Source organism: Vanessa atalanta, chromosome 30, assembly GCF_905147765.1.
Source record: "Vanessa atalanta chromosome 30, ilVanAtal1.2, whole genome shotgun sequence".
Classification (NCBI taxonomy): domain Eukaryota; kingdom Metazoa; phylum Arthropoda; class Insecta; order Lepidoptera; family Nymphalidae; genus Vanessa; species Vanessa atalanta.
In genome coordinates, this window is record NC_061900.1 from 5,070,522 (window position 1) to 5,176,996 (window position 106,475).

Here is a 106,475-nt window from a genome sequence, read left to right on the forward strand (position 1 = left end):
TGATTACAAATGAAATGGTCTAATAAACGATCTTATTACAAAAGAGTAATCATCAGATTAAAACAAATATTGTTTGAGCTTTGTCCAGTATTTTTACTGACGTTTTTAAGCGAAAGAAGCAATGCTTCTTTTCCATCACTACGTACTATTACACAATATCCTCTCCATTGGGTCTGTTTGTCTCCTTAAAACAGAAAGAAGCAATGCTTCTCTTCCATCACTACATACTATTACACAATATCCTCCCCATTGGGTCTGTTTGTCTTCTTAAAACAGAAAGAAGCAATGCTTCTCTTCCATCACTACATACTATTACACAATATCCTCCCCATTGGATCTGTTTGTCTTCTTAAAACAGAAAGAAGCAATGCTTCTCTTCCATGACTATACACTAGTAAACAATGTCCTCCCCGCCGCGTCAGTCACAAAACTCTAAACTACCGAATTTTCATACGGTTTTTACCGATGACCGGAGTGATTCATGAGGTAAAGTTATTTAAACAATGATTTGTCCTTCAAAAGAAGACAGCATTTTTTCACTAAGCACCCGCTACACAAAATTTAAATATAAACTCGATTCAATCTAATATAGAAAATGATCAACTTTGAAATTATCTTTTGTAATAAGACCGAATTTAAAACCGTTAATCCACAACACTGCTCGGATTATTCACGAACGTCAAACTCACTTGTTTACACGAGTGTGTCCAGGTGCAGCTGTGAACAGTGTTAGCAACTTTTTCGATAGCTTTTATCGTCTAGGGGATGTATTTTAATCGCCTAAATATTCGTGTATTTATTTAAGTGTATGACTTGTACGAATTGTATTTAATTCCCGATCACTATATACATGTTCCTCTTATTAAATTTAAACTCATTTATTAATATTTTCATTAAAATAATTTGGTTGCTAACACTGAGGGATACCGGTTATCAGTTAGAGTGTACTTACATTATATGATAATAATTAGAAGTCGTTTTATATTCCACAGTCATTAACACACTTTTCTAAACATAACACTGATTTAAAAAATTCACAATTTCCGTATTGGCATAATGGCCAAGGATTTAGCGCGTTTTAATTAAAAAAAAAAAATGTAATTTCAAAATTGACAGCCTAGTTGTAATTTTTTTGCATCTGTGTCATTTGACTTTTAAGCGAATGAAAAATATATTAATCTAATAACAAAATTAACAACAAACATTTAATTTAAGGGATATATTTTAATTACTTCGACTGATCAATGAATCGCCTAATTGACAAGCACAACACCATACGTAGGTTAGTAGTATATTTTCTAATGCTGTATATAAAACATAATTTAGGGACTTATGAAAGATTTAAAAAAAAGTACCATAGACAAAAATACGACATTCGATATGTGGATTAAAGTTTTTTGCTCTTGCCATAAATTGCAAATTCCGTTAAAAAAAAAATCACCTTTATTTTTTTTTATACAATGTACTTTGTGTAATAATAATCTCATAAATATTTAAACAACAACGCTTCAGTGACATTTGAAAAAACGTCTTTCATAAGTCTCGACACTTTAAAAATTAATTATTTAAGAATATCGCTTAAAAATATCTTTTTCATATATTTATTTATAATAATTATGTCACATCCATATAAATGAATTTATTAATAATTACATAGTAATAATTAATATTAAGCAATAAAATGTGTTAGTGATAAAGCTATTTAGAATAAAATATACTTAATTTTATTTTATCCTTTTTTATAATCAAATTGTAAATTATAATTAAATGCAATAATAATTCTAGCATGGAATCGGAAGCAATATACAAACACATCACTAATTTATCGATAAATTTTAAGATGCAAACTTATTTTATTTTTTTAATCTTAGCAATGGATGCTACGAGTGCGTTTTGTAATCGATTTTTTATAACAATTACAAATCGATGAACATTTTATAAATAACTTTATTAAAGCAAGCTTTTATTTAATGTATGTAGTTAACGAAATCAAATTTTATGTATATTCGTTTTTATTGCCTGCAACAAGTTGGTGCAAAATTTCAGCTCGATCGATCGTGGAAGCGTTTTAAAAGTCAATCGCGATTTGACGCATGCATTTATGAAACGCTACATAAGCTTAAAAAATATATACGGCTATATTATTACCAGAGGTATATTTAATTTATTGAAAATATTATTTATTGTTATCATTGTGAACACTATTAATAATTATTAGTATTCTTATTTTTTTTCTTCAAGCTAATGAATAATTATTTAATCTGTTATCGTATTTTTTTCGCGGGAAAACGTTGTATTGTATTAAACGTCACTGCCATAATAATCGTTATTTTTTTTTTCTTTTTATTAAATTTTATATTCGAAATTTTGTAATCGGCGATATTTATCTAGTAATATACAATTGTCAAATAACTTTTTTCCTTTTAAATTCTCAAAAAGAATATTATTTTAGTGAACTGCAAGTTTTTTTAACGTTATGTGGCGATGGTATATTACTGACGTACCTGTTTTTTTTTTTTGTAATTAGGAGTAATTTTTTTAGAGAAAAAGAAAGATAAAATTAAACTCTAGTTTAAAAATTGTAAAAATTTGATTGGCTGTAGAAAACGCCTTTTTGAAAATGAATGTTTTTCAGAAAAACACCGATCTTGTAAGTAGCTAATAAACATGTAACTTTAATACAAAATAATTCTGAAGTTTTTATTTTTACCTCGTTTTCCTGAACTGATTATTATCTGTAATATTATTAGAACTGTAAACAGTGTACACAGATCTACAATAACATATAGATTTTATTTTTATTTAATTATTTAGTATGAGAAATATCCTAGCATTTCGTTTCGAGTTGTTGGCTCAGTTAATGGTAGCAAATGTCTGAGGAAACCATCAGCACCATTAGTAAGAGGGTGAAATTGTTACTTCCACGTCTCGAAAAATCTCTACTCCAAGAAAAAAACACATTTCATAAAAAGTAATACAGATAGACACGATTTTGATTTTTGTGGCGTTACAAATAAAATACACGAAATTTACAATATACGAAGCTGACCAAATACTTGCTGACCAAATGTTGGACAATTAACAGAAAATATACTAAAGCTGACCGATGAAGCTTCCCAATCAATTACTACAGAGGAATGGCAAAAACAATGTAAACATGTTCATAATACTGAAGATATATGTTACCAAACAGAAGTAAAGAAAGAACGTAGAAGATGAAATTGAAAAAAATATTATACAAGTAAACGATGACTCGAATACTTCGACTCAATGATACTGAGTCTGATAGTACTCTTGATTATTTGTTCTCTCCTGATGATGTCCATTTAGATCATTCTTATTCTAAATAAAAGCTTTGACCAATCCGTACTTGTTTTTATTTTGGTACAGATATCATTATATGTATAACACGCCACCCCACGAGACGGCATAACGTTTTTTTTCTTACGCCACGATTTCCGCCAATTAACTCCATGTATCTGCGTAAAAATATATTGACAACAATTTTATGTATATCCACAGTAAGTTTTATCTGGTAACGAAGAAGCGGATCGATTGGCAAAGCTTCATGTCATACTATTGGAGATTTTTATAATATATAACCACACTATAACGAAGTTTTTTCAAAATTCAAAATTATTTATGCTAAAATTTGAAACGAATACTTTAATGAGAGATCGCTTGATAAGGGGATTTGGTATAGGACAATTCAATCCGAGCCTCCTCGGATACCGTGGTTTATAATCTATTGAAAAAAGTGACACTCCCAACTGTGAAGTATGTGGTGTATTAAAAGATGTCTCACACTTGTTATCGGCAAGTGTCCGTAACCACAGTTTGAGAGAAGCAATAAAATATGAACTAAATTTATTATTTTTTTAATATTGTTGCTTTTAATTCTATCCTTAGTAACCCTACAAGTATTTCAGCAATTAAAATCTATGAATTTGTTAGTGACTCTCTCAAACTGATTTAGTCATACTTTTTGAACTAATTTTAAATTAATTTAGAGTGTAACTAGAATAAAAAAAAAAACACTTTGATGAAATCAGTGATAATCATTGTATGTACGAGACGTAGGGATAAGCTCATGACGCCAAGTCTCCGACTCCGAAATAACAATAAATCCTCCTCGGGGCAAGGTATCAGTTTCGATAATAAAAAACCTTTATTTGTAAAATGACGTTTAAAAAGTGCTTGTATAAGCTTATAATAGGCTATTTGACTGGTTTTTAAAATCCATTTTATTTTATTTAGTAGAGGTTAAGGAACCCAGTAAGTTTTTTTTTTTATTTCTAGAACATATTTTCTGAAAAATATCAAATTAAAAATTCCATATTTAAATAGCGCGCGAAAACGCTACTTTGACAATATGGCGCTGCAATGGGGTCGGTGATACAGTAGGCAAACGAGGTTAACAAGCAAGTGACGTCATAATAAGCCCGACCAATCAGGAGCGTTTTGTGTCACGTGGCAAACGTTTAAAAAATGCAATTTTATTTATGGATTTTTGAATAAATTAACTATTATTTTCAACTTTCGTTAATAAATAACCGTTAATAATCTCATAATATATACTGATTACAATAACTGACGCTTTATTTTTCGCATTGTCAAATAGCCTATTTGAGTTGGTGATTACGTTATACGGATATATTTTATTAAATAAAAAATTGTTGCCATAAAAAAAAACCACAAAAATAACTTTAAATACGTATATTTCTTAATTTACAATTTACACATCTATACACTATATAAAAGGCCCCCAAATTCATCCCTCGACTGCATTGTTGTAAATTAAATAACATCCGCGACACATTCAAATCATAAAGAATAAATACAAAATTAAAACACGAACGCAGATTACCATGCAATGATTAATTGGACTTAATTAACCAAAATAAATACTAAAATATTAATCCCTTTAATATTCAACATATAAATACATAATTCTGGTATGTTACGAGCTAATATAATCGTGTGAGCATATAAAAGCATATTGCGCGCTCACTCGCACGTATAAAGCGTTCGCATCGTCAAAACTTCATTAGTAATCTGTAGTATTTTACTATTTTACCGATTTAGAAACGACACATTTCAGACAGTGGAAGTACCGTGGTGGTAGGTAACATCCACTCATCAGATATTCTACCACCGAACAATACTTGACATTGTTGTTCCGGTTTATAGTGAGTGGGCCAGTGTAACTACAGGTACAATAAACTTAACATCTTAGTTCCCAAGGTTGGTAACGCATTGGTTATCAGGGGATACATTATCTAGTCCACCTACCAAAACAATTAAAACAGCAAAATAGTCATATCTGTTGCATGGGAGTCCCCTTAAATAATAATTGTATCGTGTTTTAGTATTTGTTGTTAGCTGCAACAGCAATCATCTGTGAATATTTCAACTGTCTAACTAACACGGTTCATGATATACAACCCGGCAGACAGTCGAACAACAGCGGAGTCTTAGTAACAGGGTACCGTTTAACCCTGTGATTACGGAACCTTAAAACAACACGATATTGTGTTTCAGTCTAAATAATAAATAAAATTTGTTTCAATGGCCGAAGTGAAGATAAACAAACCATAAATTTACACATTACATGGGGTCTGCTATATTATGCACTGAATACTTGACTTTATACATCTTTAATAGTAAAACACCACTATCCCACTGATACCACGTCACTTCACAAAACCAACACTTAATTTAAGATCTCGACCGATGACTTCTATCAGCTCAAGGTCAAACTCGTTCAATTCTTCTACTATAATTCCACGTATATGTATATTTTATAATTACTAAGGCAACAGCAACAGCTTCATTTTGACTTAATGCGATTAACATTCTTGAGAATCACTTCGAGGCCCCCCTGAAATATCTCCCAGGGGGCCTTTATATTGCATGCATTTTTGGTATAAATAAGTCCATTACAAGTTATAAAATAGACTTTTAACACAGGGGGCCTCTGTTTCATTGTTTGTTTTTTTAAAATGATGTCTAAACTTCCTCTATTTCATAAACTTCTTCGTATAACACTTCAGGCTCGTCATCATTTGCGTACATCGCTATCTCCGAGCCTTCTACCTTCACTTCTTCGTACAACATGTCTCCATCTTGGTATACCTGCAACAAAGACATAAATAAAGCCATTATCATCAAGATTCTCTATTATAAAGTTGGTAGGCAGTCTGACAACTACACCACCCGATGGTAACTCATCAACACAATCCATAAATATCAGAAAAATGGAAAATAATACCAATTTCTTACATTGTCAGTATTCATACTCACTAACCCTTCAACAATACTGAATATAAATCAAATCAAATTCCTTTATAGAAGCATTACACTTACTTATTGATAGTCAAATGAAACACTACCGACGGTTCGGGAAAGAAAATACTCTGACAATGAATAACCCTAAAATATTCAATATAAAAAGATATAGCCAGACAGCGATCGTTTTATTCCCAACATGTCCTATCAACCATGAACTCAATTATTGTATAATAACATTTCGCACACAAGTGCTTTTAAACAATTTTTTTTAATTTGGCAACAGAGGCATTTTGAACGCTTTCCGGGATCCTATTGTAAAGCCATATACATTGCCCCACAAGAGTTACTGACTCTATGCAGTCGAGTAACAGAAGTAACAAGATTGTATTTGTTCCTTGTACCAAAGCTATGAGAATCACATTTTCTCATAAAATCATTAATATCTTTCCATACATGCATACACTTAGTAGTATATTAGCGCTATATTTTTACTTAGTTTTGGTGGTATAATATGTGTTGAATAACTTTAAGGGAGTTTCCCTGTACAAATTCAACATGCCCAAACCAAGTACATGCTTCCAAACTGTTATATGACAATGCTTACCTCTTGATAAACATCTCCTTGGTATATTTCCCCGTCAGTTTCATATTCTTTGAGCTCTGTCTTCACTTGAGGCTGGTAGATACCTTCCTCAATTTGTACTTCTACGTTCATCGCTGTAACAAATATATTATTTCATATATATTTGAATGTCATCAAAATTGCAGGCAGCATGGAGAAGTTGAAAGTGTTTACACATTCCGAGGGGTTGTTTTGAGCGTTTTGAGTTAAAAGAGCAAGGGAATAGAGTGCACAGTGTTTGTGCGAGGGTATGGAGTAATTGGTGCACTATATTTTCTGTACAAGTGGTTAGATGCCTTAAGATTGTATAGACACAGGTACAAACTGAGTATAACTGTACCACTATCATTTATGACGTTTTAAATCTTGACATTCAAATCCCTTTTTTTATAAATTCCATTTTTATACTTATATATTTGCATATTGTATTGAAGCCATGATGGCCCAGTGGCTTTACTTGGTGGTAGAGCTTGTGTGGGTAGGTACCACCTTATATCATATGGCCAAACAGGAGTACTCAGTATTGTTGTGTTCCAGTTTGAAGGGTGAGAGAGCCAGTGTAACTACAGACACAAGGGACATGACATCTTAGTTCCCGTGGTTGGTGGCGCATTGATGATGTAAGGAATGGTTAATATTTCTTACAGCGCCATTGTCTATGGGCACTGGTAACCACTTACCATCAGGTGGCTCACTTGCTCGTCCGTGCAAAACTGAAATCTTAACCAATGAGTTCAAAACAAGCTAAAAAGGGAGAGTCCACACCCAACAGTGAAACGTTAAACGGGGTTACTTTTACAGTACTATTAATATACCTTGTCTGTTTGTCTGTTTGGCTCGTCTGTTCCTGCTCTTGTAGGGCGCCGGCATCTTGAGGTGTACCGTTTTCACGTGGAGCTTCATGGAGTTGGATTGTGTGAAAAATTTCCCACATTGAGGGCATTCGTAGGGTTTAATGCCGGTGTGCACCTGGAAAAACAAGGAAGCCATTCATTTATGAATCAGTCAGATCACAATTCAAGACACAACTTGTATATATTAATTATGATTCCTTATATATTATATCATATGAGCCGAGATGGCCCAGTGGTTAGAACGCGTGCATCTTAACCGATGATTTCGGGTTCAAACCCAGGCAGGCACCACTGAATTTTCATGTGCTTAATTTGTGTTTATAATTCATCTCGTGCTCGGCGGTGAAGGAAAACATCGTGATGAAACCTGCATGTGTCTAATTTCAACGAAATTCTGCCACATGTGTATTCCACCAACCCGCATTGGAGCAGCGTGGTGGAATATGCTCCAAACCTTCTCCTCAAAGGGAGAGGAGGCCTTTAGCCCAGCAGTGGGAAAAAATTACAGGCTGCTAATGCTAATATATTATATCAAATAATCTTGAGAAAAGCTTAAGTTAATACTTAAATACGATAATGTAAGGAATGGTTATTTATTAATAAAATCTTTTATTGATTATAAAATGTATTCTATTATGAGTTACAACTCTTGAATATGTACATTAGTTTTGTGTATGTATGTACATTTTCAAGAATTGCGACTAAGATTATATTATTTCTCTTATACATATAAGAGAAAGGGAATCCAGACAGACAGGCACCGTAACGCGTTACGTAACGAAGCCACGTAAAAACAAAAAAGAGAGAGCGATAGAGAGAGAAAGAAAGAGGGGGAATAATACTTTATCCTTACGTCACGACTTTAAACATTTCAGTCTACTGTGAGCGTAAAAGAGCTTCAGTTCAATAGAAACTCACCCGGTCGTGTCGCAGCAGCGCCGCCTTGTTACTGAACGCTTTCGGACACTGCGGGCACTCGTACGGCCTCTCCCCGGTGTGCGTGCGCATGTGTATCTGTAAACAATTCATACAAATCAGCTTTGGTGTATATCTATTACTTCTTACAATAACAATTTTTATCATTTACTTTTAAATAGGAATAATGGCATATTCGCGAAGCCATTTTAGGCAAACCGGTATAAATCCTCATCCAATTAAGTACCTTGCATTTAATAGATCAATACGGCCCTTTACAGCATATAATATAAAATAATCGAAGATATTACGGATTTAAAATGCGGTCACATAGCGGTTTGTATTGTCTCATGACAAAAATTTTTACTAAATTTATTTCATTCGTTCTTAGTAGTATGTTCTAGTCAAATTAGTAAGAATATTAAAAAAAAAAAAAATTAAGTATTTAGTGTAGATATAAGCAACTTGGTGTAATAACTGTAATGCTTATATTTATCAAATTAGGATTATTATTATTATTAAAAAAAGCTGCTAAAGTTGTATATAAAGACATTCTGTAGTGTTTTAATAGTTTGATTTGATGACTAGACTAAGTCTTCGAAAACTATTCAGGATATCGATAGTATCGTTTTGATCAATACTATCGATACTATCGATAGCTCTCCGTGAGCTAATACTATTGATTACGGCAATACTATCGATAGTTTAGTTTAAAAGTAATGGTTCTTGCAATACTATCGATAATATTGACACATGACATTACTATCGATAGACTATCGATACTATCGCTAACACCTTAAATATCGATAGTCTATCGATAGTGGACTATCGATATACAACACTAATTAACATGAACGTTGTTCGCTAGAGCTGCTATAACAACTGGCTCTCTAGATCATTTTAAAAATTCAACTCAGGATTTGTGTGCTTTAGCGAAAACTCATCTGGATAAATCCTGGAACTCTGTTTGGAAAGTTTCATCAAAATCTAAAGGTAGATTTTACGCATCTCTACAACCAGACATCCCAAGGCGACCTTGGTTTTCACTTCACAGGCAAGCCAATCGTTGGATCACCACAACTATCTGCCGACTACGCCTTGGACATGCATGTACTCCCATACATCTATGTAAAATTAGAGTTAGATATCACTCTTTGTGTGAGTGTGGCCTAGACGAAGGTTCCCTACCCCATATACTGTTCTCTTGCCCCAAACTCCTCTATCCCGCATATGACGTTCTCCCTCCAAAAGTTCCTCGCCCTATTAATGTCGAATGTTTATTAATGTTTGTGTTTAGTCCATTTTGTAAATTTCTATGTAAATATATTGAACGTAATAAGATTAAGCTATAAATAGTTTTGTGATTGTTTTTCTGTGTTTAAATAGCAGTTTTTTTTTTTATCTAATTATTATTATTGTGTTGTTTTAGGTTGTGGGTTTTTTTAATTCCGTCTACTACTATTATGCCTTCAAAATTAAATTGATCCTGCAATCTCGACCGCACCAATCAATCTCTACCGTGTCTTCTCCATCGCACGTGACATTGGCGAAATAATCTGTGTCTTTTTGGCACAAATAAAAGCCAGAAAAAAAAAAAAAAAAAAAAAAAAAAAAAAAAAAAAAAAAAAAAAAAAAAAAAACATGAACGTTCTTGTCTATGCGTAGAGCATTATATTTCCAACGTATTGTATACTCACTTGCAAAAACAGAGGCATTGTGAAGTTCTTTGGACACTCCGTGCACTGGTAAGGCCTCTCACCCGTGTGCACCCGCTGGTGGTACCGAAGCGCAGCGTTCGACTGAAGATCGAAAAACATAAGATAAGGATAGATTAATTCATTACCATCACAAACAAAATCAGTATTTACAACTTTTATTGAAACAGAAAACACTTTTATTTTAAATTCTTATTGAAACGGTGGAGATACAGGAGGAGGCACCCTGGTGCATCCTTTTTACCGATGACATTGTTCTGGTTGGTGAGGATGGACATGATATCCAGAAAAGATTGGATGACTGGCAACAGAAACTGGAGAATATTGGCTTAAAAATCAGCAGAATGAAGACTGAATACATGTTCTACGATTTAGGTGGTCTCTCCGGTCCTGAAGCCATAGCGCTTGATGATAAAGATAAATACATAAAAGGAAGTTTGAAAGTGGCAGCGATAGCCGACAAGTTATCTGGAAGGCGGCTATCATGGTATGGGCATGTTATGGTAGAATGAGGAACATATAGTGAGGAAGGTCTTGAGCATGGACGTAGATGGATATAGAGGAAGGGGACGAATGAAAAGATGGATGGATTGTGTGAAAGACTTTATGGCTGGAAAGAATGTTACTCGTGAGCTGACGTCGACGACGACGAAGAAGACATGCTGACAATTGGGATAAGGGCAGGATGATGATTGAAACATACAGTTGAAGTCTAACTGTCAAAAAATCTATACAGTATATTCTAATCGAAGAAGGAATAAGGATAACAATAGTAATTAAGTGCAATAATGTTGTATTATAAATAAAGATATATTTATCAAGAACTGTTAGTAGTGTACAATATAGCCGAGCTATTAGCCTATTGAATGAAATTTGTAAATATTTGTTTGTTTAAATTAATTCTACAATTTCTTTTAATCATCCATACTTGCAAAAATACTTTACTGGACTTCCCCAACCCCATTGTAAAACCCACATTTTGTTTTTTTTTTTTTATGATATCATTATTAATGGGTCATCTGATGGTAAGTGGTCACCACCGCCCATAGACAATGGTGTTGTAAGAAATATTGACCATTCCTTACATCACCAATACGCCACCAACCTTGGGAACTAAGATGTTACGTCCCTTGTGCCTGTAGTTACACTGACTCTCACCCATCAAACCGGCACACAACAATACTGAGTACTGCTGTTTAGCGGTAGAATATCTGATGAGTGGGTGGTACGTACGCAGACAGGCAAACACAAAGAATTATACAATAAAGCGTTAAATGAATATGATTAACTCACTGCATATCTCTTGCCACAGACTTCACAGACGATATTCTTTATACTGTAATAACGCCTCCTCTCCGCAGCGTCACGCTCCTTCTTGATCTTCGGGTTCGTGTGTATTCTCTGATGTATGAGGCATGCCTTCTCCGACGCGAAGATCTTATCACACTGAAATATATAAATAACATACAATGTAGTATTACATAATAAAATATCATTTAACCTTATTTTTTGGGGATTTTAATTGCAATTTTGTCATTTCAAACACAAAACACGACTGTATTTTTAGATGTTGAAAAAGAGTAACTACTGAGTTTCTTGCTAGCTCTTCTCGGTAGAATCTACATTCCGAACCGGTGGTAGCTTTACTTAATACAGTTTGTTAAATGACGATTCAAAAGTGCTTGTAAAAGCCTAATTGAATAAAGTATATTTTGATTTTTTTTTGTTACTGCTCGTTGGTAGATTATATGATAGGTCGGTGATGAAATATTCTTTATGTACAGATATTGCCAGCCAAAGTACACACATACATTGAAAACCAGTTTATATTCATTCTTAATTTATTTAAAATCCAAAGTGCATATGACCACATGAATAAATTTATTTTGAATTCTGTCACCCGGCCCTAATATGACCAATAGTTATGGTAATCAGGATATAAACAATTAACAATGTTGTTTGATCCATATAGTAACTTTGCATATGTTTGGTAAACCTATGACGTTTTAGTGCAATTTTTCTGATTCTGTAGACAAATGTCAAAATGTTGATATGATTTTTGTTTTAGACTAAAATATACTTAGGCCCTTTTAGTGCTAGGACATTTAATTAATTTTGAATCATTATTTACACAGCAGGTGAGTTAATATAGATTCAACACATAACATCTTAAAATAAGGATCAAACATATTCAAGTACACGAAATACTAACATATCTTTATTATTTAAATATGTTTTGATGTTAGCACTAAAATGGATACGATCTAGACCAGTTGCATACATGACAATCTATTTTAATCAATCAAGAATTCATTTTATCCAAATATAATGATCACAACATAAGATAACAACAAGGAATATCTATTTTGGTCATATTTAAAACACTTATAACCAAAATTTACATTTATAATACCTTTAAATTCTTAACGTATTTAATTTTATATTTAACATGAACAATAAATCTAAGACATCTTACTTCTTTAGTAATTCATTTATTAGTTGAAGGAAACCAGTATTAAGCCTTGTTTATTATTTCTATACAACATTTTTAATGATAATTTAGCATATAGTTTTTATTTAATGTTATTCATATAGAATTATCGATAATAATAATAGAAGAGAATTATTGGGAGAATATTTCCCGTCCATTTGAAAAAAAAAAACAAACACTATCAATATGTAAAATTAGATACGTACTGTGTCGCACTTGTATTCATTTCTTTCGAGTTCAACTTTCTGAGTATGCTCTTTTTCTAAATGTTCTTTTAATGCCTCCTCTGTTGGAAATGTATCGCCACATTCACAGATAATATAATGTATACTAACGAACGAACAATAAAACATATTACTCATAGGGAATAAGGTAACGCCACAGATTACTAACTGATTACTTCGACTATCAAACGCAAAATGTTTGATGAGACCTTATTTTTCTATGCAGCAAGCGCCATGACAGTATCTGTGGGACGCTTCGGTAGTGACGTAATTGTGTTCCGATTAATTGTTTTCAATGTGACATTTAAAAAAATGGCAGTAGTGTTTATTTTTCAACTTCACTTTTAAAATAAATAATTAGCATATTTGTTTAAAAAAAAGTATTTAAGAGTTTTAAACATTGTATATATTTTTATCTAAAAGTGAGCGCATTTAAAGTTAATAATTATCATTTAGAAAAAAAAAAAACATAAAATAAAATATAAAGTTTTTATGAATAAAATATGTCATATTTTGGCAAATTAATAAGACTATCTAGTCGAACATAAAATCGATATTAATACAACTCGAAACATCAAATTCACAAAGTGACATGAGTCATTAAATAAAAGGAATAGGAAACGAATTAATATCGTTAAGTTGTTGAACATGTTGCCGATATAATCTGCGTTCATTTTAGAAAATTATAAGTTGATTGATAGAATAAATATTTATTTATATTTTCTAATTGACATGTATACTATTATTGTTTATTTTATTATATTTAAATGACATTATCTGTACCAATATAATAAATGTCAAACCGTTAAAATGAATTTGACGAAATTTGGTGTGAAGCAAACTTAAACCCCCAAAGTAGTAGTACTGACTGATTAAAATTTACTATTTTTTTCTAAGTTCTAAAACGCAAACGAAGCCATATACAAAAGCCAGCTAATTAAAAATTTTAACATTATATTTTGATTTCTGCAACAGTTTCTTGTTTCATTAGATGTTTTGCCTTACGCCAGTTATAAAATTCTTAAAATACTTTTAATCAGGATTATGTCGGAAACTCTTTGCCTATTGTAAGCAGATTCATTTATACTTTTACCTCTTATTGTAATAAAATATACATAAAAATAATAGTAGAAATATTGAACTAATTCAAAAAATATGACTTTTTTTTAGGTTAAATAGAAAATCAATTAAAATCAAAATATACTTTATTCAAGTATTCTTACAAGAACTTCTGAATCGTCATTTTACGGAACTATATTAGAATTTAGAAGTAAAGCTACCATCGGTTCGGAATGTAGATTCTATCGAGAAGTACCGGCGGGAAAGGTAGTAATTACTCTTTTCCAACAAATGACATGCATTATGTTAATTAAATAAAATTATTAAGTATAGCCTATTCAAATGGAATTATGAAAAAAGATAAACAAACCTTAGATTCATGTATTTTATACGATTCGCTAATAACTCGGCTATATTGTGCACTACTGAGTTTACGATTAATATATCTCTATTTATAATACTTAACTACTTATATCCACTTTAATTTTACTTCCAAAGTTCCGATAACAGTTGCGACATTCAAAATGTTTTCGCAAATCCACAGTGAATATCACAGATCAATCGAGCTCTCGACCGATGATGTCGCGTCAAATTGCTGTCAAATGTTGTTTATTTGACTTTTCTCCTCTCATGGTTGGGATAGACTATCCATACATATATTATATATCAGGTATATTAAAACAAACATTTCTATTAAGTATATACTTTTATTATTATTTATAGTCTGCCGTTACGTCTAGTTTATTCCGCCTGTTCCTGTACGGCGCCGGTAGTTTAAGGTGTACGGTGTTGATATGATACTTCATCGAATTGGACTGTGTGAAGGACTTATTGCAATGGGGGCAGCTGTAGGGCTTCACCCCCGTGTGGACCTGAAATTAATATAAAATATTAGAAATATGGCCTGTGTTCTCTAATATCATTATTACATTTAATATTTAAAAATAGCTTATTTCCAATTTTGTTAATATAGTTAAAGTTAAGTCGGTGGTCACCTAGTTGGTGGTGGGGCTTTGTGCAAGCCCGTCTGGGTAGGTACCACCCACTCATCAGATATTCTACCGACAAACTCAGTATTGTTGTGTTAGGGTTTGAAGGGTGAGTGAGCCAGTGTATCTACAGGCACTAGTTCCCGATTGGTGGCGCATTGTCAGGAATGGTTAATATTTCTTACAGCGCCATTGTCTATGGGCGGTGGTGACCACTTAGCATCAGGTGACCTCGCCTACCGATATCATAAAAAAGTCATATGCAAAAATCAATAATTTATAATTAATTACGTTTGGTAGGTCATTTATATAGATTAAAAATAACATCGGCCCTAATACGATGCCTTGAGGAACGCTCACATCATTTGGCTGACGAGTACTTGCTTTAATCTTCGAATTTATATGCGCTTGGCGTTTATGGGATTACCGTTGCATCTACAGTTCACCATGAAAGACCAGGGTGTGCAGGTGACCCCATAAACCAGCTAACTAAACATCGAAGACGTATGGCTAACAATTTCAAAGTAGCAAACCAAAATACCATAGATATGGTAGAATTAGATTCGAAATAGAATATATCGGGGATACTTTTTTATAATTTATACAGGTAGGCAGACTGACGAATGGTCCACATAATGTCCATCAGCAACCTTGGCCAACAAAACTGTTATGTAGTTAGTTGTAAGTATTGGTGTTTGGTGGTACTTACCAAGACCACCAAGTATCACTAAGTATCGTTAAAGAACCTACCTCTGTCCACCATCCACCAAGCGGTTTCGGGTCTAAAAGAGAAAAGTAGTTCGTGCCGAACAGTCGGACAGTAAAAACTCACCCTGTTGTGTCTGTTCAGAGCGGCTTTGTGCTTGAAAGCCTTTGGGCAGTTCTGACACTTGAACGGCCTCTCCCCTGTGTGTGTCCGTATGTGTATCTGTTACAAAATAATACATTACATAATAATTAAGTTGACGAAATTTATCAAATAATTCCACTTTATTGTTTATGACGACCTCCGTGGTCTAGTAGTGTGTATACCGGTTTTCATGGTCCGAGGTCCCGGGCTCGATTCCCGCTCGAGTCGACGTAGAAAAAGTTCATTAGTTTTCTATGTTGTCTCGGGTCTGGGTGTATGTGGTGCCGTCGTTACTTCTGATCTTCCATAACACAAGTGACTCAGGACTCAGGGACTCAGGTTGTTTATTTGTTTTACGTCTTGACTACTAAAGTCAGTCATAGAGAAAAGGCCAGGTAGACTATTTACCAGGGAGTTTCCTGCCCATCTCCCCCCTCTTACACGAAAACCAAGCCACGTGGGGTAACTAGTAACACTAATTATAGTTGAAATCAGTTTAGGCATTTATGTTTCTTTAAACTTTACTTAATTGCACAGCCTGTTAAGAGAGGCTACTTAAGTTTAACATGAACTGCTGACTGAATTGAATGTTTAGCTAGCTACGAGTGAGCGAGACAGAATAGAAAAGAGCGAGACAGTTGACATTATTGACATTTACGACTAAAGTCGGTTTAAGGACGATAATTTGACGGGATAACGTACTCGGACGCATCGGCCGATAGAGGGAGAGAGATAGATGCCGCTAGTGCCTCTCTATCGCTTGTTACGCGCTCTCGCTTGCACGCTCGGCTCAGACAGAACGGTACTCTTTCGTGACTCGGTTGCTTTTCGTGCATGCTGCCGGCGTTCATCGACTTAAACACGTCATCAAGTCTAAGTCAACAATCTTTTTTCAATATAGAAGTGTTTACATTTGCTTATTGATAGTCAAAAATCTACCACCGGTTCGGGATTTGGCACCTCGGACCTGAGAAGAACCGGCGAAAGAAACTCAGCGGGATATTTTTTTTTTTCCATTTTGCATGTACAATAATAATTATATTTTAGTTATTTGAAACAGCCGGGAGGCGATCGTTTTATTCCCAAGGTGTGCGGGTCATACGTATCTTGTTTCCAAATCTATATTAACGACACCCAACATCTTTTCCACGGTCCCCTTACCTGTAGCAGTTGCATTATGCTGAATTTCTTCGGACACTGCGTGCAGTGGTACGGCTTCTCGCCCGTGTGCGTTCGCTGGTGATACATCAGCGTGGCCTTGGACTGGTGAATGCAAAACGAATGATATCTCTATATCATGTTATAATTGTCAAGAAGAAAATCGACTTCTGAGAGACTTTTTCAACTATTTCCCACACAAATTAGTATTTGTAGTTGTAATGCTTCATATATTATTGCTTCGATAGTTCGAAGCAATAGTATATGGAGCATTACAAATGAATGAATTATATCGGACGTCTAGTTAAGGGAGGGGGTTCGACCAGGCCTGGTCAGCGGGCGTGCTATGCAGGCAGAGGTGAGGCTACTCACGATGCAGGTGAGGCCGCAGACCTCGCAGACGGCGCTGTCGTGCGCGCGCTTGGGCACGCGGCGGCGCACGGCGCGCTTGACGCCCAGGTGCACGCGCTCGCGGTGCACGCACAGCGAGCGCGCGCTCGTGAAGCTGCGCGCGCACTGCACACACACGCACGCACGCACGGGTCAAGTCGGGTCATCACATCAGACACTCAATCGTCTCCGAAGGAGGAAGTCAGAAGGTTTTTTTGGAACGAAGTTCTCTTACGCGTCTTACGATACTGAGTACTGAGTACGATAGTAGAGTGAGCTGGCAGAAATTGTCACGCGAGGAAAAAGAGTACCTAACACTTTTCCACACTATTTTATTTAAACTCATCTCTTTGTTTTCACGCGAGATTTTTAATAATAAATTGTATTCCTCGTGTCTTTATTTAATACTTAATAAATAGCGAAAACAACTTCGTTCCAACGGGGCGTCGCAAGACACCTCTCTTTTTATGTTTTACTGTGAGAAAAGTCATTTATGAACTGATATGAATATAATTATTGAATTTATATCCCTCCCATTCTCGTTTCGTGAAAGTAAAATTTAAACGCCGTATATTTTATTTATATGAGGAGTTCAATACGGCATAAGGGACTGTCATACAGTTTACCGTGATGGCATACGAAAGGCGAAAGTATCAGACAAGCACTCTGCTTGTCTGATACGCTTTCACGGCTATACTGAACCGAATTTGATATAATTTGCTATGAAGCAAACTTGAAAACCAAAGAAAGAGAACTTATACCTAAAACCTCCAACCTGTACCATGTAATATAATTTAGCCTTTCATTCATTCAAACATTCAGTCTAGACTTACCTCTTCACAATACAGGCTCTCATCTTCATGGTTGTCCTTCAAATGCTGTTTCAACGCATCCTCCGTTTCGAAACCATCACCACAATACTGACACGGCCTTGAAGTTAAAAAATCATAAGTCCGTTTATTTGGAGTAGGGTTTTCGTCGTTTCACACATGAATTAAGATACCGATTCGATATGTAAATTCCAACTTTATTACAGATATTAAACTATGCTAGTGGGTCGTCCGCGAAACTTCGTGTTTATTCAAAAGATTTTCTAGGAATTTCGTAACCCATGACAGGTTTTGTTTTGATTTCATTACACAGTAAACTGCACTCATCTACATTTGGCGCCAAAATTATGAAACCTTATTAATTATATGTAAAAAACAATTTACTTAAATTTTGTTTACGTTTTAATTTTTAGTAACACCAATCTCTAACCAGCTAGTTACTTTTTTCAAGGAACCTCTTTAATTTTCTGCACATCTACGGCTATATATCTACATCTAAATAGTATATAATTTCACACCTATATATTCTAATTAGATGTGTCTCATGTTAAAGATATCATTTAATGTTCTTTATTCGGATTTCAGCAAAGCGTTCGATGGATTCATTTAAACGCATTAATCATCAGTTATGGCGTTATAGTCTGGTTACATTTTATTTTACGTAAATCATATTTGAGCAGTAATGTCTCAATTTATTGTGTTAGGGGATTCTTGTCTAGACGCTACCTATCCCCAGTCATTTCAGGCGTTCCGCAAGGGTCTTACTCGGGACCACTATTTTTCAAGGTTTTCATTAATAACATTCAACAATATATAGTAATAAGGTCTGGTCTTATTTTGAATTACGTAAATCATATTTAAAGAGCAAGGCGTCAAGTGAAAACAGTTCTCAGTCATTTGAGGAGTACCGCTAGGGTCTAATTTTGGACCATTTTTTTTTTATTGTTTTCATTACTGACATTTCATTAAATCTATACAATTTTCATGAGTACCATCAATTATTTTAAATACAATATCTCGCATGACTATCTCCACCAATTAGAGTGATAAAAATATAACGTCTCTTAATCTTGGCAAATTTAGAGCTTTGGCTGAACTAAAGGAAACTTTATCTACAACTACAGAATAACAACCAGACCTCTATTGGAAGTTACTAGAGTTCAGAAATTAAATAGCGCTTATCGACTTATAACCTCTTAAAGCATGGAGTTAATGCTCGTTGACTTCCAGGCAGGAGACAATACATACATATATAATTGTATTTACCTAACATGACTGTATTTTTAGATGTTGAAAAAGAGTAACTACTGAGTTCCTTGCCGAACCGGTGGTAGCTTTACTTTAAATAGTTTGTTAAATGACGATTCAAAAGCGCTTGTAAAAGCCTACTTGAATAAATTATATTTTGATTTGATTTAAAATTTTGGCATAGATTTTTGGCAACCAGCGTCCAAGATATATTTAAATATGCTTCAAAAATCTACACGAAAATTTCAATACATTTTATATGCCTATGTTTTCTTGTATACTATGAACTCTTTATATGTCATAAGTAGACTCGAATTTTCAAGAGGAAACCTGTCTATGCCAGTTGAGAATCTGGCAAATGTTACACATATTGGAGTAGCGTGGCAACCTTCTCCTCAAACAGGACTGGTCGTATCCTAACAGTGATAAATCGGCAGTTACTACTTCGAGCATAATTTTATCACTCACCTGATATTCGCATCACAGATTTCATCCTTGGACAGCTTCAGGTGTCTCTTCATCGCCTTAACGGAATGAAACTTCGTACTGCAGTGCTCGCATTGAGAAGTTAAGCTCTCGGCGTTCTGCTAATAAAATAAACTAACATCATAAAGAGGTTAGTTTTAGGGTAGGCAGGCAGACTATCAAATCATTACTACAGACTTGGCGTCATGGATCTCCACGTAGTATGAAACAAAGTCGCTTCCCGTCTGTAACCTTGGATCTTTTAAACTGCACTACGCATTTTAATGCGGTTTTTATCAATGAACAGAGCAATTCAAGAGGAAGGTTTACATGTATAACACAAGCATGTTACAGTCGAGAGAAGCCGAGCATTTAAACTTTCCTAGCTGAAAAAAATTAAGATTATCCTTCAATCTAAAATTTGTATATAGACCGTTATTGTACCAGCGTGAAGCCTAACTATGTAATGTTTAGATGAATTAGTTCTCATCCGTTTAAGGAGTTGGTCTTCTAGTTATGGGTAGCTTATCAAGCTTCAGATTTTGAGGTCCTGTGATCAACTGGGTCTGGTTCAGAAGACCTGAGCCTGAACTCTCCCTAGCCGTGTCAGTTGGCAGCGTGGTACTGTGAGGGGGATCAGAGAGGCGTATTCACGATGCAGGTGAGGCCGCAGACCTCCCAACCACTACCCTATGTTGGGGTTCAAGCTAACGTAAGAACAAATTTCACCAAATTCAGTTCAGTGCAATTGCCGTGTACAGACAGACAGAGTTACTTACATGAACTTTCTTCTTATGCATTCTTAATCCAAATTCACCAATGAACGACTCGCCGCAGAGCTCACAGGCGTGGCTCGAAGGATGCTGGAGACGAATGTGGGTTAGATGGCTCGTGGACTTGCTGTGGACGTTGTCGAATCTTACGAACAGTTTTGACTCACTGAATGTATATCGTTTATAATGAAAAGAACTGGCAAGACTCTGTTGATTTTGTAGTAATTACTTTGGCTTACCACCACAGACCACCAAAGACGTCTGGTCAAAACTGGCTTAGCACAGAGGCAGAGAAAAACGTAAAGAATCAGTATAAAATACCTAATCTAATATTACAGACCTTTCTTTTATAGAATTTCTTAAAAGTTTTCCCTTTTTAAGTTTTTATACATTTAAAATATTAATTTATCTTGGTATCTACTACCGTCATTTATTCTACTGGCAAACAGCAATACTTAGGACTGTTTTGTTCTGGTTTAATGGAGTGAGCTAGTGTAACTACAGACACGAGAGACATAACATCTTAGTTCCTATAACGATGCAAGGATGTCGATCGTTTATAAAAAAAAGGCGAGAGGTTTCGTGTTACTCTCGGTTGGAACAAAGTAGCCTTATACATTTAATAACAGGCACAATAAAATTAAACAACAATGTGAATTGTAACAATAACCAAAAATGACTTAAAATAATATTGTGAGAAAGAGAGGGAAAGGTCATATGGGGGGGCGCGTGTAAAATAAACAACTTTTGGGACTTACGCGAATAGAGCTCCACAAATTTTGCATTCAAACATAAATCCTTTATGCCATTTCAAATGTTCCTTTGCCCTGTGACTGAAAAAAAAACATCTTAATACATTCGGTCGCTGCGAGAACGCGTCGTCAGTGACGAAAAGCTTTCATACAAATTATTTTGTGACAATGGTTGAGTAACGGATCATCCGATTTCAGATTGCCCTGTCTTTGTTTAACTTAACATTGTACGATATGTGTGAAAGAGACGTGATATCTAGATCGGTTCAACATTCACTTCATCTCTTTCCCACAGATGGGTTACTGTAAAGTTAAAGAGAGACAGGGCGAATATTTCACGTGTTTAATGTTATCGTACTTTGAATGCTTTGACCAAAACGATATTCGTAGTTTTTTCAGATGCGGTGAAAACGTACGAACATCGAATCGATGACATCTGATGTTCCGACGACATCCGAGTCTAGATTCGTTTCAATATATCGGACACATGCCTAAACTACAACGGACAAATATTATCATAATTCATTCGTGCAATCAAGAGATTACTTTTCGTCTCATCTCATCTTATTATTATTATTTAATAATTTTCATTCAATTAAAAACTATTATTTATTACGTAAAACGAGAAGAACTTCTGACAGACGTTCTATCCGTTCTCGCCGTAAATTTTTATGACTATATAGCATTTATTGAAACGGCAATTATTCTCCACGACGGCCTCTTAGGTCTAATGACTGGATACGATAAAGGTACGTAAGGAAATCCTGAGGTTTCTGGGTTCAAACCCCAAGAAATCCTTTTTCCGAACCGGTGGTATTGTTTAATTTGACCATCAATAAGTAAGTGTAATGCATCTATATTGAATAAAGGAATTTGAGTTTGAGTTTGAATTGAGTTTTGAGTTCAAGTCGGACAGATTTTATCAAGTATTACTATTGAAAAATTCTCAAGATCACCCCTAAGTCTGTAATCATCCTTGCTTCGGAAAGCACGTAACTGAACTGAACTGCACACTGAAGTCTTTCTGATCGTATCGAATTTTCCGTTCCATGGGATTACGAGAGTAGGGAAATAGAGAGTACCCCTGTGTTTGCGGACACATTCGTACACTATATGTCCTGCGTCTGGTCACCCAGGAGATTGGTCCCCTGACGTAAGTGGACATCATAATAAACTTACATGTTTCTCGAGACGTACTCGCACAGTTTGCACACGTATTTTTTTTCGTGCGTGTTGAGCACGTGCGCGCGGAGCGAGCGCGCGTCCGTCCAGCGGGACTTGCACACCTCACAGACGAAGTCTCCTCGCTCCTTTAATCAAAATACACTTTTTTCAAGATACCCTCAGCGCTATGCCGCCGAAGGACGAAATTCAATCTCTATGCGCACCGTCTTCCCACCGTTGGCATCGACGGGGATTTCTCTATACCACGGGAATTCCCCAAGACATTGAAGGCACATATGGAATGTTCCTGGCTCCGAAAGAGACGGGGTGGGCACTGATTTTTCAGTGTACCACAAGACCCCCCCCTCCCTCCACCCCAGTTATACGGAAATGCATATCACTCTAATGAATTTCAATAAATTCATTAGATTCAATAATAACTAATAAAATTGAATCGTTCTATAATTTATTAATAGACTTTGTGCCTATGACCAAACCGAAACTTAGTATTGATGTTTTGCACAAAGGACATAGAATCTTAGTTCCCAAGGTTTCTGACGCGTTGATGCAATGATTAATATTTGCTACAGTGCCATATTTAAGGGCTTCTACCTTTTTTATATTATAGGTGGGCGTACGAGCAAATGAGGCGCCTGATGGTAAGTAGTCACCACCTTCTTAATATATCCATATATTAAGAACTCTATATGGATATATTAAGAAGGTGGTGATTATTAAGAACTCGAGCCGAGATGGCCCAGTGGTTAGAACGCGTGCATCTTAACCGATGATTTCGGGTTCAAACCCAGGCAGGAACCACTGAATTTTCATGTGCTTAATTTGTGTTTATAATTCATCTCGTGCTCGGCGGTGAAGGAAAACATCGTGAGGAAACCTGCATGTGTCTAATTTCAACGAAATTCTGCCACATGTGTATTCCGCCAACCCGCATTGGAGCAGCGTGGTGAAATAAGCTCACAAACCTTCTCCTCAAAGGGAGAGGAGAACTTTAGGCCAGCAGTGGGAAAATTTACAGGCTGCTAATTCTAAAAAGTTAAGAACTCAATCCTTGAGAACTTAGATGTTATGTCCCTTGTGCCTGTAGACTTTGTCATTCAAAACCTATTATTAATTTAAAAGAATAAACTCACTGGATCATGTTTGGTCATGTGGTTCCTGTAAGTCGAGGCCATTATAAAACCTTTATAACAAAAATCGCACTTATAGAATGAATTAACGTAATTCGATGACGTTTTCCTCTCCTCGATCTCCAGGAGCTGTTCCTCCTTAGTCAATATATTGACTTCTATATCCTTCAACTCTGCATCATCATTGACATCGCTGTCGTGACCTTCAAAACTGACATCATTGAAGACCTCATCCTCAAACTTTATCAAATCGGCATTGATTTTCTCTTTTTTCTTCTTAACTTTCTTCTTCTTTGTTTCTGTTTCGTACTCCACTATTAGGGGGGATTCGATGACAATGCTCTCTTCCTTTATAACCGGTTCAGAGTATTCTGTGTTTTCCATGTTTATTGTTGGGTAGTTTGTTGATATAGTGTAAGGTAGTTTATACTGTTGGTTGATAGAACGTATGTCATTTGTTGTTAGCTGGAAATGAGTTCATAAAATTCAAGATAATTAAGATGAATTAGAAGAAAGAGAGACGTCATGAGACACCAGGGTGGTAAAGCTGTTTTCGCTGTATATTCTGTATTTAATAATAGACACGATGAAATATAAAAAACATTTGGGAATTATTGAATTATGAAATTATTGAAGTGTCAACTTGGTGGTAGAGCTTTGTGCAAGACCTGGGTAGGTGCACTCATCAGATATACCGACAAACAGCAGTACTTAATATTGTTGTTTGTGTAAATACATGCACAAGGGACATAACATCTTAGTTCCCATGGTTGACAGCGCATTGGAGATGTTAGTAATAGTTAATATTTCTTACAATGTCATTGTCTATGGGAGGTGATGATCATATAGCATCAGGTAGTCCATTCGCTCGTCCATGAATAAATGCGTTAAAAAAATATCTATAAATAAGTTTAATTTATTTTATATCAAACCATGACCAGTAGAAAGAGAGACTACTGTAAGCCATGTTAAAAACTTCATTCCAAAACATCGAGAAATGTTTTAAAATGACATTTTAGGATATAGCTGAGTTATTAGCAAAACTCTTGAAATACGTAAATCAAGGTTGGTTTCTCTTTATTCCTTCTTCCATTGGAATAGGCTATAAATAGTACCAGAATAGAAACTTACCTGTCTTTGAGATGCGTACGTAAGAATTGATCGAGTGTCGCAACATTTCTCCTTGAACGCCACATACTTGAGCAACAATGTGCTGCAATAGCTGCATACAAACTCCGGCAGACCATCTTCAGCTTTTAGTAACTGCAACATAAATTTATATTGGCAAAATTTGTAATTATGTCGACAAATAATAAAGTATTAATTTATTGATAAATTATACATAACAATTTTTTACTTTTTAAATAATATAGGCAGTAGGACACACAGATGTACCATCATATGGTAAGTGATTACCACCACTTAAGAACTAAGATGTTATGTCCCTTGCACCTCTAGTTATCCTGGCACACTCACACTACCAAACAGCATACAAAATACAATGTATTAAATACTTAAAGATACTTTTAAATGTTTAAATTATGATAACAAACACTAAATGAGCGATAAAAAGTGGACTTTTAAGCAACTTATATAAAGGATAATTCATTATTTATGTAAAATAATATATAAGTAATAAATAATACTATGTCCATATATATATGTTTATCCGCTCATAATGGTAAGGAAAGGAAAAAACGAGGATATTTTATCGCAAACATTTAGTTTAGTAACATATTTATTTTACAACAATTATCATATTTTAAATACCTTAATCAAATAATAAATATTAAACAAATGACTAACACATTAGTTTAATAAAACGATCTTCTAATAACAAAACTATGCAAAGTAAATAAAAATAAATGAACTCTAACCTGATCTCCAGTTATGTTTTTATAAGCTTCTATTAGATTATACTTGTATATATTGTACAATTTAACGTCGTCCGTAGCGAGACAAACTCGGCACACGAGTAAATCACACATTTTTCATATAGGAATTTACTTATTTATTAAAAAATCTTATTCAAAAACTTATAAACAAAGTTTTCAACGAATTTGACAGAATTTTATACAGAGCAAAAGTTTATAGAGTAAATAGTATACACAAGCGTCTCTGTACAATTTCTCGCCTTTGTTGGTCTTCATTACTCTAGTTATGCTAACACTTCGCAAATCGATTGTGAATTTTGAAGACCACACCCATATTTTTATAATATTAATTAAAAAAAATTTACTTCAAGTATAAATATTTAAATAATAAAATATTTTTGGTAGTGGATTATTCATATGATTTAATTTTTTATGAAAAATATACATTAAAATAAATTTAGTAAACGCTCTGGAGCCAGTTTATTGTGTAGTATGTAATCTGTGCTTCAGTGATAAAATCGATTATTTTCAATATATGGTATAATGCAATATAATATATTGTTTATTTATTTATGTAATCGTATATAATAATATTGTATATTTTATTTCATTTCATTAGAAAAGCATAATACTTGCCAGTATTGTAGTTGTCATAAAATGAACGCAGCTAAAATGTTTCATTTAGAGTTTAATAGGTAACAAATTAGAAACAAAAATTGATTTTGAAATGAACGTATCAAAAAGGAATGCAAAACATTTTGCAAAAACGATAGTATGATCTTTTTTGCATTGTTTGGCAGATTTTTAATATAATATATATTTTTAGAACCAGAAGTGGGAATTACTAAAAGAAAAAAAAAAAAAAAAAACTCTACAACAAGTACCTTTAATTTACAATAACAATCAATATACCACAAAAGAAAAAAAAAATATTTAATCTACAAGACAAATAACCATCAACACTACACAGTCAATATGATAATCACGATCCAATCTGTCTGCCGCCAAAAACTCCCGCCTTTTTTTTTTTTATAGTGTATTTGTTTGACATGACGCAGATGTCGCTCGGCTAAGATGTTTAATGTAATATAATTATTTAAGCACCAATCAATCTCTACCGTGTCTTCTCCATCGCACGTGACATTGGCGAAATAATCTGTGTCTTTTTGACACAAATAAAAGCAAAAAAAAAAAAAAAAAAAAAAAATTATTTATTTGTCATTTGACTGTTACATGTGTCCCAAACAACGAAAATTTATCTTTCGATTTCATACAAAAATGTACCTATTTCGTTTGATTTTTAAGTTTCAGGGCATAAATCTTTGAATAGTATACAGGGGAAAGCAGCTTTCGGTGTCTGTCCGTTTGTGCGGTAACTTCATTGAAGTTATAAATACTGAAGTTAATGTAGTTCTATAATTATTTAAATTTCAATTCAATTCTTTGTTTAACGGCTTTTAGTTGTGCCGACAGGTTGATTGACGTTAACGAAATTTGCCGTTTCTTACCATTTAAAAGTCTATAAAAGATAACACGGCTCATATTGACACAACAATAGCAATTTAAGTTACCCAAAGAAGCCGAGATGGCCGAGTGGTTAGACCGCGTGTATCTTAACCGACACTTATAAGTCAAATATGAAGTGATTATTTACGTTATTTAACGCGGCTTACAGTAGAATGAACTGGAAGAATTCGTCACGTAAGGTCGACCCACCCCACCCCAGGCGACTTTTGTCAAGTTTTATTTAAACTCTGTCTTTGTTATTGTTTTAATTCGCAAGGATTTTTGAATAACAATCGTATATCTTGTCTTTTCTTATCTCACTTATATACATTAACAGCCTGTAAATTTCCTACTGCTGGGCTAAGGGCTCCTCTCCCTTTGAGGAGAAGGTATGTAGCACTACGCTGCTCTAATACGGGTTGGTCGCATAATTTCGTTGAAATTAGTATAGTAGTAGTAATTAGGTTTCCTCACGATGTTTACTTTCACCGCCGAGCACGAGATGAATTATAAACACAAATTAAGCACGTGAAAATTCAGTGGTGCCTGCCTGGGTTTGAACCCGAAATCATCGGTTAAGATGCACGCGTTCTAACCACTGGGCCGTCTCGGCTCACTTAAATATTATCCATCATTGTTAAATTATTTCCTATGTCCGTTATTTATTAAATATATATACATCGAAATCATCTTCCTTCGGTTGTTTTTTTTGTTAATTCGAAGGAAGAAATAGTTTTTTTTTTTATTTCATGACAATTTATTTAAAAAAAAAAAATGTAATCGTTTCAATTGGAATGATTGTGGCTGAATAAATTAAACCCAGATCATAAATTCTATTTGGTTAAACACATGATCTTATGAATGTTAAGATAAATGGTGCATACCGATGATGCTGGGTGTTACGACATGTTGTAGGTCAGCGCGACCGTGCTTTGAGGTCGGCTGGTTTTAATAGTGAAGTGAAAGTATCGATAAAATTGTATTTATAATACGATAACGCAGATTTTACATTACGAAAAATGCTAAATTTTTTTATATATTATATTTGATCTTTAACAAAATAAGCTTTGAATGATATGGACTTTATGAAGAGACTTCGAGATACGATTAAAAATTAAAAGAAACACTTTAAACTTAACTTAAGTGGATTCAAACACGAGCAGTAAAGATTTATCATCCCCTTAATTTGTAATTATCATTGCAGACTTGCAGAATGAAATTCTGCCACAGATGTAATATAAAGAACAACACAATTAAATTATAACCACTGTGACGCAATATCTATCTTTTTGTAATTTTTGCAGTAAAAATATTTGTCGATATCGATGTACCGTGTCACAGCACTACATTGCGTTGCTCTCCTATCGAATTTAGCAGTTCGATTGAGTTTGTTTCGTCGTAAGCTCAGCTTTCGTGTTTATTTGTGTTGTATATTAAAATTTTAAAGGGGTAAGTTGTACTAAATACATTATTATTAATTTTGGTGATTAAAAATATATATCTTTATAGATAGATAGAATTAAATATTATCGAGAGTTACCTGAGTGATGATTGTGTATGTACGTTACTACCTAGAGTCTGAACTATTTTGTTTATTTGGTAAATATTCAATTCAAACATTGTCATTTTAAACATTGCCTAGAATTTATTCACCCAACAACTTCTACGTAACTGATTTAGACAGTGGAAAAAAAATATGAAGGTCCCGTTAATAATTTAATGACATACTCGGTCAGCTGTTGTGCTGAGGTCGTTTAAAAACTTTACTTAACAAAACTACAATGATAGTCGATTACTCCTCATATTACATATATTGAGTTTTTTATCCAAGAAGTTGTACCTCAAAATGGTGAGGAATCTGTAACTCAGACGTGGGATATCCACAAGCTGTTAAATAACTTATTTTTAATGAGTTTTGTTGTACGATTGTAATATTAATCTTTACTACATAGACAGTACAAATCAAAGTCTCTTCCCGCTGTCTGTCTGTCCCCGTATATGCTTAGATCTTTAAAACTACGCAACGGATTTTGATGTAACTTTCTTTAATAGATAGATTGATTCAAGAGGAAGGTTTATATGTATAATACATGCACAATATAGTAGAGAAACACTGATAATTTTAGAGGTGATTACGTAGATAAAAATATTTTTACGCTTACATTGCAAACGCTGGCTGAACCCTACGAGATAGATCGAAATAACGTACTACAGTATTGTAAGCCTTAAAAGAGGCTTCATAACCGCGATGGTATATCTCATAGTCATAACCCACAATAACCAGTTCTAATCCGTTACTTTTTACGAGAAATAATGGCTTATTTTCGAAGCGATTTTAAGCAGTACAGCAATAATCCTTATCCAAATAAAACATTGTACATTTAATATAGATCTATACGGCCCTCCACGGCATGCAAATAAATATTTTCGAAGATATTACAGATTAAAAATGCAGGTAGAGGTTTGTGTTGTCTAGTAACAAAGAGGTTGTATGTAGAGATACATTCTGTAGTATATTTAGCCAGTATGATAAAAAAATTACAATAATATAACTATCATTATGATTGTGTACTTATTTTTATTACATTGAAATTGTTATGTTTCAGATATGGAATCACAAATATTAAACGGTGATCCCGAACAGGAGTACACAGCTGGAGTTCGTCTAGTCGTGGTGAGTTATATTTCGGAATTCATCCCCGGGATCGAAGGGATGAAAACTCTATGTGAAGTACTTCTTTTTCATTAATTGTTGTAAAGTAAGTTTCTACTGCTGGGCTAAGGAGGATCTCCCTTTGAGGTAAAGTTTCGGAGCTTATTCCACCAAGCTGAGCCAATGCTGGTCGGTGGAATACACGTGGCAGAATTTCGTTGATATTAGACACACTCAGATTACCTAACGATGTTTTCGTTCACTGAGCACGAGATGAATTATAAACACTAATTAAGCACACGAGAATTCAGCGGTGCTTGGCTGGGTTTGAACCCGAAATCATCGGTTAAGATGCACGCGTTCTAACCACTGGGCCGTCTCAGCTCACGATTGTTGTTACAGTGTTTATCTTGCTAGTGGTACGGAACCCTCAGAGCGCGTGTCCGAATCGCACTGGTTACTTTTCTTCCATGTGCTATCTAAAATCGTTTGAAATAATTAAAACTGCACTAACCACTATACGGGGATAACATATCGGTAAAATCTAAACTCGAGACGGACGAGAACTATAGAATTAGTATTACTATAAGTAATTGAAACAGGACTAAGTCCAGTGGCGTAGCTATCGTAGGGCCAGGTGGTGCAGTGCACCAGGGCTCCGGAGCTCAGGGAGCCCTTTAACCTAAGCTTTGAATAGAGATGATGTATGGATTTAGCCTACTAATGATAAGTTCAACTCGCTGTATCCTGTATCCTATTCTTATTCCTAGTTACAATTTTGAAGGGCAATATAAAGTTAAAGATGGAGTGGAAAGGGGGGGTGAGGGCCCGATGATTTTCTATGAACCGGGGCCCTTGCCCACCTAGCTACGCCACTGACTAAGACATTCGTAGATAATGTCGAAATATCGAGCTCCACTAAATAAAAATAAAAAACGTGGTAAATATCCCGTTTTAAATACTTGTTGTAATAAAAATAACCATGTTAATATAAAATCTTATATAGAATTAGTATTGTTTCGTAGTTTCGATCGCTTTATCGTGATAAGGATAAAACGCGTTACGTTTTACGTGATCAGGAGCGATGCGATGTTTTGGCAACATCTGTTAGACTGTGACGTTCGCATTTGAATTTTAAACACTTGATTGTATAATGTAAAAATCTGAAGACGATAGATGTAAAAATCATATCACGAAATTAAACAACATTGAAACAAATAGACCGGGAGATGATGACACAAAATACTAGGTCATTTGTACCAGTATGGCGGTTCTTCAGCGGTCTAATTGCGTAAAGGCAAAAAGGAAAATGATGGTCATAGCCCAATCGCGTGGGCGTTAATCGAACGCGTCGGATAAATAACGAGTGTCGAACGATTTGTTCTACAAAAATCCTTGTATTTTCAGATAGTCGAAAAAAAAGAAGTAGGCGGTAACGTAATGCCATACTTCTCGGGTGTGACTTACAGCCCGCCATACCGACGCGAATAGATTAATTTAAATAAAACAATTCAACCATTTGTACCGGGCTAATTGTTGCATAGCTAATCATCGTCGAGTAGCCATTCACGAAAATCACCTTGCCATACTGTTCTGACAGTTCCCAATGGCCGCCATACCACTGCAAAAGAGTAATTTTTTTTTTCGCTAAACTTTGAATCCACGGGCCACGGGCCCTTGAATCCACGGGGCCCTGGGGTGAAGCCCAGAAAGCCATACGGTAGATCGGGCCCTGTCAACAGAGATACTAAAATATTTGTAGAGTATAATTTTGCGAATGACTAAAAAAATTAATTATTTAAAGTCGATAACAATTCCAAGGAGGCAGTTCCAAGGAGGATATATTGTATACATATATAATTGTATTTGGCTATTTAACTTTGTATTTTAAATGTTGATAAGTAACTACTGAGTTTTTGCCGGTTCTTCTCGGTGGAATCTACATTCCGAACCGGTGGTAGACTAACTAAATAGAGTTTGTTAAATGACGATTCAAAAGCGCTTGTAAAAGCCTACTTGAATAAAGTATATTTTGATTATGTTTTTTTTTTTGAGGACGATGTATTTATTTGAATCGTAATTTTATATACACTACATAGGTTATATTAAAATAAAATTCTCTCGCGTCTGTATAATAAATTCAAAAACTACGAAAAGGTTTTTAAACGGTATTCACTAATGGACGGATTTAAAATTATTCTGTGTTATTGTTTAATATTTTTTGTTATTTTTTAATAAAGTAACTAACCTTTCGCGTGTGTAGCATAAAGTAGTTACGAAATAAGGTAATAATGAAGATCATACATAGAAGTAAATATCTACTTTTTGGTTCAGGAACAGGGTGAACAGATAACCGCCATTGTTACGTCACAACAGCTTAAGAACACACAGATAACCTAAATACTAACATTCATTTTAATGTATACAGATTCGTGTACATGTTTAAAAATAGTATGTCTTTAATGGCAAAATTGTTATCTTGTGTTTTAATATTGAGATATAAATATTGTTATTAAATGGTTTTCGTAGCTTAATCTGCCCGAAGATGAAGGTGAGGGTCTTGGTTTCCGGCTCACGAGGACTTTGTGGGACCCGTATCCTTGGGTAAGTAAAGTTTCAGTACTTTTTAAGACTACGAACATAAATCCAATCTTTATGTTGAATCAATACATTGTCCACCAATCAAATACACCTATATCGTACAGATACAACCACATAAAACCTAAATAACAACATTCCTTATTCGGTTTGTTTTCACGTGTGATTTATTTTTGATGGGACGGAAATGTGTAACGTATAATTGTGAAGCGCGCCATTTGATTGGACCAATGAGCGCACTGTATCGACCGTCTAGTACGAACGTAATTTTCCAAAAGGATATGTCAATATTGCTTATTACGAAAGTGATATATATCATATCATATTCAATTATTGTAAGGCTTGGCTTTTTGTTTAGACGTTACTCTTTGAGTGATTAAAGTAAAAAAAATGAATGCGAATTGAACGAAAAAGAAACCGCTGCTTTAGGCTTAAATTTAAATATTCGCACTATCCCGATGTATAATAATAAATAAATATTGGACAACATCACGTACATTACTCTGATCCCAATGTAAGTAGCTAAAGCACTTGTGTTATGGAAATCAGAAGTAACGACGGTACCACAAACACCCAGACCCAAGAAAACATAGAAAACTAATGAACTTTTTCTACATCGACTCGGCCGGGAATCGAACCCGGGACCTCGGAGTGGCGTACCCATGAATACCGGTGTACACACTACTCGACCACGGAGGTGGTCAATGTATGCGTCATGCACACTCAGTCGTCTTAGTGTGCGTGACGACCAATCAAACTAGAGTGTTTGTTAAGTTTATTTAATTAAAAATGGATGTGTTGGAGTATCAACATATATGTTGACCTTGATACAAATTGAGAGCATGAAAATTCAGCGGCGTTTGTCTGTGTTTTAGCTAGGAAACTATCTTACCGCTGGACTTTTTTGGCATTTCGTAGGTACATCAATTAATTCTAATTTCTCTCAATAGATCCATGAAGTGACTGCAGATTCCAGGGCCGATAACGCCGGTTTGAAGAGAGGGGATTGCTTACTTCAAGCAGACGGCAAGGATTTTCTTGGTCTACCGGTAATATAACCTACCTATCAATTTAACTGTGACTGACATAAAATGCACCGCCTGGGGGTCCAACAGGGTTAAATTTTGCACAGAAATTCCTCATGGTACTTAAATGGGATAAGGGGATGTAGGTACTTACATAGGAGATATAAGCTTGTATGAAAAATCCTACTTACTGATGTTAGAAATATGATATGGATTCTGTTAATGAGGGAAAGACAGATGATAAAGATTTTTTTTAGGTGGTAGAGCTTTGTGCCAGCCTGTCTGGGTAGGTACCATCCACTCATCAGATATTCTACCGCCAAAAACCAATACTCAGTATTGTTGTGTTTCGGTTTGAAGGATGAGTGAGCCAGTGTAACTACAGAGACATAAGATCTTAGTTTCCGAGGTTGGTGGCGCATTGGTGATGCAAGGAATGGTTAATGTTTAACAGCGTCATTGTCTAAGGGCGGTGGTGACCACTTACTATGGCTCGTTCGTAAAATAAAATAAATAAATTATCTTTTAGAAATAGGTAATAGGGGGAAATTAAAGTTAAAAGCTTGTATGGAAAAACATCATTTTTGAAACATAAAAATGTATAAATCGATATTTTGGGTTATTTTCATGAGTAGCAGATAGTTGTTGAAGCTTTTCAAAATCATCACCTAAGATAATGGAATTGGGAATGAGTGTTCGTATCGAAGATTGTCTTTGTTCAGTATTTGACTATGGGGTATGTTATGTTCTAGCGCTTACGAAAAGAGCCGAGATGGCCCAGTGGTTAGAACGCGTGCATCTTAACCGATGATTTCGGGTTGAAACCCAGGCAGGCACCACTGAATTTTCATGTGCTTAATTTGTGTTTATAATTCATCTCGTGCTCGGCGGTGAAGGAAAACATCGTGAGGAAACCTGCATGTGTCTAATTTCAACGAAATTCTGCCACATGTGTATTCCGCCAACCCGCACTGGAGCAGCGTGGTGGAATATACTCCAAACCTTCTCCTCAAAGGGAGAGGAGGCCTTTATCCCAGCAGTGGGACATTTACGGGCTGCTAAAGCTAAAAAAAAATGCTTAAGAAAGTTCATCTCACGTAAAATTGGGCATAGTTTGTATGGAAGTCTTAACTTATAAACATGGAAATAAGAAATTACATTTAAAACCATTCTGCATCGCCAATACGCAAATATCTTTTATATATAAAACGGCAAATTTACAATAAAGGTATACATAGATTTTACATAAAAAAAGGACTTCGTAACGCACTGATATGTATATACGCCTTACGCCTGTATATACACTGGTTCACTAACCCTTCAAACAGGAACTAAACTATACTAAAAATTGTTACTTGAATAAATAGATGGTCTGCAAAAAGTCCTATCAGCCAATATATATGTTACTGTAAAAGCTCGCACTAAGGTTAAATCTTAAGATTTTCCAGTAAAACTGACATGAGTTGGTAAATGTACGTCTTATTAAAAAGGGACGAATTTTTCGGACTTTTACCATTCCAACCTAACCTAACCTAACATGTAAATCCTAACATTAACCAAGTGAATGATGGTAAAAATTCGAATTCCAAAGTTTTATGGACATTTACCATTCATAATCGGTAAATCTTAGGTTTTACTGGAAAATTTTAAGATTTACCGTAGTTCGAGCTTTTATGGTAACGTATTTTAACCAGTCTCACTTTTGTACTTCAAGATTTATTTAGAATCAAAATTCACTTGTTACACTTGCCGATGTTCCGAACGGACTGACTATACATTTCATAATTTCAACTGACAACAACAATTCGTTATAGTGGAGTAACTCATCACGTGTTTACAATCAATTGACAGTCTCTTAACATTACAACAAAACTAAGTGTATAAAACATAATAATTTAAAATAAATGCTAATATAATAATAATAATTGGTACTAAATGCTAACACGTATATATAACATTGTATTATTTTACAGATCGGTAAGGTAGCTGGTCTTATACGTGGCGACGGTGAAGGCCACGGCGTTTCTCTGTTAGTCTGGAACTGCGGCGTTGACCCCAAAGATGATCCCGAGGTAAACTAATACATCACGCAAAGACAACACAGTTCAGTCCTTCTCCTCTCGGCTTGTCAACCGATGTTATGTTTTTTTTTTTTAGTTTAATGCACGGGCTTTAATGAATACCAGCCAAATAAAAAAAAAATAGTTTTTAATATAAATATAATTAATTACAGTAAAGTAATTTTCTACTTTTTCACCATTAATATTGATCTTTTTGACAAATTTTAATGTTCCCTATTTCAATTTGTAACAAAAAACATTGTGATAGGGTGTGAAGTTGTCTATTTTGAGCGACTTGACATTTAATTTGCGGCTTAGCGAGCAACTTCATCGTTTGTGTTTAGTCCATTTTGTTCTTTTTTGTGTAAATATATTAAATGTAATAAAATTAAGTTGTGAATAGTCCAATTGAGTGATATATCTTATTATATATAGTTTAGTTTAGTTTCTATTACTAACCCTTAATGTTTGTGTTGTTCTAGGTTACGGATTAACAAGGAAATTACTACTACTATATTTGACTTTAAAATTTAATTGAGTTTGTTATCTCAACCATACCGATCAATCTCATTCGTGTCTTCTCCATCCTACGTGACATTGGCGAAATAATCTGTGCCCTATGGCACAACTAAAAGCCATTAAACTAAGAATTGCATTGAGCAACTTCATCGTCTAGTTGACATATCACCCTGCGCGCGCATTATAAAAATTCACTATCGTCATTACGTAGTATAAAACAAAGTCGCTTACCGCTGTCTGTTCCTGTGTATGCTTAGATCTTTAAAACTACGCAACGGATTTTGATGCGGTTTTTTTAATAGATACATTAATTCAAGAGGAAGGTTTATGTGTATAATACGTGCACAATATAGTAGAGAAACACTGATAATTTTAGAGGTTTCTAATGTGATGTCGTAAATAAACATAAGTTTTGCGCTTACCACAGTATTGTACACCTTAAAAAGGTCTTCAAAAAACTGTATTTGTTAGGGATAGGCCACAATAACCATTTATTATCCTCCTTGAAATAATATGACCCTTTAAAGCGTGTAATTTAAATCAATATTTTCGAAGGGATTATAGATTTAAAATGCAATGACATAGCGGTTTGTATTGTCTAAGGCCAAAAAAGTTGTAAATAGTTAGACATTCTGTAGTATATTTAGTATCAGCATTGCACCCGTGCGAAGCCGGGGCGGATCGGTAGTCACTAATGTAATCAAAACATGAACACTGTGTTCTCCTCGATGTAGTACTTTCAATACTTTCCCTTTGTGAGAAACTATCGTTTTTCGTTTGATATTTATTGACAATAAATTCACAAATACCGAGATCCTGTACAAGTGTGCACGTCCCCGTACCTCTAAAAGGCCGTAAGGTCGTGTCCGATTTGCCGTCTTCGGTCTTTGACAAGCTTTATTGCTAACAATACAAAAAAAAATTAAAATAGAACGATACTTTTAAAAAACATTCGATTTTCGACTAGTTACACAATAGTTCGACTTTCAGTTGCTCTGGAGCTGCGGCGGGGGTTCCCGCGGCGAAAAGTCTCGTCGTGCACTCGCTGGAGTCGTGAAGGCTCTGTCGTGCTGCGTGTGCGCCGCGACCGCGACCAAAGCTCTTAACTGTGCACGATCACATTTGTATTGTGAAGGTTGGCCACCGTTTTTATATCTTGACCTTATAATTTATCTTATTGGCGTTTTCACATAGTTGAGTTTGTTTAAAGTAAAACTTCCTTAGGTTTAATATGAGCTAAAATGTAAAGTTCACTTGTTGGTAGGGCTTCGCTTGTACAAAGTCTGAGGAAGTCTGTTTCAAGGGTGAGTGGACCAATTTAACTCCACGGACCAATTTCGGTTCTAGAAGGTGGTGGCGCATTGGCGATCTAAGGAATGGTTAATTATCTTATGGCGCCAATGTTAAGGGTCCAATGTTTATCGGCCGTCCGTCTAACAATTCATACATTATAATAAAAAAGCTGCCAAGTGCGAGTCGGACTCGCCCATGAAGGGTTCCGTAGCAGCAAGTAACAAGGTTTATGTTTATGAAATTATTTTTTTTATTTTCATATTTGAGTTGATTGAATGAAACGTAAATTGCGGTTTACGGATTTATGACGTATTAAAAAATTACTACTTACCAGATTTCGTTCAGTTCTAAGTATGGAGAAATCCAAAATTTATTGTTTTTTTTTTCTATTTTTGTGTGAAAATCTTGATGCGGTTCACAGAATACATCAATTTACCAAGTTTCGGAAAAAAGTGGCTGTGACATACAGACGGACAGGCAGATAGGCAGACATGACGAATCTATAAGGGTTCAGTTTTTAACCATTTGGCTACGGAACCCTAAAAAAACATATCTGACGCAAAGAGTTTTCTTTCTTTAGAGATCTTTTATAGCAATACTGAAGTGCATTTAATTTTTGAATATTATGTCATGTAATCTTAACTTACAGGTTGTTGGAACCGATTAGAACGGTGTGCGTTGTGTCGTGAGACGCTGCCCGCAAAAGATTCGCCCTTCGCGAGGAACTTGATCGCTGAACAGGTTTTTACATGACTCAACATCTTATTATTACTTTATTTATATACTGAAAATAATTTTGAGTCAAATTTTGGTATGTATTAATGACACCGCAGCAAAAAAAAATTTGGGCAAATGCGTCAAAATAGGTTAAATTAAGTTTATTTTATTTTAATACAGGTATAATAAATAAATAAAACCAAACATAACCTAAGCTATAATGTCAAATCTTTAAACTAGTCATTCCATGAAAAGATATCCCTTGTTCTCGTTGGTTAATGCACGTGAATTTCATTGGATAAATGATTTCTTTTCACTGTCCTTCATCTCGCTTAACGCTAGCCGAGCGCATTGACCAATGGAGTGCGAATATTCATTAACTTAAGAGTAACATTAACCAATGAAGTACATGGATTCGACCATACGATGAAATTCAAATTTTAAATTTGGAATAAAAAGTACCTACATATTACTTAAAACAATTCAAATATATATATACTAATACCTTATTTTAGTAAATACATCACCAACATTGGTCCATCCATTTAGTTACAACGGAATATTTAAAATTTTTATTTGGCAATATCACATTTGTATCAAAAATATATGAATCCCGGATGATCGTGACGTTTTAGTTAATATATTTGACGGCTCATGGTGCGCCATCTTGTTCATTCATACTGGTTGGAAAAGAGCGTCAATGGGAGTTGAACGGCGCTCTAGGGAAGCGTCGCGTCGATGTCAGCGCGGCAGCCATCTTGGATCGACGGTTACATTCAAGAATTCCCGCGCACCGCGTGTGCGACGAATCGCTAATATCCAACATTATCTTTATTTTTTTGGATTAAATTCAGTGATTTATGTGTGTTTTTGCAAATTATTTATTAACGAATCGATATTGATGACTATTGTGAATATATCTGTGTAATTGATTTGTTTAATTAAAAACTAACTAAATTTTTGGATCGTTCATATAAAATCGTTTGAATATACGCCCTCGAACGTTTCTCGAATAATCCTGATATTGCCAATAAAATGTCTATATATTATTTCCAGGTATTCGAAGCGATAGCGACAGAGTACGAAATAAAGCATGCAATCAAAAGTATTCAAACGAAATCAGCGCACACGTCTCCGAGCCGATCTCCGAATATTTCACCCACGACGAGTCGCAAGGGACAGTACCAACTATCAATGATGCAGAGAAATCGTAAAAATATCCAAACGAACGAGAAATTCGCATCCGATCCGAATATTAACCGACATCTAGATCCTCACACGTCGCGCAACACTAAGCCGATAGAGAATTGTCAAACGTGTACGTCACCCACTAAAGTGACAGGGAATTTTCACACTAGCAATATTAGTGACAATGGCGGGAAATGCTGTCAAAGTCAAACAGGTGACAACAACGAATCTCATATGAAAAACGGATTGAAAGTACCGATGATTAACATCGAAGACACGAGCCACAACTGTTCGTGTAATTGTCAATTACAGCATAGATTAGTCGCTAGATTGCGACAGGCATGCTCGTTGGCTGATTTGCAAAACGTCGCCGCGAACGGTTATAGTTTGTCGAAATCTTTGAACAACATTCCTTTGAATGAACAGAAGTGAGTATACAATTTTAATATTTCACGAACTTATTCCGAAAAAATATATGAAAAAGTCGAAAAAAACATTACTTGGGGGTAAAGTTTTTGTCATTGCCCAGATTGTATTGTTGTGTTTCGGTTTGAAGGGTGAGTGAGCCAGTGTAACTACCGGCAAAAGGGATATAACATCTTAGTTCCCAAGGTTGGTGGTGCATTGATGATATAAGGAATGGTTTTGTCATTCTCTTTGGGTGGTGTTGACCACTTACCATCAGGTGGCCTATTCGGTCGTCCGCCTACCGATATCATAAAAAACCGATGAATGCGAGTTCAAACCCAGACAAACATCACCGAATTTGCTTCATAGTATATCCTGCTCGGTGATGGATTGACATCTGCATTTGTTGAACGAAAAGTTACCACATGTTATTTATTAATCTGTTACCATTGTTAAGCCGTAAATACATTAATCAATTTCTAATCTTTTTTTCAGGAATAATAATGGTCAACATAGTAGTTCTATGGATAACTTAAAAAATGCAGGTATATATTTCAATCTATATGTGTGTATAATCTTTTTCAACCACAAGAGGAGGAAAGCCAAATAAACAACATTTGACAGTAAATTTAAGCGATATAATTGGTCGAGAGCTTGATTAGTCTATGATATTCACTATGGATTTGCGAAAAAATGGCGTTATGAACGTCGACGAAACTGTTGTCGGAATTTTGGAAGTAAAATTAAAGTGGAAATAAGTAGTTAAGTGTAATAGTGTTGTATTATAAATAGAGATATATTAATCATAAACTCTTAGTAGTGCACAATATAGCTGAGTTATTAGCGAATCGCATGAAATACGTGAATCTAAGGTTTGTTTATCTTTTTTCCTACTTCTATTGGAAAGGTCTATACGCGAAAATACATCTCGTACAATATACGAGCCGAAACGCTTGCATCTGCCCATTGGAAATGACACTAAGTATTACTAGATTATTATTCGTAAATTCATAATAGGCGGACCTATCTAGCATTTTTTTCAATCGATGTTTTCTTTATTTTTCCAGAACCACCGGTATTCCTGCTATCAGCCCCGCCGATATATGTACTGACATGTGAACATAGTCAATAAACTCTGTTAATTTGAATTGCGCTGCGGAAAACTTTTTATTTTTATACAATAATTAAATATGTATTTACTATATATATTGAATACAAGCAAAATGCATTTTGTTTTATTTCGTTTAGAGTTTGAGGAGTGAAGTAAAGCGGGCAAACCATTTTATACAGAGTGGCGCCGACGTCATAACGTTAAATGAAACGACGATTAATACTCGATGTTATAAGGCTGATAAAATATCGAAAAACAAATAGGCGAATAGTAAAAGAGTGAAAATTTCGAACAAAATAATTGACACGGAAATTAAGGCAAACCGTTTGCGAAATTAGTTATATAAACGGCAAAGCAGCGCGGAAGTAAGTTAAGACCAAACACAAAAAACATTTAATGCGTTGATACGGCACGTTGTAAAATATAGAATGTAAAATTAGGCAATAAATATAATTTGAGATTAATTCAATTAATTTAATTAGGTGTTGTACGTGAGGAGCAAGCCTATTCTCTTTTTATTATTAAATATACATTGGCTATTATATAGCATGGCATGGCTGTATAGGACAATACGTTTGCTTCCCTAAGAAAAAAATTTACTAGATCTCTAAAACTTAGACAGCTGTCAAAACATCGTGTCAAATAACTGACGCCATTATTTCTGTTTACATGATTGAAAGATTAATTTTAAATAAATATTTAATGCATTTAACTTTAAGAAATATTAAAACATGGAGCCGAACGACAGTGAATTCAAACTGGAATTTGAGACGGCGAAAAACATATGTCGGTGTTGTTTATCAACAGACAAAAGAATGACGAAAATTGAATCATACCGTGGGTTTTTCATCGATTTAGCAGATATTATTGTGAGTAACGTTGTTTTATTACTTCAATAATACTATGTCCACGGTTGGTTCCATGTAGTTTTATCTTCCAACCGCGACATATCGATATTTGTATATTTTCTTAACATAAACAAATTTTTAACGACATAGTTATCAACTTAAAAGATATTTAAGAAAAACAAAACACAACTTGATACATCGAATTCGAATACATTCCATAATATCAGTTTATTGGTGATTCACGCAAATGTAATAATATTATAATAATTATCATATCATACTAAATTTTATTTTTCATTAAATATTTAATTGTATATTTGATGACATAGCCCATCAGAATCTCCCTAAATTACAGTTTCTGATAACCTGCATCGCCAATACACTCTTAGTCCCTGTACTACTGATTTATGAAATGGATATTAAAAACTACTGGAACAATTTCTAACAACAAGAATATCAAATTTCTATGAAAACTTTCATGCCCTTATTAGCTCCTAAGTTCCAAAATAATTCCTGTACAAACTTTTAACCTGGATAGAAGTCTTCCAAATATATTTTCCCACAGACTCCACACAATATACATTATAAAAGCATGAGAAAAAATCAAAATATTTTTTATTTAAGTAGGCTATGAGCCTAAAGCACTTTTGAATCGTCATGTTAGTGATGAATTAAAAGTCAAACTACCATCGGTTCGGAAAGTAGATTCTACCAAGAAGAACCGGCATGAAACTCATTCAGTAAAGTACAAATAATTTTTTATATAGCCAACCATGAAGTCAATAAATACAAAGTCCACACTTTTTTATCTTTAGTATAATCTTGTATTGAGTAATATGCCTTATTTATCAATGTTTTTTGACATGAGCTTTATTTATTAGGCCAAGTCAATAAAAACGAATACTACACGGTATTTGTTTCCTAGGAGTGATATATTAACTTAGTAAAGTCAGAACTAGGTGATATTAGTTTACCTTCTCCTATCTATAAAATGATTGCCATTTCTTTTACTTAAAGCATGCCCTACCAGCGAACCTTGTGCAGGGAAGAACTCTTTTCAGTGAAGTGAGATAGTACTAACTCATACATACAAAAACAAGTCAAATATATGTAAAAAATACTCTATTATATTAATTAAAATACTTTAAATACTCTATTCCAACTATAACAGGAGAAGAGCCAAATAAACAACATTTGACAGCAAATTGATGCTATATCATTAGTCGAGAGCTTGATTGATCTATGATATTCATTATGGATTAGCAAAAAAAATGACGTTTTAAATGTAGACTACACTGTTATCGGTATTTTGGAAGTAAAATTAAATTGTAAAGAAATAGTTAAGTGCAATAGTGTTGTATTATAAATAGAGATATATTAATCATAAACTCTTAGTAGTGCACAATATAGCTGAGTTATTAGCGAATCTCATGAAATACGTCAATCTAAGGTTTGTTTACCTTTTTTCCTACTTCCATTGGACTAGGATAAATAAGAGTGTTCGACATTGAAGACTTGGACTTAATTGTATGCCCAATACTGTAATGGAATGCTTATGTTAAAAAGGGTATAATCTCATGGCTTTGTCTCAACATGTGTTTACAATTTTAAACACAAACACTGTGGTATAGGTTTCTGCAAACCCGACTATAGTCTCCAAGTCGACCATGCACTAATTATATATTCGACCACGTAGTTGCAATCTGTGGATATGTTGTGTGTTGTTTAAAGAGCGAGGGGACACATACTTATAGGCACAGGAGACGCAACATCTGAATTTCGAAGCTTTGTGATGAATTGGATATTGTTATGTTTTTATTGGACCTCCAATCTTCTAACTTAAAAGACAGACTTCAATAATAACCTATAAACGAAATTTCAAACCCTATTTCAACCCTTAGGGGTAGAATATCCAGAAACGTTTAAATGTATGTACTAATTTTTTGATCAGTATCCCAAAATTAAAGTTTGATGTTTCTAACTTAGGGGTAGAATTTCCAAAATTCCTTACTTAGTGGGTGTCTACTCAATAAAACGATTCTATTCACCAAATTTCACGGCCCTAACTTTAATAGTTTACGCTCGGCGATGATGAAACAGCCTGTCAGGTTATGTTATTCTATAAGTACAGTAAAACGTCGATTATCCGAATTAATTGAGACCGCGGTCGATTCGGATAATCGAAAATAGACCGGAGATAAAGAAAAACATTATCAAGATTAACAAACATAGTTCTACAATCATAACAGTTGAAATATATCTGGACTCCAGCGAGTTCCAACTAGTTACAACAAAACCACTTGGTTTTAATTTTTTACATTACGCTTAGAACCGATTCGGATAATAGGCGATTCGGTTAATCGGCGTTCGGATAATCCACTCACCATCAAGTGGAACATTTGCATAATGCATAAACCCCACAAAAATAAATAATATATTTTTTCCAGGTGTCAGAATCAGATGGCTTACCGCAATGGCTCTGTTACGAATGCAGCGCTCTACTGCTTAAGAGTGTTCGTTTCAAACAAAAAGTTATCAACGCCCATACGATGTTATACGATTATCATAGTCGATGCGCGCCGGTGAGGATTATATCTTAAATTATATTTTACTAGCTTGCGTCGGATTTAAAAGTCTGGAGGCCCTGGGGAGGGAAAGGAGTGGAGGCCCTTTTCTGTTTTTTTTTCTCGCTGGAAAATCGCTTTTTGCTTTCCCCACATGATGGAGGTGGGGGCATATGTGGGACTCGCCGATGTCCAGGGCGTCGAGTGCGCCCCGGTCAACGGAATACCCACTAAAAAACCAACGGAACCCTCTCCGTCTTTTCGGCAGGCGACACGGGATCGCTTTCGCATGCTACCGTGACAACCTGACAATCGGCCTCCTAGTCGACCTTCCTTCTGCGACATGACACTTTCGCAGAAGGAGCGCATCGCCGACCAAAGAAGTGAAGGCCCTAGACCAACTGAGGCGTGGAATAATTAATAATATTAATACTTTGTTAACGCATACCACTATATCTAGATATTTGTTAACGCATGTGGAGGGCCCAGGGCAGTTGCCCCGGTTGCCCTTAAATCCGGCCCTGCTTAGTTGGGAGGTTGGGAGGTTACTCCAACACGCTGGTCCAATGCTTGTTAGTGGATACACTTGTGGCAGAGTTTATTAGTTATAATCAGGGCCGGCTTTAAACGTCTAAGCGCCCCGGGCAAGCATACGGCGTCTTTTTATATTCGACCAGGGTCAAACTGGACCGCAAGGACACTACACGGTCTTTGACCTTTCAGTGCCTTACTGTAACGATATTTGTGAACACTACAGTATTGAGGGTATCCAGCACGAGAGATGGAAAATCCGGACCTTGCGAACACCGCCCCCTCCCCCCCAAATATTAGGCGCCCTGTCGGATTGTAATAGTGTCGGAATAGGGAGTGCACCTGTGTTTCCGCACATACTTGTGCACTACAATAGAATCTTTTCCAGTTTCCTGTGGACGTTCAAGATCCAGAATTAACGAAATATGCGAGTCCGTATTTAAGTAAATCAAACGTACTTGTTTTTGATACGAGTCGAAGTAAAAATGGCTACCACAAGGTTCTAGAGGTAAGTACATGTTCTATATAGAATTTCTGGCTCGTTGTAACTTTGTCAAATTGACATGTTCCGAGTGCTCGACCTATACTGAGACTGTAGTCCATTTCAATGGTAGGTCGAGTTAAGATAAACAACTATGACCTTGAATTGGGATAACATCATTGGTCGAGGTAAAATATTCGTTGTGGATTCTTGAAAATGCGATTCGAATGGCAGCGAATGTTATTGAAACTTTGGAAGTAAATTTAAGTATATATTAATAGTTAAGTGATTTTTTTTTTAATTATACATAGTACAAAACGAATTCGCGTTCCGCTGTCTGTTCCGTTTAGATCTTTTGAAATACACATCGTAAGAAACAGTGATTCAAGAGGATAGTTTATATGTATAATAAACAAGAACTAAATTTAGTGTATCGTGCACTAGCAGATTTATAAGCAAATCCCATAGAATATGTAAATTTAAGATCTGATTATCTCACTTCTCCTGCCATTGAAATGTATTCGATACTAGATACGCACTTGCTCTGAAGTACTTGAAGTTTAAATTATAAAAAAAGTCTTTAAAAGAAAACTTTTCTATCTTCAAATATTGTTTTTAAGTATTATCGATGAATTAATAGATTTTGAACCATATTATTCTATAATAGTATTATAAGTAACTCTGTCTGTCTGTTGCTCATTTACAACTAAACTACTGAGCCGAATTTGATGTAATTCTGATATGCAGCAAGCTTGAAACTCAAGGAAGAAGATACTCTTTTTATCATCTACTTTTTTTATGCGTATAACCAGACGATGAACCCCAAAACTAGTTTAAGATAAATCAGTTCATCTATACAGACGCGTACAACAGTGCAAGGTCCAAGTTCAATGCATTTCAAATTCTTACAGCACGACAAACCGAATTATCTATCAAATTTAATAGATATAAATGTACCGGTTGACGCTGAAATATTAGACGACAATATATCTATAAAGGATGAGTATGTTTTTTCGGAAGGGGATGACGACCAACCGTTACTCGTGATAAGGTATGTTTTGCTCGTTATTTCCAAGGTTTTTGTACTACCCTTGTCGTATATTCTACCGCCAAGCAATACTAAGTATCGTTGAGGTTTGAATAGACGGTTGTACGGTTGCCATTTGGTAAGCCAGTGTAACTACAGGCACAAGGGACATAACATTTTGGTAACCAATGTTGGTGGCTTCTGGTGTAAGGGATGGTTCAAATGGCTGGACAGTTGTAATAAGGCCCATTTGCAAGTACATTTTTAAATTAAAAAACTCAAACTTCATAGGAATATGTAGGTCCTTAGGTCACGAGTTCTAAGCCCGGTTTGGGTGAATAAATAATGGTAGCTGTCTAATGTTACTTTTTAATAATAGCAGAACAAATAGGGATAAGAATCTCGAAGATCTCATCGCAACTGATATTAAAGAAGAGAAAAAAGAAAAAAAGAAGAAAGTCAAGAAGAAAATTAAATCGAAATCACTCAGAGCCGTTGAAGATAAATTAGATATAGAGTAAGTCGTTTATAATGTTTTTTTTTTTATGTCATAATAACTGTAGGGTTTTTTTTTTAAATAACAGTTCTAATTCGACTGGCGTTTGTTGCTAAAAGAATATAAGATGCGTGGATTGGAATGTAAAAGAGGCTGTACTTAACGATACCTTGTCATTATTATAAAAAAAAAAAAATCGTCACTGATTTTTAACGTTGACATGTCGTGTGTTGTCGTTGGCAGTATGAACGTAAACTATGAATATTTTCCTATGTAGTTATATATATGTGTGTGTGTGTGTAAAACGCGTGGTATTGTGTGTTATTTTCTTTTAAATATAATTTTATGTATTCCCAATGCGTATTATATAAATGTGTTAGGTTTTATGCTAAATTTAATGCTCTTCTGTCCGCGTGATTTTCTTAAAAGGGGGTACGAAGTTTTGCTTCTCGTATCAATATACTGTAAACACAGTAAAATTGTGTTAATCCAAATCTTTCTTTGATTTCCGCCTAGCTTATCTCTCAATTACGGAATTTCTTGTAACAGTTTTACTCTGGTATTAGATCCAAACCTTGTCCAGCTTCAAATCAAAATCTCCCTTATTCAAGTAAGCTCATAAGACCACTTTTGAATCATCATGTTACAGTGTTATAGTTTAATTTATTCCGCCACTCGGCTCCAATTCGTGTTGGCGGTTACACATGTGGCAGAATTTAATTTAAATTAGACACAGGCAGGTTTCCTTACGATGTTTTCCTTCACCGCCGAGCACGAGATGAATTAAACACCTGCGGTAGGACACCTACAGTTAATATTCTTCTCGAGAAAGGAAGGGGGGGTAATAGGTTGCCCAGTAGTGGGACGTTTATGAGCCGTTATTTAACTATACTTTTATGATTTCAGTGTAAATTTAGAGGCTTCAGAACCAAAGAGAAGTGTTCTCAGAAAACCGATAGAAATAGATGAAACGAAAATTAGAATCATTAAATTGGATCCGACTGAGCAGTTGAAGCAGCGAGAGGTGAGATGGGCTATTTTTCTATAATACAGGTATTGAACGGGCAAATGGGCCACCTGATGGTAAGTCGTCACCATCGCCCAAAGGCAATGGCAGTGATAAATATTAACCATTTCTTACAACAATGCACCCCTGCACTATCATCCTTGGGACATAAAATGTTATGTCCCTTGTGCCTGTCGTTACACTGGTTAACTCGCCCTTTGAATCAAAACACAAAAATATTAAGTATTGCTGTATAGCATATCTAATGGGGGTTGTTTCACTACGAAGCTGTTCCCAAGAGCGTTTACTCATCTTAGGTATTACCAGAAAATTAAATAAATGTCAGATGTTACTAAAGTCTTTCTCAGACTAGGGCATATTGTCGTGTGTATTAAAGCCACGGAGTGACCTAAGGAACGGCTCTGATCTTTCACAGAAAATGTTCCTCTTGTACCGTCATTGTTTCCGAATGTGCATCATAGAAGGTAGATGTGGTTAAGCTCATGAAATTCTTGTGCTGACTCTACGAAATACAAAATAGCCTTCCCTTGAGAATGGCCATCGTGACTGACTGGCAAGTAAACTGCAAGGAGGCGATTGTCATATTTCCCAAAGGCGTTATTATAAAAGTTTCAACAATGACAAACAATTTTGAGTCAGCTGTTCTTAAGACTGGCGGCTAACGAAATAGATCATAGCATTGTAGTGGTAATTTTAAAATGTATTATTATTTCAGGAAGAAAGTAAAGCGACGCTCAAGTTCCCCTTCCAGTGTCAGCTGTGTTTCAAAGGTTTCAATTTCGAGGTTAAACTCAAGAATCACATGTTCAAACATAGTCCGGTGAGTACGAAAGATACGTGTTTCTTATTGCGTGGGTGCGCTGGTAATCAGCCTTTAAATTCAAGTTCTCTCGGGCTACGAGTGACGTTTGCTCTAAGGTTGTCTCATATGAGATAGCACCTCGGCTCGGTACGTAGTCGGTGGGGTGGGGAGCGCTTTTGCTCGTAGCGCTGATTAATTGATGTCGCGACCGTTTTCGTGACGTCATTAGTCTGGGACCTCGTTTCCGCCCCGTTCCCTGTGAGTGACTTGCAGTCTAGTAAGTTCGACTTATAGTATACTTACGAACTGTACCACTATTTCTGTTGTCTATTTGACCGGAGTGTGGTATTCCCGGGCAGGCGCGCGGCCCGTACAAGTGCGAGCTGTGCACGATGCACTTCCCGAGCGCGTACTCGTCGTCCGTGCACGCGCTGACGCACACGCGGCGCTTCGAGTGCGTCACGTGCGGCCGCCGCATGGCCGACAGGCTCGCTATGATCAACCACTACAGGTGAGAACGGCACGACCCAACCTTCCTTTGGCGCGGTATTCGTAACTATACTAACATTCCACCCAACTTATTCCAAAGTTTAAATCTCATGTCAAAACAACATTGATAACTTTCATTAAAAAATCTTAAAAAAAAAATCCTTGTCATGTGATCAGTTCAGAACCAGTCTGACTTGACAATGAAATACGTTTTCGTATATAAAATCAAATTTAACAATCCTTTCTTAGTGCGTCACTATATTATATATGTATACCTACATAGTACATATAGTTTAAGTTGCTTAGTTACATCAATATTGTAGTGATTAGTACAGCGCACGGTAGTGCAGTGCCAAGTTCAAAACCTGTTTTTTCTTCTAGATCTCAACATGAAGGCGTACTTTCTGTGTTCACTTGCGATATCTGCGGGAAGATTTCCAAGTAAGAATCTTATATTGATGTTTATTTTTAAGCTTGACAGATATAATACTTTTTTTTTTTAACTTAAATAGTACTTCGTAGTTTATTCCACGATATCAAGTTTTGATATAAAACACTTATTACCGTGACGGTAAGCAGTATAAAGGTCTCTTATGCCACTCTCTAGTGTCTCGTGTGTGTGTGCGAATTACGTTAGCGGAAGGGAGATAGTTGTATACAAAGCAGTCTTCTTAAATTACTAAGACTATTGACTTATAACTAATATGGAATAACTTCTCTACCAGAAGCGTAACATGCCTTGCCCCGTATAAAAAATTGTTTGGGGGTCCTTTGGAAGCGTAAACATATATCACAAAATATTTCATCATCACAATTATTTGTCACTTTTTCCAAAATTTTGGGCACTTTTAAAGAAATTGCTTTTTTGCTTTTTGTCATTTGTTGATGAAAAATTGGGAATAATTTTTGTTTACGTACGTTGGGGCTGATAAGGTGGTAGCTACACCCCTGTTGTATACGGAAGACGAATCTAATAATATTTTGTCCAAAATAAAATCGCGGATGACGCAATGTTGCGTAAGCCAACCTCTATTACTTGTTTAATAGTTATTTTACCTATCAATACTACCTACACTACCTCTTTAGATATATTATATACATCGTTGTTATATATAATAATAATAATAATATATCATTATAACTATATTTTTATTTATTTTACGTGATTTCACGTCTGAAATATATGTATAAATGTCTTAACAAAAGTAATTTGATTGTACACTCAACAGCAACGACAAAACTCATCGCGGTCACATGCGAAACCACCACTCGGGGACTCGCGTCAAGTGTGACGAGTGCGGGAAGAGTTTCGTGAACAGGGACTCGCTCGTGGAGCATCAGCTGTGAGTTGTAATATAGTAATAACATTTATTAACAAATTGATAATTACCGGTAAAATTAGGTTTAAATAAATTATAATAATAGTTTTAGTGCATAAATCAATTGATTGGTATTTGTCATCCTTTCGTATATAACCAAAGTCAAAAGTCAAAAATCTTTATTCAATATAGAAGTGTATACACTTGCTTATTGATTGTCAAAAATCTACCACCGGTTCGGAATTTAGCACCTCGGACCTGAGAAGAACCGGCGAAAGAAACTCAGCGGTAACCTATGTGGTTTGTCAGAATATAAATTATCTCGTCAAGATTGGCGTGTTTGTTTAGTAGGAATTCCGGCGATTCTTACATCGCTCCCCCCCCCCACTTCGTGAAAGGAAACCGCCTATTTACGTTTTTTAACTAGGTTAAGCAAAAGGTTAGAAGCTATCTCTCATACCGAATTACATCCAAACATAAGAATGTTTACCCAGAATACATCAAGGCATCAAAAACTACGAATGCGAGGAATGCGGCAAGAAGTTCCGAACGAGGAATCAAATCCGACACCACATGGTCAAACACAGCGACGCCAAAGATTTCTACTGCGTCGAATGTGACGTGAGGTGAGTACTTTATGACTTCAGTCTTTCGTCAGCCAAATACGCGTTTAACTTCGCAAGTTACCTATAGCGGTTGTTAATTTTAAACGTTTAGTAACAAATGGTGTAAATATAAATTTGATTTGTTCATAAAAGATAAACAGGATTAGGTTTCTCCTGCTTCGAATACGAACTTGTCCCGACGCACTGGCGTGCGCGGTATTTTCTTGGTCCGTTAAAATATGAACGATTTCAGATTTAAGTCGGCGCACACACTCCGACAGCACTTGAAGAGGAGTTCCAAGCATAAGGACAAGAAGAGCTTGAAGTGAGTATCCTTTAGACACACTGACCGACTGATTCATCGTCGCCGAGCGTAAACTATTAAAGTCAGGGCCGTGAAATTTGGTGAGTGGGATCGTTTTATTGCGTAGACACTCAATAAGGAAGGAGTGTTGGAAATTCTACCCACTATGGGGGTGAAAATGACGGACGCCTCAACCCCTAGTTTTAACCCCTAGTTGAAAGTTTGTATGGAAGAAGTTAGAGACATGAAATTTTATTATTGTTTCTATATATTCTACCCTAAGGGGTGAAATCCACACTAATGGTGTACAAAGAGGTTTTAAATTAACTCAATATTTGAGGTTAATCTGTACATATATTCAACTTGCACGCGAGCAAAGCCGCGGGCAACTGCTAGTCTATAATAAATTGTTAGTCCTATTCGGCCAACGCCCGCCTGGCCCGAATCCGACGGCGACCGGTCACCGCCCCGTGCGCAGGTTCGAGTGCGGCGCGTGCGGCAAGCGCTTCGAGACGGCGGCGCAGCTGGCGGCGCACACGCGCGTGCAGCACGAGGGCGTGCGCGAGCACCGCTGCGGCGCGTGCGGCGCCGCGCTGGCCTCGCGCGCCTCGCTCAACAAGCACGCGCGCGCCGTGCACGCCGGCCTGCGCGCGCCGCCCGCGCACGTCTGCCACACCTGCGGGAAGATGTTCCGCGTGAGTGCCCGACGTCCGGCCGAGCGCAGGGTCAAACATACAGACATACAGAACCAGAAAGAAACTCGGCGGGATCTTTTTAAATGTCATCATGTCCAACCATTGAAATCGTTATCTGAAACGGCCCGCGGGCGATCGTCTCGTTCCCGAGGCGCGCGATCGACTGAGAAGTCATCGGTGTTGTAATATCCTTTAGCAAATCCATTTGGACTCGTTTGACCTTCGAGGCGAGAGTTTATGTATAAAAATTATAGTAATAAATCGTTAAGTTTTCGTTACCAAACACAGTCGGAGAGTGTGGGACGCTTACGAGCCGTTTGTTATCCTGATCGCAGGCGAAGTCGACGCTCGTGAACCACGTGCGCACGCACACGGGCGAGAAGCCGTACGAGTGCGGCGTGTGCGGGCGGCGCTTCGCGCAGCGCACGGCCATGCGCACGCACATCAAGCTCGTGCACCTCAAGATACACCGCAGCGCGCGGGTGAGCTGACCCCGATGCAAATACAATACGCTATTTGACTGGATTTTAAAATCCGTTTTATATTATTTAATAGAGGTCAAGTAACCCGGTAAAAGTTGTTTTTTTTTTTAATTATAGTTCATATTTGCTGAAAATATCAAATTAAAAATTCCATATTTAAATAGCGCGCGAAAACGCTACTTTGACAATATGGCGCAGCAATGGGGTCGGTGACGTCACTTGCCTATGGCACATGTAATCCACATACAGTAGGCAAACGAGGTTAACGAGCAAGTGACGTCATCACAAACCCGACCGATCGGGAGCGTTTTGTATCACGTGACAAACGTTTAAAAAAATGCATTTTTATTTATGGATTTTTAAATAAATTAATTGTTATTTTCAACTTTCGTCAATAAATAACCATATTTAAACTCATAATATATACTGATTACAATAGGCTTGTTTCCACTAATAATAAATCGGATGGCTTTGAGTTTCTAATGATTAACCATGATAATTAGTAAATAAAAAAACAACTTTTCTACAAAAATAATAAAAGATTAATTATATTTTTGGAAAATAAAATCGACAAAATGAGGCATTTAATCACGTGACATTAAACACCAATCAGAGTTGCGTGACGTCACACCTCGCGAAACAAGCGCGGAACGCTACGTTGTTGCTATCAATTATCATTATGGCAGATAAACTGGGGGTACTACTTGGTTCTGGATCTTTCAAACACTCTGCGATTATTGACAAACTTTGTTTTTTCAACATATATCTTCTTGGCATTCGAACTTCGTTGGTATACAACCTGGTTTCATGCGCACTTGTGTCTTTACCCATAATATGATACTCTGTATAATTAGTCATATCATTTGGCAACTAAAAACATAAGAAGAGTTTGAATTATTACATTTTATAAAACGAAAATAATATTTTAACTCAAACAAATCATAAAGTCCTATTCTAGTCCTAACATTTTATAGGTTATGTGTAATATATTATATTTGCTAAATTCATTTCTTTTACGATACATTTATAACTAGATATATAAAGTTGTATTTAATACTTACATCGAAATGATCTTCACAGAAATAAATTGTGGAATTAGTTGACAAAATAAGAGCATCTTGCCTCCATGCCATTTTTAAGCACTTTATTCGTATTTATTTATTGTTTGGTACGTATATGAATAATTTGTCTGGCGTTTTTATCATTGTACTTTCACATTGGGGCACCATACAGTATTTATAATACGAGGAATTCATTTTTTATTAAAAAACACAATTGATTGTCATACACAAACACGGCTGTTTCGCGAGGTGTGACGTCATTCAAGACGCCATGACAGTCTTGGCCTTTTTCGCGGTCAATTTCAAGTTCATTTCTAAAAACTCAAAATACTAACATAAAAAACCTATTTTTCTTAAAATAGTATATTTTTGGGGTGAAATAGATGCTAAGCTATAGTTTTAAACTAATTTCCAAATTTTGTCAACTAGCCTATAATTGACACTTTATTTTACGCATTGTCAAATAGCCTATTGTACACCGATACTAATCCAAAAATAACGATTTCGCTTTAATAATGTCTGCGTGTTGCTGTGATCATTCATTATTTTTATTAAAATATATTTTGAAACAAAGAAAACTATATATTAACTGTCGAGTGTGCACCACAACGCCACTCCGAGGTCCCGGGTCCGGTTCCCGGCCGAGTCGAAGTTCATTAGTTTTCTATGTTGTCTGGGTCTGGGTGTTTGTGGTACCGTCGTTACTTCTGATCTTCCATAACACGAGTGCTTTAGCTACTTACATTGGGATCAGAGTGATGTATGTGATGTCCAATATTTAAAAAACAAAATGAACTTTTAAGTTTCGAATTAAAATGTGATTGATATCAAGTTCTTCTCCACAGCAATAATAAATGATTGCATCCATTTTTAATTGTAAATCTTGAATTTCCAGATCAAACCGAAGTTACCTCCGCCGGAAACAGCACCAAAGTCTGAGATATACAAGAATGAATCGCCCCTCATGTTCGAGTGGGGGCGACAGAACGCCCAGTGCGAGTACTTCACCGTCACAGCGGGGCCTTGAGCACTGTTCTACTGAATGACTAATAAATTATCGACTTTTATAATAGTTTTCTTTTATTTTAACGAACCTTTAATATATAATGATTAGGGGCCATTCATTTATTACGTAAAGCTATTTTCGCTTGTTTTTCCCCCCCCCCCCCCCTCTAGTATAAGAAAAAATCAGAATAGGCCGACCCCCTCCCCCCTGTTTAATATTTATTACGTAAGAATCTTAAGGAAAAAATGAATACACGTTTGGTTTATCATCCGCATCCGAGCGAACCTCGACAATTGAACCTTTTTCAAATAATTTTAACTTTTCGCATATAGTTTATCTTACGTAATAACTATATAACTATCGAGACTCCTTCCCAGCCCCTTGTAAGAAAACATAAGACATGGTCGACCCCCTCCTTAAATCGTCTCACGTAATAAATGAATGGCCCCTAATAACTGTGGTACGAAGTTTTATATTAATAATTTCGTTCATATCGAAACCTATCCACAATTATTATAGATTAAAAATAATTAATTTTAGTCGACAACACATAAATCCTCAAGTTCCGTAACATAATTCGTATAACCGAGATATTTCGATATTAAATCCACGAAATTAAATGACATGACAGCTCAACGGGCGGCCATGTTTGACGTTTCGCGTGCGTTCGGAAAGTTATTGTAGAAGGCATAGTTTACGTTGAAATTATTAAGCATTTACGTCGTTATTCTATATTTGATGGTATAGTCAGTCGGTGCAATATTTGAGTTGTGTTTTTGTTCATAAGACGTTATCAAAAAATCAAAATACTCTTTATTGTACACCAGTAAACACATCATTTAGTCACGTAAGAAAGATGCACAAGATCTCTTCCAAGGAACCTTAAGGTAGAGGCAAGAAACAGATATAGAAAGTGGTGGACACAGATATAAACATAATATATGATAATATGACATAACATTACAATGAAATAATTCTATATTTAAAATAAAATAATCTACAGTATCTGATACATACATTTATATGTGTGTGTCTAATCAGATATAAATTTAAACTAAAATTCTCGTTAAAATATACAACATTAACGTGCGAGATAGTATTGTTTGAGGATTTTAAATGAAGCGAGTAATTGTGCACGTCTTAATTAAACAGGAAGAGAGTTCCACAGACGAACAGCCTGAACAGACAGCGAATTGGGAGCCACTTGAGCTTTTGCGACTCAAGCTTGTTTAATTGCTCTTTTAAATCAACCATAGCAAGTGCCAGCATAATCGAGAATTGGTAATAGGAAGCTCTGTGCAACGTTATCTATCGGTATTGTTTATCGAAGCTATGAAGTTTTAATTTAGAGTGACTAGACAATTTATTGGCGGTTCAGCGAGCAACTCCAACGTGTAGTTTAATATCAATCTGAGCGCGAATCAAAAATATTCACACATAATTTTTTTCATAACACGTTTATAGAACTTACACAGGCGTGTTTTTTTTAGCACGTGTAACTAAAGAAAACTCATAACGTAAAAAGTAGCTTCGACTTCCATTTCGAATCAATTATAGCTTTACTTTTTTTTTATTATAGGTTATTAATTACTGTAATTTTACGAGCCTACATAATAAAGACCATTTAGATTTAATTCGATTTCAAGAGATGCATACAGATATTTGACTTCTAAATCTCATAGAGTCCAAATAATTCGCTCCAATGAAATTATTTTTAATATGATAATTTTCCTAGCTTTCCCTACACACTGTTGTAACGCTGATGCATAAATACAGTCACGAGTGCTATTATCATCGTCATCATGATCAGCCTGTATAATAGGCTATTTGACTGGTTCTTAAAATCCATTTTATGTTATTTAGTAGAGCAGAGGTTAAGAAACCCGGTAAGTTATTTTTTTTTTTAATTCTAGTACATATTTGCTGAAAAATATCAAATTAAAAAATGCCTATTTAAATAGCGCGCGAAAACGTTACTTTGACAATATGGCGCTGCAATGGGGTCGGTGACGTCACTTGCCTGTATTGTAATCTGTGGCACATACAATCCACATACAGTAGGCAAACGAGGTTAACGAGCAAGTGACGTCATTATAAGCCCGACCGATCGGGAGCGTTTTGTGTCACGTGACAAACGTTTAAAAAAATGCATTTTTATTTATGGATTTTTGAATAAATTCATTTTGCTTTCAACTTTCGTTAATAAGTAACCATTTTTAAACTCATAATATATTTAATAATTGACACTTTATTTTTCGCATTGTCAAATAGCCTATCCCCCCAAGGCGCGCCACTGAGTCCGATCTTCGGCCCTTCTCATCTACGTTCTACCGGTTGTGATATAATAATGATTCAGAATAGGGTTACGATTAACAATAAAAATGTTGAAAAAGAGTATTTACTGAGTCTCAAGATGGCCCAGTCAGTCAGAGCCGAGATGGCCCAGTGGTTAGAACGCGTTCATCTTAACCGATGATTTCGGGTTCAAACCCAGGCAGGCACCACTGAATTTTGATGTGCTTAATTTGTGTTTATAATTCATCTCGTGCTCGGCGGTGAAGGAAAACATCGTGAGGAAACCTGCATGTGTTTAATTTCGAAATTCTGCCACATGTGTATTCCGCAAACCCGCATTGGAGCAGCGTACTGGAATATGCTCCAAACCTTCTTCTCAAAGGGAGAGGAGGCCTTTAGCCCAGCAGTGGGAAAATTTACAGGCTGCTAATGCTAATGCTACTGAGTCTCTTGCTGGTTCTACTCGGTAGAATCTACATTCCGAACCGGTGAGAACTTCACTTAATATAGTTTATTAAATGACGATTCAAAAGTGCTTGTAAAAGCCTACTCGAATAAAGTACATTTTGATTTGATAATAAATAAAATAAATAAATAAACGTCCAGAAAAGAACATAAAAACTTATGTTAAACCATTTATTTGTAATAACAAAGTAAATAATTAGTGCATAATAGGAAAAATTTACGATATTCTATCTTACGATAAAGATTTGTTTTAAAATGAAATATATCTTTACAAATAGACAATTTTTAAGTAAATTATTTACATATTAAAAAAACATCCAACGCGGAACTACCTCAGAACTTATTTACCCCCCCCCCCCCTTAACTAACGGAAATAGAACATATTATAGCCACCCTAATAATATACAACACTTTAATAAGAAACCAAACATACGTCTAATTTTGTTATATACCAAATTAACTTTACAAATAATATAATCTAACGATACATAGATTAATAAAATTACATATAAAACTTATTTACAAATTAATATAAGACGCGATCACGTTCATAATAAATCTTGACCATCGAAGTGACCACGTAACATAAAATAAACGACAAACGCGCCAACTGACCACGTCATTCAAGATATATCACTTGTTAACTCATGTTTAATGTTCTACTCAACTGAGATAGTTCCTTTTTAAAAATCATATGCACCGCACATTTAAATGCACATGTTACTGTAAAAGCTCGAACTACCGTAAATCTATTCCAGTAAAACCTAAGATTTACCGACATGAGTTGATAAATGTAAGTATTCATTATAAAGTGTTTCTTACTCTTTCCGACTTTTACCATTCCAACCTAACCTAACCTAACATGTAAATCCTAAGATTTACCAATTGAATGATGGTAAAAGTTCGAATCACAAAGTTTTATGGACATTTACCATTCATAATCGGCAAATCTTAGGTTTTACTGGAAAATCTTAAGATTTACCGTAGTTCCGAGCTTTTACAGTAACGTATATATGCAGATGAATTTAAAACAATAAATACACGGCTGAGATCCGGTCGCGGAGAGAATACGTTCCCGAGAGATCAGTCATCGAATTAACGGTACAAATATGTTTTATTTGCCCTACTCACGAATAATATCGAAACAAGTGTTCCATATCGATAGTCCCCTATCGATGGTTAAGGTATTAGAGATAGTATCGATAGCTCCCCATGAGCAATACTATCGATAGTATACTTTTAACCTAAACTATCGATAGTCCAAAACTATCGATACTATCGATAGTACTATCGATATCCTGAATAGTTTTCGAGGTCATCTATCGATAGTTCTGCAACGCCGATCGAAACTTTCGCTATGAATGATATTTTTTTTTTTAGTTTTGCTTTTATTTGTGCCAAGAGGGCACAGATTATTTCGCCAATGTCACGTGCGATGGAGAAGACACGATGGAGATTGATCGGTGCTGTCGAGATTACAGGCTTAATTTAATTTGAAGGCATAATAGAAGTGGACTCTCTGTGAATGATATTTCACCGAATTGTAACAGTTTCGTAAATTCTTATGTCACTTTGACAGACGTCAAGCACGCATCCTCTCAGCGACGGAACGTTAAGTTTAAAAGTTTTCTGATGGCATTAAACATAATTAAAACCTTTGCACGCGTAAGCCCTAAGCGCTTATAAGTTAAAGAATATTTCATTGTATTTCATAGCTTTTTGGAAAGAAAACTATCGTACATCAATTTTAATGTCAACGAAAAATATAATTCGTGCTGTTAACTAAAATATAAATTTTAGATCTTATTGACTGAAGATTTTTGGAAATCATACCCTAAAAAGTCATATTTGAAGGACATGCTCCCGAAATTTTTGAAAAAAAAAACAACCCTTAAGGTTAGGAATTTTACATGGACATTTCTTTCTACACCCTAAATGGGTGGATCAGGAGCTGAAAGTTTGTGATGTTCATCTATTCGTACAGCCATAAAATGATTACTGTTACGAAAACTAAGCTGTTCGATAACGCGTACGGAAATATTTCTGTAGAGCTCATTATTCCAGAATCTTAATGCCATCAGAAAATTTAAACGTCCGTTACTACATAAAACGATTTAAAAAATTGGTTCAATAAGAATTCCAGCCATTTCGTCACCGTTTTTTAAGACTTTAAAAGACATAATTAATGGCGAAATTAGTACTAGTTTTAAGCTTAACGACAAATACGACTCTCTGAAAACAACTCAAAAACCATCTTGCATTTCAGTGAACGTCGAAACGATCTTCGAAAACTTCACCCCTATCCCATCCCAAATTCATCATTTATCCCCGGAAATATTTCTCAAACTCTCTGATACTTAGCTAAACATCGATAATTACCATTTAAAAATATTATGCCCTAACTTTTATCCGTTCAAAATGAGCTAGCATTAACTAGTTGAAAAAATTGGTTAATCATTTCTGAGTTATTGCTTTGACCTTGCAATTAGCACCCCGACTGAGGTTCCTCTGAAGAATGGTATATTTTAACGTATCTTATTTAAAATGCTCATATTTTAAGCTAAATGTTAAGTAAATTGGTTTTAAGAAAACAATTATTCTGATTCGGAATCCGTTTCGCCGGATTCCGATTCGGAACTGGAAACCGGCTCGCATTTTATGAACTCGATTTCCTTCCTGGCGTTTCGGGGCCTTCCCCGTTTCTTCGTCGTCTTTGGTGGGGCTTCCCCGTCGTCCATAACCGTTTTCACCATCTGCGATATGCGTTTCAGGTGCTGCTGCTCGTGTCTTTGCAAGTGGTTGTTCAGGTATCTCTTGATCTTGAATTTCTTTCCGCACTGATCGCATTCGTGCTGGTAGTTGCTTTCATCGACTTCAACGTGTACCGAGTTGTTATGGCGGCGCAGGTAGTGCGCGTGCGCGAACTCCTTGTCGCACTTCTCGCAGCGTATCTTCGGTTTATTCGGGTGCACGATTTTCTTGTGCTTCTTCAAACGTACCGCTGAATGAAAGAACTTATCACACAAGTCACACTTGACCTTCTTCTCGAAGGACGTGTGAACTTGCATGTGCTCCTTTAAGTACTGATCGTTCTTGAACTCCTTCAAGCATTCGGGACAGGTCACCTTGGACTCGAGAGGCGGATGTATGTTTAGGATGTGCCGTTTCATATGGTGTCGAGATTTAAACGTCATCGGGCAAAACACGCACGGATGTCTCTCCACTTGCGAGTGCTGGAAATGGAGATGTCTGTTCAGATTCAGGTGACTTTTGTACAACTTTTGACAGATATGACACTTATATTTGTCTTTGTCGGGTCTGTGGCAATTGTCCATGTGATATCTCAACTTGTACGGCACGGCGAACTCTTTACCGCACTCCGGACATTTTATTTCTGGCAATGTGTTTGGGTGTATACGCTTAACATGCATGTGTAGGGCTCGCCTCGTCCGAAACTCCTGGAGACAGAACTGGCAATAGCACTTCTCCGAGTCGGAGTAGTGTTTGTTCATCCGGTGCATGTATAAATAGTGTTTATTCTTAAATGTTTTATCACATATGTCACAGATAACCGCTGACTCCTCGGAAGAATGCACCCTTGTCGTATGGAGGTATAGGTTTTGGTAGTTCTTGAATTCCTTGTTGCACTTCTGGCATATGTATCGCTTGGTCCGTTTTGGAAACATAACTGGTTTCCAAGTCGATAGAACAGACTCATACATGGCTCTCTGTTCTTCGGTTAATGCTGAGCTGGTGACGCTTATGAATTTCGTGGGGGGCCGATTGGGCATAGGGCCGGGTCTTGGTATGATTTGATCTTCGACCTTAGGAGGTGGGTACGCGAGTTCTTCTTTAGGCATAGCATAATCTTCAGGCATAGCTGGGGGGTATTGATCCTGGGGTTTCGCATCAAGGAAGTGTCCCTCTATTTTCGAAGGATACACATCTTCCATTTTTGGTTGTTGGAACATTGGCTCCTCCATTGTTATAATCTGGAAGAAAACAAAAGAAGTTTCATTATTAATTTTTACATACCTGACATACGGACAAAACATATATTTAATTTGGGTAATGCTGAGATTGTTTTTGACTATGTACATTAATAAAATGAAGAACCATTTTAAGGTATTTTTAGGGCATTTGATTAAATTCCCTTCAAAGTAACCGACAAACATCACAATTCTAGGCTAACATTTCCTTTCCTCTTAAAGACTAGGTTTAAAGCTTATGCCACTACAAAAATTTTCTTTCTTTTTATATGATATAAGTTGTCGGACGAGCTAATGGGTCACCTAGTAAGGGGTCATCAACCAAAGACAAGAGATATTAACCATTTCTGACATCGCAAATGTGCTACCAACCTTGGGAACTAAGATGAACTCACTCACCCTTCAAACCAAAACACAACAATACTGAGTACTGCCGGTAGAATATCTGATAAGTGGGTGGTACCTTCCCAGATGGGCTTACACAAAGCCAAAAAAAATTGGAGTGTCCGTTTGTAATATTAAAATAACCACTTTTTACTAAATGGCTGTGTATGTAAAACCACCACCACCCAAGTGAACAAGGGTATTTGAATTTAATTTATTTTTAGAAGTAAAATTTATAAGCAGAAGCGTAATAATCATCCTCTTAGGTGTTTCATTTTTATAAAATATCATACATCTGTCCTTAACTCATTAACATAAGCCCTAAATATAAATTTTCATGATTCCGCAATTTACACATTTAACATGATTTTCAAACAAAAGACACTATTTTTTTTATTTTTGCCCAAGTGTCGGTCAGTCTGTCCATCTGAGGAGGAGGCCTTTGTCCTGCTGTGTGTTTATACGCTGACACTGTATCTTTACAATTATTACTATTATACAGCTATTCTATACCTACTAATAAATATTATGGTTTGATAATTCATCCTTTGTTAAAATATGGAACAAATAATAAGTATATATTTTGATGGAGTAATATAGGCTATCTGTTAACAATCAATGTAACTCTGATTACAACTAAGATTAAAGCGGAAATTTCATCGTCTACGACTGAGAAAATTCAGGCATTAATTTTGCACTGATAACATTTATTTAAAATTATCCTTGGTAAGTATATAAAAACTCTAAACACAGAAATAAGATATTAAAAATATCAATTGTATTTCAAAATCACACCAAAATGCTTTGAATGTATGTAAACAAAAAGTTCTTGATGATAAACAATGTACTTGGTGGAATAAAATTGTTGTATTAGATTATTTTTTTTTTAAACAAAACTTGTGAGTTTTAAATGTCATATCTACTCATTATACGGAGAAAATAATCCATAAGAAACATAACTGGGTGTTGCTTTCATTGCTATGAAGTTACCTATGACATGGGCTAACTTTAAACATCAAAAATATTGAAAAGTACAGAAAATATTTCTCGTAAAAGTTTTAACGGATTTAATAAATATTTACCGTACTCACTTTTAACCGATAGCGGTTTCCAGCTAACTTATTAAACACTGATACACGTCATAACTCCGTAAAAATCCTTACTCAACAATAGAATTTATGCTTTAAGATAGTTAAAGTGCCATTACGCCTCAAGCGATTTTTAGTCAACATGGCGTCAATGTAAGCTTATAAACAATAATAAAATAACATTAGAATAAAAGAAAACACAATAATGTTACTTATTTTTAAAATATATGATTTAAAATTATATTATTTTAATAAAAATTCACGGCAAATTAGACCACGAAAAATTGTTGTTTGACAATTGACATTACGAAAGCTCACAGATGCAAAATCAATTAAATTAATAAATTTTTTAATAATAAAAATAATAAACAAATGAATAAAAAAATTACAGAACTACATTTTATATTACTACAAATTTCTTTTACATTTTTAATAGTATTTATATGATATAGCTGGTAATTATATTTTTATTTAATAAAATAAATGACAAGATTAATTTGAAAAATTTGTTATATATGTATATAATTATTTAGAGCTATTTATATATCTTATTGCAATACGATTTTGAATAATCTTCAATGAACATTACAAAAATAAATAGCAACTATTTCCCATCGACACACGTGTGAATCCACGCTTATAATAGTTGAAAATTTCCCCTACCGTTTTAAAAACATCGAAGTGCTTAGTAGTAAAAATTGTTAAAAATGCGTGAAATAGTGCATTTGCAGGCGGGGCAGTGCGGCAACCAGATTGGCTCGAAGGTGATACTGAAAAATATGTTTTTTTTTTTGTAAAATACTTTATAGTAAGACGTAAATAGAAAAGTATAAAGTCTATTTATAATTTTGTTATGCTCTAAATATCTTAGCTGATGAGATCACGGTCCATTGCTCGTCTTGAAGATGCAATAATCATTAACTCTCACTTAAATTCTTATTACAAAAAATTGCAACAAAATTTTCTACTCTTACCTACTTATTTACATACATAAATAAAAACAAGTAGAATTTATGTCGACGTTACATAATTTCGTTTTAGTGTGTGAAATTAAATAGTATAAACGACGTAATGTATTTAAATTCACAATACATATATTTTATTTCCTATATTAAAATATTATTTAAAGTTTTTTTCTTTTATTTAGGAAATAATTGCGTTAAGTGTTATTTTTATGATTAAAGGTTGTGTTGCGATAAAGTGATTCTAATAAAATAAGAATTATCTATTATTACTCATTTTTAGTACTTATGTTCGTCGTACTCGATCTCTGACGTCAAATAAATAATTAAAATAAGTTGTAGTAAAACCAAAAAATACGTTTTTTTTTTGTAAATCATCTAATGTCTGGAAATAAGAAGTTTTTTACTAAATTTTTAAATAAGTACTTTTTTCTCCTTTTATTATTATAATAATAAAACTATAGGTACATGTATTAATTTAATTTTATATTATTAATATCATATAGAAAGGTTATACAGGGCGATAACCCAAGAACGAGCAGAAATGCGTTAATTCTTTGTCTGACAAACCGCAACTTTACCGCAAGCTCAAATTTCTGTACATAGGTACTAGAAAAAAACTGTAATAGTGTAGCGTATTAGCATCTGTTTTTATATGATTGTGTGGAAATTATAATATATATATACGAATAGGTTACGCTTCATTATCAGTGCGCAATTATGAAAGTCGAAAATAGTTTTTTAGACCTTAGATTATTAGGAGATTAATAGAAAAATTTTAGTGACACTGTATTTTAAACGATTACGATTCTTACTGTACGATTAATAAATAATTTCTTTATGTTACCTAATACTCGTCTAGTATCTAGTACTCGTAATATTATATACAACGTTCATAGGCACAAAAGTGAGAGCGTGTGAAAACGTAACTTCTATAGATAATGTATGTCAGTCAATATATGTATATCTCTGAAACTATGAACCTTAACATTTGAGTATAATGTAAATTTTAATCATCATTTGGGATACATTAATAAGAATAAAATAATCTTCAAAATGTCTATCTGAGCTCCGTCATCTGTATGACTTATAGATAGCGAATAATTCGACTTCCAGGGAGTGCAGTGGTCATTGTAGCTTCGCTTGTGTCCTACGGTCGTAGATTCGTTTCGGTTATTTGTTGTAGTCTGTGTCATCTAGGTATTTATGTATGTTTTGTACATAACCCAGCACTCGACACAATTTAATGACCGGACAGAAAACAAATGTGCTAACAATACGCCTTTTTATTTTTTATATGGATGTCATAGTTGAAGGTGTTTAAATATCGCAACTAACCAGTTTAATTGACCTTTGAATTAAGAGCAAAGCCTTTTTTTAATAGTGCCGTTCAACCAAAGGCTTAATGAAAATCATATATTAGAATAAGAACATATCTTTACACTCCTAAAAATTATACTCAATAGGCTAACGTAATTATTTTCTTAAATGAAATTATATCTCTATGTCCATTTTCAGTAGAGTCTCAAGCAAATTGCCCTATTAAGATTAGGCAAATAATTTAATAGCTTATTAAGCTAGTTGGTTGCAATATATATAAATATATCGTAACATATACATACGTATGGACCATGACGCCTGTAAATATATGTTAAATAAATAAACGATATAACATAAATATATGTGAAACACATTGTATGTATACTTTTCTAACCGCATATTTATCTTCTACAGTTCTGGGAGATAATATCAGACGAACATGGTATTGATACAACGGGTCACTATCACGGGGACAGCGACTTGCAGTTGGAGAGAATACAAGTCTACTACAATGAGGCATCTGATGGTATATTTAAATAACTTATCCCCGTATAACCGTTACTGCTCTCCCTGACAGAATTTTTTTCCTAGAGAAACCCAATTATTTTCAGATACTCTAGCCTTATAGGATAGAGAGCCACCATACCATTGGTGTACCTTACGCATGAAAAACGCTTAATACTGTTATTATAAAAATAGTTGCAAGAATAGAAATACACCTGCCAGACGTTGTCATGGCGATCAGTTGAATGTTATAGAAGTTGATGCGGCACAGCGCCACCTAGTGGTGACTTACGAGAAAGTGAATATGACAATAACGTTCTCTTAGAAAGAAAGAACACATACTTTGCAAACTTTCATAATGGTCGGTCACACGGTCTCGAAGTCTATTCATCTAAAACATATTCCTTTGAACATAAGATTATTTGTAATCACCGTACCTTAGATTTGTTAAGTTGTATACAACTAAAAACACTTGATTTTCTTTAATTATTATGAAGTTTGTTGAAATGCACAAGTTCAGATTGCCCAGTAGTTAAAATACGTAAATCTCCACTGTTGATTGCGGGTTGTAAGCCCGGGTTAGTACAATTGAATCTTCATGTGCTTAAATCGTGTTTATAACTCATCTCGCTCTGCTATGTAGGAAATCATTGTGAGAAAACCTGCATGCGACGAAAGAAAATTTTGCACATGTGTATCAATCATCATCAATAAATCCATGGAATAAACTCCAAACCAAGTCCAAGGTGTGTGTTATGTAAAAAAATGTAACTTAATAGTGCAATATTCGGAACGTGTTCTGACTCATTGCATATAATTTTATTACTACTAAATAGGCAAGAGGTTCGTCCCAAGGGCGGTGCTCATCGACCTTGAACCGGGGACGATGGATGCCATCAGGTCTTCGACTTATGGGCAGCTGTTTAGACCTGATAACTACGTGTTTGGGCAGAGTGGTGCTGGTAAGCCGAATTATTTTGTAATATCTTAAATAAATTAATGAGTACATCTCATGTTTTCTAAAAGTACTCTAAGGGTTATTAAGAAAAGAAAGCCTGTATACACATTTGACTCTTTTTTATTTCAAATCGGTTAGTGATTTCCCAATCAAATAAGCATTGGATTCGTAAGAAATCCATCACTTACAACGCTAATTTAACAACAACTTTGGTAACTAAAATCTCTTGTTGCTAATTACAAATCAAATCAAATTCCTTCAATCAAAATATATGCATTATGCTTAATTATTTATTATTTTGACATTAAACACTACCACCCCCGAAACCACCTGTTCGAAAAAGAGGTTACCTTGACCTGAGAACCGGGGCAAGATAAAGTTTTTTTTGTCAATTTGTGTGAAAGACCTGCGACCGAGATTATTGTAATGAAAATTTTATTATTTTATGGCATATTTTTGCAAAACTAAAACACTTGGTAAAGGTTGTAACACACATTAGAAAAAACTATTTTTTGCACCTATGTCTGTTAAATATAATTTTAATTCCCAATCCAAACGATAGTGTACATAATCGAAAACAGTGTGTTTTCAAACACTGACTTTTAATGTAGACTATTTATACAATGTCATAATTAAATATAGACTACAACATAAGTCTTTTTTTGAATATAGAATCTTGTACAGACTATATTACTAACGTTATATATCCTCACAGGTAACAACTGGGCGAAGGGACACTACACTGAAGGAGCAGAGTTGGTAGATTCTGTGATGGATGTTGTCAGAAAAGAAGCTGAACCGTGTGATTGTTTACAAGGTGATTTTAATATTTATAATAATAAACACAAAGTTTCGTGGGTCACCCGAGATGCTATTGGATGAGGTTCCTTTCGCTGTACATTACGTATGAAATAAATAAATAGATATTTTTTATGAGATAGTTTGGCGGACGAGCAAATAGGCCACCTGATGGTAAGTGGTGACCACCATAGATGCTTTACATCAATAATGCCCCACCAACCTTGAGAACTGAGATGTTATGTCCCTTGTTCCTGTAGTTACACTAACTCAATCACCCTTCAAGCCGGAACACAACTATGCTCGGTGTTGCTGTTTGGCGGTAGAATATCTGATAAGTGGGTGGTACCTGCCCAGATAGGCTAGTACAAAGCCACCTAGCCTACCACTAAGGAAAAAAATATTTTTAACCTCAATGAGTATTTTTTTTGTTAAATACTTGAAAATAGCACTTGGGCGTTTGATTTAAACATAGACATTTATTTCTACATTAATTAATTTAATTCAGTAACTTCTTAAGAAACAATTCTTCAGTCTTGTTTTTAATTTAGATTATTTATAAAATGCCCTAATAATTTAAACTACAACAGAATTTTTTGTACAAGACTAACTTACGTGTAACGCGCTTGAAACTTTCTGTTTTATAGGTTTCCAACTGACCCATTCTCTTGGAGGTGGAACGGGATCTGGTTTAGGTACACTGTTGCTGAGTAAGCTACGTGAAGAGTACCCTGACAGAATTGTTAATACATTCAGTGTTACACCTTCGCCTAAGGTAGGTTATTTACAAATTAGCTTAGAAATAAATGAAAATTTTGTAATCGATAATAATTATTACGATTTATACACAACTAGCTGAACTCACGAGTTTATTTGGGCGAAATTTATATAACTTTCTAGTACATTAACCGACATAGACTATTTAAGTTAACGAAAAGTTAAACTATAATGAGTTTTCACTTCCTTACTTAAAATAAAATCAACGCTTCGCCATACAAACTTCCAAGTTGATGATGATATCTGACTTTAAAGCCTTTGTCTATCTATCTCTTTAGCAAATTTAATCTAAATCGATCGATTTAAACGTGAAGAGGTAACAGGCAGAGTTACTTTCGCATTTATATTAGTAGGAATATCGAATTGCTTAAAATCTGATAAACGTTATTTAATAGAAATAAACCTCCATTCGTTCCAGTCAGCCATGAACTTCAAACACACATGAACCCATAATTTATACGTATCATCTCCACACATGCTCCACATTATCTATCTGGTCTTTTTCAGAGCCTTTTTCACTCTTTCCATCAATACTAATACATACTTATCTATTCTCATTCCATATTCGAACCACAATAAATAATTTCAATAAAATTCGTCTGTGATTAATGGGCCTTAATAAACTACTCATTCCTTATCATTCACGTTCTTGTCGTACCACATGTGTACCTTAAAATTCTCATTTAATTAAATATTATATAGAAATAAATTCCATCTAACCGAATTTCTCAAAGTACTCAAATGATAACATACATGTACATAAATATGTATGCTAATATAACTTAAAACCATCTGCTTTAAGTGCTTTTCGAAGCCACATCAACTTGACAGTAGCTGCTGCACACTTTTTGACAGAGAACACCCACAACTGTGTATGTTCTCTGTCAAAAAGTGTGCAGCACCCAAAGTTCGATATCAGACCTTGGGACCTGCAGTTGTATAAGTTAGCTGGAACATCGAAGTAAAAACGTTGTACACAAAAACAGAAGAGAAAACATTACCAAGAAATATACAAATAATTAAAATTAAATAAATACCTTAAAATAATGGAAAGCATATAAAAATTCAGATTGGGTTTCTTTGTCAAGGTTTCAGATGTATAAGAATCTGTTCGAAGTCTGTGCGCCAAAAGTGTGTCAAATAAATTGACCTGGGGTTAACGGATGGTGGGCGAACGTCAGTAAATGAGCATTAACATAAGCCGAATTACTATAAAAAATTAAATTTCAACGCCGATTTCGATAAAAATACATAATTTTCCCAAATCTCTATTAAAATGTAACGCATTTTAAGGAAAATCCAATATTTTCATGAAAAAGTTATTTGTAACATCCTTAGAACCATGTTTTCCACATACTCGTATACAGCTACGTATCGTGTACGTAATACGAAACTAAATAAATAAAAAAAATACTTTCCACCAGGTATCAGATACTGTGGTGGAGCCGTACAATGCTACACTATCCGTCCACCAATTGGTCGAGAACACTGACGAGACCTTTTGCATAGACAACGAAGCGCTGTATGACATCTGCTTCAGGACCCTCAGACTCTCATCACCGACCTATGGAGATTTGAATCACTTAGTATCCGTAAGTATTATAGTAACAGCCACCCACTTCTAAGCAAAGGTTCTCTCTGGAGGAGAAAGTTTGAACCTTATAAAACGACGCTGCTCCAATTGGTAATTTAAACAATTGTTTCCGAGCATGAGATAAATTATAAATACAAAAAATAAAATATATACATGAAATTGTGGTCCTAAACCCCCGGGTTTAGGACCGCGATTTTCGGTTAAGATCCAAGTGTGCTACCAACTTCGCTATGTTGTCTATTGTAAATAATATTGTCACTTGTTACGTTATAACGGACCTGCAGACGATACTACGTTTTATTTCGATATTGACAATTGCAACATTTTCAACTACTGCAAATATCGCCCACTCCTTCTCATTTGTGGGATGAAATAGAAGAAGGCAACTTGTAATTTAGTCATTTGATATCAATAATTGACTACTGAGTTTCATGCCGGTTCTTCTCGGTATAATCTACATTCCAAACCGGTGGTAGCTTCACTTAATATAGTTTGTTAAATGACGATTCAAAAGTGCTTCCAAACCGGTGATAGCTTTACTTTAAATCGTTTGTTAAATGACGATTCAAAAGTGCTTGTAAAAGTCTACTTGAATAAAGTATATTTTGATTTGATTTGATTTGTGTCCTTGTAAGATACATTAATCAAAGCATACCCTGATTTACGAGAAACAAAGAAATTAAGATTTCTTGTGATTGTAGTTACATTGGATTTTTCATAATTTCTATATGGCGGTAAAATAATTGGTGAGTTATTGATTAGTCGGTCTAACTAAATGAGGTCCTTTCTTACTTGTTAAAGTCCGTAGAAAATCTTTTTAAATGATTTCGTTTTTAGCTCACTATGTCCGGTGTGACGACTTGTCTGCGTTTTCCGGGACAACTTAACGCTGACTTGAGAAAACTTGCTGTCAATATGGTGCCCTTCCCGCGTTTACACTTCTTTATGCCTGGTAAGTTTATCCACGTGAAACAAAAAATGCTGTCAATCTTGCCCATACGAGGTATCTGTAATCCCTCACTCCCACACAAAATAGTACACGTAAAATTTATAAGAAGACTAGTTGTCGCCCGCGGCTTCGCTCGCGTTTTCGTCGTGTTTCGTCAGGTGTCAGACATAAATTGGATCATTGGAGTTGAAGCTTATTTTGTACCAATTTTCATCAAAATTGGTTCAGCGGTTTGGCTGAGAAATAGCAACAAGCAGACAGAGTTTCTTTCGCATTTACAACATTAGTATATATTCATAGATATTATTTTTTTTAAACTTCATTGAAACTATTGCAATATAGCAAACGTGCGTTTTCGGGTCTAATAGGACATGATAGTGATCAGTTGTATCAGGAACAAGGCGCTTTTTGAGAGCTGGGAATATAATTGCAAACATCCGAGCTCTGTGCCGATTCTGAGACTTCTATGTAAGATAAATTAAAACTGTATAGGCCTAACCGATGTCTTAAACCCGCGATATAGTAGCCTAATGTGGCAATTAGCTAGCAAGGTGTAATAATAAACAGATATATCTCTTTTTACCTGTTTATATAGAATAAAACTTTTTACAGGATTCGCGCCTCTAACTGCGCGAAACAGTCAAAGTTATCGAGCTCTCACTGTAGCGGAATTAACGCAGCAGGTAAATTTATACCATTTACTTAATGGTATTAAGAAATTTGAAGAATAAGTCTAATAAGAATCAAGAAGAAATGAGAAAATTATACATAAAGAATTATGTACAACATACAGTACTTGTATTATATATTCTTAAGAAACCTTACCTATAAGGAAGAAATCAAAATTAAATTTCGTGTCTTTAGATGTTCAGTCCCGTGAACATGATGGCTGCATGTGATCCGCGTCACGGCCGTTACCTAACTGTCGCCGCCATCTTCAGAGGACGCATGTCTATGAAGGATGTCGACGAACAGATGCTCAGCGTGCAGGATAAAAACAGCAGGTTTGACTTTAACTTAACGCTAGTTGAAAAGCTTATTTTAATAATTTGAAATAGTTTTCTATTTCTCCTGCGACTAAAGCGTTACTTAATAGTTTTCTGAAAACCACAATTCACAGTTAACGTAACTGTAGGAAATATTAACTTACCTATTTCCTTACAACACGACAACCATGGGAACTACGATATGATTCAATATTAACTGGTTGACTGTTTCGTTGGTCTAGCGTCTAGGTTAAATGACCGAACGGTTCATTACCCAGGTCAGGCCAGTAAAAAATTTAGGGACTTAATCCATTCGAAAATGATTGGTTTTACCCGTTTGGAAGAAGTTTTATTACTCCCGTGTCTAGGGAATTATTTCCTGTCTCTTAGCTCTATATATTTATATAATTAGCTTTCCTCCGGTTAAAAATGGCGTTAAAAAAATTTGAACAACATGACGAAATAAAAAACATACTATAATGGCCTTTATATCATACAATTTTCTTTTACCAGTTACTTCGTAGAATGGATACCCAACAATGTGAAAGTAGCTGTGTGCGACGTTCCCCCGCGTGGACTCAAGATGGCCGCCACTTTCGTGGGCAACTCCACCGCCATACAGGAGATATTTAAGCGTATATCTGAACAGTTCACATTGATGTTCAGGAGGAAGGTAAGGATTTATGTTTCTGTCTACATAAATCACAAATTTGCAAATGTTCTTGAAAAATAATTCTTGTTAATACCTGGGCTTAATCGTGGAAACTTATCTAGGAGAATATTTGAAGTTTCTGTTTGTTGGCAATACAATCCCTTCTATAAAGACCTTTCATATCGGATATGTATCTTAATTTGTGATTATAACTTTAACAGGCATTTCTACATTGGTACACGGGTGAGGGTATGGATGAAATGGAATTCACGGAAGCCGAGAGTAATATGAATGACCTAGTTTCAGAATATCAGCAATATGAGGTTAGTTGATTTTGTACTTACTTACATTAATGTCTACGTTAAAATGTAAAAAAATTAAGTATGAAAATCGAAAGAAGTTTTGGTAAAGTTATGTAAAAGGATTGCCTAAATGTGATTTTTAATATTTATGTGTAAAGAAAAAAATAACTAGACTCTATTATTAACGACCTAAAATTATACGATGCTGTAACATGAACTTGACTTGACCTTCTGTCAAAAGCTATCACAATCAGAAATGTATCAAATTAAAAAACAAACCGTTTGATATGACATCAAATGCACTAATAACGGAAAAAATAATAATTAAAAGGTGTCTGTAGTCGCTGCCAAGCCCAAAAAAAAAAAACATAAATTATTAATAGCGTTTTACGTAATTTTTTTTAATGAATATTTTTTTTTCTTAACAGGAAGTAGGTGTTGATGACGAGTTCGATGAACAAGAGGTGCAGGCTGAAGAAGAGTATCCCGAAGAATAATTAAAAAATACATTAATTTCTAGTCTTGAAATTCCCAATTTTGCTATTTATTATCTGTACCGTAAAAATGGCGGGAAATTTATATCAATCATTGTAATATAGTTGAAAAATAATTTTATTGAGTATATCACGACACAAAAGTGTTACATATCGAAATGTAGATTATAATCATTTATTATATAATTGTCGCAGTGTAGTTTCGAGATAAATCGTGGCAACTATTCGACATATTTACAGTATTTAATACACATTACACAGGTACTCGTACTTGGGGACGTTTTCGTCCTACTGAAAAAGACACTTTCAGGATTGAAAAAAAATTACTTAGGTTAGGATTGTTTTAGTAACCACATTTTAATTAGAATTATATAAATTAGTGTCAATTAAAGTTCGTTAACTAATATTAGTATCATATAGTACTTTGTAGTTATACTTTTTTAGTAGGACGAAATTGACCCTTTGGCCGACGAGGTTTAAAAAAAATCAAAAAATAATGCTTTTCTTTTATTTAATTTTAAGAGAATTTATCACGTGTTAAAGAAAACGCCTTTTTATTATACTTGATATATTATTTGAATTAGTTTTTAGAAAATTCCAATTTATTTTATACTTATTATAAACTATGTTATGTTTTGTTAACCTTTGTTTAAAAATAAAACGCTTTAATATGCTATTCTTAATATTTATTACTAACAACCGGCCTCTGCAAGGATAGTTAAAGTACGTATATAAAACATTTGTATTAAATTACAAACGTACGACGAAGAATCTTGATTTATTGAGCAAGGAACCTTCTAGGGCATACACAGAAGTACCTAAGTCTCATCTTTATATATGACTGGTCTACGAACACATAGTACAAACATTAATTTTAATTTATCTATATTATTAGTCACTGAATTTTCGTTTGATTTAGTTGTATTTATTAAATTTATCTCATGCTCCGTGATGAAGGAAAACATTGTATGAAATATCTTTAGATTATTTTATATATCTAAGTAGAGTGTCTCGCTACAAACAAACGAGGCAACTTTATTACCTTGGTGTGTAACGCTTGACACTCCCATGTCATACTACTTTACAAGTATGTGTGTATTTACTAGGCGACTGTTGGGATCTATTTTTTTGTCGGTTCCTCAGCTTTGACAGTCTAGATATAAAATAAGCCTGAAAAATATCTTTGATATCTGCCTGTTGATACATAGATATTTATGTGGTAAGCTCAGGGTCTTTTAAAAATATCATGGATTAGTCGAACAGTGGCACATAACAGTCTGTTATATACATATATATGCTATGACTTTTTGCTTATATGAAATTGTATTTTATTTAAAGGTTTTTCTGGAATCTTCCTTATAATTTCAGTACCAAATTTGTTGTAATTCAAACTTTCATTGATATTCGTAATTACTTCTGTATCAATATTCGTACAGTCTACAATTTCAATACTTTCTGTGTTACCGACATTGCTAACGGATTCATCGTTGGTACGTACACATTCTACGATTGTTTCATTATTTGTCGTACGAATTTCTTCATGATTGGACTTAAATTTTTTAATTTTTTTCTTCTTAACTTCTTTTATTTCTTTCCCTAAGGTGATTGTGTTAATATTTCCCATGTTTAATTTTTTTGGTTCATTTACTATGATGTCTGAAATTAACATTTGTGGCTTTGGAGGTTCATTCTTCTCTTTTTCTAGATTTTTCAACCTAAAAACGACATCACGTTGACGTTGTATAAGCTTCTGTCGAGTTTCTTCAACCGTTTCGAATTCTGGTGCGTAACAAACATGTAGTATACCACCGTAAAAGTTTTTCGTATCCAGCATTTTCTTGGCTATTCTTGCAGGTTGTGTCTTCTCGTATTGAGCGTGATATGTTTCAGTGAATGGTTCGGAAGTGTGTTGTGTCGATATATTGAATTGCAACAATTTTCCAAATTTTATGAATAGTGCTTTTGTTTCTTGTCGTAGATTAAGTGACGGTACACCAAATATGAGGAGATGGTTTGATTCTTTGGTTATTGAATATACCTGTAACAAAAGAGATCACATTTGATATTTACAACAAACAAAGAGTAATTTCTTGTGTATGTTTCTTAAGTAGGTCCACGAAATTTTTGGCAAAAGTCACCAGTCAGTCAGTCAAAAACTAACGAAATCAAAATATTCTTTGTTCGAGTACTCTCATAAAAGCACTTTTGAATCGTGTCATTACGGTTTTATTACATGTTAAGCTAACAGAATATTTTTCCAACCAGATTAAAATAATATTTTTATTAAAATATGTAACTTTAGTATACGAATTTGTTTCAATAGTATTGTATGAAATATTGTTTGTGAATATTTTGCAGTGAAATAAAAAATCGAATTCAGTGCAGCATTTTTTTTTTTAAATTAAATAACAACAATCATGAAGGTTATAAATATTTTTTCTCAATTGGGTTACCTTAACAGCGGTTAACTTCCTTCCCTGCCTGTACGGCAGTCTTGTTTCGCACAGCGACTGCTGCTCATGATGTGGTAAAAGTATTTTATCACTTACTTCCATTTATGTTTAAAAATAACAAATAAATATTACGTTCTGTTTACATTTAGTGTCGAACTAATTGTCATTTTAATTTGTCAACAACAGTGTTACTATTGAAAAATACTGCCGGCGAAATTGGTAAATGATAATTTCTTTGTTATATATAATGTAATATCGGAAGAGTGAACTACGAAATTACAATAAACCTTGTATAAGTAAATTCCAATGGAAGTAGGAAAAAATATAAACGAACCTTAAATTTACGTGTTTCATTCGATTCGAACTCAACTATATTGTGCGCTACTAAGAGTTTATGATTAATATATCTTTATTTAGAGCATAACACTATTACACTTAACCACTATTTCCACTTTAATTTTACTTCCAAAATTCCGATAACAGTTTCTTCAACGTAAAAAACGCCATTTTCTCCCAAATCCATAGTGAATATCATGGATTAATCAAATTTTGTTTATTTGTCTTTTTTCCTGTTATCGTTAGAATAGTGTGTGCATCCGTAGTAATATTGTGTACACATATTATTATACTTTATGTTGTCGCTACGATTTTTGAAGCGGGCAACATTAAAAAAAAAGAAAACATTGGCGGGAAATTTAAGCTCTTCTGGATACGCTGGAAGCGGGAACGTTGTTTTAACATTATTTTACATTACTGTATTGTTTTACTTTAATTCTTAACTTAACCAATAAAGAAAAAAATGTTTTAAAATAATTTCAAGAGTGATACATACAACTTATATAAATACACCGTACAAATAGCTTGCAGCAGTTAATTAACAAATAACTTTCTTTTACATTTATTAAAATAACATTTTTATTGACGTTCAAAACGGCATTTTTTCGTGAATATAGATTACTATAGATTTATTATTATTTTACCAAATTAATTCGACATATTTTTGTATTATATTCTATTTTTTCTCTATCTTTAATATATTTAAGCATAAATTTAAACTTAGTAATAAGTCTAATAAATGTAAACACTGATTGGGAAGTCACTCGCCCCTAAGATACGGGTTCTTTTAGTTAAAGGGTACTACCTCTTTGATGTATGTAATTTGATTTATTAACAATAAATATATTGGATTTGATTTGTTTTGTTTGATTGAAATGTTGTTTATTTTGTTTTAATCCCCCAGTAATAAGCTATTTGACAATGTGAAAAATAAAGTGTCAATTATTGTAATCAGTATTTATTATGAGTTTAAAAATGGTTATTTATTAACGAAAGTTGAAAATAATAATTAATTTATTCAAAAATCCATTTTTCTAAATGTTTGTCACGTGACACAAAACGCTCCTGATTGGTCGGGCTTATGATGACGTCACTTGCTTATTAACCTCGTTTGCCTACTCTATGTGGATTGTATGTGCCACAGATTACAATACAGGCAAATTACGTCACCGACCCCATTGCAGCGCCATATTGTCAAAGTAGCGTTTTCGCGCGCTATTTAAATATGGAATTTTTATTTTGATATTTTTCAGCAAATATGTAACAGAATAACCACTTACTGGGTTCCTTAACCTCTACTAAATAATATAAAATGCATTTTAAAAACCACTCAAATAGCGTATTGGAATATATACCATAGATAATGTTATCGCATAGACGGTGTAGCACTACACTGTGGGGGGCACATTCCTTTAAACTTACTTAAATGACTTAAATTGAAGTTGATTGTCTCGGTAACAAAATATAATACATTAGACTACATATTTCTAGAATAAACAAATAATAGGATACAGTTTTCCTCGAACATGTCGTAGAGAAATAAAACAAACTTAAATGAAATAAAAGTATATTATTTACATTTTCCAATAAGAAAATCTTTACAACAAATACGTTAAAATGCACTTTTAACAATTATTTAAAAAAAATATCTTAAAAAATAACAGGGTTACCAGTCATAGAAATATTTTAAATTAACGTTTTATAACTAGAACAAGTATGATATGATTTCAATGCATTACGTTAGCAGCCTGTAAATTTCCCACTGCTGGGCTAAGGCCTCCTCTCCCTTTGAGGAGAATTTCGTTAAAATTAGACACATGCAGGTTTCCTCACGATGTTTTCCTTCACCGCCGAGCACGAGATAAATTATAAACACAAATTAAGCACATGAAAATTCAGTGGTGCCTGCCTGGGTTTGAACCCGAAATCATCGGTTAAGATGCACGCGTTCTAACCACTGTGCCAGCTCGACTCACTTCTCACTACGGATTACAGTTATTCACCAACGTTTTGGAACGAAGTTCTTTAAGCGGCTTACAGTACAGAAATCGTAACGTAGAGGGCGTTATACTTCTTCAGGTGACATTTTCCTGCCTTTCTTTTTCTTTTGTATATAGTTTTACATAATATTGTTTAAATATTTTTTTTATATATTTATTATATACATAAAAGCGAAATACCAGCCACTGGTTAAGGACGAAATTTCAGAAACTATATAACAAAATTGAAGGTAGGTTCCTTATAGGGAGTAGACATCTGTTAAGAACAGATTTCACGCAACTCCACCCTTAAGGAGGTTAAAAGGGTAGAAAGGTTGTGTTTTAAAAATTCGCTTGGGAAAAAATCGCAGTTTATGCTAGTATACAATATATAGTGGAAGCAACTTCGTTCCAACCCGATGTCCAACGTCACCCAGTGATCTTCACATAAATGCTGTAAATATAACTCATTTGGATATTCCACCACATTGCCACAATACTAGTTTATTATAAATATACTCTATATTAAAAAAAAAAAATAGAAAATTTGTCTATGGTTAGAAAAATCAATCATTAGTGTCTATGATATTAAAGTATGGCAATCCTGTTATTGTTTAATGCATTAGTTTCAGCTTTCTGCCTCGTAGCCCTCAGTCTTCATGTCGTTGAGGCCGAGTTCATCGTTCTGCTCGTATGTTCTTTCATACCTAGTAACTTTAAGCCCTGCAAATAGTAACAAATAAGACTTGTCAATAAATGCTAAATATTTATAAAGTTCGATTATTTAAAAACAAAGAGTCAAACAAACAGACCATTACATAGCTTTTTCAATACATTTAAAGATTTAATAGCTAATAGATTAACTAGCTGTTCTAGCCGCTACCAATAAAGTTATTTTTATGAAAGCAGCAATTCAAGAGGATGACTAACCAGCGGTACATCACACAGTGCATGATCATTTCGACAACCATTCAAATCCGACAACAAAGTTCAACTAAAAGATCAACCTCTTTACAAGCTTTCAGAAGCAAGGAAGTACATAAACATCACTATTTATCATGAGATTTGAAGCCTCAGGACCCTTAAGACCTGGAGCTCTATTTCATAATACTTGTGTTTTAGACATCACTGATTTCGACCAACAATGTCAAGTCATGACTACTAACCATCGTCAAACATAGAAGGATCGTCATTTAAATTCTGCACATAGGAGTTCCCCGCTGGATCGTCCAATATAAGAGTGATGGCTCGCTTGCCCTCTAAAACCTCCTGTAACTTCTCTGTGAACCTAAAACGAACAAATTTAACAGTTTATATTAATTTTATATTTCCACATTGTAAATTATTTATATTTATGATAAAGGTAAGCGGAGGTTACCTCTTTGGTAAGTGATCATATTTATTGGCACTGTAAGAAATATTAACAGTTCCTTACATCACCAATGCGCCACCAACCTTGGAAACTCAGATGTTATGTCCCTTGTGCCTGTTACACTGGCTCACTCACCGTTCAAACGGTAACACAACTATAATAGGTATTATTGTTTGGCGGTTAAATATCTGATGAGTAATGAGCATTAAAAGTTAAAATGACTAAACAAACATACATTAAACTTACACCAGACGATAAATCACTTTTCGGAGAAGTTTTAGTTCATAATATTATTATACGAGCCACTTTGAATGTAGACACATTCTTATAAATACTTAATTTAACTCACTTCTCCAAGTTCTCCTTAGCAAGCTTGGGAGCGTCCCCCTGTAACGTGGGCGCGTCTCTGATCTGATCCAACGTGGCGCGCACGAGGCCCTCTGCAGTGGAGAACCTGCCGCCCAGGGCTCGACCCCCCACTTCCAAATCCAGCTCCGGTATTGACATGCTGCAGGTTTCAGACTGAAAATAAAAATTTTTATATCACATGTCTGATCATAAATGCAGTTCATCAACCGCCAAGCAAGAATTGTTTTGCTATAAATATAAAATAAATGTGTGAAATTGTATTACAAAAGTAATTAATTCACATTTTTTTGCTATATATTATAATAACAGACACAATCAAATAAATTAACTTTTAAGCATAATTCAAAGTTATTAAAAGTCTCATGTGAATGGGCTATTTGATTGGTTTTTAAAATGCATTTTATATTATTTAGTAGAGGTTAAGGAACCAGGAAGGTATTTGCTGAAAAATATCAAATTAAAAGTTCCATATTTAAATAGCGCCCGAAAACGCTACTTTGAAAATATGGCGCAGCAATGGGGTCGGTGACGTCATTTGCCTGTATTGTAATCTGTGGCACATGTAACCCACATGCAGTAGGCAAACGAGGTTAACGAGCAAGTGACGTCATCATAAGCCCGACCGATCGGGAGCGTTTTGTGTCACGTGACAAGCGTTTAAAAAAATGCATTTTTATTTAAGGATTTTTGAATAAATTAATTATTATTTTTAATTTCCATCAATAAATAACCATATTTAAACTCATAATATATACTGATTACAATAATTGACACTTTATTTTCGCATTGTCAAATAGCCTATTAAATTTACACATTACCAAAATCAATCTTTTGATTATAAATGCACACGTTTCAATTACCTTAAGCACGTCTCTTGAGAAGTCTTCTCTATTGGCAATCCTTACTTCGAATCTGACGCCCTGATCTTCAACGCCACCTCCCGACTTCACCTGTAAAGAAGAACAGTTTATCAGTGTATACCATGTTAAGATTAAGGAGCTAAGATTGAAGTCTTTCAAGGCAATTGAACCGATGACTTGAAGGGATTGTTAGGCTACGGAGCTGTGTCCAGCAGATTATAATTGATATAAATATATATTATAACAAATATATCACTCGATAGCAGCACTTCGTGCAAGCCATCCGGGTAGTTGCCACCCACTCGTCAGATATTCTAACGCTAAACAGCAGTACTAAGTTTTATTGTGTTCCGGTTTGAAGGGCAGACTCATAACATCTTAGTTCCATCAAAAGTGTTTATGGCATATGACCATCATACGTCCATCTATCTGTCTATATCACAAAGTAAATGGGACTAACGATACAATTCTAAAAATACTCCACTGCTGATACCTGTAGGGTATTAATAATATTTATTTATATCAAAACATTTTCTTTATTGTAATACATTGTAATCTGTATAAACTGTTAGAATTAAAAAGAAAAAAAAACGATTAAGAATTTTGAATGACATCAATCACAAAAAAATAATTGAAATTAATGAAATATTAAACTAACCTCGTTAGTACGGTGACCACACGCCTCGCAAACAGTCGCCATGATGACCACTTCCTTGAAATGTGGTATGTCTAGAAACAAAACAAAAACAAAACTGTATTCAGTGACCCATGACCGTTGACTTTGTAGGGGTGAAATTGTTATTTTTTATGTCAGTATAATGGAACACTGAAAAGCGATTGTAGTGACACTTATGAGGTTTCATCAAAACCGGTCCAGCCGATCAAGACTTCTGTGATACGCAAAGTACAGAACAAAATGAGGAAGAATTATTTGTATAAATAAATCATCATTGTCATGGATAAGGTTTCGAAGTAATAACTTCTCATGGGAGGCTTCGTTACGTAACGCGTTACGGCGCCAGTCTATCTGGCTTCCTACAAATTTTGTGGTTATACTACAAATTTTGCTACACCCCGCTAGATGGCGCTGATTCGTATACCGTTCAACCGATCACCATGACCTTTAGCATATACCACACATATAACTGACCGTCGGATTTTGTTAGTGCGTAAACAACCATTACTCAAGAAATGATAAGGGGGGAGGGGGGGTCATTATACTATACTCACTGGTGATCTTCATGTTGGTGTCGGCGGGCGCGTTGCAGTCGGGGCAGTTGGTGCGGAACTGCAGCACCTCGTCCGCCACGAGCCGCTCGTAGCTGTTCAGCTCGGGGTCGCAGGCCGACAGCGCGCCCGACAGCGACGCCTGCGGGCAGCGCGAGACTTGAGTATCACTTAATACAATAATCACTTAACCGATACAACAGAACAACAACGACAGAACTTTTTTAACTTTTAAAAAATCTGCAATCGATCAACCAGGCTAGGTTTGCCAACATAGTGATAAAATAAAAGACATCTAGCTTGACCGGCTTTTTAAAATTTATTAATACACTTGGCAATCGAGATATATTCAATATTATTTATATTTCATTAGAATTCAACAAGATTTACGGTAATAATCAGAAAACCTTGACTTTACATACAATTTTTTTGTCGTACCTATTAATACTGACATACAAAATGTAGGGTGTCCAGCCTTTTTACTAAAATATCCGCCCAAACTGGCTGGTCTATCCGGCTATTAGGTGTGGCCATCTGGCAATTATAAACCTAAAAGTATGTACGTTCCACACACCTCTTCCGGCATGTATATTCCAAGAGTATTGTTCTGTTCCTTGCTCCGTTTGAAGTCAGACCTCTCGCACCTCGGATCCTTCTTTGGTGCCTCTGGATTTTCTATGAAGCAATTGCCTGGAATAGTAAAATGGTTTGATTTAGTTTGGATTTATCAAATGATATTTTAGTAATATACTACTGGCAGAATCTATCTATGAATCTACCTATTGAACTTGCTTTATTGAACTTATGGCACCATATACCATCACCCCACATTTTGACACCTCCCTGCTCGAGTAGTGTATACACCGATTTTCATGGGTACGCCACAAGTGGATGTAGAAAAAATTCATTAGTTTTCTATGTTGCCCTGGGTCTGGGTGTTTGTGATATTGTACCTCTGATCTTCCATAACACAAGTGCTTTAGCTACTTACATTAGGATCAGAGTATTGTATGTGATGTTGTCCAATATTTATTTATTATTATTATTATTATTTTAGCCTATCGAGGGGTGAATTAATAAAGTAGCTTATGTCCTTCCTTGGAACTCAAACTAGCTCTATGCCAAATTTTATTTACATCGGTTCAGCATTTAAGCGTGAAGAGTTAACAGACAGAGTTACTTTCGCATTTATTATGTCATATAAATATAAATCTAATATAAATCTATGTATTATTGAGAAACCAACCGCTAATGTCTTCCAACTCCAGCACCCACGGTTTCTCGCCATTCTTCAAGACCTGCATACGCTGAACAAACCCGTCGATCTGGCTCGCTGCATCTGGATGTTGCTGTCTCCGCACCTCCTGATCCTGGCTGAGACCTGCCATCGCCCTGCTAATGATACCTTCAACTGTTGTTACTTCTGGAAATATATAAATGAGACCAAACATTGAGTTGTTAACTATCTGTAAATATTGTAAGGCAGTCAATCCAATTTTGAGAATATTTTTGGAAGCACCATGCTCCTTCAATACAGTTTAGTAGATATATATAATCCATACAATAAACACAACTAGGTTCTTCTTTAATGTCATAGTTAAACAGACTGGCAAATGTCCCATCTAATGTGGTAAGTGGTCACCACCACCAATGGTAGTTACACTGTCAATTGCCAATGTACCACCAAACTTTAAATCTTTATTATTATGTCCCTTGTACTCTTTTCTTTAACCCTACTAACTGAGTTTTTTTTATGATATCGGTAGGGGGGCGAGCAAATGGGCCACTTGATGGGAAGTGACAAGACAATGGTGTTGTAAGAAATATTAACCATTCCTTACATAAACAATGCACCACCAACCTTGGGAACCAAGACGTTATGTCCCTTGTGCCTGTAGTTACACTGGCTCACTCACCCTTCAAACCGAAACGCAACAATACTGAGTACTGTTGTTTGGCAGTAGAATATCTGATGGATGGTGGTACCTACCCAGTTGGGCTTGCACTAAGCCCTACCACCAAGTTAAAGAGTCACCCTTCAAGTCAAAAGATGGGTTTGAGCCATAGATAAGATACCCATCTGCTTAACTAATACTGACCTCCCTTCTGACTCTGTGCTGGTATCTCAAAGTCCAATTCCGGTATACGTACTGTCGTGTAGTCGCTTTTAACGACTTGTCTGTTTAAATCTATGGGATCTTCTACACGGAGTTTCCATCTGAAACAATACATTTTCAATCTTTTACCAATTACTATAGACTTGAGAAGAAATAGTTTGGACAGGTGTGATCACAGCTGTTTACACACAGTTATAGTTTACCAATGGAAGTAGGCAAAAAGATAAACAAACCTTAGATTTACCTATTTCATGCAATTCGCTAATAACTCAGCTATATTGGGCACTGCTAAGAGTTTATAATTGATATATCTCTATTTATAATACAACATTATTACACTTAACTACTAATATCTACTTTAATTTTATTTCCAAAAGTTTTGCCGACATTCAAAACTCCATTTTATTGCTAATCCACAGTGAATATCATAGACTATTCAAGTTCTCGACCGATTGTACTGCTTCAATTTGCTATGAAATGGTGTTTATTTTGGTTGGAATAGAGTATAGTTATGCTGTATATGTTAAAATTAATTGATTATTCCACTCGGGATTCCCCAATTGAAAGGCACTGTCTAGGTTTAAAGCAGATTGAATTGAATCAATGAAAAGTTATAATTATAAATAGATGTTCACGGTCTCTTTCTTCTAATTTTTAACTTGTAACAAATTTATCACAGGTATACCGCAGAGCAGAGCTATATAAATATAATATTTGCAATAGCCGAGATGGCCCAGTGGTTAGAACGCGTGCATCTTAATGATGATTTCGGGTTCAAACCCAGGCAAGCACCAGCGGTGAAGGAAAACATCGCGAGGAAACCTGCATGTGCCTAATTTCAATGAAATTCTGCCACATGTGTATTCCACAAACCCGCATTGGAGCAAAACCTTCACCTCAGAGGGAGAGGAGGCCTTAGCCCAGCAGTGGGACAATTTACAGGCTGTTAATGTTAATTATGGTTTTATGTCAAAATATAGTTTGCAATTCAATGACGTTATGTATGTCTATCTATCTTACCGAACTCCAAGCTCAGCGTACGCCCCACCAGGTTGTATTTCATTATTCTCAAACCCACACTCTTCGCAGGAAAACGACATTATCACGACATTCTTGTAAAATGGTATTCGGGTTAGAAGAAGCCGAGTCATACCCTGGAATTAGATTTGTTAATTTTTATTATGATAGCCGTCCTCAGTTCAATCGAAAAATAAAGAATTTTCTATGTGCTGGATGGAATATTTAATTGGTTTTATTAATAATATAATAGTTAAAACATCATAACTAAATCTCTAATTATTGCTTATATTTATTTTATATTTTAAATACATCTTGTGCAACATGATAGAGCATGGTGAGACTAGCTGTAAGTAGTAGAACTTTTGCCTTAGTAGATATTTTTGAAATGTAATTTTTTTTTTGTTGATGTAGTATTGTATCTACTGACAGTTGTCGTAATGAAAATAAATAAATATATAATACAAAATGTGCGTATACGAATCAGTATTAATAAATGCGATGTTGTATTGCCTAACTGAAAAAAACTAGTAAACCAAAATATATCAAAATAATGCAACATTAGAGGCATATCAAGATTTATTGCTTTATATGCAGATCTCTGCTAATTGAATAAAGTTTGACTAAGAAATAGACAAGGGTATTTTCTTTGTTTTTTGAACGCAAACCAATATTTATCTGAATTTATGTTTTGAAATCCGATTTCAATAGTAGCTACTACCTAGCTAGCTTAAGGTGTCTTTATTTTTTAAGATACCCAGAATCAGAAAGAGATTTAAACAATTTTCCTTCACGCTTTCGTCTAGGCTTAGGACTACTATAAAAGTTTTATAATATCGGAATTATTATTTACTTTTTTTTTTATCATACAGTAATTACTCTTTTTTTTATCATATTAAATTAATTAATTTTTATTATTACTAAACTATACTTCACTCTAAACAAATATGTTATAAAGTCAACTAGTTTATATTTTATAATGAATGTAAACGCGAATTTCTACATCCTTAAAATCATTTTTCCAGTTTGAGAAAATAATTCGAAACAAACTATATGAAATATTTTAGGATATTATATCAATCTGTCTCCGAAAAAATAAGCGACTTTAGCTTCAAAAATTTTGTTTTTAATTTAACGTATTCAAACAGCAAATGTTTATTATCGATTTTGAAAAATTGCTTTTGTTATTAAGCAAGTATAAAATATACATATTATAGGATGGATATACTAGGAAAAAGCCTACGAATTTTGACTCCACTTGCCAAGTTTTACAAACAATAATATTATTGACTATATTTAATCAAGAAACCGGTATTTAAGGTTATTGCATAAACACAAACTAAACATTTCGATTGAATTTAACTCTTTTCATTGAATCATTGAAATAAACTTGATATAAAAAAGATAGATATTCAAAAGATGAGTCCACGATCGAATATCATCAAAATAACAAGTTCTAGAAAGCTCCATGTTAACTTACATTCGCGTGACAATTGAAACAAAAAGACTCAATTTCAGTCACTTCAGGATCTGGATCTTCAGCAGTCAGATCCCTGAACAAAGGCTTTTTATCTTCAGAGCACATGATTATTTAAAAATTGTTAGTTTCGATAATAAAAACACGTTGCTGTGTGTTAAACTGTCAAATCACAAACTGATCCATCATCGAGATCATTATTTATAGCTTTATAGTCTGTGTTATCAATTGACATTAGACATAGATAATCGTAAACTTTTTGGTTTTGTAAAAAAAAATGCAAATTTATCCTAAAAAGGAAAAAATTATAAAATGTTAAATTATGAACTGCAAAAAAACCTGGCTATTTTATTGTATTATTTTTTTTCTTAAGAAAAATAAACGAATATCTGTTCTAATGAAACAAAATGAATATTCATAATTCAAATGAAGTAGTCAATGTACATATCCAGACTTTTTTATTTACACTTATTTTAATTTATTAAATTATTTGTAATAACGCACGATATAATTATGCATGATTTTAGTTTGGCCTTAATAGTGATGTCACTCGAAAGAAATAAACCTAACCTTGAGAATAGCTGTACGAAGGTAAATCAAATGACGTCATCTCGTTATTTTTGTCGATTTGTCGCCTCTTAATGCTGTACGACTAGATTGAATAGACAATTTGTTATACTGTATTGTTCTCAATAAGAAGACATTATTTTTAGTCGGCTATTCAAATAGTATTCCCGCCACATGACTTCACTATTTGAATTGATTCGAATAGTCGAAAGAAGGCCGCATTCTGAGCAAGTACTTAAAAAAAAAAATTAAGCCTAGTGATTTTCTAGTCCTTATTTGTGAACAGATATTATTGGAAGTTCCTGAGTACAATGCAAGTATTGTTTATTTGTAATTAAAATTAAAAAAATATATAGTTTGTGTATTGAGTTATTCATTTAATGCATGATATGAAGTTTTTTTTTTTTTTATTACTCTCAATTATTTTGATGATGTAAACTGGCATATAAAAGTAAATTATTCTTACCTAGGTTTATAATATTATGTTGAATAGCATATTATACCTTGGAGTCGACGTCATATGTCAGCGTCTATAAATTAGTTTGAAGGTTTCCTTTATTGATGTTGGCAAACAACATTTAATATTCAGTGTACATAAGCATAAACATTTAAGTAATTATTATTTGAATATCTTCTTCTTTATATTTTACTTTAAGAATGTATGCATCCTATGTTAGATACATAACTACTATTTACATTGAACTCATACCTATTTAAATAAGTTTATACGTTTGAGGGTTATTAAAAAAAAAATGGTATACCGGTATACCTTCGAACCTTTTTAAATAAAAAAAAAATGCACTTATCAAACATCAATAATGGTAAGTAAATAAAACTGTTCGATATTAATTCTTTGATCATATCTTTTTAAAGCATAAAAAAAAAAAACAAATTTTGGTTTATCAAATGACATTGTTTTTAAAAACAAATGTTTGGACGGTGAAATAGCTTAGTAAATAAGCATTATCGCATTGCATTTTTTCGCTTGTTTTTATCTAATCAAAAATAATTTAAAAGTCGTGATAATTTTATGAATTAAATAAATATTGAATGAGTAGGTAGGTATTATGTCATCGTTATCTTGAACTTAAAAGTCAGTAGCGCTATTCGTTGTAAAATAACTTGGAACTCGCCGCAAAACAAAATGGTCAAGTGTCAAAAGGTGATATGCGACATTGACTATTATATTATAACTATAGCTTTTAAAGGATAGACAATACACATCTAGAATTGTTTTTTAAATTGTCACAAGTGATGTACAAAGTCAATTCTAAAAGAATATCATTGTAATTGTTAAGTTTTATAATTACCGTTCGACTTTGTACAACTACTAGCGTAACGCCTTTGCCTTTTTGTTTAATTTTATTTTTGAAAAAAAAAAACATTTACTTATTTTTTTTTGTTGATTTTGACGTTTATGGTCGATTTTGATTGTTATTCCGGCCGATCGATTTATATATCGGAAGTGATCGCATTTTAAATACTTATTATTATTATAGTAATATGTACTTTGAAATTAGTTTAGGTAATAATAAAACAGAAATAGGAATCTTGGGATTATTTAGTAAGCGGCTATGACGATAACTATGAGGTCATTGACATCGTGTCATCTATCTTGTTGAGATTTTTTAATTTAAGTATTAGGCAATAAAAGTAACATCACTGTCTATGATTATTGTAAACTTTGAAGGTTTATCGTCATGCATAAAGAAATACAATATTTTTTTTTACTTCTTTTTTGTGACATTTTCATGAAAACTTAATATAACGGTTTTACATAACAATAAAACCGATATTATGTGCCGAGAGGAAAACATACAGCATTGCTGTGAAGAAGCAGTCGTATACTTACTTTAATCTGTGGTCGATTGTTACCTTACACAACTTAGTTCACCTGAATGACACTAGGTGGCGTTAGTTAACCAGGAAGTGCGCGGGAACCGTCGCCATATTCCTTCATAGTCTTCACCAGGAAGTACTTTCTGCAATGCTGTATGTTTTCCTCTCGGCACATAATATCGGTTTTATTGTTATGTAAAACCGTTATATTGATGTGCCTTCCGGAAAACATACAGCATTGCTGTGAAGACGTGTTTGTTATCTGCTGGTGAAACATGTATTGTTTTTAAGCACAACGCTATGATGAAATTGATAAATTATAAACAACTGAAATGTAACAATCATTTTAATGTCTTTAAATGCTTTGAAAAATACAAAATATGTAATATAACATTGTTGTCTTTACTATCCTGGCTTAAGAAAGTATTGTAGAATTTCGTGAGATTAGAACGATGACATTTGATAATTAAATTTATGATATATGAAATAATATATGGTTGTCCTTCCATTACTTACTATACAAACAAATATACTCATTAAAATTATTATCATTAGTTAATTATTATTGTTATATATATATACATATCTATATATATAATAAAAAATCAATTTGGTGTAAATGTTTTGAAAAAAGAGTTATGACTAACTTTAGTTTCTATTATACGACAGTAATGATTAAAGAATGTGCTGGATGATCTCCAGTTTCCACGTGATAATATCTCATCAATCGATTGATTATCTAACCACCCCAGAGAAGCTACTGCTGACCTACAGCTTCCCGGAGGTGCCCTAATACCACTGTCCTGAAGAACTGTACGCACCCAATTCCCGATTACAGTTCGAGAGGCAGCCTTAATATCACCATTGACAGTGATGAAAAGGTTATTTAAATTGATATTGCTAGTTAACCGCCTAGTTTGTGTTCTTTTTATGAGTGATCTAACTAATGTGACGGGACATATGTTTTGATCATCATGTTTAGAGAGTTTCCATGCGGATTGGCGATAATTGTGAGTGTCCGTTTTAGATCCAAAGGCCGGTATTAAAATGATGCTATCTCCGTTATCCTGGAAACTCTCTGTACAAATTTCTAAAAGGGTCAGATCGTGGATTCTTCGTCCCGAGGCCAGCAATAGAACTGCTGCTGTCCTTCGTGACAAGTCGAATAAGGTGTCTTTAGAGGGGTTAGCCGATAGCCAATTTAGGACAATGCGAGGATCCCATGTAAGTGCTTTCTTTATAGCCTTAGGTTTAACTGTTCGAATTGCTTTAAGGACATGTTTGATAATGAAATCGGAAAATGTTTGATGTTCTACGTGTGGGCCACAAAATGTCATAATTGCTGATTTGTGCACCAGGATCGTGTTGTATGCTAAATTTTCTCTTAGAAAAAGCTGTATCAGAAATCTAGCTATATCGGTAGACTGGGGAGTTTTTGGGTTCACCAGTGAGCTGGAGCACCAAGCTAGCCATCTCTTTATGGCAGGAAAATAGGTAGTAAGTGTTGATTGTCGCCAACTCTTTCTTAATAATTCTTTTTCTTCTACAGCCCAGTCTTTTATTTGTTCGCCCCACCCCCAATTTTCCAGACCTTCAGGGCTAATGTTTGCACTTGTGGAGGAGGTTGCGATGTTGTCATATCTATGAGCACTTCCGAGAGGTTCTGTAGCTCGTGCGGTGGCTCTAGTGCCCTCGATTTCAGGTCTTGTAGCCAGAACACCTGAGGCCAGTCTGGGGCCACTACAAGATAAGTTCCCTTGGCGTTGTTCAGATGAGCTAACACTCTGGGTAATAGGCTGGGAGGTGGAAAAACCCAGGCAACCCGGTAATTCCAAGGTTTGCTGAAGGCGTCTGTATAACATGCCGATCGATCTTTGCAGTCTATTGATACGTAGTTTCGTACAACAGCTGTATTTTTTGACGCGAACAGATCTATTTCGGGATACCCCCATTTTTGGAAGACTTCCGCTGTCGCATCGGCTATCAGGTGCCATTCTGCCGGATGTTTTCCTCGAGATAATCTGTCCGCGATTATGTTGTACCTCCCCGGGAGGTAATATGCTGACAGCGTTATTTTGAATTTGTCCGCTAGTTGGAGAAGTTTGAATGTCAGTTCCAGCAACGCTAAAGATTTGGTTCCGCCTTCTTTCCGGATATACGCTATCAGTGTTCGATTGTCGGATTGGATCAGTACATGTGACTTTACTAATATTTTTGAGTTCATTTTGATAGCCGCAAAAACGGCGAATAATTCTTTTTTGTTGCTGTGCCACCTCCTTTGGTAGAGTGACCAGCTCCCTGACATCACTTTCCCATCCAGTTGAGCGCCCCAACCCACGTCTGAGGCATCCGTTGCAAGGAAGTGGGTAGCTGGTTTTTTGTGTATCGGTAACGAGTGATGTGTGGCTCCGCGCCACCACACCATCTCTCGATAAACATTCTGAGGGATACGTTGCACTTGACGGGGTAGTTTCTTGTCGAAGCGTCGCAAGAATATTTGGGAATTGCGACAGTGTAGTCTGCCCCGTGGAATTACAAAGTTGGCAAAGTTCAGCTGCCCCAAAATTGTTTGTAATTGTCGTAGACTCATGTGTGGCTTTTGCATAATCTGTTCTAGGGCGCTGTTGATGCATTTTATTTTCTGATTTGGTAAGACCATTTTGTTCTTGGCCGTTAGCCATCGTATCCCTAAATATTCCAAGTCTTGTGTTGGAGTTAGGACCGATTTCTGGAAATTCACTTTCCAACCCAACACTTCCAAGTGTCTCACGGCCTCCGCGGCCTGAAGACTTAACTTGGTTCGGTCTTGGTGCACCAGAAGAAAGTCGTCTAGATAGACTAGCACTCGACAATCTTTCGCACGCAGGGTCTCCGCGACCCAGCATGTGATGGAAGAAAAAAGGTGCGGAGCAGAAGCTAGACCGAAAGGTAGGCACGTCATCTCGTAAATACGGTTCTGATAACTGATTCTGAGGAAGGGTCTGTGTGATTTTGCCATAGGGACATGAAAATAAGCCTGCGAAATGTCGATCTTTATCATCCAGTCTCCAGGTTGGAGAAAGTCTGGCACATCTGTATGGGAAATCAAGTGAAAGTGTTTTGTTTTTACATATTTGTTTAGTTCCCGGAGATCGAATATTGGGCGCATCGATCCATCGCTTTTCTTCCGGAGAAAAAGTTTGGAGATGAAACTTGGAGATTTTGCCCGGACTTCTTGAAGAATATTTTGATCCACTAGTTCGAGAATTACTTGTGTCATGGCAGGAGAAATTTTGGTTGCATACTGGTCCGTTATAATTTTTGTAGGCCAAACAAGGGGGGGTTTTCTGAATAGGGGTATACGGCATCCCGTGATTGTCATCATGATAAATTTGTTTGCATCCAAAGCCTGCCATCTGTCTTTGAACTGTACAAGGCGACCCCCCTTGAATGATTGGGGAGGATAGTCATTTTTTCTTATCTCTGTTACGAAATGTCAAGTTTTTAGTTTGCTTGTTGTTGTCAGTTTTGTTTTTGTATGTTTGCTTGTTTTGTGGTTTCTTATCTGAACTTTGATAATAATTGGCCTTGGTGGAATTGTAACTTTTAGATGTTGAAGGTTCATTAAGTCTCCTTTTCAGACTAAACTTATCTTTTGGTTTGAATGTTTGTGATTGTGACAACCAATATTGTGGCCCTCCGAGGGACTGAATAAGCGACAGTAGCTTTGTTTTGTCAAAAAGAGATTCTTCGCTGGGTGGAATATTATGAAGAGCAGTTTGTATACTTTTATTAGGTATTTCTGATATGAGTCGTGAACGTCTAATCTCTACACATTCCGCTCGCTTGCCACAAACGATTTGTAGTGTGCGCTCCGAATTTTTGTAGGAGGTGGAAGATTCACCGAACGTAGCACTCATTTTATGAAATAAATTGTCGCTATTTAGCTCGCTTGGGTTTTTAACAGCCCAATCTAGTATTTCTTGTAAGCCTGATTGCAACAGCTCCTTTTGGTATAACAAAGCATTGGTCAGTCCCGCAACAAATAGTTCGGTAGGGGCCAAAAAGTCTTTCCCTTTATTAAGGCAGCACAATTCATCATTGATTTTAAGGTTGCAAAATCCCGGAGATGCAGTGACTTCAGCCAATGCTTTATTGTATCGCACGTGTTGCCATAAGGGTGTGTTAAAATGATGTAACTCTTTAAGTTGTTTTAACCTATTCCCGTCGGCGGGCTTCATGCATTTTTTGTCATCAAACTCTGTCTTATAATTTCCTAGATCTAAAGTCTTTGTTGGCACCGAAGGGTTGGTTAAAAAAGAACTAGCATCTTTTACTTGGTCTGTGTGCACGTGACTACTGGATTTGTTGCTATCAGTCCCACATTGTTGATGCATTATTAAATTTGTGAGAAAACTGACCTGGTCATATAACGCGTCGATTCTTGGATCGACCGTTACCTGGGAATCCAGCCGGCGTTTCTTGCTGGGAGTACCCTCACTTTCGTTATCGTCGCTTGAACTGCTTGAATTCGAGGTATCGTCATCCTGGCAGCATTCATTTTTTTCGGTACAAACATCACCCGAAATAGGCAAATGCGAGTCACTAACTTCCGCGGTTTTATTCGAAGGGCGATCCATAATTAGAAAATAAATCAACTCAAAGTTCGAAAAAATACAATATGTTATGATTTCGGAATCACTTAGTTAGTTGTTCACTGTAACTGAATCACTTTAGAATTATTTTTTACGAATTTCGACCAACTTGGCGAAAGTACACAACGCTATGAAGGAATATGGCGACGGTTCCCGCGCACTTCCTGGTTAACTAACGCCACCTAGTGTCATTCAGGTGAACTAAGTTGTGTAAGGTAACAATCGACCACAGATTAAAGTAAGTATACGACTGCTTCTTCACAGCAATGCTGTATGTTTTCCGGAAGGCACATCAATAAAGTATTTATAATTGGGGGCAGTTAGAATTGATTCGGAGTCGAAATCATAATTTTTTAATCTATACTAATATTATAAAGACCAAAGTAACTCTGTCTGTCTGTTGCTCTTTCACGATCAAACCAGTAAACCGAATTCCAAGGACGGAATACTCTTTAATACTTTTAATGTTAGACATTAAAATATATTGATATAATTTTTTTTTCTAACAAAATTGCGATGCAGGCAAAGAGTTCCTGTTGTAATTTATAATATAAATAAAAATTGCCATTCATACATTGCTATTGGAACCGGTAGTTAGTAGTAGAAATATAATGAGATACTAGTTTTCGCCCGCGGTTTCGCTTGCGTGTTAGGTAAAAAAAGTAGCTTATGACCTTTCTTGGAGTTCAAGTTTGCGTCACACCAAATTTCATCAGATTCGGTTCATTGGTTTGGCTGTGAAAGAGCGACAGACAGACAGAGTTAATTTCACATTTATATTATTAGTATAGATTTAAATGGAAGTTTGAAAAAATAACGCAACAACTTAAAACTTGTACGATGGATTAGAACAGTATGGACGAATCAGTTGGCGAATGTTATTAATAACTCCGCTATATTGTGCACTACTAAGAGTTTACGATTGATATATTTTGATTGATAATACAACACTGTTACACTTAACTACTTATATCCACTTTAATTTTACTTCCAAAGTTCCGATAACAGTTTCGTCGATGTTTAACCGCCATTTTTGCAAAAACCATATGAGTATTACAGACTATTCAAGCCAATGATCTCGACCAATGATATCGCGTTAATTTAATGTCAAATGTTGTTTATTTGGCTTGCGATTGGATTAGACTATAATATATATAAGTTTAAATTTCTTTGTTTTTGAGTAGAGTCTAAGTTAATAATCAGTTTATTCTAAATAAGAATTCAACAGCGTTAATTATACAGTATCTTTATGTTTTGACTTCTAAAATCGGCATCATTACATTACCAAAATTAAATCGAATATTTTGGTTTCGTCATTTTCAAGTGTGTATGTATTTGTAATTCATATCGTACAGATTTAAATACCGTGAAGAAACGCGCGCGGTTCAAGGACGTACAAATATGGCCATATTATTAGGCAGAGTGTGTAATCAAGTAATCCTATTAGGGTTCAATATTACGATTGTTAAAACGATAGGTGTGTAATCTTTTGACGTGATAAAGTTTTGTATTGCCTATTCCAATCGAAGTAGGAATAAAGGTAAACAGAGCTTAGTATTACGTATTTTACGCATTTTATTAATAACTCTGTTATATTGTGCACTCTATCATATTAAAAAATATGCTTTATCTTCATGAGAACCCGACTCCCACTTGACCGCTTCCTTTTCTCAAATCTCATAAGTCATAAGCGTTCGCCAACGCAACTTCGAAATGAGTGAATAGGCTATAAAATGAAGTGTCAATTATTGTAATCAGTATATATTATGAGTTTAAAAATGGATTTTTATTGACGAAAGTTGAAAATAACAATTAATTTATTTAAAAATCCATTTTTTTAATCGTTTGTCACGTGACACCAAAAGATTCGGATTGGTGCTTAACCTCGTTTGCCTACTGTATGTGGATTATATGTACCACAGATTACAATACAGGAAAGTGACGTCACCGACCCCATTGCGGCGCCATATTGTCAAAGTAGCGTTTTCGCGCGCTATTTAAATATAGAATTTTTAATTTGATATTTTTCAGCAAATATGTACTAGAATTAAAAAAAAAAACTACTTTTACTTAGGATGACCCCAGCTGGACAAAGGCAGTCCCAAAAATCTTCACAAAAGCCGTCATCAGTCCACCTTGTGAGGTGCCTGCTCAGTGCCGACGCTGCGTTTTCCGTTTCGATTGATTAACAAATATAAATCTTGTATTTTCGGAGAATTTCGACTCTCGTAGAGTTGAAATTCTCTATAGTATGAGTTTTATACTCATAAACCTTCCTCTCGAGTCACTCTGTTGATTCGAATAAATCTAACTAGCGCAGTTAAAAAATTTAAAGCTCATATATAAAAAAAGGATTATATAAATAAGGAACATTACTTAATACAAGAATAATATTTAAGATAAAAAAGCGTGGACTTAGTATTTATTGACATCTAGGCAGGATATATAAAAAAATAATTGTTGGTTACTGACATACTCTATAATTATAAAAATAGTTTAAAAAACTAAAAACACGCTTTTAGCACGTAGTGAAAATTACAATAGCAAACCCTTTCATTTAATACCCATATCACGGGGGTGCATTTAAAATACCCAATCCGCCATCTTGGATGTCCGCCATGTTGGATTTGTAATGACGTTTCTTAGCTAGTCATGTATTGTCATCAGAACTCAGAGCGTGTGCAAAATTTCATCCTAATCGAAGACCGGGAAGTGGGTCGAATTAAGATTCCAAGATTTTCTTACATACATAGTTACAAGAAATCAAGAATCTGCTTTCCGAACCGGTGGTAGCTGTACATTAAATTCGACACTGTAACATGACACTTCAAAAGTGCTTTCATGAGTACTTGAATAACGAATATTTTGATTTTTGATCGTATCCTTCCTTATACCTTCTATCACCCTAAGAGGTAAAATAAGGATAGAACAGAACAAGATTTATCCCTAATATTAATACTCGATTCGATTAGTTCGAGATTACTTTACTCGTGACGTTTCTACTCGTGACAAAACTAAAAACATAAAATCAAAAAAATCCAAATAAAAATATACTTTATTCAAGTAGGCTTTTACAAGCACTTTTGAATCGTCATTTAACAAACTATCTAAAGTAAAGGTACCACCGGTTCGGAATGTAGATTCTACCGAGAAGAACCGGCTAAGTAGTTACTCTTTTTCAACTTCTAAAATTACAAAGTCATGTTAGTTAAATACAATTATATATGTATGTTATGTCTGCATGGAAGTCAACGAGCATTAACTCCACGCTTTTTTATCATCTATATAATCTTGTATCGAATAATATGCCTTCTTTACCGATGTATTTTTTACAATTGACTTGAATCTATGAAACGGCAAAGTTAAAGTTTAGTTTAGTAATTTAGTAAATAAAGTTTAGTAATTTCAAAGGTAAATATGAAATGGAAATATTCTTTTATACGCATCCAAACGAACCTCGAAAATCGAACGTTTTTCAAATAATTTTAACGCATTTATTTGATATTACGTAATAACTATCGAGACTTCTTCCCACCCCCTTGTAAGAAAACATAAGACATGGTCACCCCGCCCCCCCCTAAATCGTCTTTCGTGATAAATGAATGGTGACACACGTGACAAAACTAAAAACATATTACACGATTACAGTTAAATGGAACGCCCATTTAAAACGTTGTACCCAAAGAGAATTGTTCAAATCTCCATCGTTACGAATTCGTTTGCGTATGTTTTGATGTCCTACTGACACGATTTTTAAATATCTTTAGCATTCTAAAACGACCTAACTCAACGACTCTGAAGTTCGTTATTTATTGATAAATTATAAACTTATATAGAATCTGGCAAATGACCAATCTTTACTCGAAGTGTTTAATTTTTGCTCTCGTAATATTTGATACTATTTTTGTATTAGCGTTTATTTACACACACAACTATAAGACACACTTGTAGATACTTAACGTTGAGATAAACACTTAGATCGCGAAGTGATTATGTCATACACACATACGAGTACATTAACAGCCAGTAAATTTCTTTAGCTGGACTAAGGCCCTTTGAGGAGAAGGTTTGGAGCATATTCCACCACTGCTCTGCTTGCTCCAATGCGGTGGATTCACATGTGTCTGAATTTTGTTGAAATTACACACATGTAGATTTCTTTACGATGTTTTATTTCAACAACTTCCAAACTTCGAGTTGTTACTGAGAATTTTAAAATTGAATAACTTTTAGCTCGATATGGGTATTAACCTAAGATCTCGGGGTCTACTATAAGCCACTGGACCACCGAGGCAGTCTAGTATGACTGCGAAATAATGATAGTACCACACATTAGGATCCCGGTCAGGGGCGTAGCTACCGCCGTATTACGGATCACGGGAGCCCCCAACGTGCGTAAGCAAAATTTAATAAAAACTTTTCAATTCACAAATGACATAAGTCAAAAAAAGCAATTTCTCAAAAGTGCCCAAAATTTCGGAAAAATTGACAGATAATTATGATGAATAAGTATTTCTTTTAATTCTATGCATTTTTTTTCTTTTGTGAGATACCTTTACCTAATGGCCACCATGCAATTTTTTATACAAGGCCCCGCCAAAGCATGTTACGCTTCTGATTCCGATATTCTTAGGCCTGTAAAGGATTCTGGTATTCTTACATATTTTTGAAGTTAACATTTATTTATGTGTTGAAAAAGTTTGACAGTGGATAATTATGATTTCGCTTCACTGACGTCCTAATGCCAACAGTATATCTGTAGGTAACGACTGTGACGTGATGCGTTTGGTTTGTATGCACACGCTAGGCTCAAAAAAAGAAAACGCTCATTGAGCGAAAAACAGCTCAAATATCAGGAATTTGTGTTGCGGCTCTTATAAAAACTATATCTATGTGACTATCATCCGATTCGACCACAACGCTCTGAGGCAAAGAAGAAAACCTATGACACGTGCAGTGCGCTTCTGTCAGAATTAACTTCGTTGCGTACTCGTGAATAGTTAAAACCGACTCACCATATATCACTTCGTAACGTGTATTGAATGTTATAATTAGTATATCTAATGGTGCATATCACATTTAACGCTCGTACAATGCAGTATGTTTCGAGTTTCTGCTTTTAGAATATCTCTATTGAACCTCAATAGTAGGTGTGGAAACGCAACTGCCTCCGGCGCTTTGAGTCTTCACCTTATGTAAGAATAATTCGTAAGACTTTGCACAGAGGTTTGCGAAGTCGGACACTTGGAAAAAAATAGGACCAACATAGACAAAAAGATGTTCAATTACGTCTAAATCTTATTGTCTTTGAAAACGTTTTTAGTATATTTGACGGTTTGCCAGAAAAGTCAAGTTTATGTATGAGTATGCCGGGTCTATGATAATAATTACGCTGTACAGTGAATTATTATTTAAACAAGATTAAAAACTTGGTAATGATATCAATAAACATTTGTACATTACACGTAAAAACTTTAAGCATTTTTTTACTTAACCTTGAATTCGAGACATATTTAAACAAGTGATCAAATACATTAAAAACAGAATTGAATGTTAAAAAAAATTGCACAGATAAGAAAACATTTACAAAATATCAGGATATTAAACAAAGTAGGTCAAATCCCCATCTAATCTAACTATTTGTAATTTATTACAACAGGCTTCACCTTCCTACTACAATAAAGGATGAAGCGCTCGAGCGCTTTAAATATTTGTTTGCTTGCTTTAGCATATTCAGGTCTAGGCTTTGACCTTTATCATCGACCTCATTTAAGACGGAACTAATATGTGTTATGTAACGTACCAATTATGGCCCGCCCTCTTTCGCAGGGAACCAGTGTTCAAACTTAGTCTATTGCCATCAACATGACCAGTTCCAAAAGGTTCCATAAGAGCAGGAACGTCTTTGGCGACAAGATCCAATTAAATTTATGATTAAGTTTTTTTTTTTATTACTTCCAGTATAATGGGCAAAGACGACAAAGAAGACTCCGGATTTGGCTTCAAAGACAAGGCGAAGGCCGAAGAAACATTGAGATTGCTGGAGCAACATGATCCAAACTACAGGAGGCTGACAGTCAGAGGGCTGTTGGGGAGGGCGAAGAGGGTTTTATCGAGTAAGTTATATAAATAATGCTCACTATCAGGGACGTTATGGATCAAGTTATTATTTAAAAACTTAAATATAATAAAACAATTATAATTGTTGCCAGTGACAAAAGCAGAAGATAAAATTAAGAACATAAAAGAAGCAATGCAAGTCTTTGAAGACTGGCTCGCGGAGTTAGAAAAGAATAAAGAAAAGAAGCCGGATAAAAAGGAACCAAAGAAGAAAGAAGAAGATAAACCGAAGAAAGAAGCTGATGACAAAGATGAGGTAACAAAATTTCGCTTGATAATTGTTTTTTTTTTATGAAGCATATAGGTGGATTCGTATATGGGCCACCCTACTCGCAAATGGGACATTGACGCCGTAGAGTATTTTAATTATTCCTTGCGTTACCAATGCCTTGGCAACTCAGTTATTATGACCCTTGCCTGTAGTTACACTGGCTAATTCACCCTCCAAATAAAACACAACAATACAAATTATTGCTGTTTGGTGGTAGAATATATGAGTGGGTGGTACCTACCCTAAAATAGTTACTTTATAAAACACGATCGTGGAATGTTGGTAAGGATGCTAGCAGCATATTTGCTCTGTTCTTCAGGGCAAAAACTTGTCATCCTTTTTATACGACGACGTCACCCCGTACATGAACAACATAATAAATTATTTTAAAAGCCATTGAACAACAAAATAGTTTATCGATTTTAAGTAGTACTTCTATCGACTCGATTTGACCCAAGGAGAGTTTTCACAGTTTATAACGACACGTTTACACGAACACAAACTAAAGTATTAGAGCGTCAAACTTTCATGGAGAGATTTCTGACACACTTCGCGTGGTATCTAGCCTCTAAATCTGTGCTATAGATAAATTTTATAAGGCGGAAACGTTTGTTTGATAGCGCAAATCACGGAATCTGGATTTCTTGTAAAAAATACATTCGTAGAGAAGGTATATTATTCAATACAAGAGAATATATGGATGACAAAAAAGCGTGGAGTTAATACTTGTTGACTTCCAGGCAGGATATATTACATACATATATAATTGTATTTAACTAACATTACTGTATTTTTATGAAATGTTGTAAATGAGTTTCTTGTCCGTTCTTCTCGGTAGAAACTACATTCCGAACCGGTGGTAGCTTCACTTAATATAGTTTGTTAAATGACGATTCAAAAGTGCTTGTAAAAGCCTACTTGAATAAAGTGTATTTTGTGTAATTTGTTGTAGAATTCGAGTTCAGATACCGAAATGGCGGAAATTCCCGAAGAGAAGAAGGAACTACCAGCGGAGACTGTTCCGGGACTTGGATTTAAAAATAAAGTAAGTGCGTTTGATTTTAACGATTTGTTTATTGGGATATGGGATATTGGTGTCGTTGATTATGAATTTGTTGTTGGTATAGAAGTAATGTAACACAAAATTGTGTTTATATATTTATTTAATATGGCACACAAAGTATTTAATTAAATCAAGAGCTATGGGACACATTTACAAATCACAATTAAATAAAAATTACTTTAGTGCAATATACAAAATTGTTTTTGGTCTAGAAAAGATTACAAAAACATTAAATTCAATTTTATCTGTAAATAATTCAAGAAGTGCTTAGAACTTGTGCATTTTAACCGATGATTTTGGGGAAACCCAGGCAAGCAACACTGAATTTTCATTTGAAATTAATTTGTGTTTATAATTCATCTCGTGCTCGGCGGACCTGCATGTGTCTAATTTCAACGAAATTCTGCCACATGCAAAGGGAGAGGAGAGGAGGCCTTAGCCCAGCAGTGGGAAATTTACAGGCTGCTGATGTTATGTTTGTTATTTAATTCAATTTGATTTATAGTCCTCGGATAATATAAAAAATATATACAAATCTCAATAATAATAATGTTACATATACATAAGAATTATTAACATTAAGTCCTTAAATATATACAAATATGAATTAAAAATAACTACTGTTGAAATCTTAACCGCGTGGAATGATAGCAAGAATGCTGGCAGCATTTCCCCGTTGACTCTCATTCGATCCTCTGGGAAATTAACCAGCCCGACACGTGGAGACAATAAGACGAGGTGTTGTAATATTAATGAAAAAAGAAACGAAATATTACCAAACGTATAAACCAACTCTTATGCCAGGTTCAGACCTGCGATTATTTAATGAAAATGTACCTATGTAATATTTTTAGGACGCAGCAACGAGTACGCTTAAAGAATTAGAAGGACGGGATCCGGACTATCAGAAGCTGGCTGTGAAAGGGTTGATCGGGAGAGCGAAGAGGGTTTTGACCTGTAAGTATTTAGAGTACCCGTAACTTGGATGTATGAATAATACTTAGTCATATAAAAAACTATTTTGCTGATGATATTTAAAAAAATATCTGTTTTGCGAATTCAGAGGTTAGAATAGTATCTATATATCTATATATATCTAATATAGTTTTACAATTTGTGATGTTTAAATTATCTATTTAAATCAGATTTGCTTTTATGATAGACACTATTATTTTTATACGGTTTGATTCGTTCGTTGAATTGCCAGTTCTGTTTTTTTTTTTAATGTAAACATTTTCCAAATTATTCCATTGAGCTTGAAGGGTTTGTCTTTTTGGTAGATAATAAAATAAAGGTTTATTGAAACCTAACACATAATATACAACGAAGGTGCTCAGCAGTGATTTCTCTTTTTCACCAGGCACACGTGACGAAGCGAAACTCTCTAATATTAAGGAAGCTATCGCAGTCTTCGATCAGTTTCTTGACGATTTCGATACGATGCATCTAAGTAAACAGAACAACCCCTACATCAGCCTCGGCATCGTCAGGACCTGCGTGAAGTTAGCTGGCGATAGCGTCACTGAGCAGCAGGTGAACAACTTCACTTTCTAGCACAAATCTTTGTTCAATTCTGTCTGGCTTCGTACCACCCACTCATCAGATATTCTACCGCCAAACAGCAGTGCTCAGTATTGTTGTGTTCCGGTTTGAAGAGTGAGTGAGGCAGTGTAAGTACAGGCACAAGGTAACATCTTAGTTTCCAAGGTTGGTGACGCATGGGCGATATAAGGAATTGGCGCTGCAAGAAATATTTACCATATTCCTTACAGTGCCAATGTCTAAGGGGTGGTGGTGACCACTTACAATCAGATGACCTATTGGCTCATCCACCTACCTATATTATAAAAAAAACCTGATGATGATAATAAATTGTTGCTGTTCAAAGACAATCTTACTGTAAGCAATGTTCACCACCCCTTACATCACCAATGCGTCAATCTTGCGGAATTCGTCAAACCGGATCACAACGATTTTGTTGCTGTTTGGCGGTAGAATATAAAATATTTGATGACTAGTACCCACCAAGACCATAATAATATGCTTCATGTAAATAACCGGAGATTCTGTACAGAAATCATTTGTCGCTGCATATACATCTGTCAATGGCGAGTACAAGCGCCTGCGCACCGTCGCGAGCGACGGCGGGAAGACGTGGGACATCGTGAGGAACGAGGCTCTGAAGGAGTTGAAGGAAAAGGTACCCTTAACCTGCCATTTTAAGCCTTCAAATTCTTTAAAATTCAGTGCCATCTCAAGTCGAATCATTTGTCTCGTAACAAAGCGTATGAGAGAAAGAGAAGGCGAATTTGTACAAATTATAACAGAGAATGTCACGTTGGTTAATTAATGTCCAATGGCTAAGCAAAAGCCTTTGAGCTTATTCCATTCTGTTCCTGTACAGGTTGGTTAATGTAAAGGTACTTAATGATGAGGTTATTGCCTCAGCTGGAGTATCCATGAGGAAACTCCCTAGGTGCATCCAAAAATTAAGAATTACGGTTCATAAAATGGTTACATCCAAATATTTCTTCTATTTAAATCGAGTGATGGCATAATATCGTTATACAGTAAAAACATCACTGTTATGTGTTCCTGTTCGGAAATAATTTTGAAGTTAGAACCTTTTCTGGCTTCAAAAATATTTCCTTTTCTGACGGCCCTTGTACCCGAGAAGTACATTGCTTAGCCACGTCGTCAATCCGGCGCTGGTCTCTTTACAACTCCAAAGCGTTCTTGGTGTCTACAATGTTCTCTCTGATCTTGTACATTGACGTATTAAATCTGAACAGACGAAAACAAATTAACACTGTTTGAATCCACATTGTAATAATAAAAGCTTTTCATTAAGAAATAACTATTGACGGTGAATTTATTTTAATTGTCCAAAAATTTCCAAAACGTGCTGCATCTTTTGGTAAACGTTATGTATATTTAACAGTTTCTAACAGTAACTTTTTTATAATCCAGCATTCCGATGCAAAACTCTTCGACGACAAAGACGAGCCGACGGCTGAACACTTGGAGATGCTGCTGTGGGCGTATTCGCCTGAAGCGGCGCGCGTTAAGAAAGTCATATCAGAAACAAATGAAAGCAAAGAGGTCAACGACCGGAAACGAAAGAGCAGTGCAGACGATGAATCTCCAAGCAAGAAGAAGAAGGAATGATCTTGTAACACTGAATTGTTATTATTAAGCATTTATCGGTTTATTAATAAATATATACAAATATGTTTTTGATTTATAAATTTATTTCATTTCGAAGAATAAATTATTTATTTTAATAAAAAATAACCGGTAGGAACGAAGTTGCTTTCGCTATTATGCATGCAAATAAAATTCATAATAAAAAAAAAAGGTTTGAGAGTAATTTAATGTCAAGGGACGTAACGCTATTTTCTTAAGTGACGATTTCTGCCTCTGTACTTCGTCACTGTGCGTGCTGTAATTCGAGTAAAAGAACTTAGCTCCAAAAAAAATGTTTAGGAACCAGCATTAATTTTGTGTTGAGACTTTTGGAATGTAACGCTAAAGTTTTATCACGTCGTGGTAATGTAACCTCACGCTTACTTACATCCAAATTAATTTAAACAATTTAAGGGTGAAGTTGACAAAAATGTTAAAATCACGATAGTTCACATGGCTACTTAGATACTAACCTAAATATATATTCAAGAAAACTCCCCGATATCACTGCTTGTTATTCGATTATCTTAGTAAAGTATGGCAACACCATGTAGAATCCTAGACAAATAAACCTTAGATTTACGTATTTCATGCGATTTGCTAATAACTCGGCTATATTGTGCACTACTAAGAGTTTATAATTAATATATCTTTATTTATAATACAACACTATTACACTTAACTACATACTTATTTCTACTTTAATTTTATTTCAAAAATTCTGATAATTCTTTGGTCGACGTTCATAACGCTATTTTTTCGCAAATCCATAGTGAATATCGTAAATGATTAATTTACGATATTCTCTCCAATGATATCGCGACCAATGATATCGCGTCAATTTGCTGTCAAATGTTGTTTATTTGGTTTTTCTCCTCTTATGGTTGCAATAGAGTATATTTAATTAATGATTACTACCCTTTTAATAGTATATTATAACTTTGCAACAATTTCCACTTTGTACATTTTCATCTTCAAAACTAAAGCTTGCATAAAACTTCACCCTGATAATTACCACTTCTAGAAGGGTGAATCAAAATAAAGGTAATCTATGTTTCTTGAAATTCAAACTAGCCTCGTACAATTTCATGCAAAATAGGTTCAGTGGTTTAGAAGAAAAAGTTTAATTGACAGACAGACACGCATAGTTACTTTCGCATTTATAATATTAGTTTAGATATAGAAGCTATAAATACTAAGATTGCCTTAAATATTTTTTCTACTAACATCATTTCTATCTATCATCATCTCTATTTGAAACTATGTCAGCCGCAGATGTTTTTCTCAATTGTTTCGTATGTAGTGTATTGACCCTGGTTCCAGTTCAAATAGCGATAACATATTACCATGAAGATCATCTTGTCGAACGAGTAGAATTATGTTTCTACCAAAAATGAGCCATTTCGATAAGAATTATTTTATTATTTGATATTTTTTCATTCTCCTATTCGGGATTGGCATGAGTCTACAACTATACAGCCAAGTCATTCGTTTCTAAAACAATTATTAAATAAATAAAAAGTCAATTCCTTTCGTATGAATTTTCGTTCGAAATATTTTGACTATGATAGTTCACGACAAATTTTTAATATTTATCTTAAAGTATAGACTATAGACAATTTCCATATTATTAATTTTCAGTTCATTGATTTGACATAACATTGTAAACACCGAGTACAATGAACCTTTTGTTAAAACTAGAATTATGAAAGAAATAATTGTTAATATACAGTGTTATAAATTAAATGTGTCTTAAAATGTGCCATATTTGTTTTTTAAAGTGAAATTTGTGATGAATTTATATTTATTTTATACGTTTCGCTGTTTGTGTAACATGGGCGTGTGAAGTTATATGTTTTGTATTTATAGTGAAAAAGTGATAAAAAGTATTACGATTTTAATGAAAGAATGACTGTATATTTAAATTAAATAAGTTAACGTGATAGTTTAACTACATTTAATACATTTTCGACGTTAAATGTGAGTAAAATCTATACATACAATTGATTCGACATCTTTTAACAAAAATAAGTTTTCTTCAATGAAAATAGAATTGTTAAGCTTAAGTAAATGGTTAAAAGCGTTCCATATAGAACGGAACATTATTAAATAATATTTCAAATGATTTTAAACAACGTATTTGTTAAAAATACACGGAAACTTTGATCATAATGATTTATATCAGAAAAATGAATTGAAACTTCTATTTTTTACTGAAGATATGTCGATATTTTTTCTATATTATTATTTTGAATAATTAAATCTTTTTTTTATAATCCCCTTCTTTGAAAATTTATTTTAATATATTATTTATTTATAGGTAATGTCTAAATCAAGATAACAGAAAATGGAAGAAGCAAGTGAAGCTAGTTACTGTAAGTATCATAATAATTTAATATAAATTTGTAATAATAATAACAGAGATGTAAAAAGTCATGTTGCTA

At 34.8% G+C, this 106,475-nt stretch overlaps 9 protein-coding genes across 11 annotated transcripts; 4 read left to right on the top strand and 5 right to left on the bottom strand.

Annotated features, from left to right (window-relative positions):
• Positions 1–5,588: 5,588 nt before the first annotated feature.
• Positions 5,589–26,088, bottom strand: LOC125075431 (zinc finger protein 420-like). The gene is made up of 19 exons (XM_047687171.1): positions 25,816–26,088; positions 25,070–25,201; positions 23,942–24,403; positions 22,806–22,936; positions 21,633–21,707; positions 20,881–21,001; positions 20,105–20,223; positions 18,392–18,488; positions 17,541–17,684; positions 17,172–17,273; positions 15,993–16,088; positions 14,896–15,043; positions 13,095–13,321; positions 11,691–11,843; positions 10,380–10,481; positions 8,686–8,781; positions 7,729–7,882; positions 6,896–7,008; positions 5,589–6,135 (listed from the first exon to the last, which is right to left on the bottom strand). The coding sequence occupies exons 1-19, from the start codon at positions 25,924–25,926 to the stop codon at positions 6,010–6,012; spliced, it is 2,709 nt and encodes a 902-aa protein (XP_047543127.1). The 5' UTR covers positions 25,927–26,088; the 3' UTR covers positions 5,589–6,009.
• A 2,624-nt stretch (positions 26,089–28,712) lies between these two features.
• Positions 28,713–40,981, top strand: LOC125075227. Its single transcript, XM_047686920.1, has 10 exons — positions 28,713–28,767; positions 29,925–29,992; positions 32,501–32,575; positions 33,520–33,618; positions 35,568–35,666; positions 37,164–37,308; positions 38,116–38,207; positions 39,240–39,799; positions 40,275–40,324; positions 40,847–40,981. The coding sequence occupies exons 2-10, from the start codon at positions 29,927–29,929 to the stop codon at positions 40,909–40,911; spliced, it is 1,251 nt and encodes a 416-aa protein (XP_047542876.1). The 5' UTR covers positions 28,713–28,767; positions 29,925–29,926; the 3' UTR covers positions 40,912–40,981.
• A 543-nt stretch (positions 40,982–41,524) lies between these two features.
• LOC125075319 (zinc finger protein 37-like) lies at positions 41,525–54,687 on the top strand. Of its 3 annotated transcripts, none has more exons than XM_047687045.1 (15): positions 41,525–41,759; positions 44,186–44,320; positions 45,222–45,341; positions 46,226–46,365; positions 46,721–46,858; positions 47,744–47,861; positions 48,580–48,684; positions 49,026–49,177; positions 49,537–49,596; positions 50,385–50,498; positions 50,969–51,100; positions 51,333–51,404; positions 51,862–52,078; positions 52,414–52,560; positions 54,517–54,687. In XM_047687045.1, exons 1-15 carry the CDS (start codon positions 41,622–41,624, stop codon positions 54,646–54,648), a joined length of 1,920 nt encoding a protein of 639 aa, XP_047543001.1. In that variant the 5' UTR covers positions 41,525–41,621; the 3' UTR covers positions 54,649–54,687. The 3 variants fall into 3 exon arrangements, with proteins under 3 accessions (XP_047543001.1, XP_047543002.1, XP_047543003.1); XM_047687046.1 differs by having other exon boundaries at positions 46,724–46,858; XM_047687047.1 differs by having other exon boundaries at positions 46,733–46,858.
• Positions 54,688–58,791: 4,104 nt separating this feature from the next.
• On the bottom strand, positions 58,792–63,132 carry LOC125075357 (zinc finger protein 729-like). The gene is made up of 2 exons (XM_047687089.1): positions 62,852–63,132; positions 58,792–61,379 (listed from the first exon to the last, which is right to left on the bottom strand). The coding sequence occupies exon 2, from the start codon at positions 61,368–61,370 to the stop codon at positions 59,982–59,984; it is 1,389 nt and encodes a 462-aa protein (XP_047543045.1). The 5' UTR covers positions 61,371–61,379; positions 62,852–63,132; the 3' UTR covers positions 58,792–59,981.
• A 297-nt stretch (positions 63,133–63,429) lies between these two features.
• LOC125075359 (tubulin beta chain-like) lies at positions 63,430–73,759 on the top strand. Its single transcript, XM_047687090.1, has 12 exons — positions 63,430–63,612; positions 65,545–65,656; positions 66,471–66,596; positions 67,308–67,409; positions 68,038–68,165; positions 69,592–69,759; positions 70,599–70,713; positions 71,323–71,393; positions 71,575–71,714; positions 72,210–72,369; positions 72,570–72,671; positions 73,079–73,759. The coding sequence occupies exons 1-12, from the start codon at positions 63,556–63,558 to the stop codon at positions 73,145–73,147; spliced, it is 1,350 nt and encodes a 449-aa protein (XP_047543046.1). The 5' UTR covers positions 63,430–63,555; the 3' UTR covers positions 73,148–73,759.
• A 54-nt stretch (positions 73,760–73,813) lies between these two features.
• LOC125075362 (RNA-binding protein 48) lies at positions 73,814–75,752 on the bottom strand. The gene is made up of 2 exons (XM_047687094.1): positions 75,598–75,752; positions 73,814–75,182 (listed from the first exon to the last, which is right to left on the bottom strand). The coding sequence occupies exons 1-2, from the start codon at positions 75,697–75,699 to the stop codon at positions 74,442–74,444; spliced, it is 843 nt and encodes a 280-aa protein (XP_047543050.1). The 5' UTR covers positions 75,700–75,752; the 3' UTR covers positions 73,814–74,441.
• Positions 75,753–77,838: 2,086 nt separating this feature from the next.
• On the bottom strand, positions 77,839–86,536 carry LOC125075360 (zinc finger protein ZPR1). The gene is made up of 11 exons (XM_047687091.1): positions 86,355–86,536; positions 84,878–85,011; positions 83,840–83,958; positions 82,987–83,163; positions 82,315–82,430; positions 81,744–81,882; positions 81,172–81,242; positions 80,514–80,603; positions 79,634–79,806; positions 79,079–79,200; positions 77,839–78,635 (listed from the first exon to the last, which is right to left on the bottom strand). Exons 1-11 carry the CDS (start codon positions 86,457–86,459, stop codon positions 78,541–78,543), a joined length of 1,341 nt encoding a protein of 446 aa, XP_047543047.1. The 5' UTR covers positions 86,460–86,536; the 3' UTR covers positions 77,839–78,540.
• A 578-nt stretch (positions 86,537–87,114) lies between these two features.
• LOC125075361 lies at positions 87,115–104,080 on the top strand. The gene is made up of 8 exons (XM_047687092.1): positions 87,115–87,231; positions 99,353–99,507; positions 99,604–99,767; positions 100,735–100,827; positions 101,700–101,802; positions 102,206–102,378; positions 102,920–103,045; positions 103,816–104,080. Exons 2-8 carry the CDS (start codon positions 99,357–99,359, stop codon positions 104,011–104,013), a joined length of 1,008 nt encoding a protein of 335 aa, XP_047543048.1. The 5' UTR covers positions 87,115–87,231; positions 99,353–99,356; the 3' UTR covers positions 104,014–104,080.
• LOC125075432 lies at positions 90,316–92,118 on the bottom strand. The gene has a single exon (XM_047687172.1). The coding sequence runs from the start codon at positions 92,116–92,118 to the stop codon at positions 90,316–90,318; it is 1,803 nt and encodes a 600-aa protein (XP_047543128.1).
• Positions 104,081–106,475: the final 2,395 nt, after the last annotated feature.

Coding starts and splice junctions, on each gene's coding strand:
- LOC125075357 (XM_047687089.1), bottom strand. CDS start 61,370: ATGGAGGAGCCAATGTTCCAACAACCAAAAATGGAAGATGTGTATCCT.
- LOC125075432 (XM_047687172.1), bottom strand. CDS start 92,118: ATGACAATCACGGGATGCCGTATACCCCTATTCAGAAAACCCCCCCTT.
- LOC125075362 (XM_047687094.1), bottom strand. CDS start 75,699: ATGGAAGTAAGTGATAAAATACTTTTACCACATCATGAGCAGCAGTCG. Junction 75,183..75,597: donor GGAAGTTAACCGCTGTTAAG/GTAACCCAATTG, acceptor CTTTTGTTACAG/GTATATTCAATAACCAAAGA.
- LOC125075431 (XM_047687171.1), bottom strand. CDS start 25,926: ATGTGTGATTTACTCGTGTGCCGAGTTTGTCTCGCTACGGACGACGTT. Junction 16,089..17,171: donor GCATAATGCAACTGCTACAG/GTAAGGGGACCG, acceptor ATTTTGTAACAG/ATACACATACGGACACACAC. Junction 15,044..15,992: donor CTCTGAACAGACACAACAGG/GTGAGTTTTTAC, acceptor TATTAATTTCAG/GTCCACACGGGGGTGAAGCC.
- LOC125075227 (XM_047686920.1), top strand. CDS start 29,927: ATGGAATCACAAATATTAAACGGTGATCCCGAACAGGAGTACACAGCT. Junction 35,667..37,163: donor ACCCCAAAGATGATCCCGAG/GTAAACTAATAC, acceptor TTCGACTTTCAG/TTGCTCTGGAGCTGCGGCGG. Junction 40,325..40,846: donor GGATAACTTAAAAAATGCAG/GTATATATTTCA, acceptor TTATTTTTCCAG/AACCACCGGTATTCCTGCTA.
- LOC125075359 (XM_047687090.1), top strand. CDS start 63,556: ATGCGTGAAATAGTGCATTTGCAGGCGGGGCAGTGCGGCAACCAGATT. Junction 65,657..66,470: donor CTACAATGAGGCATCTGATG/GTATATTTAAAT, acceptor ACTACTAAATAG/GCAAGAGGTTCGTCCCAAGG. Junction 72,370..72,569: donor CATTGATGTTCAGGAGGAAG/GTAAGGATTTAT, acceptor TAACTTTAACAG/GCATTTCTACATTGGTACAC.
- LOC125075360 (XM_047687091.1), bottom strand. CDS start 86,459: ATGTGCTCTGAAGATAAAAAGCCTTTGTTCAGGGATCTGACTGCTGAA. Junction 79,201..79,633: donor GCTAAGGAGAACTTGGAGAA/GTGAGTTAAATT, acceptor TGTTCGTTTTAG/GTTCACAGAGAAGTTACAGG. Junction 78,636..79,078: donor TCCTTCTATGTTTGACGATG/GTTAGTAGTCAT, acceptor TACTATTTGCAG/GGCTTAAAGTTACTAGGTAT.
- LOC125075319 (XM_047687045.1), top strand. CDS start 41,622: ATGGAGCCGAACGACAGTGAATTCAAACTGGAATTTGAGACGGCGAAA. Junction 46,859..47,743: donor GAAGATAAATTAGATATAGA/GTAAGTCGTTTA, acceptor TTATGATTTCAG/TGTAAATTTAGAGGCTTCAG. Junction 49,597..50,384: donor ATCTGCGGGAAGATTTCCAA/GTAAGAATCTTA, acceptor TACACTCAACAG/CAACGACAAAACTCATCGCG.
- LOC125075361 (XM_047687092.1), top strand. CDS start 99,357: ATGGGCAAAGACGACAAAGAAGACTCCGGATTTGGCTTCAAAGACAAG. Junction 99,768..100,734: donor AAGCTGATGACAAAGATGAG/GTAACAAAATTT, acceptor AATTTGTTGTAG/AATTCGAGTTCAGATACCGA. Junction 101,803..102,205: donor AGCGAAGAGGGTTTTGACCT/GTAAGTATTTAG, acceptor CTTTTTCACCAG/GCACACGTGACGAAGCGAAA.